Below are 144,179 nucleotides of genomic sequence, written 5' to 3'. Positions count from 1 at the left end.
GGCGAGGGTCTCCACTTCCGCCTGTTGCCGAGCTGTACCTCCACCTGCTGAAGGCGAGCGGTGGATCCGATGCGCCACTCCTATATGCGGGTTAGCACGTGGATGGGGTCCCTCCCGTGCTGGGCTATTCCTGGGACTTGGGGGCACCGGGATGTGGGCAGGGCTTGATGGTGCAGGAGGTGTGACCGAAGAAGCGATGGGCGGGATTACAGAGGGGCGTTCCCGCACCACCGGCTGAGACTCTACGGGGGCCGCAGGCTCTCTGGCTTGCAGGAACGGAGTTGGATCTGGCATGGCATCTACCGAATCCCTCAGTACCACCCTTCGGCCGTCTGCGGCGCCCAACCGGTACAGCTCGGTGTATTCAGAGTGCAGCGGCTGCGAAAGACTTTTGCGCATGCGTCTGCGAGGGGTTTCGGGTTGCCGGACTTCTTTGTCATTTCCTGGAGCTGCTGGAGCGGGAGGAGGAGTGGGTTTGAAAGAGCTGACGGGGCTGACGGAGGGGCTTATACCTGCTGCTCCTCCGGCGAGAAGGCGCTTTTTGGTAGCGTGGAGCTGGGAGGTGAGGTAGGCAATGGTGCTGGCTCTCTGCTCCAGCTCTCCAGACAGCACAGCCAACTTATGGCTCTTCAATTTCAGCTCATCCAGGTACTTCTTCTCTCGCTCGCGGATGGTGTTCTCCAACACCGAGATCATGGCGTTTTTCTGCTCCAGATCTCGCAAGAGCTCTGTGTTCTCCTGCTCTTTAGCCTTCAGCTGAGCCTCCAGCTCCTCACAGCGCTGGTGCAGCTCTCTGCAACGAGCCTCACCATCATCTGAGAGAGAGCGAGACGTTAAGTACAAACATTTAAAAGGATGCTATACACAAATATACATTTTATTCCAGGTCTCTTCAACTCCAGTCGTGGATGTTTATTCACGAGTAGCTAGACCTTCAGATTGACAGCAGAAGACCTTGGCTGCTTTTAATGGCTGAAGACCGCCCATAAGGACATATGACTGACAGGTAAAGCAACCAATCCACATTTTGTTTTGGGCCGTGTCATGTTTAGAGGCGTGGAAGTGATGCCACAATAACAGAATGTTATTATTGTGGTCGGTTTTATTTGTACAGATACTATTTAAACTGAACTGAGCTGGACAATGACATATTGAAAATACAGTATTTTGTCAATCCTGATAAGCACTCATAAGCTGCATTTCAATTAATAAATAGCGCAAACTGAAATTTTTGAAAAATGCACCTAATGGAAACACATCAAGCACTCTCACATACTCTTACATAAAATAGTTAAATGACATTGATTCATGGAAATAGCTGTCATATCACAATAGATTTTATGAACATTTAAAAAAAAAAAAGTGTTGCACAAATCTGTAATGGAAACCTTGTGTCACAGTTCTAAGTCAACATGACAGCTCCATGAGGTTTTGTGACAGGATATCTTTGTTTCAAGGAGGAATGTTAAGGAACACGACACACACGTCTACCAAAACCACCAATCAGATAAAAACTTTTAAACTCCTGAAGTGTTTCCAATTTTGTGCGCCATATGTATCAAACATTCAGCCAGTGGTCCTTGGACATGACATCTGAGTCTAAGACTATGCTTAGCTCTAAAACATCCAGAAGAGCTGTGTTCAGAGGTTTTCAGAATTATTTGACCGTTACGCATGGGTGCAATAAATCGGGATTGTACTAATGTTTGCAGGACACTGGCCCTCTAGGACCTTTCACTATTTCTCCTCTAATCTCCAGTGTTATCTGTGTGCCACATGAGTTAATTGATAATCACTTGAGTGATTATATGTTTCCTTATAAGGCACAAGGAGCTGCCAATTTAAAAAGAATAGCAGTTCACTAGCATTTGGAATAAAGCTATTGATAAATACAACACCTGAAATAATATGTTTTCGTATGACTAAAACAAAAACCTGCAGAGGGCAGCAGTGAACTGTGAATCACACATCAATAAACCAATTACCCCTGCAGAACTAATGGCTATGAAACATCAAACCCTTCCCTATACAGGAACACACCACTCCTCCCTTAAGCTTTTGACAAACAGCATTTGTTGTATTATGGGAAGAGCTCGCTTAGCTTAGCTCAGCATAGATTTTATCGATTTCTACATAAATTTAGCTGGATAAACACATTGTAATGGCATGGATACTTCTGAACCATCTTGCTGAAAATCACCCCATTATTGAAAAACTGCACATGGGTTACGCTGGCCTTATAAATGTCTAAAATTATTAAAGACATGCAATTAGCTGACAAATAGGGTGGGGTTGAGATGGGCACCTCAGAGAGAGACTCCACACACTCATAAGGAGAGGGAGTGAAGGGCAGACACACAGAGACAGAGATCCTATCTCCTGTTACACTGCTAATGGATATGAAGGTTGGGGAAATAGCAATGTCCCTCTTTACTGACCTTCAGCTTTGAAACAGCCTAAACAATGGCATGCAAAGAAAGATTTCTCTCTCTCTCTCTCTCTCTCTCTCTCTCTCTCTCTCTCTCTGTCTACTTTCTCTATTTTTAAATTTATTGTGTTTCACTGGCATGGCAAAAGACAAGATTTGTAACTGCCAAATAAATAAATAAAAAAAAGAAAAGAAAGAACAGTATAGTAGTACACAGACAAAAAAAAAAAAAAAATCTGAACATTTTTTCCAATTAATCAGAAGGAATTAATAGACAATATGGCTTTAACGAAACAAAAAAAAAATTATACATTTTTTTATTAAAATAAATAAATGATTAAATGTCCTTTATAGATACATAGAAGTTATCCGGTATACTTCATCTGAGATAATGAGGGTCTCAGTTCTACATGATCTCTCTAATAAATTAAAATAGACATGCAGAAATGTTTTTATTAAAATAAATATATGATTAAATGTCCTTTAATGTTAAAATCACATATAGAAGTTATCCGGTATACTTCATCTGAGATAATGAGGGTCTCAGTTCTGCGTGATCTCTCTAATAAATTAAAATAGACATGCAGAATGAGCTCATGCTGGAGACCCATTCACCCTCTCTCTCACTTTCCCTGACCGCTTCATTACCACTTAGCAATGGCCACACCAGATAATGAGGTCACCATCAAATTCACACACCATCCCGGATGAACAGCCATAATAAATCCACGAAACACGGTTCAGCACAGTCAGCTGAGGTCAAAGCGACAGCTTCAGTATGAGAGTGCTTACATGTGAATCTGTGATAAGTATACCTTATTCTTCACAATGCTAATATTACATGTGTCACAGTAGAGAGACGACAGATGCTGCTCTAGTCAGCGTTCGGTGGTGTAGTTATCTGTTACGGACATGCAGTCTAATGAGAGTGAACCATCTGCTATGACTCCAGTCGACAGAAAGTGCTGTTTTAAACTGGAACAGAAATAATCCCTATTATTACGTGACGGCTGCATTAAGAATGATGCTTGATCTTTGAAACGAGAAAAACGTGTGATTGTCATTTGCAAAATCTCTCATGTCATTTGTGGACGTCATTCCACATAAAACCAAAGCGTTTTGATGTATGGCAGTGGAGCTGCTCTGAAGTATCATAGCTATTGTTAGGAATATGAGCGTGGGGATGTAGTCAGCAGGTTGCAGATGATGCATTAGCCTTTTGCATTAGTGCTGTATTAGTGTAGTCATTCATAATCTCATTTCCTGTGCTAGACTCGAATCTGGCTCACATCAGCCACATGCGCAAACACAAACAACAGCCTGTCTGACCATACAGACACTAAACAAATGTGAAACTAATTCATTATACACAGCTCTCTGGAATACTTGATTCTGACCAGAAATAAAATCTGCAGATTGTATGGTAATTTAAAATTGTGATATTGTTATGATTTAATTTAATCCTTTTTTTTGTTCGCTATTTTTGTAAGATAATAATATTTAATAATAATTAAAGTCCAAAATCAATATTTCATGCATTTATTTTGTTTTACTTTTACTTATTCATGTAATAAAGAGGATAATGTATCTTTATCGTGTAAAAAATACTCTCAGTGTCTCAACGCCTTCAGTGTTTTGCCTGGAAACTGCATGTCTGTGGGAACCGCACTGAGCATTCAGACGCCTAAATGTTTTATCAGCGCATTGTGTGTTTGTGCAGAGACTGAAAGGCCAACATATATTAAACAAAGTGAAATTGAAAGGGAGAGAGAGAGAGAGAAATGGCAGTCGCTGTGGGCAGCGGGGGTCTGTGTGTGCATGCGTGCATGTGTGTGTGTGTGTGTGTGTGTGTGTGTGTGTGTGTGCTTGCTGGGTGGGTCACTGGTTGCCAGGTTACAAGGCTGGACCATGGTGGTATATGTGCAAAGAGGAACACAGTTCTCATTCTTTGCAGGAAACAAAAAAGTCTTATTTACAACCTGCTGCAAAGAGGGAGCAATACAGCGGCAGATAAATAAAGAGACTGCCAGACAAAACAAGCAACTAAAATAACATTGAACGGCATTTCTGGATGTTTCCATTTGGCCTTCCTCCTGCTGTTTGTATGTCCATCTGTCTGTGCGTCTACCAGGCTGTTAAGAGATTTCGTAACGTGTGGATGACAATCACTTTGACAGCATTCAAGGCAACACCTGACACGCACACATGCATAATTATTTTTTTTCATAGTGTGAATGCAGCCACATATAAAGTGTGCGTGAGAAAGCTTACCGCCTGGATCAGAACTCCGCATTGTCAGCTCATATGTCAGGTCTGTGAAACAAAAGAGAGGACAGAAGGAGTGGACAGGATGACAAAGGGAGGAGTGTGAGAGAGAGAGAGAGAGAGAGAGATCAAATGTTAGGCTTGCAGCACGGAGCATCACGCTACCTTAAATGACAACAGTTGAAGATCACATGACACAAGACATCACCTGAAACAGGAGGAGATCAAGAGAGTGAGAGCAAAAACAGAGAAACAGTAACACAAGAGAGAGTCAACCAAGGATAAAAGAGCATGTGGGAGTCAGTGGGACAATACAAACAACATGAAATGTCGAGTTTTGTAGTTTTTTGCTTCGGTGAACTGCAAACAATAAGACCAGCATTACATGTTGTTTTGTTTGTTTACATTTTTGCTTGGCTGTTTTGTTTTGTGGTTTTAATTTTTTAGATCGCTGTCATGATTTTTTTTTTGGTGATTTGTTATGTGTTGCTTTTTGGCTGTGATGTTTTGTTGTGTGCTTTGATTTGAGCAATAAATCATGTTCGGAGGCTGCTCTCCTGGCGCGTGATCTTAGCTCAAATCTAATTGGATGGCACGTTTCTTCATGGAGCGTTAGTTAATAATATTACATACGTTTTTTTGCCTGATGCTAATTGCACTTCTACTTCTGGTGTAGAACCAAACTTTATTCATCTATTAAATTTTAATCAATTGTAAATGTAATAGCAGCAGATGATGTTAAATCCATATACTGCATTGTTGGTTGGCGCTACTTATCGTGCAGGCGTGAATTAGTGGAAGGAAATCAACTGTTTCCCAATCAGTGGAGACTCAATTCGCTTTTTTTGCATTGCGCTCAGTTTGAAATGGCCTTTAGATGAAGACTGAGTCATCTAACGAGATTAAATTTATTCTCACAATCCTAAACAATACTTCTCTGGCACTGTTTTATTCTATTAGCATAGAAAAATGACCTGGTGACAGGAATGCATAAGCTCTATGTGCAGTATGCGTCTCTGACAAAGTGCCGCAGGTTTGTGTTCATTTCCCATCTAGACGCTTAATAAGACGCACAAATGACCTCAAGACGCCAACATCATTGAACCGATAGTTGTCACGCCGCAGGATTCGCATTTTCCTTTTGTGTGGGTGAGCTCAAATCCTTCCCGAGTCACATCTCAATCCCATTCTCCCCTATCCGTCCTCTCATTTCCATTTGAGCCATTAAATAAATGAGACACTGTATTTATCATGATTAGAATGTTTCATTCACTGTAGGCATTTTACAAATCAATAATGCATGCTTGCTTCGTGCATATTTGCTGTAATTTCGCTGCACTTGCAACCATTACATGATGCTCAGTGTGTGTGTGTGTGTATGTGTTTGTTTGTGTGTGTGTGTGTGTGTGTGTGTGTACCTGTGCAGTGCTGTTGTAGACGACGGATCTCAGCATGTAGGCCTTTCAATGTGTTGGCATGGTCTTGTTGCAGGAACAGCAGGTTTTTCTGTGCGCTGTGCAGTTGATTCTCCAAGGTCACACTCACCGAGGCCATGTTGACGATGGTACGTGGTCACACTCACATGTAGAAATAAACTCACTCTCTCACACCTGCACGCACACTAGCCCAGGAGGCCTGTAAACACAAGAAAATAATATACATATTTAGTCTTCTAAAAGTTTTCACTCATTATAACTAAAAGATATATTAATCAATTACACACCTAGCACCTTTATTTCAAAGGCATGCTACAACTACAACATTACAAATATGTTAACATGAACAATACTGCTAAGCTGACCATTATTTATTTTTTGTCATTAATCTTTTATCATGTTTTGTCATTTATTATTTATCTCTGTAAAAATCATATTTCAAAGCTGTAAATAAAACAAAGGTTACTGGAGAACGTTTTACAAGAAATTACAGTTTTAGCCTTTCTACTATAAAATTTCAATTTCGAATTTCAAAACGTGTTACTTGCTGTTTCTTTGTAATTATGTGTGAAATTTTACAGCAAATTCTGAATGAAAATATGTTGTACTGTAGCTGGCTTATTATAAAATGATACACTATTTTTTTTTTTTTTTTTTTTAAATAAAAATGAATAAATAAAATAATAAAATAATTACAATCTGAGTTTCCTGAAATGTTGGGACATTTTAATAAAACTGGAACTAAAACACTTTGAAATCATGAGGCAATTTATTCACAGTCGAACATAGAGAGCATAAAAAATGTGTAAACTGACAAAAATTTTACACTTTAATCCACTAAATAAACTTAAGTTTTCAAACAACAAAGGGCTGAAAAAGCAAGAAATTTTTAAATGATTCAGCTGGGAAAACATCTAGCAGCTAATTGAGTTAATTGACGTCAGGTCTCTAACATGATCATCTATAAAATGGAGTGTCTCTGAAGTAAAGATGGAAAGAAATCTCTGAAAGAGTGTGCAAAAAGATGCAATTCTGTAAAAACAATGTTTTATATATAACATAAGAACAAAATAGATCTAATAATCACATACTAATATGGTCTATAATTCCTTCATTATCAGGCACAACGGAAGTAAAATATGATTCGTGCATGAAAGAAACACTGCAATAATATGAAAACGTGCATCTCAAGTTTCTTTTAATCTAAGAAAGAATTTCACAGTGATCTGTAGTCACTTTTTTTTTACAGTTTATAGAGTCGGAGCTGACAAAAGTGTATTATTTTAAGATATTTTAGGACATCTAATACAGATCTGACAGCTACTGTAATAGGGAGATTTTCTGAGTGTCATTCCATTAAAAAATATCGCCAACAGCATCTTTAATTAAGCCTCTTCTGAGACATCAACATCAGGATATCTGCTACTCTGCAAGTCCCAGAATACATGACGCAATACATCTTTAATCTAATTCAAAGAAGCACCAAAATCACTCTTCCTACAGGCACGTGACAACTCGCCAATGAAATATAGATGTGACTGTTTGGTGTAATCAGGACAAGCTTCTATAAAACTGCACGTCTGGATCAAAATACACTCAAACGAGATGTTTACAGCGGAGTCACAGCCACATAGTGAGGTCAGGAGACTGTCATACGGGGCTTACAAACACAAACACATTACTGCAATCAAATTGTTTACTCCGGATATCACTATCCCTTCCTCTGTCTGAGAGGACAAAGAGCTATATTTATCTAATGACAGCATAATGGTTGGACATTACGTAATGCCATTCAGATGAGGCAGAGAAGCGAGGCAGAGTCTGTAGATACTGTATGTGGTAGTATTGATTTAAGGGGGTGAACACTGGGCTGGTTTCCAAAGACCCTGCACTGCTCAGGGATCATCCCCCATCCCAATCGCTCTTAAAGAGGTCATATCATACATATTTCATCATTTTATTTTTTTCCCTTGATGTTTTCTGATCCACTTAAAATTTCAGTAGGGCTGGGTGAAATATTGAATATTCATGGTATATCGCAATGATGGTGATGGTGAATGAAATTGAGCAATATTTCAATTACAAGCTATGATAATTAGCTTTTTATCTAGCCATCAATTTTCTTATTTGTGATTAGTCTTAGATCCTGTTTTGTCTCATAAGTACGGAAGTATTGAAATATGTTGTAATAGCATAATTTCACAGTATTTGATTTGAAGTTCGAGTCCATGTCTCTGTATTACACTTTTCATATATTAAAATGTATAATCAACAATATAAAATATACAATACGCACACTACTGTTCAAATGTTTTCGGGTCAGTTAGATTTGTAAAGGAATACTTTTATTCAACGGTGACATAGACTTTTATAGTATTACTAAACACGCATGTAAAAGACATTTTCAAAGTTTCAAATTCTGTTTTCTGAAAGTTGATCAAGTACATCTAACTCTTGTCTCCTATTTCAAAAATCAAGCGAAATTCAATTTCTCATGATAGGTCCTTTTTAAAAAATCTTTTTGGCCCAACCTAATATATCATATTTCAGCTTCAAAAATACTTGTGGGCTAATGTGTTAATCTAACATTATGTTTAATTCTTTTCTGCTTCGACCAGAAGATAAAAGAAAGTGTCCCCATCATGACTTTGTTAGAAAGGCTTTGATTTAATAAAAGCTTCCTCATAAAACCCTGTGTAGCTTAAATAATTAACATAGAACTTAGGCAGACTCTCCTCTGGGTGCACTTCCTTCTATCATGATAATACAACACAGTAAAACTGGCATATTCAGCCAGTCAGAAAGACAGAGGAAAAAGGCGAAACACAAGAGATAAGAGAACGCCTCAAGGGTGTGTTGAGGGTCCGCTAATCATACTTCACATTCATTCTGCTATATGACGAAAAAAATCAGCTACTTGCTCTCATGCAGAAAAACGTGATGCTACAAAATGTGAAAAATGTTAGTGCATGAGCAAGCTGCAGCTGTTTTCAATTGAAACAATCAGTAGTGATGTAGAAGTCTTGCAACTTTTCAATTAATAATGTCTTGAATTGTAAAAGTGGGAATTTAGAATAGAATAAAAGACAAAATGGCATTAAAAATCTAGGTATGGTCAGGGTTAGCATTAGGACAAAACGCATTCCTGTTGGTTGTGTTCGCTAAAAAAGTATTTAGATTTTTACTTTATAGGAGAAAATCAATCACTTTTAGTGCAACTTGGTGGACGTTTCATCTGGACACTGCAGTGATTTATACGGCAACTTACTTCAGGCCTGTAAAAACATGCATGGTCACGTTTTTCTCATAAGATCGAGTCTCGAAAGATCAACGAGTAAAAGAAGCAGCCAAAAATGGTAGTGTGGTTGATCAGAAGACAGGAGCAGATGCCTTAAACACACTCTCACTCTGACAGACTAACCACAGCCCTCCACAAGACAGACACAACAACAGCAGGCTGGATTCCCTCTAAAGTCTGAAAGGAAAAACAAAAACACAGTGGGTTTCTGAAAACAAAACATATATATATATATATATTTGAACATAGTGAACAGTGTGGCTAAAGAGAGTGTAAGAGATGTTCGAGGTACACTACGAGTCAGGGGAACTCATGAAAAGCCTATGAGCATGAATGAGTAATGCCAGGCTATGCTCACATTGGGTGCGGCACACAGAAGACAGTCAGTAGACTCTGCCCCGCTCTTTTATTAATTCACTTGCTGTCGTCCCTCCTCATGTGTCCTCTCTCTTTTTCTTGCCATCTCCATTTCCCTTCATTCATACAGTATATCCCACAATAAAGAAGCAAATGTTAAGATTTACAGCAACAAAGAAACGCAAAGTGTTGGGCAAAATCCAGAATTTAGAAAAGAGTCGCTTTCAATTTAGAGTGAGAATTTAATAAGTGTGAACCACAACCAACAGACACCAGAAAAATATATGTAATTGTTTTATTATCTATTATGTTATTTATTACTATAACTATTTTGGGCCAGATTTACTAAACAGGACAGATTAGCGTCAGAATTGATGGGATAGGAAAGATGGGATAGGAAATTCTGCGGGTGATTTACTGACATTAAAGAACACAGAAGCAACATTTCATTTCCATAAAGATCAGCGCAATCTACAAAGAGCAGAGTAAATTATCGCCTGCTTTAAGACAGGATTGTTGGGGCGTTAAATACTACAAGTCAAATACATGTGAATTTATGATCTCAATCTCAATAAATTGTGTTGCATGATTTATTTAAATAATCTCCTCTCATAGGCAAGGCAAGGTTATTTATATAGCACATTTCAAACACAAAGATAATCCATAGCTTCACAGATAGAAAGGGATGCTCCTACAAATGCAAATTCGATATGAGTTGCAATATGAGTTGTCCATGCCTTTTCAGAGCTAATTTTCCACTTATGCTCTTATGCTTATGCAAATCAGCATTTATTTGGTCACAAATACAGTACAAACAGTATCACTGTGAAACATTACAATTTAAGCGGTTTATATTTTTACACATTTTAAAATCATCTAAAAAACTGCCTCTTTGTGCAACTCAGTTGTTACATACCTTACTGCACGTTTCACCGCAGTTTCAAAGAGAAATGTCCACTGAGTGGCTCTAAAACACAAGTTTATTAAGTGAACACGGGCACAGAATTGAAATATTTATGAACTGTCACTAAAAATTAATGCTCATGTTGGAAATATGGCCTACATCAAATCCAACCCTAAACCTATCCTACCCGATAGTTAACAAATGCAAAACTGATATAAAAATGCATTTGTTGCCGAAACCCATTTTACTTCCTCTAGTGTTCATTTCTTTTGCAGTGATATGTACTTGTTGGTACGCATTTAGGGTCGCCATTACACCAGGTAGTATAAAGCAACATTCCACTTTTTTTGGAAATAGGCTCATTCTCCAATTCCCCCCAGGGTTAATAAGTTAAGTTTTAGCAATGTGGAATCTATTCAGCCATTCTCCAGGTCTGGCGAGAGCACTTTTAGCATAGCTTAGAAACTATACTCTCATTTCAGCATAATAACCAAGGATCTTTGCTGGCGTAACGCGAGTGCAGCAGGCACAATGATATCATGCAGCACCTGAAAAAAGGCTAAGTTCCGCCAACGTGACCAACTGCATGCACAAGGAGCGTTCCCTGCAACCATGCAGACATTTGTGAAAGACTCTTTGGTGCAGATCCTGAATCTATTTGAACCAGAACACACTGAAGATGAGGTTTTACATTGCACATAATCATAGCTAATTTATGGGAAATTCATAGATATAAAAAAAAAAAAAAAAAAAAAAAAAACCTACAACCTACACCTACAAAGGATATATTTCTTTAAGCTTACTCTGACAACTAATTCTTTATAAATACTTCTTTAAGTGAAAATTATCATTCCCATTTGCTACCTCAATGCACATTGTACAGTCCTGACACAAACACCAAATAAAACCCCATATGGCTTATATACACGCACATCCTGAATCATTTTTTTTACCATGTTATAAGTGAGTGTCATTAATATAGAATCTGATCTCTCTCACAATGCACAGTCTTTTCACACAGTGAGAATGACTTTGCCACGGTCAAACCCGCTGTGCTTAAAAAAAATTATAATTTTAAAGTGTTATGCTCAAGATGGCAGCTACGTAACAAAGGACACTGACAGATGACCTCCATTACTTAAAGACAGAAAAAGAGAGACTACGAGGCTCTGTAGAGCAGGCAAAAACTATGAATAATTTATGAATAATGAAAAGTGAGGCATATGATGAGCAATACCAATATTGTGAGTGATGATGTCATCTGTAGTAAATGCGCTTCCTGAAACAAGAGAGCTTCCCATCAGCCACCGTGACATCATAACAACATCATACTGTATAACAAGATATTAAAGGGTTACTCCACCCCAAACTTTTTACTTTGTCATTAAACACTTACCCCCATGTCATTCCAAACCCAAAGCCGACATTTCTGCAAAATGATATTACGTTGCTTCTGGCATGCTTTGCAAAACTTTTCAAAGTTGAAATATCAACTGAATGCCACCAAAATGTCAATGTATATCTTTACTCTTTTTTTTATTACATTGTTATAGGGAGAGTTTAACCAAAAGTCTAAATTCTATCATTAATTACTTATCCTCATGTCACTTCAAACCCGTGAAGACATTCGTTCATCTTTGAAACACAAATTAAAATGTTTTGGATTTAATCCGAGAGTTTTCTGATTCTTCCATAGGCAGCAAGAGTCATTACACGTTCAAGGCTCAGAAAGGTACCAAAAAACATTATAAAAGTAGTCCATGTGGCATCAGTGGTTTAATCAAACTGTTATGAAGCAACGAGAGGAAAAAAAAAACCTCAACATATGCATCATGGCACTCTAAAACAGATGCAGTAGATATGAAATAGTTGTATAATGTTGTTATTTTGTGGGGGGTTTCCTCCAAAAAGTATTCTCTTTGCTATATTCCAACTGAACTGCACTACTTTGACAATGCTTTTGGTACCCTTCTGTGCCTTGAACGTGTAAGGACACTTGATATCTATAGGAGGACCAGAAAGCTCTAAGATTACATTCAACAAAGGTCTTGAGAGGGAGGGAGATTTTTGGGTGAACTATCCCTTTAAGTGTTTTGTACCATCTCTGAAATGTAATGATAAGATAAAGGTCTATGACAATTAAAAATATTGTTCAGTACCAAATACGCCAACCCCTACCCTAAATAGTGTTGTCAAATTTATAAGTAACAAACATGAATCAAGCACTCTGCAAGTGCAGTATAATACCAGGTGTGCTACCTAGCAAGTTTACTATGTCAGAAAAGTCATACATATGAAGCTGGTTATGCGTAATGTAAACATGACAATGAATTAGTCTACAAAGCATACACTATGGAAAAAGTGTTATGTATTTTTTATTTTAAGTAATAAAAATGCCCTGCCTCTATACTCATCATTTGTGAGAAATGTAAAAACGGAAATAAATATCTGCATTTACATATAGCTAAGTATCTTAGCACACGGTCATTAAAATTGGCGTTTAAGACACTACCTAGTCTAGGAATTCACAAAACACTTCAAAAATGAACCCTAAATCTGTTAATAACCAAATCACAACACACTTATTGACAGGCCGATGAGACATCAAGTGAGCACCAGAAACAAGGTGCACCCCATAACCATCTGTATCCCGCATCCATCTGCTTACCGTAAATTAACCGTTAAATCACAGGCGCTGGGAGCATTGACCATCCTTCAGAATTGATATTCCCTGGCATATGTAAAGACTCACTCCCTTACCCCTCCTTTAGGAGCCATTTATGGTCTGGTAGACATTTTAGAGTGCTGATGCTGACATTTGCTCTGATCTGACTGATGCTGGTCCCTACAGTCAGAGGGTGAGGCCTCCCCCGGCCCGCTCCACACGAGACAAAAGAATCCCCCTGACATTAGTACTCAACTCTGTTGTTCTTCCCCCCGTACTATCTCTCCCTCTCTCCCTCAACAGCTCTCTTTCTTGCCCTCCAAATTCTCTCTCCTCTTGCATTAATAATCAATGAGCTGCAGCCTTAGAGGAGACTCTAAACACTGTTATATCCCAGCTCTGATAGTCTAAACATCCGATATCTAGTGCTTGAGTATGTAGTCACACCCACTACATACTCCTGCATGATGTAAGCTAGTATGATGACATACTGTGCAGGGCACCAAAACAGCAGCAGCTTGATAGAAACTGATTTAGCAGTTATTATTAGAAAAGCAGGGGCTTTTCAGCTCTACTATTAAATAACCACTCATTAAATACATGAGGACCATGCAAAAAAAACATGATATGGTGATAATATAATGTGGGGCTTTCATGGCAGCCTCTGATTGGCCAGTGCACATCAACACATGCACGTGAGAATGGCTGGGGACGAGCAGGATCATAAACGGCACCTGCATTGCGGACAGCGCAACAATCAACAAACCACCATTCTAAAAATTAATATAATTACACCAGAAGACGTTTACAAGGTCAGAGACAAGGATGCGTTGCGTTTTCACTCAGAACGCGTGAACAACTCAGAAACGACAGCACGTGCTCAAAACAATATTACATATTCATCCGACAGATGAAATTAATAGATCTTCAAATAACTGATGTGAGGCAAATACATACCAGAAATAACCGATAATGACTTAAAAGCGTTTGACTTTCTAAATATTTAATAAGCACAATAAATAAACAGAAATGATCTAAATCGTAACCCTCGTGCTATAATTAAAACAACCAGGCAGAACGTGTCAATGTCAAAAATGTTTTCAATTGCATCTACACGGCACTTTACAGCGCCCATCTTCACAACCGACTCCGGTTACTGTCATAATAATCAGCCACCGGCTAATGATCTCATCCGTCCGAAAATACGCAACAAGGGGTAAACAATAACCTACATCAAGCGCTAAACCGCGTAGTTAAAATACACGAGGCGGTATTGCTTACAAAAGCGCACAGGGAAGTGGGCTTTCTTTGAAAACATCGCTTGTTTGTTTCGGTCGGCGGCTCGGGCAGGAGCAGGTGCAGCTGAGACGCGACCTGCCCCCGAGCGCGCTTTACACCGGGAGCGAAGAAGAAGCGAAGAAGCGGCCGACACCTACCGGGTAGACGGGCTGAGATTACTGTGCGTCTGATGGCAGAGATGGGCTCGCTTCTGCTGTTTGTGGGCTGTTGAGAGGAGAGATTTGCTGGGTTTTTGTCTCCTCGCCGGAGCCGAGAGAGAGAGAGAGAGAGAGAGAGAGAGAGAGGGCTGTGTCTGACATCTCCCGGAGATACAACACTAAATAAAGCGGTGCATGCCGGGATAGTGAGGAAAACACGCGCGAGCGCACTTCTGAGGGCCTCTGGCGCAGGTGAAACGCACGTACAAGAGACGCTCTGTTTTGCTTTTAGTGTTAATCCCGAGTTTTCCGTCTGTTAGATGTAGTGATATATGGCGATATAAGTCGATGGCGCGTTAACTGTGTCAACCGAAATGTAGGCTATTTGACGCAAAGCGTCGTCGCTATAGAAACACGATGACGCTTAGCGTGCGCTTGGTTTACAGGTCTGCAAGATGTCGTTATGTGTGAATATGAAAATATAAGTCAGTATAGTCCTCAATATATCGACTGTATCACACATGAACATGTGGTTTGAGAAATGTATATTGTTATCTATATTATTTCTGTTATTAGAAAATGAGTGATTAAAAATCCAAATTCTCCTCATTTCAGTTTGCAGGCAACACTTTTAGGTGGGCCTACTGAGCAGATCAAATATTCAAAAAGAAAAACACAAAGACTAGTAGTAGCAGTAGTAGTAGTGGTAGTAGTAGTCTAGTTATTTGTGTTATGATTTAACAATCTTGCAATATCTGGACAAAGGTATTTACCAAATTTTTTTATATATATATTTATGATATTTTATATCTAATGTTCCAAAAAAAAGTCAGTTGACATTTGACACAGTTGACAAAAGTCCTCTGATACCTAATAATGCCTGTCATAAATATTTCAGAACATTAGTTATGATTAAGCCTTTATCATAAACATATCACTAGTCAATTTCTGAAAATGCATTATATATATATATATATATATATATATATATATATATATATATATATATATATATATATATAGCTCATTATCATTGTGTTTCCATAACATTCAGTAACTACAGTCAATAAACCTGAAGCATTGTAATGCTTATGTAATAAATGTCTTACATTCATATAATATTGGTCTTTCACATAAAAAAAAACACTTTTTAAGCATGTTCTTGGTAGTCTTTAGAAGCTCTGCATATAAAGAAGCTGAGTTCCTGGACGCCATAACTGTTCATAACTACTTAATATGCCAAGTTAATGCTAGCTATTTTTTCACTATACACAATAGAAATCTTGTTTTGGTTGGTGTCTGATCATGAGAACATGAGGGGGTTCTCGCCAAGATATAATCTCCTGGATTAGTCAAATTATAACAGCCTTCAAGTGCAGACTGGATCTCCACCAAGAGGAACATTCCACAACAAAACCAATTTGTTTGAGTGAAGCCTCTGCGTTTTCAGAAAACACAAAACAGACGTGTCCTTCATAGTCAGATCTCTCCTTCTGCCCACTTTAAATACAATTTCAGCTAATTTAAGGCAGTTGTACAAATTATTTTGAGAGGTCACAGCAACATCAAATCAATGCTCAGTGCTAATCCAAAGGGGAATTATATTCACCAGTGTTCTAACCTTTAAAACAAGCATCGGTTCATGATTAAATATAGTATTTTCAGCATTCTAGAGTAGAGGACGTCCACAAGAGAGCAGTGTTTTACCATTTCACTCAAACATCTTGACTTTGACCTGCTGTAAAGGCTAATGAATACACTCCCTCTCTTGGATGCCACTGACAAGTTAGTATTTCGGTAACATTTCACATGCCTTTTTATGCTCCCGTATGCAGACAGGCACGGCAGTGTGAGTCATGAATACACACTACTGTCTTTTTCCCAAGGACAGTTATTGGAAGAGTTCACCAAATGAAAATGTACTCAGATGTTGTTGAGTTTTTTTACTTCATCAGAACAGATTTGATGAAATTAGCGTTTCACCAGTATAGATCCTGTTTAGTGAATGGGCGCCGTCTGAACGAGAGCCCATCATTTAGGATTCAGCTTTAAACCATTGTTTCTGGTCATAAATTGATCGTGTGAAAAATGCGTCCACCCCCTGTTGTCATCTCATCGATTTCAACCATCATATATTTAGTTTGTAAATGTTGCTTGATGTGTGAATATTTCTCTCCTGATCTGAACGTTTTCACTGGAGAAAGCACTACTCTGGATACTATGGCGTTATTACACATTTAGCCGATGTTGGGTTGTCATGTGAATTACTGTGATGTTTTTATCAGCTGTTTGGACATTCTGACGGCGCCCATTCACTGCAGAGGATCCTTTGGTGAGCAAGTACTATTTTGTTTCCAGATATGTTCAGATGAAGATACAAACTCACCTACATATTGGATGGCCTGAGAAGAGTACACTTCCAGCAAATTTTGGGTGAACTATTCATTTAAAGATGGAAAGAAAGCTGTGGTTTTTACAAACACGGACTTGGATATAAATGCTGCATATAAGTAAAACATGATGCCAACCATCCAAAACTTGAACCACTTTATGGAACAAAAAAGTAGCTCAATCTTTTTTAAAGTTATGTTTGTTCATCACTCTGTCTAACTGCTAGACTGTTTAGACTATATCATGTGCTTTACCTTAACCCATAAAAGGAGCTAATGAAAAAAATATCTAATAAATAGCTTCAATGACTTTTTTTTAATTTATGTTTTGTATGAAATAACATACGGTTGACATGTCAGTCCATGGTAAATCTCAATTGAGGTTATTTTCCAATAATAAACATTCCATCAACTTTATTAGTATCTTCAGGGTCCACAAAGATAAAAAATTATATTTAAGCGTCTATATAATTGGCCTACTATATATAGCCATGTGGCAATATATATATGCTATATGATGTCTTTTACAGATATATAAACTGTAAGGTGGATCCATGATTTTGGATAACTATGGTAAATGGTTATTAACTATGGTTTTTTACATTTATCATACATTTTGCTATATTTCTGTTATTTGCCCCCTACCCTATTCACAACAACACTGCTTGTTTGATCCTATTATCAGATGAGTGATATTATGAGCTGTGTTATTTCTTTCGTGTGACAGAAGTTTGTGAACCGCTGCTTTCACTTGAAAACTACAGATAGGGCAGTACAGCTGTGGAAAGATCGCTCTCTTATCTCTTCCTTTTGAGAGATTTATTCTCTATCAGTATAAGCTCAGCCGTATGGTTGAGATATCACCTAAACGGTTAAATGACATTTATAATATTTATCCAACAGCAGTTGTCACTCAGTCACATATTACACCAGATGACATGTCTTCACCTAGCGGCTGTGGACATGCTAATGCTCTTATAGAAACAAATCACCCATGTTGTTTCCACTTTACAGTTTATCTTTTGAAAACGAATAGCGGCTATTCCCTGAGCCCAAACCCTCAAAACCCTTCACTGAGCGCCCGAGGCCGAGAACAGAAGTGCCTCTGTACTTCTCTCTCCACACAAACAGACCTCTCTCTTCCTGAAACTACATTTGGCATGGTGAATTCCACAGTGGCCCAGCTACTGTGTAAAGTGATACGAACCAAACAAAAAAATCAATTTTCAGAGCCATTCAAGAAGAAGAGAGCTAGACTTGAGGACAGCCTCAAATAAAAGGCAGCAGGTCTGTGGGATTAATGGAATTGTTGTTTTACTCCCGAGATGTTATTGTTTGGAAATGGACTTTAATCTTTACTCGGCTTTCATTCAGTCTCTTGACCTGGATTAAATTCTTCTCATGTCTTTATTTTTAGGGTGTCTGGCTAACAGCCCAGAATTTGGAAAGGAGAGAGGAATGAGTGAGAGAAAAAGAGAGACAGATGAAGGGGTGGTTGGAGGCACAACCAACCATCTCTTTTCCCATCAGTGCTGAATCTTCTCCATTCAAACACATACCTTATTCAGGATTTGTTTTACTTTGTGTCTTTGAAGTTATTTACGTTTCATAACAGGTAGCTATAAAAGTTCAGAGAGGGGAAGGAGGACTCACTCCCCAAATAAAACATGAAGACCACAGTAAACGTCCGTCCCGAGGAAATCAGTCTAGCGTTTCAGTACACACTGAATTATATGAGAGCAACCGTGAGCGATGTGGGTCACGTTTAAATACCAGAACGCTCTTAATACACACACACACACACACACACACACACACACACACACACACCTTAAGGCAGAATGGCACTATTTGGAGATGTATTCCTGTAAATGCGTTTAGTCTTTTAAACTCCCTAAAGCGATTTCCAGACTTTTTGGCACTGTTTGCCAAAAAAAAAAAAATCGCAGTCCAACTATCATCAGCTATTTCAACCACGCGAAAAATGCACCATTCAGACAACTTCAGCTAATCCAGTGAAATAGACTTTGGTGAAAACTTTCTTCCACTAGAAGAAAAAAAAAAAAGATAAAAGATAGGACACTTAGTTCCAGTCCTTGAATTTGAATGGGTTAGTATCACTCATCCCTGCTGTCTGTCTTTGCATGTTCCAGACAGACTGTCTGTACACTAGGGAAAGTGATTTTACAGTGACTCTTTCTGTAGGTTGCATAGATAAGCATGTGGCAACAAGTGATCTTCTGGGTCTGAATACATGTCCGAATTAACCTACTTTATAGTTGCCAAAACTTAGATGAAGACTGAGTATGCCTGAATTCATAATTCATGAGGAAGCTTAGGGAACTGACTTGTTGCCTCACTGTCCTATTACACTGTCCTGCAGCCAGAACACAAAGTACCTCAAGAAACTGATTTCAGACGTGTATGGTGTAATTATAAACAGAGAATGCTTTGCGTGTGATTTAAGCAAAAATGTTATTACTATAGTGCTATTTTCTTGCAAGCAATTACATCAAAAAAAAAAAAAAAAGTATACATTTACACACCAACTGACCACCACCTGTAACCTTTGGATGTCATTTTTATTTTTAGCTCATGCCACATCTGGTCAAAATTCAAGTTTATAATGAAAAAATGTGTCCACCCCCCGGTGTCATCTCATCGAAATTAACCATCATATTTGTTTAGAACCATTGTAATTGTAAATATTGCTTGATTTGTGTATATTTTTCTCCTGATGCAAATAATATTGGATGGAGGATCCTTTGGTGAGCAAGTGAGGTAATGCAAATTTTTTTCCAAATATGTTCAGATGAATATACAAACTCGTCTACGTATTGGATGGCCTGAGAGGAGTACACGTTCAGCAAACTGTATTTTTGGGGTGAACTATTCCTCTAAAGAAGCAAGCTGGGGTTTGGATATATAAGCTGAATCTAAGTAAAAACAACATCCTTCTAAAACTTGAACCAGTTTATGGAACAAAACTTTATGTCTAATATTAGACATAAACTGATCACCACCTACAACTTTTAGATGCCATTTTTTGGCTCAACTGCTACTTTTAAAAAATAAATCATATGAAGATCTCAGCACAGGATGTGATACGATCATAGTATTTTGTGATGAATGCACATCGAAGACTGACACACAAGAGAATAAATTGTTGAATAAAGCTGTTATTTTTTGTTATCTTTGCTAAAGAAAAAATAATTGTATAGTTATTAAATTACAGTTCAACCTAATTGGATTATTTTAATGATGTCTTTACTACCTTTCTGGGCATTGAAAGTCTCAGTTGCGTTGCTGTCTGTGTAGGATCACAAAGCTCTCAGATTTCATCAAAAATGTGTTTTCTGAATATAAATGAAGGTCTTCCTGGTTTGCAACAACATAAGGGTGAATAATTATTGACAGAATTGTAGTTTTTGTGTGAACTGGCCCTTTAACTGAACAATAAACATCATTTTAGAATGGGATTTTAGGAGCAGTTGGGAATGATTTAGGTTGCTTGTTTTTTCTATTCTCAAACAAACATGCAAGCTCAACAGAAATCAGCCATTTCCTTTAACGGACAGGAAGTGTCATGAATTTGTGAGTGTGATTTATTGCTCATTCAACAGGTACATTCTGAAATGAGAAATCAAACATTACGAGTGTCACTGTGAGGAAACACAGCTGTCTCTGTGAAACAGTGCCCCTATGCACACCTTACCTGTAAAAAACTACAAGCCCACCAGTGTTTAACTCTGTGTGCCAAGGCAGAAATGAGGTCAGGTGTGGTTTCGATTCACTAGGAGCAGGTAGTGAGAGGAATGAGCATGAACTGTGTGAACAGGTCCTGTTTGGCTGATCTGGATTGGGTGGTGTTCAGGTCTTGGGTTCAGCGCTGGTAAAAAGCTCAGAAACTCAATCCTACGGATGCAGTTGGGACGATGGCAAACGGACCAACTCTTTATTGCCCTCATTCTGACATGCTGCCAAAACCAACCATTTTCAGGTAGTAATAGTCTTACAGTTATTATACTGGGGTTGGCAAGGCGGATTTTGCCCCAAAAACGTAAAGCTAATTAAATTTTCCAAAAGTTTTTCCCCCCTTCATTTAAAAAGGGAAGTCATAATCGCTCTGAGATCAAATTGAAAGTGTCATTTATTTGATTAGTTCAAAGTGAGCAAGCCTGCCAATGTATTCACAGCCACTGAATAAAATTACTGATTTTAGCAAACCGTGCTGCACAATGGAGTTTTTCAGCCCTCATTACTGCAGAACCCGAAGTATAGTTTAAAAATTGACCTCCTCAGTTTTTCAAATGCACCATAAAATAACTGACTGCTTAATATTGTTTGCTTGCCAAAAGTGAATTACTCTCAGAGAGCCAAAATGGAGCATTTGTTTTTGAAATGATGGAAATAATGATAAAAGGCACACACTATAAAATAAAAATATTTGAAATAATACATATTTAAATTTATACTAATATATATATATATATATATATATATATATATATATATATATATATATATATATATATATATATATATATATATATATATATATATATATATATATATATATATATATATTTATATATATATATATATATATATATATATATATATATATATATATATATATATATATATATATATATATATATATAGTTTTTTTTATGTAATTCAAATATTTATCAATGTAGATAATATACAAGTACACCATTATTTCATATTATTTAGTTTCTTAAAAGTAACTCAATACTATATTTTCATATCTTATTTTAATGCTGTCATTTTTGTCCACAATCCACATGCACTAACATAACTGCATCTGCGATCACTTTATCTTAGCAAACGCTGTATCACCAAAGCAACTTGCATATATTGCATTCGGGTGCAAAACATATTCTGTTGCTTGTCTCATAATGTGTAGGCACACATGTTTTACTCATAAAACACAATCAGTGGCAAAAAGTCAGAGAAATAAACAGACATTGCAGAGCTCAACTCAAGGGGTTAATCCTCACCAGTGAGCTAAACCTTTTCCCCATCAGCGCTCTCCAAAGAGACATCCGTCTATTTCATTAATACCCCTCATCATGTTCAGACCAGATGTTAAAGCAAAACCAGTCTCTCTCTCTCTCTCTCTCTCTCTCTGCTGTGGTGAGGTATGGAAAGTATTTGCTAGGTTCCTCTGAGGGCTCTGCAGCTGGAACACACAGGGAGGAAGCAAGATAGATAGAGAGATAGCACATAAACGCTGGAGAGATGGAGCTCAGGAAAGATTTGTGAAAACTGAACTTCACGTCTTTGCTGTAATGAGCCATAATGGACTGTATGGCAAACAAACAAAGAGTCTGTCTCATGATTGACAGAATGATAGCGCTTCAATATAAGTCCAGTTTCTACATGTTTCTGCTCTATTTTACACCATTTTGTAGTATACAGTAAATATTGTGGAATATTAAACACTATAATGCACTTGATAGTTGCAGTTTTCCTTATCTGGCTAAATGTTTGAGTCCTGAAAGAAACTGTGCATGTTACGTAACATGCTAAAGCTGGTAGCAACACAAAGCAAAAAGACAACAAATTCTAAATGCTCACCTCTACAGAAAGAAGTATACTTAAATGTATTTTATAACCTATAAACATAGTAATATGCACTAGTAGCACCATTTACTCATTCTCATGTTGTTCCAATTGGGCACCCATTCATTTCTGTAGTAGGGCAGAGTCGGGTAAAATGCCCCCCTACTGTTTTTCCCAAAATAACCACAATATAAAGTCAAGATAAATTTTTATTGTAACTACGGACCACGTTGGCAAGAGTGATGTAGACATTTTTACAATGAAGCAAACACTGGTGATGAACTGGAGATAAAATGGATTTCGTAGTAAATTATCCAGTTTTCAGCAGTAAGAAAAAAAAGTATTGTTTTGTAGAACATCACAGTTATATATGATATGAAAACAGTAGGGCCTGGAGTATGTGTTAAAAAATTAAATGATATTTTTAGAATTATATACTTTTCTTCTCGAACATAGTCTGCGGTGTATTTTTTTTTTCTCAATACTATGGAAGTCAATGGCTACCATCGACTCCCTTTCTTATCTTCTATTGTGCTGAACAGAAAAAAATCACTACAGGTGTGTAACCAAGTACATTTTTGGGTGAACTAACTTTTTCATATCATACCGTAAAAGAACTGTCAATAAAATTAGGCAAATGTACTTCTGTTTCTGTGTGTATTCTGTGCGATTAATAGCATTGCAAAAAATCAAGTCACTTCCACCAGTGCGCAGTATTAGTCAATATAAGCCAAGTATACTGAATTATATATTGAAGTATATTTCTGATAAGTACATAAAAATAGACTGAAGCACATTCTGTTTTTTGTTAAAAAGAAGTAATCTAATAGCACAGTTGAATAAATTGAATAAAACATACATTTCAGGAACTGATGATGAACATCAAATTGATTAGGGCATGTATTGGATGTATTTAAAACTTATTTAACAACAAAAAAAAACCTCTTGAGAAACCTTCTGATTCCTGTTTGAGCATTAACAGACACTCCAGAATATAATGAGTGGGCCATTGACAGGTTAAAAGGTAAGGTTCCTTTGGCTCAGTCAGAGACTTTATAGACCATGCAGGTGAAGTGGTCCATAGCTTCAGGTGTTGACACTTTAAACACTATGGTGTAATGGGACACACACCGCAACCATTTTTGCGCCACTTCCCTTTTTGAAAGGTGAATGAAAGTGTATACCGTATGTGAATGCGTACGATTCATCAGGGTGGCCCACAATTCAAAACACACAATGAGTCTTTCAGCACAAATAAAGGCAAAGATAAGAACATCTTACAGCACTGTCGGGACACCAAAGCATGTCGACTCCCATGAGCAGCCCACATGTATCTGGGAGATCCTGGCCTGAGCTCAGACAGATCGACTCTGTCGCTGTTCAAGCCATCCTGTCATCATGGTGGCTTAAATTTAGAAAGCTTTCTCTCTGCTTGCTCTTGGTTTTGTGCCAATACACAGATTTAGCAAAAGACTCCATGTTGTCTTTTCAGTTTCAGGATGAGGTAGAGAAATACTCCAGCATTCCTTATGTTGAACATTACCTTAATTGGTAATACAAATGTGCTTAGCAAAAACTGGATTTTAAACTTTTCCAACCTCCATGTCTCTTCAAACATCTGCTGTTGGGAAATATGAAAACCAGCATACTTTAAATTTTTTTAAAGTAAGGGGTGGGGGTTACATATATGGGATAATTCAGCACATATATGTTTCTTTAATCTAGCTCAAACAGAAAGACCACTGAGTGTTTCTGTTTTAAAAAGAGCAATGTAAGAGTGAGAGTGGAGGAGAGAGACATAAGTCAAATTTAGAGTCATAGCAGAGGGGATTTTGCAAACCTTGACATTCTTCTGTTAAACTCATGTCAGAGGAGGCGTGGGAGCTTCTTACACATCTGAAAAATGGCCTTACTTGACATGCATAGGGTAATGTTAAAGGGATAGCTTTAAAAATGAACATTTGCTGTAAATGTATTCAACCTGAGGCCATTCAAGATGTCGATGAGTTTATTAGATCATCGGAATAGATCTGGAGAATATTTTGCCTTACATCGCTTACTCACCAATGGATCTACACGATTCCAGTCCATAGATTAATGTCTAGTTAAAAACATGATCATTTATCATTAAAACTTCACTTTTCTGGCCAAAATATCCATCCATAATCCATAATAATGCTTCTTCCTGTGAAAAATATCTTGTCCTTTCACATCAAAACCCTCTAACATATTTGTTCAGAACTTTTTTTACACTGTTATTTCGAGTAAACAGTATTTGATCTTTGCATATCGTATTACTCACATGAGACAACTATCTATTCTAACTAACTATTCTTTATCTGAATAGTTTGAAGTGAAAAATCTTAATTAAAGGATTTGTTTCTTACAAACATAGCTTTTATGTGACAAGTGATATAATTATAAATTTCCTCAAATTTGTTTGGATGAAGAAATAAACTCACCTGCATCTTGGATGGCCTGTGGGTGAGTACATGTTTATTTTAGAGCAAACTATTTCTTTAAAGTCTGTTCAACGCTAAACTTTGGGTTCAGATTTAAAAATAAAAAATTTCTAAATTCTATGTGCTGACTTGTAAAAGGCTCTAATGCGTTTGTTATCACAATTCCTACTTTAAAACTTGCAGTGTTAAATTCTTATATTAAACATTACCTCACATTTATTATTTTTCACTTTGAGGCAGAATCAAGTTGCCAAAAACTTTTAGTATACAGTATGTACAAGTCCCGCTCATACAGTACCTACAGTAATAGTAAATGAAAGCATTGGAATCTGACCAAGTTCCAACTGCGCGGTTAGCAGCCTCTTGCCCCAAACTTTCTCTTAAAGATGTAGACTGTTAAAAAAACACACCATTAAACTGCACAGTGAGCGGAGCGAATGTATAGAGAGAGCCAAATGGCTCACGGGGGCTTCATTACACGGGCCTACCGAAGCAGCCCAAGTGTTTATTTGCAGCTTTCAGTGCTCTGGATATCTGATCTGAGATCAGACTGATAGGGGGTCAGGAGTTTGAACAGCTAATCAGGGTCAGGGGATCCTGTTCCTCCCTCTGTGATTTGAAGATCTGAATTCTGTGCAGATGGAAAACACTGGAAAAAAAGGCAAATAGAACCCGAAAAGCTAACAATGCAGGTAACAAAAAAGGACAATACATGACAATATATGCATGCTACTGAGTGTAAGAAAACAAGCTGCTACTTCAATACACATGCATTTATTCCCACGCATGGGATGACAATAAACAAGATAGGACAGCCACCCAAACAAACTAATGCCACACATGTAAAGCTGCTGCTCAGAAGAGCCATTAGAAGCACATGTTTAACTATATATGCGTGACTGGGCCTTCTTTACCAAATGGCTTAATGCTAGAACACTATGCTATGTGTGTGTGGTTGTTTGACCACAACATATCTGCATTTTATTTGACTAGTGTCCTAGCAATGTGTTGTCAGGTTATTTAGCTAATGACCTGAACAAGCTATGTGTGCCTAAGCCACTCTAATTAGCGGTACACACTATGTGTGTAGTAAAAAAAAAAAGTAAAAATGTAATATTATAAAGCTGATGGTGAAAAAAAGCAACCACCTGCTAGTGATACAGCTTGTGGGCCCCATTTGTAAAATAATTTTGTGTGACGCATGTGCTCACTTTTGCATAACACATTGTATAATGCTGCTTCGTTTAGAAATGGACCGTGCAACATGTTAAAGGGCAATTATCTAAACTACAAATATCTTACGACCAAATTGTTTAAAAATTTAGCTGCAAGCTTATTTGGCTGCAGAAACATTCTTTTTGCATAAATGCCATTTTTTGCAGATTGCTTGATTTAAAATTTGTACTGCTTAATATTTTTGGTTGCATTTATACATGTATACGTTACCTGAATAATCAAAAGTACATACATACGTACATTGACTATCACTTTTGACTAAACTGATGAATAAATGTATTAAAAACAAATAAATGACTCTTTTGAACAGTATGTGTGCATACATACAAATTAACTATTCTAAAAAGCATAACATTTTTCTTTTAATTTAAATTGTGTTTTTTAAATATCATAGTTCTATTTAGCACCAAAAAGTCCAGCGCCATTTACTGTAGAACCTATAATTTGAATTCTGTTGTGAGTGTAGTGTTGTGTGGTTCACAGAATCATCATTACTCTCTATTCTGTCAGTGAAAAGTAGTCATCTCATTGCCGTTTAGAAACTAATTTCACCATACAGCCATTTCTTTAAACAGCTGTCATAACTGTCATTGGCCCTGTTGAAATAAAACACACATGACAAAAACTACATACTTAGATTGAGTCAGACCAACTGAGAGACATTTGAAATAACACAAAACTTATTTGGAGACTGGTGAAACTTCATGTGTTATTGTTGATAATAGGTCATGTGTCAGTTGGTGTATTTGGCTTTAAAATAGCTTCTGGCAGCTCTAGGTTAACAGGTTTGAGTATGTTGGCTGCAGAAGACATTGTACATTTAGGACCTTGGAAAATAATTGTGATGAAATGCATAGAATAGAGTTTTGAGTTTATATCTAAGCAATATCACAAAGAAAAGCGCTGTTGCTCTGAACTTCACAGCTGTGTTTCATTCCGCCCCACACTGGGTTTGTACAACACTTCAACAAACAAAGATAAGTCATTTGACTATTTCAGACACATTATAAAGCAAAATTATTAGTTGTTTCTGTCACGGTGTGGTTTAGGACAAAGGAGCACTCGACAAGAAAATAATCTTAATAACTTTTACTCTTAAACAAAGTAACAAATAAACATACAGTCAGGCCGACCAACAGAAACCACATGCATCAAAGGAAGAAGACCGGACAAACTGAACTGAGACAAACTGGGCTTTTAAAGGTAATTGACACAAATTAACTAGACACACCTGTAGACAATAAGACAATCAACTAGGAACAGAAAGTGGGTCACACAGAGCACATGGGAGGTGAAAACAACAACAATAGAGTCCAAATGTGTGACAGTTTCTTGTGCAGCTGTGTTTTGTTCCTTAATTAATCATTTTGTGCAAATCAGAGTTCATGATTCAATGACTCTTCAGTTAAAATAGTACTTGTTTTTTTCCTGTAGTGAATCAGTGTTCTTAATAAATGCTCATTACTCGACTCGATAAGTGGAATTCGACAGCAAAGAATAATGTTGTATAACTTATAACAAAGTTTGATTTGGAGCAAAAAAAAAGTATTCACCTGCAACTTTTCCTATTAAACATTAGGAAATTCCATACATAGTTGGAAAGACGTTCAGTATTTGGATGCAATAGGGGTATATTTATAGAAGCTGGAGATTCGTTCACTTCTTTTGTTAATATGAGAATTATTGGTTCCATACTTTCCATCTCCAGTCAAGAAGATTGGCTGTATAATCTGGGAAAGCCCTTATATAGCAGCCAACTATGTCCACTAACTCACAGTCTCACACAGCGCTCCTCTTGCTGTCTCTGTATAACAGTAAACTCCAGTCGCAGCCTTCTGGAATGTCCTGTCTCTCTCTTCTGTTTTTCCTTTCTTTTTGTCTTCCTTTCTGGATCGGAGCCGTCTGTGGGAGGAAGAGGTGCATGCTGGGAGAGTCATGTGCCATATGTAAACACTGAAGGGGCTGTTTATGCGTTCCACACATGGGCTATAGAGCCTTGTCTGATCCTCAAAGGCTTCTGGGTCTTCTGCTGCCCCCGACTCAGGCAACTCATCTTTTAACACCAGTGTCCAAGGAAAACAGGAGTGCAGCAGCCAAGCAAAGCCAGGCAGACTGCACCTCAGAGCTATTTTCCACATCCACTGTGTGGCCAGACCAAATACTGTACAGAGGGATTGAGTCCCATCATCCAAAGGAATGATTTGTGGACTAAGGCAGGCAAAGCAGACTAGAGTCAGACTGGAGAAAGAACCAATCAGCATGCTGTCATTGATCTTTCTAGATCTGGTTGCTCTCTCAGCAAGAGATTGTGCTAATGGGCATGGAGAAACATCTACTTAAACTGGTTCTTAATTGATCAAAACAATGCAAACTGTGAAATGCAAATAACAATATAAACAAAATAAATGATGATAACTGTGGTTACGTGTCATTTCGACATTAGATATTCTAATAACTGCAAGTAACTTAGGAACTATGCGTCAGCTATCACGAATTTGCAATTATAAATCAACTAACTCTATTAGAAGACCGTTAGGTTGTGGTTAGTAGAATAAGTTGACATGTACTTGCACAGATATTTATAGTCAATAGAATGTGTCTTAGTAAATGAAGACTTAGCAGATATTAATAAACAGACGGTCTAAATAACTGCTAGTTGACATCTACTGTAGACGTTAAGTTAATTATAATTAGTAAAATGTCTACATCCATCAAAATAAAGTGCTACCTAAAGGGCTATTTAGCTATTTTTTTAGTCATATGCATTTGTATACTGTATTAATACATTTCAATGTTTGATTTTTACAGGATTATAATGAGAGAAAGACATTGTCAAATGCTACTACTAATATACAATAATAACTAATTAAAAAATAAGCTTAAATAAGTGTAAAAGACAAAATACAACTGTAATATTCACTATAATATAAATAAAGAAAATTATGAGAAATTATAAATAATATGTCTGCAGTTGTAAAATACAGTAGAATGCAAGACGTTGCAACTATGTAAAATCCAACTTGCATAAAAAAACAAGCAAGAGGACACATTGCAAGAAATAAAATCATACTTGTGAAAAATTTGCAACTGTGAGAACTAGAATTTAAAATTGTGAGAAACACAGTTGCAGCTAATGACATAAAGTCCCAAATTTGAGATGTAAACCGCAAGTGTAATATGTAACTGTGAAAAGTCACAACTCCGAGGCAAAAACAGGCTTCCCAAGACAGTTGTTTATTGTTTTGCGTTAAAAACCTTTGGCACTGTGTCTGTGTGCCACTTAAAATCTGGATCCTAAGGCAAAACCAGTTGACAACCACTGTAAGAAATCTAGCCTCTCAGAGTTAAAAATCATATTCTGATGTATGTACATGTCATTTTTGTATTACAGCCAAAACTTTCAACATTTAAAGGTCAGAACTATCCAAAAGCTCACTTACAGTAAACACATCTGCAACAAATTTTGTGAAGTGCACATTTGTTGACAGACACCAACAACAGTTGACTCTGGTCCTTCATCAGCATTTATAGCACCAGCTAAAACCTGACTGAGATATGAACCAACAATCATCTGACTGCCACTTTACCAACCTAACCGCTAGCTTAAAGCCCTTCAGCAGCCACTCACTCAAACCCTCGCGGCCTCCGAGACACTCCATTAACCCCAGATATTCATCTCTTACGCTCCCCGATGATTGTCTGTCTGTTAAATGGATGTTGACTGAGCCATACTAAGACGAGCTCGTCTGTTCGGCGTAGCATAACCTACCACGCATCCCAGCTTATCCACTCAGAGTTCAACACCCACTATCCCCTTTCAAAGAGAATCAGAGCAGACCACAAGCTGCCCCCCACCCAGACCCAGCTGCCTCAGAGGAGTAACCAAATACCCTGCAGGCTCTCTGGATTAATGCCTCCAGTGGGACAGTGTCTACAGAACCGCTCCCATAGAGTCATGCATCCGCTCATGGGAGATTTTATAATTTAATTAATAGAGCACAACCATGCAAATGGTTAAATGGTTCATTGAAATCAGTGCAGTTAAAATATCCAAAGCAAAGAAGATGGCACTTGACTTCAGGAAGCTACAGTGAACATTTACAATGAGCACTAATTTTCATCTCCATTTTTTAAGATGACTCCTTTAAATCTAAATATAAGGCCTTATTTAATATTAATAGAGTCTGTATTGCTCAGTTGTGTTGAATGTGGTATTAAAAGCAAGAAACTGTATTATTACTATATTACACACTTTGCATTATAAAATACAAACAATTATACTGTAGGAATATAAAATGTATTAAAACATGATTAACCAAAATTATTGCAGTTCTGTATTTAACGTGGAATATTCTTTATTTTTGTTTTAGTAAAAATGTATTACCATTTTTTATGCGGTATGCATTAAAACACTTCCAAAAAACAGTCATGAGTAAAATTAGGAAACAGCAGCATATACACTCAACAGGTGTTAACAAAATCAGGATCTCGTAATGAATCTTAAATACAAAATAGTATAAAATGAGATTAAATAATTACTTGAAACCACTTCGGTTTGTACAGTATGTCCTGGAGAGTTCCTTGCTCTGAAGACATTGACATAGCAGTCATTAACTCATCACCTACAAACCCTACGATCTGCTAATCGTCATGAGCAGTTTATTATCACTTATAAGTACACGAGCTAGAATTTCATCAGGAAGTTAGGTTCATTTCCTCTTAATTTGATGGAGGCCACAAACCTGCTGGTCTGCATGGAAACAGTTTCATAAAAAGAGGCTTGTTTTAGCTTTCCCCTTTTTGACTGACAGCTTGCCACAAACCCTTGCTTCTCACATTTATCAAACCCCTGCCGTAGCTCTCCGAACAACTTCCCTCAAACAAGCTCTGAGTAACTGGGACAAAACCCATGAAGTGGGATATAGCCAGTAGAAAATAAACACTGTAAATTTGTCCTGCCTGTTTGTGTGTGTGTGTGTGTGTGTGTGTACATGCTTCTGTTGGAGGGAGCATTCGAACTGAACAATCAGAGCTTTGTGATAAGCCTTTTTTTTCTTTATGCGGTATGTGAAATAAATTGTTCCTTCTTTCCAGTGAGAGAGAGTTTTAGGAAGAAAAAAAATGTGTGGGTGCACAGTCCAAAAACTTTACACCGATCCATGATTTTCATAAATCATCTGAGAAAATAAAATAAGCAAAGCTGAACAAGATGGTGAATATTTCGCAGGCTTATGCCACAGGATAATTGGCCTTAAACTAAATACCTGACAGAAAACCTGAAGCCAGAAGGCAAATTCATTCATAGCTTCACTGCATGAATGGATGGATGGATGGATAGATAGATAGATAGATAGATAGATAGATAGATAGATGGATGGATGGATGGATGGATGGATGGATGGATGGATGGATGGATGGATGGATGGATGGATGGATGGATGGATGGATGGATAGATGGATGTGATATATGGTACTACTGCTTGTAGGTTGCACACTGTTGAAAAACACAAGATACAGTCAAATCAAAAGTGGAACTTGTAAAATTATGAATGTGTCAAGGGTTTTATGATGAGTCCATGCATGCTCTGACATATTTTTTCTGTCATTCATTCACACTGCAGCATGCACACAAATCTCTCTCGCTCCCAAAACATTTTCGAATGCCACTGAGGAATCCTGTAGGGAGTAATTGAATCTGTGCAGTGATGGTGCGCCGTGAGCCTGCTACTGTTGATCCAACACCTGATACTCAAAACCCACAAAGCTCTCTGTCTCATTCACTCTCTTTTAGGGGCCGCTGTCAGTCTGATTGTATATACACTGCCTGTTCTGGGACACATTTGTTGTAATTTGGTGTAATAGTGAGAACAGAATAGTTTTATTAGCATAGTGGGACTGATGGTGGGCCAAACTAATTGTTTAAACTGGAAAATAAATAAATGGTGTTGTATAACAATGTCATTTTTACAAATCAAACATAGTTTTAGTTCAAACTAGCATGTCATTAGCTATTAGCATTGGTTACAGTTTGATATTTTATAAATCTCTGTACTAAAATATATTGTATTTTTAAGTGATGTGAAATGAATGGGCCTATGAACTTAAGGTTTGCCAGCTGTGAGCTTTCATTACACCAGGGTTAAATATCTTCGTTTGCCAATTATTTACTCTCTATGGCCATATTTATCACAATTATGAATTTCAGCAAAGGAATGTTCTCTATCATGTTAAACTAGCACGTCTCTGCATGTATAGATGTATGGGTGTATACGTATTTTAAGCACGTTTATTAAAAGTAAATATAACATTTTGGTGAGGCAGATGCAATTGAATATAAAGTTTTATGACAAAACATGAGATTAATCCTTTCGAATGATTTTCATTTAGTGTCAGACTTCAGTTATTCAAGACCCATCCCTGTGAAATGACATATAAGATGTATTTAAATTCAGAATTTTATTGTGTATTATGTGGGTCCAGTCTCATAGAAATGCATATAAATAGTATGCCAAAAAAAAAACAAAAAAAACCTTGTGGTATTGACATGCAAAAGTGGACTTTGGCATGTATATGATATGTATGTGTTTGACGTGTACAGTATATAATCTGCACTTTCGTGTGCATATGATAAGGAATTTATTACCGTGCATATGATACAGTTTTTGTATACATATGATATGCAACCCTAATCTCACCCTATGCACAGAACGCACATGTGAAAGATATGCCATTTTTGCATATCAATACTACGAGTTTAGATTTTTATTTGAGGCACTAATGCACTTTCAAGAGATCGGGTAGTCGTGTCACACTTTCTATGCACTGTTGGGTGTTTTCCGGTTAAAATGACATTGATTGTCATCTCGATGTCAAAAGCGTCCCAATTCACCTGAATTAGCTGCAGTTCACATCAGCTCCATTCATTCAGCTGTGTTTTTCTTCTTTCAGAGGGTAGAAAGCAGCAGCTGTGTAGTGAAGAGACTGCTGATTGTACTGGAGCTTTCAGGTCAAGAGGTCCACTTTTTTTTAAACATCACTTCTACAGCTTGCCACAGGCACACAGTTAAACCAGAACAGCTCTGTTTGTGCAGTCTTTATGCGTGCACGTGAAGGATTGTTTAGACAGGTGAGTGAGACCTGCTTCTGCTCGTAGTTTTGTTGAGTCAGAGGACCTCTGGTCAAATTAACGTGACCACAACCTTTTTATATCACCTCAGGTTAGGTGTTTATAGCTGTGACATCTGATAGAGAGCGAATGAAAGCAAAGCAGAGCAGAGTTTTAGCAGCGTTGGGGGTAACGCATTACAAATCATGTGGATTACGTAATCAGATTACTTTTTTTCAAGTAACTAGCAAAGTAACTCATTGCTTTTTTAAAATATCTAAAAAGTAACGCTAGATACTTTTTTTTTCTCATTTATTGACTGACAAGTTTCCCGTCCCCATGTTGAGTGAACACACTCTAGTTCTAGGCCAAACGTGAATGTGCATTAATTCATCTCACTTTTTAAGATTTAGCATTCATCAAAATGAATCGAAACAGTGAAATGCAAAAAGTTACATTAAACTGCAATTATTAAATATGTTAACACAAATGTATCTAATCCCATTTTGTTTACCAGTGTCTTTGCCGCTGACCTTTAATGATCTAGTTTAACCATACGAAGCAAAAATGGCTTTAGATAAACTAACAATTGTGCTTCATTGTTTTTTAATTGCTGAAGTGTATTAAACCTTCTGTTTTCTGTACAGACATAATTTTACTTTTCCTTCAGCCTAAGGTTTATTCATTACACTTTTACATTTGCTATAAATAGAACGTCTTATATTAAAAAAATCTTAAAAATCAAGCCCTCTCTTATTTAAAAAGTAATTAAGTAACGTAATTAGTGACTTTTTTAGGGAGTAACACAATATTGTAATGCATTACTTTTAAAGTTAACTTTCCCCAACACTGTATGTTGTGTGTGAGCCTTTAAAACCTGAGTGAGATGAACGTTAAATCAGCCCGATTTGATACTTCTCCTATTTGTGATGTTTTACAGATGTTTAGGCATCTGTACACACCAATATAAAAATGTTAACCTCTACAGATAAATCAATATTAAGTAATAATATTTAGTAAAAAACTATTTATTAAAAATTATTTTGGCAATATATATATATATATATATATATATATATATATATATATATATATATATATATATATATATATATATATATATAAAATGTATGATATATAAATTATGATATAATATATGAGTAAATTAATAAATAAAATCAATTATTTTAGATACTCCAACATTGTTATATACAGTAGTCTACAAGCACATTTTGGGCTGTACTATATAACATTCATTTAAAAACAGTACAGTTTCATACAACAGTAGCCAATACACAACAATAATCTCTGTTTTGGAAATAAACGTGCTTTAATTAAAAGCACTCTCTGTAAACGTTTTAATACAGTAACTTTACTGGAGTTTGTTTTATGAGCTTCCCACGATAAAAAAAAAAGTCCTTGAACTCCGCTTCGGAAAACTGTCAGCGCTAGACAGAGAAGCGGAGCGTTGCCTAAAGTTTAATGGGAACATGTAAAATTATCCGAGGGCAGGTTATCAGAAAAGCTCTTCATTGTAAACACTGGCCACGAGGAGTGCAAATGAGTACATTTACAGCTGCTGAGCTTTATGAGTCTATTGCAGCTTGGGAACAGAGTCAAATCTAAGCACAGTGGTTACTGTTATTCAAAGCTAATGGTCTGCGGGCCTTCCACTGTGAGTGAGTCCTTGTGAGGGGTACGAGAGTGAAAAATAACAGCCAATGTAATATGCCAGCATTAAAGCAGACATGTTTAGACAATATGATAAAGCGTGTTACTGTAAATGAGTTTATGCTCAGAATCATAACATATGACACAGACCCCAAACCACTGTCAGTTAGACCGCTGACATTAATCTTTACACAAATATAAGGGCTTCATTTATGTCCACAGTTTGTTTTTTTATGCAGATGCGTGATATATTTACACAGTTTGTACACATTTACTGACAGAGAACAACAAACGTGAAAAAGACGTTTAACTGTACTTGTGCAACTGCAGTGTACTACAAATCTTATATTTGTATATTTTAGAAAACTGCAGATAAAATAATACTGAGGAAATAAAAGGCCATATAAGTGTACTCAAAGACATATTTTATTATGTTTCCTAACTCGAAAAGTACACATGGTTTTGTTTCTTAACTATAAAACGTGTTCTTTGTTATTAACTTTGTATTTACTTGGAAATAAATTTCAAATCATTGTTTTATAATGTTTTGCCATGTTTATTTTGGTGTGTCGGCAAGCATATTAAAGCATGTAAAGTACTTGATTATAATAAACTGCAAATCAATACAAATGTTCAATTACTTATCTAATAAATTCGTGACATAGAAGTTATAATAGAAATGACATTAGAGTATAGTACAGTTCAACATAAATGCCTGTCAATACATTCTGCGCCACAGTGATATTTAGTCATTATAAAATTTCATATGAATATAATATGTTTCATATAAGCAAAAATATTTATGTGCTGAACCATAGTGCATTGTTGTAAATGCTTTCAAACTAAATTATTTTTAAATATCAACTGCTCCAGAATGTAGAACATTGAAGCGTTTCAAAACAATATATAGCATTTGCTTCACCTTGAATTTAGTCATTTAGTGAAAATACTTGTCCTTCCATGTGAGTTTGTGAATGTGGGAGCATGTGAGTATCTCTCTTTAACAGAGGTAATGCCAGTTTGGCTGTTCCTCTGTGTTTGTACAGGTGTTGTAGTAATGTGCTCTCTCTCTCAGTGCATGGTGAGTGTGTGTGTATTTGACAGAAGGCATGAGAATGAATACACCGACCCACTTCTTTAGCCTGGCAAGAAGGTCAATTAAACCAACACACACACACACACACACACACTCAATTATATTAGTCATAACTGCCCATGGCTGGATGCCAGACGTCAGAAACTGAACACTTCTCCTCTTTGACTTTCAAAAGTCTTTTGAAAAGCAAGAAATGTTCACTGGGAGGAAAATATTGGTGGGTGAAACCTTTTTTTACGATTTTTTTTTTTATACGTACTCAATCATTGCTTACTATATAATTACGCTTACAGTGACCTAGAAATTGTTCAGAATGCGAATATTTTTTTATGCCATAACATTTCACATCTTCAGTTTTAAATTGGATAGCGACTTTCGATCCTCACTGTATATCTTTTTACGTTCTTGCAAAGCGAAAGAAAGTTATGCCTTTTTTCCCCCCCCAATCTCTGGACTGGATTGAGGAAATGATGCCTTCTGTCTGAATGGCTCAGGAACAGAAGCAAGAAAATTTACAGTCACTGCCTGTCGGTTTCACTATTTGTACAGTATTGAGAGACATTTATACTCCCAGGGGTTGGCATTAGCACTGTGTGTATGTGCTTTAAGAGAGTGATGTGTGAATTCAGCCAGTTCTGTACCCGACCAAACAACCATTTTCCAAGTCTTGTATGGCAAGACTTCAAAGGCAAGAGATTATTGCTTCCTTTGCCACATTATGATGGAAATATTTGTCAAACAGTGATTTTAATCTGGGTTTTAGGCACAGCTGGCAGCGCAGTGAGGCAGCTTTCAGTCCAGCACATCATACAGAGTTTTATAGCTGAGAATTACTTTCAGAGCGGGGCATATGAATGATGGAGACTGCCAGGAGACCAGAAAGACTGGAGAGAAAGAAAAATGAACCCCTGGAGACAAATTTGAGCAAAATTGCATTTTCATATATTCATTCTAAATTGGGGTTTAAGCTACATACAGCAGCTGTTTAATGTAAGAAAGAAACAACCTTAGCCGAAATATGTATTTAATATTTGAAGCATGTTAAAGTCACACAATGTCATGAAATACTGAATGCATGGGATCAAAGTATTTGACCTAAAATAGTGTGTTTCATGCTGGAGCCAAACTGCAGTGTGAGTTTACTGAAAACTAGTTCAAATTATTCAGTAGCCTGCATCATGTGGCATCATTGGTCTCTTCAACTCACCAATGCTGTATTTATTTGATGAAAAGTACAGAAAAAAGAGAAATATTATACTGAAATATTAATACATTTTATAATTGTTTTCTAGCTGAATTAGTGCTGTCAAAATATTAATCACATCCAAAATAAATGTTCTTATTTATATAATATGTTTGTTACTGTGTATATTTATCACACACACACACACACACACACACACACATATATATATATATATATATATATATATATATATATATATATATATATGTGTGTGTATATATATATATATATATATATATATATATATATATATATATATATATATATATATATATATATAAATACATAAATACAAAAATATTTTCTAAATATATACTCTATATGTGCATGTGTACATACATGTGTGTGTGTGTGTCTGTGTGTGTATTTATACATAATAAATATATGCAGTTTACACAGATATATTATGTCAATAAAAACTTTGATGAAAAGTTTAAAGGAACAGAAGATTCCATCTTTCTAAACTTTAAAAAACTGTCACTTTTGATCAATTTAATGCAATAATTTCTTTAAAAATGTACTAATGCCAACATTTTATTGTATACAGCAATATCACAGTAATATCCTTTTTTTGCCCTTCTTTATAAAAAAGTGGGCCTTCCTCTTCCTTTTCTTTCAACAACTACTTCTGCCAAATGCACAAAATAAAACCCCACCCAACCTGTCTCTGACACAGATCAAGGAACTGAAAGATGAAGGCACAAGATGAAAGGAACGAGGCAGATTTTCATCATGCATCACACAGAGAAAATGTAGATCAAAGTGTAAAGTGAGAAAGCCTGAAGTGTACAGACACATACAAATTGAGAGAAGGCTGAATTCCTGCTGTGCATCTGTTTATCAGTGCAGAGATACTGTAGACTGGACCTCTCTGACACACACACACACACACTTGGCTTTGCTCAGCTACATTTTAAGAGGAACCAGGGAATTAGATTCAGCTGTGTGTGTGCAGGACTCCACACATAAGACCTCACCTTTGAAACATACTCTCACACGGTCTTGGAATAAGATTTTATAGCAATCTCTCTTTAAGCATTTTTAGACCAATTCTTGTTTACTAAGGCTAGTCAAAGAAATGCATCCCATATTGACTCAATAACTTTTTGCATGTTTGACAAAATTACAGCTCGTTTGAACATTTTTATCATGGATTCATATAATTTAACACTGAATCTCTCTGTCAGGGTGAATCCAATGAAATCTATATATCAGATGCATTTAAAAAGAAAACTCCAAGATGGTTTTAATTGACAAACAAAAAAAATGATTGTTGTTGGTGATGTTAGCGAATGAATGGTATTATAAATATATTTCTGCCATGGAAATAAAAAATTATATTATTACAGCAACTTTGTATCTCATAATAATGACTTTTTCCATGTTTTTTTTTTTCCACTGCAGAATAACAAAAATAAAAAAATAATTCTAACGTATTGCTACCTTTTATATCATAATTCACATGTTTACCAGAATTGTTGCAATTGAGTCTTTCTCCCAAAATGGCATAAAAATAAAAATGGTAATTGCATCATGACCTTTTATTTCAGACTTTTTTTCTTCAATTCTTTTTCTTGCAAAGAGTTAAAAAGCGAATAAAACCCTTTACTTTATTTTATTTTATCCATTGGCAGACGCATGCATTCGTGTATCATCAATACAGATTTCTGATGTAACGCTCAGAAAGCTCCAAACCTGTACGTTCTTTTCCAACCTAAAACAAGCCTCCTCATTCTAGAAGCAGATCCTGAGTTTCTTTATTCAGGATGTGGGGTATCCTGTCTGAATGCTGGAATGTTGGGCGCCTAACATCAAACCAGAGGAAGTGAGGAGGAGGGGCAGAGGGCAAGAAGAGAAGGAAGAGGTTGAATCGGTGGTAACTGATGGTAAAGAGAGGGAAAGAACACCGGTTTTCCATCAAAACAGAATGTGAGAGGTAATTGTGCTTGCCGATGGAAACGGACAGACGGCACATATGCGCACAGAGATGTGAGCTCGAATGAAAATTTAGCTCATGAACGTCAAAACAGAACCTCTGCTTTACAGGAAGCATTTCTGGAGCACATTCTGCACCTGCACTTAATTTACATTGGTTATGAAATGTGTTTTTTGTGCTGGCAGGCACTAAAAGAACATTTAGACAGGCATTAAGGGCAGAAATTATCTTCAAAATCTCCACAGTGCAATATTTTAGACGCAAATTACTGCTTGTGATTGTTTCCCATGAATCACCTGCAAGAATTTTAAATGCTGTTACTCATCACAGATCACACTCATTTGTTTTTTTTTTTAAAATGACACATTTGCTGTGTCAAGTTATTTCACTTTGAAATCATTTCCCAAGACCTTTGTCAGTCGACAGGGATTTTTCAGTGATTCCTTATTTAAGCTACATCATTATTCCAGAAAAGTCCATTTGAGTGATTGAATCATTCAAAAGGTGCGATGCTCATTAACACAAACATTTTTTTTTTTGCTTTGGCTTCATCTACTGTATGTAAATAGACAGAGCAAAAATATGCATGTGTATATTATTCAGTACAAACGTTTTTAATTTAAGATTTTTTAGAAGTAAAATGGCTTGAGATTTTAACCCCCAGGTTTACAGACAAGGCTTAAGCCATAAAATGCAGTCTGATGAGTGACTTACTGATCTTCAAATAACTGTTTTAGCTAAATAAGGCACTTTCAGAAAAGATACTTCAATATGGTCATTGAACTATGGCCTAATCCTGAATCTACACCTTGTCTGTGAAACCAGGATTCAGTCTTGTTTTTAAAAGTGAGGTTTATGCATAAAACAAATTAAAAAGTTAATTAAAATGTCTTGTTTTGAGCAACAACTTTTGATAATTTCTTCTAATTTTTGTGAAAAAGAGGGTTATTATTTAGAGCTATTTTACATCTCAAATAAGGGAAAGCAAAATTTGAGATGATGATACATTCTTATATACAGACACTGAATAAAGCAATAAACTGTAATAACGCTTATTTATGTTATTATATGTATATGTGTGTGTGTATATATATATATATATATCAGCTAACACAAAAGCTGATAATAACAAATAAACTCTTGAAGCTTTTGTTTTTCTCCTTTTCCATTCCATTCTTCAATCCTATTTAGCTCACAGCTAATCGGAGATGAATAGTTTTTTTTTGTTTATTTGGTTTTGTTTTGCAGTTTGTAGATTTTTGTCTTCCTCTTTTCAAATAAAAGTTTCAATTTCAGTTTAATATGTTAAAGGCTCATTTATAGGCAATAAATAATTGATAGTAATATCAATATAATCAAATAATGCTGGGCTTGTTTTTGGAGCTGCGGTTGCTTATTTGTCTCACGAGAGTTGGCAACAGTGCTCTCAGTCACTTGCCGCAGGGCCTTGCCTGTTCACAGTTGTTCAGTTGTCTTCTTTGGCTAGTCTCCTGTGTCTATTTAAACCATACTGGGCAAGGCCCATCACTCACACACACATATATATGCACAGGGGTGGGCTGAGTCTTTTCACATTTTCACATTTTGACTCTGAAAATATGCAGAGCTGGCAGCAGACAGACACTGGGCCCCTGACATGTGAGTCATGGCCCATTCACAAACACGCACGCACGCACACACACACACACACACACACACACACACACACACACACAGACGTACAAAGGTTCAGGAGAGAGGGACACATGCTTTCTCACAATAAATTCAAGATACAGACAGTAGGCACTCTCATATATAACAAATAATTCTACTAAATCAAAATGCTCGTACAAAATGTAAAATTAACTTTGTTGTGAGTTCTTTAAATTAAATGTACACAACTTTTGAAAAGTTTATGGTCTGTGTTTTTATTTATTTATTTATTAAAGAACTTTTTTTACAAGGCTACATTTATTTGATCTATAATTTTATAAAAACAGTACTATTGTAAAATAGGCATTTATACCTTTAAATGTAATTTTAGTGTATTTTGAAATTGTATTTATTCCTGCAATAACAGGGCTGAAATTTCAGCATGAATATCCTTCAGAAATCAAATATGCTGATTTGCTGCTCAAGAAAGATTTCTTATAATTATCATGGTTGATAATGTTGTGACGCTTAACATTTTTGTGGAACATTTTTGTGGAACATTTGAATGAATAGGAAGTTCAAAAGGACATCATTTATTTGAAACAGAAATCTTTTGTAACATCACAATTTTAACATTTGAACCTTCCTGAATAACGTTTCAGCAATATACATATATCTTACTGACCTCAAACTTTTGAATGGTATCTATTACTTGATTCTTGCATCATTGTGTGGTAAAATATTTTGTGTTTTGAAGCTAAACAATGCTATAATTTCAGTCAACTGATGCCCTACATATATTTATTTTCTCTTTTTCATCCTATGTGATAAAATGATTTAAACACTTTTTTTTTAACACTCACTCAATGATGATTGTATGATATAAACATACTAAACTAAACAAGCCATTCATTTGTGCAATGCAATATATAAAAATTGTTAATTAAAAATCAAGAAAGTGTTACACCAAATGTCCTTGTTTTCTGAAAACCAACTTTGCCCACTTTCTGTTGACTTGTCCTGGCAATAAAACTGTAATTTCCATAAATGTTGGGAATATTATGTAACATTCCTAGAAATGTAACCTAAATATAACCTCAATAACATATGGGAGGTAAAAATACAGCTCTCTTTGGAAAGTCAGATCAGATTTATAGCTTATAATGTGCGCTAGACTATAGCAGGTGGACATGCATACATACATACATACTGTACATTACCTGACTTCACCCAAACTTCCGAGAAACAGTAGACAGACGTTCACATTGGCGACAGCACAACAGGTTTATTTAAAGTGCAGTCAATTGTTGGGAAATTCTTAATAGTGAGTGTTTGTTTAGATCAAATATGGTGTTGCTAAAGTCTTGAAATAGTTTGAATACCACATTCATTTAATTTGATGAATTGGGTAAATGTTCCTGCAGATGTCTGTGATTCATCTACAGCTGTCAGATTTAAGAATATGGTAGTTAGACCGCTTCATTATGCTCTAATGCAGTTTAACCCATCTAATCAGGTTTAGGATGTGTGTGTGTGTGTGTGTGTGTGTGTGTGGGGTCAGTAGGGGAGGCCCAGTAACTGCTGTGAGGGATACCAGCCATTACAGAGAGACAGGAGGAACACTGAGCCAACATGTGCCAAACATATGAGGGAACAAACCCATGCACGCACACACACACACACAAGCTCAAAAGACTTTATGAGAGAGAGAGAGAACCAACTTTATATTAAGACCGGAACATACAAACAAGCAGCTCCTTAAAGAACTCCAAACAAGCAGGAGGGAATTTATCAGTTACTGATGAAAGCAAAACGGGGCAGCTTTTTAAACCGAGGCATGTCAGGAACTTTTAAAATGATGTTGTTGTTTTAAATTAGTTAGTAGTTCATTGCCTTTAGATTCAGTTTTTCGTTGTTATAAAAAGATGGAATACATGAGTCATTAACTGTTAACTGAGTTTGGGCTTTTCTGATTTTTTTTTTCTTTTTTTCTTTGGGTTTTGAATGAAAGTGACTCTTTAGGAGTAAATCATCAAATTATTTAGTCAATCGATTTGTTCTGAAATAGTGATTCATTCAGGAATAAAACACTGATACTGTGTGCTTGGAAACCTTCAGCGAACCAGTTTGTTCAAAAGCACTGATTCATTCAGAAACAAAAAACCAATACGCTAAATTCAGACACGAAATATTCAGGAACGAAACACCACTACTGTGTGCATTGAATCATTTACTCAACTGATTCATTCAGAAACACTGTTTCACTCAGGAAAAACATTACTATTGTGAGCTGATCTGAATCATTTGGTCAACCGATTCATTCACATATTTAGGAATGAAACACCACTTCTGTGTGGGAAGCACTGATTCGTTTAGGAAATAAACACAACTACCTTGTGTTGATTGTATCATTCAGCCAAGTGATTTATTTAAGAATGACTACTGAATTTGACTTCATTTGGTATTTTCATCAATGTAGCACAAATGCACAAAGTTACTGTATAAAACTGTACTTTTTTACCTTGAGATTAAATTTTCTCTTTTGTACTTATAAAGAACAAACATTTACAAATCCATTTTCAAAAAACAACTAGTTTTATATATCGAGATATCTTAAGTCTTGTGAAATGTAGAAAATTGTGAAATCTTGTGAAGCTATTGCATGTTACAGCAGTGCTGAGTGCCTGTTTACTGTGCTTATGTGCGTGTGTGTGTGTGTGTGTGTGTGTGTGTGTGTGTGTGTGTGTCAGCGTGTGAAAACAGGGCTCTGGAACACCCAGAGAGCTGAGAGGACTGATTACAGCTAATTACTCGGATAAAACACACCAGCTGGAGCCACAACTCTCGCTCTCGACTGGTAGCCGCTGTTCAGTTCAGCTATCAGCACTCTCCCTGTGTTTTCTTCAGGCCTGTGGTCTTAGCTGAGCATGATTGAAGGGTGTTGAGCCGGCCGTTAATGGGGACTCCCATAAAGCCACACGCTCCGGCCAAAAGTGTCAACCATAACAGCAAGTCATATGAATCAGTAGTTTTTTGAATGGCTCTCTAAATCTATTTTCACACTAAATATGTGCCACAAATCTTAAACTGAGGCCCTTGCCAAAAATAGTCATCAATGATGAAATGGACACAGGTCTCTTGCCAAAAATTAGAGTTTGGAGGCAGAACAAAGAAGAGTAGAGATGTTTGAATCTTGCACAGCAAGACACGACGACAGCACAAACTAAGAACCTATTACCACGTGTCATTTGTATTCATATTTTAATGCTATATAAAATAAGATTGTTTATTTTATGGGGGCTTTGCCTTTATTAGACAGGACAACACTGAGGCAACAGGGATAAGAGTCTTACTGCAAATGTAAACAGTGGAAAGTCGACAGGACTGTCTGAAATCCTTCTTGCGGTGCTAGAGAATGAAAGCGTACAACAATACATAAGTCAGTCAGGCTGGATTCATATGCCACTTAAACTGCTCATTCCCCTAAAGCTTGGCAGGTAGCTCATGCATGACATTCCCTGCCTCACTCCTTCACTCACACACTCACTCTTTTCTTTCCACCGCTCTCTCTGCTGGCCAATTATGTGTGGGCTTGGAATTGAGTCCCCCTTTCATTCTCTTTCTTTCACTTGCTCCATTTTTCAAGCTTTTCTGGTGGGATGCTAGATGGATTTTTGCCACCTCAGTCCTTTTCCCTCCTCTGTCTTACATTTCAGCTCTATTTTTTCACCTTTTCTTTGATCTTGTTCTCACGAGGCTAAGTTTCCACCTCTTCTCTGTTTTGTTTGGTGCTTTTCTAGTAGATCTAACCTTTACAAATTGCTATTACCTAATAGTTCTACACTATAGAACTAGGTATAGATTTGATTAGATTGTGATTTGTGAATATCTAAATTTGACTGCATACAGTACATTTGGTAATTTTGTTTACATATGAAAGATATTCTCTTTCAGATGCTGTAAAATACAAATGCAAGACACACTATAGATTATAAAATACGAATTTAAATAATAAATAAATAATTGAATGATTCGTTACAAGAACTTGTTCATTTTGTCAGGAATGGGAATGCACCATTTATGATTGAAATAAAACAATCGATTGTTTGTGAACAAGACTAGAAGTGCAATATATTTATCTTGTGTTTTATTATTTCACAGTGAATGATATTTGCATTAAAAACTTTGGTAAAATATAGTAGTTTATCACATTCCCATTAAATCACTGTGCAGAAAGCACAGGAATATCAACCTTGTCTCAAGTGTAGCTAATGAATCTCCGTATTAATCTTTACAATGTGAATTATAATGAAAAATGCATGACGCTTAGCCCCTAAACCTCACTGAGCAATAAGCATATTGTATGAAAACAAATGATATCATACAAATTAATACGAATTAGCCACTAATTCACCAAAAATACTGTAAAAGATAAATAATCATATTTTTACTCAGCCCTACAAGTCTGGATGACTTAAATTAAATAATAGTTTTGGCTTTTAATCAGTTAATTCAGTTATTACCACATCAAGCACATGTTAGGTTACCTGACAAAACATTTTCCAGGGTTCAGCTCTCTCTGGGGAAGCGTGGTCTTTCTCAGGTCAAGGTCCATCAGCGTGCTGTTTATTATTCTGACCTCTGTCAATGTGCCAGCAGGCATCGGGGAAACCACAAGGGGCCAGGAGGCTGCTAATGCACACATACACAGAAAGAAAGGGAGAGGGAGAGCTCTGAGGTCTGGGCTCCTTGTATATTTGTGTAGTTCGATTCTGGCCTGAGGGAAGGTGCAAAAACAAACTTCACTTCCTCCCATTGTGTACAGGGTGTCAAATACCCTTTTAACCCCGAAAAGGCCTGAGGAGCTTAATCTTTTTCTCTTTAATCTGAGTATGGAGTATACTGGTTTATCTTTATTTTTCTGTTCCACGTATGGGTACATTTGAGGCGAACGCTGTGAGTACAGATGCTATAAAGTGTATGCGGCATTTAGAAAGAAAGAAAGAAAGGCACAAATAAAAGGTGGATTTAACTTTTCCAGGCATGTGTGGAGGATACATAAAAACCGGTTGAGGGATTCAATGAACTTTTCCTCCAAGGGAAGAAAGAAAAGGCTCCATAACAATAAGCAGCCAGTGAGCCTCAGGCAGAGACTGTTCTGTTCTACACAACTGACTGGATCGAAGGAACAGGAAGTGCAATTTAATTAGTTGTGATTGGAAAGAAACTAAATACTTCTGACATGTAAACAAGCCCAAACAAAAGACAGGAGACATCTGGAAACATCAAGGTCTGGAATGATGCATTCCACACTGGTTCACTAAATATTTTAACCTTCAGTTGTTGCTGTTACCTTATGAACTCATAAATGCAGAATAATATGTGAAACAATGGTGATTACCGATACATAATGGTTATGACTCACAGCGATTCCACCAGCCTTTCAGCTCAAATAACTCACAGCACTTTGTATACCCGTGATGCATTGTAAAACACATTATTATGTATTCATGAGGCCTTTAGGGGTTACTATTTTAGTTAATATTTGTATTAAGCAAAGAAAGACAGTTGAGCTCTTTTGAAAGAATCAAAGAATCCTGAAAAAAGTAATGTGCACCAAAGTGTGTGCATATATATGTAAATATTTTAAAACAAAAGATTGAAAAATAATCTTACACCAGAATAGTTATACCTTTAAAGAATACTTAATTAATATTGCATCACATATTGCCAGTTTATAAAGGTTTAACTACAAATAGGCAAGTATTAAAGTGATTGTACAATAAGTTATTGTATTGTATAATTATAAATTATAAAAATACATATATCTGACAGATAACGATAACAGATTATACTGTGAATGGATATTAAGAAGATTAATAATTTAAGCTTCATAGTGGTCCTTTTTTTTTTTTTTTTTAAACTGGAGGCTTTGGGTGGAAATGTTTTTTTGTTTAGGCTTGTTTACATGTAAGAACCATAAGCTAAATACAGCTGTTCACAGGTCTAGTTGAACCCAGGATTGTGGAGTATGTGCATGCATATGTGTGCTGAGCTTGGCGTCCCACAGAGGAATTGGCAGGAATGCTTTTATGTCCTTGCTGCACTCCTGGAACACAGGCATACGAGGGAACACAAAGCACACCATCAGTTTATTAATAGACATCTGTTTCTTATCACACGAGCCTAATTAGAGAGAAAGACTCCAACCAGCCCTCTCCATCCCATCTCCGTCTACAGCCTCAGCGTTCAATCTACAGCTCCCGACACAAACACTATTCTGGTCTGTTTATACGAAAGCATTTTTGGCATGACGAATGATGTTTCATTCAACAGATAATGAACATTAAGTATTTAAATGTTACAGCACTTAAAGCAACAGTGTCTAGACTTTGGCATTCAAATGCTCCTCTACCACAGGCCATGGAGAAGCTGTCATGTTAGTGTTGTTTGAGCTCTTGAGCTTCAGTGCTGGGTTAAAGAGCACTGTGTTTACATGGTAGAGAGAGAATGCTGTGTCAAGCTGATCAGTAATCAGTTCTCTTTAATGATGTCTTTCACTCAGACTTATATTTTAATATTTCCCTTTAGTGTTTGCAACCAAACAGACAAAAACACAATGATGTTGTTGGTACAATCCAATGCAGTTAAAGAGGCCAAAGTCCTGTCCTGTCATTCATAAATAGCCTATTCTGTTATTTATATTTAATTAATAGTTTTAAGCCTGGATGTCCTGTACAGAGCACATTCAGGGCTTTATAGAAATACCAAATCTATATCTGGTGTACAGCAGAACTGACAAGCCTTTGTGGTTTAAATACATGAAACATGTGAATCGCGCATGCCATGTATTTAATTTTAATTTAAATTACACACGTAATATCAAATATACTACCGTTCACATTATAAACAAGTACCGTACCTGCGTTTAGCATGTTAACATTAAGTGTACTTATTTAAAGCACAACAAAAGATTAATTTACTCACTGTGCTTTAAATAATTTTTTTAATTTGACATTACAAAGTACACTAATTACAAGAGCACTCGTGTGTTTAGAAACACAATCAATACAATCACGCACACTTTTTCTGACAAGGGCATAGTTGAATAAACACCCGTATTCATTTGGCAGTGACTTTGAATAAGAAACACTGGCTTCATTACAAGTCAGTACTTAACATAAAAACAAACCTGACACTCATTCTCCCCCGCATGCATGCTAACAAGCATTTATATGCAAACTCGCTCTGTAATCACCTGCGCGTTTCTCTGAAGTACTGACCCTCGCTCAACCTCAATTAACATTACACAGCTGCATTTTTGCAAAGCATAAATCAGTTTAAGAGCTCATTCATACCTTCTTGCCCTCACATGATCTCTCTCACATATGGGCAGGTATTCAAAGCCATGTGTATACATGCTAATGTTCTTGACCCAGGTGACCTGTGAAGAGATTTTGTCTGTCTTTTTTTCTTAGCACAAAGCACACCCAGAAACCGTACATGTCCACACTGGCTGTATCTCTCCACGGGACAGCTGCTTTCTACAGCTCCAATCTTACATCACAACGCTGATACTGACTGTAAAAACAGACAGCAACACATGAAACTCACCTCACAGGACGCATGCAATGATTTACGAAAATGCTAATATCTTGGTTACTTTTCAGCATACGCTGTAAAAAAGTGAATTTAACGGTAAAAGACAGTAAAATTTTACGGTAAAAACTGTTAAATTGTTAACAGTAAGTTTCCAGCTTTTATACACTTTAACTAAAAACGTTACTGGACATTACACACGTAAATTTAAAATGACAGAATTTTATATATATGTTGATATTTAAAAGCTTTTGATAGTCTTTGGTTGATCATGTGATTTTTCATCACCACCTGCTTTTTGGTGGTTTTCAGAATTTTACAAAGAAACAAAACAGATTTCAAAACTTCAAAAGGTTGGTATATTGACATAATATCAGATAATTAAATGACAGTATTCACCTTTAAAAAGATAAAGCTAAAAGGGTAAAACCGTAAAACCTAAAACACTATTTTTTTTTACTGTAGAAATCTAACAACCACAGCTGCCATTTTTTTACTGTAAATTTCATGGAATTTCTTCAGAATTTTTTCATATGTTGATTTGCTGTTCCAAAACATTATAATTATCAGTGTTAAAACAGTTGTGCTGCTTAACATTATTGTGAAATATTATCAGTATTATGAAATACAAACACAAAACAACACTGAAAAAAATACATGCAGTTTACCTGTCAACCAGTTGAGTGTGAAATGTGTTTTCCTTACCAGAGCAGCAGTAAGGTTGCAGGCATGTTTTTTTATTTATTTATTTTAATGTTTTTACCAGAATCATTATTTGTCCAATTCATTTTTAATATCAATATATAATGTTTAATTCACACTGTAATTCACACTAGTATGCACTCCAAAGTTGATGTATAAGATATAGCACTAAGGAACTATGGAACTATAGAACTTGACCTAATGATGACATAAAGGCATAAAAAGTTAATGTCAATCCCCAAAAACATTGTTTTAGTCATGAGTGAATGGCTGTTGTAATGTTGTTGGTTTACATAATCACAATTGTGTAATTATTGCTGTCATGTCCTCACCAATGTCAACATCAAACCTACGCCCTTACACTTTTGGTGAGTTTGATGGTCCTAATATATATACTTTACATATCCACTAAAACACCAAAAACACCAGTCAGTTAAACGTTAGTTCTGAGAAAAGCAGGACCTGTTCTTACTTCCTTTTTGTGACATATTCTCTCTCATGAACAGTCAAGGCTAAGGTGGGATATAGTTTCTGTTTCCCCTACCCATGACCTACTGATAAGCTCTGGGGTTTGTAAACACACTCTCTCCACACACCCATATGTTCTCTTTCCTTTAACTCTTTCACAAACACTTCACTTTCACTCACCTAGTATCTGTGACTCTTGCACACACGCAAATATACTGTAGTCCGAATCACTGTTTTTCACAATGCAAAAATTCTGTAAAAAGTTAGTAATTTCTTTGTTAGTGACTCGTAGCTCAGCATTAGATGGATTGTAAGAAAATCATTTTAATACATAAAAAACCCAAAACAAACAACAACAAAAAAAACCTTAAAACAGCTAATTGTCTGTCACACATTCCACACAAACAATTTGCAATAATGTAGAGTAAAAGCTTTTCTCCTATTTTCTCATAATGGTAGATTGGGTGATTGAGGTTAACCAAGGGCCAAAATTAAAACTTGTTAAAGTTGTGTGGAACTATGTATTGTTGGAAAATTTAAGTCACTGACATTTTTCATTCTTTCAACTCTCCAGTCTAAAGTAACGATTTATGAATTGTTTGAAATGCTCCCTCTATATATGATTATGATTTCTATTTTTCTATTTAATCTCACAGACTCTGCAAAGATTATATAAAAACAAATTGCCGAATTTTAAGGTGTCCCTGTTACAGTGTAATTATACCTTTAAGAACTGCGTAATATTGCCAAAAATGACCATGATTTAAACTGTAAAAAACTGTGAAAATGCTACGATAAAAACCTGCTAAATCGTTAAAGGTAAATTCCTGTAAAATTTACAGGGAAAAACCCTGCATTGCATTTCAAATTTTGTTTGAATTTGATGTTTAAAATGGTAAACAGTTGTGAATAAAAAGGTTATGTGCTTTATGTGTCCACCTCCAGCATTCTTCAGGCTTCAGTATTTGAGAACCGGCAGCTGGAATGTGTGTTATGGTGGCAGCTGGCAGTAAATACACAGACATGCATGTGGATCTCATGAGCTGAAACTCAACATAACACACAATCACAGTTCTGTCAGTCCCTGTCAAAACCTCAGTGACGAGACTTCAATTCGGTGTGTCCATTCAAGCATATTTGATGAATATGTCAGGTTGATTACCTACACCCCCCTTCAACTGCAAAAACCCACCCCAGGTCAATGCCGGCGGTATTGGGTGGCCATTGAGTGTGATCCAGGCTTTGCTATGCTGCATACTCCTAGTGTGCCTTCAGCATGTTACACACACACACACACACACACACACACACACACAGAGAGAGAGAGAGAGAGAGAGAGAGAGTCCAAACCTGGTTGCTCCTGTCAGCACTCAGCAGTTCTGAGGTTTCCATTCCCGGAGATCCATGAGGTGGAGACAGAAAGAAAGAACGAACGAAAGAAAGAAAGAGGAAACGTGAAAGGAGAAGAAAAGGAGAAACAAGTTTGTGCAGGGAAGTAAAAATCAAGGCTGTGCCGAACAAGTAGTATTAAATGTCTAAAAAGTACAGTGTTGTAAATAAAATAAAGTCTATTGGAATACATATTACAAGAAAACACGGTGTCAGTCTTTCTACTTTCTATTAGTTTAACATTTATTTAAATGTTGTTTCTTTTTAATTAATTGTGAAATTTAGGTCACAAATTAACTAAATGGGTGAATAGCAATGTGAAGCACATGCTGTGGAATCTGCACCTGTGGGTATCAGGGTCGACCTTAAAGACGGGACCGTTTGGACTTTTAAATATTTTCTTCTATCCAAGTTGCAGAAACAAGTATAAGCAGAGGATGATTCATCCTTAAGGTTTTAACACTGTCACAGTTTTGTGCTGCCAAAAAACTGCCTGACACAACAGCATTGACTCAATCAAAATATTGCAATCTTCTGGCTTAAATCAACACACCTGCATGAAATACTGTAAAAGATCCCATAATTAGGTTGCTAAAATAGCATAATAAGGAGAGGGAAAAGAGAGATTCCCTCTTCCCAAGTCATTGAGCGCTCATTTCATATGAGGTTTCCTGACCATGCAGGATACAGAGGCAGTGAACTTGACACACACACACACACACACACACACACACACATAACCTGTACACACTCAGACCACACATGAAGCATCACCCAACACCTACCATCCATCTTTACTTACAGAACACTATGTCTCTAAAAGCAATCAAGCTTTCTTAAAAGCAGTAAAAGCAGTAATATTGTAAAACATTATTACAAACAATTCAACAATCCAAAATCAAGTCATATCCTATATTTTTCCACTGCTTTTAGGATCTTGTTTTATTTGAATATAAACTACGCAGTAGGGAAACAACTTGCCACAATTTCAATTTCATGCTGACTTTAATGATAGCTGAGGTTCTAGACTTAAAGTAGTCAGAGATGCTCATGTTAATTCAAGCTGGACATGAAGCGCACACACGCACACACACACACACACACACACACACACACACACACACACACACACACACACACACACACACACACACACACACAAACACACCATCCAGCAGATTCGGTCAGCTGGCAACTCTTACTCTTTTTGACTCTAAAACATGCCATATGTCTGGACTGTTGTCCATCCACACCAGTAGCAGATTATAGCAGAACAACTCATGACTAGGCAAGGCATATCCAGAATGAGTTACAGACCCATCAAGAGGTTCCCACCCACCACTGATCATGACATTTCTTGGCCACCTTTGGCTTTTCTGTTCACCGGGACCTATTTTTGTTTTCAGAATATACGACTTTCTAACCTGCCATGACATTTGTAACTTTTTCATGTTCTTTAAAGTTCTCCCTTTGAAAAAGAGGAACACCTCCTGAATGTTGCCAATAAAGCGCATGATTTAGAGGAATGAGAAGCAGCATATTCTGAGAAGAGCATGCAATGTATTGTTTTTAACATGTTGCATGAATACAATACTAGGAAGTAGTGGAAATGCTCCCATTTGTCAGCAATTAAATAATCATTATTGAAGAATTGAGTGCTAAATTTGTGTTACAGTTAAATTTTCCTTGAAATTTAGCTTGGGTTGAACATTATGTTATGTATTTTGGTTTTATGCATATTTTTTATTTGACGTTTGGTAGGGTGACCTAGACATGTCCTGGTCAGGATTTCTAAATTGCATAAAACGTCTGGGTTTTGGCTTTTTTTTCTGATGACATGCTTACAGTCTTCATACATTACGTGTGTATTTGCATTGCTTTGACTGGTCCGAAGTTCCCACTTTTTGCTGGTTACAATAGTGCTTTTACAAACAATAATAGTCGATACACATTTTAGGCATTACCAACAGGAAGTATGAAAACAACAGGAGGACAAAGCCAAAACCTGGATATTTAAACAGACAAAAGACGATGGTCACCTTGAAATTTGGGGTCAAACAATAACTGGCAGACCCTCTACAATCAAGGAAACCCTAGATTCCTGTTCAGGATGATCAAGAAGAATCAAAACCTTTTTCTCCTCTTTTAAGGGAAAACGTGAGCACTACAGAGCACCTCATAAAGCCTGAGGTGCATCTGGGACACGACCGAGAGTGTGAAGGTGCTGAAAAGGTCTCTTGTGCCAAATCCTTCCAGCCTTACAATGAACAAGAGCTATTAGAGAGACAGATAAGACATGAAGGGATCATTTGCTGGTCCTGCCAGCCAAAATATACTGGCTAACTGTCCACGTATTCAAAGCATACAACAATAGTCACTTGATTTATGAATTCCCGGTATTTCTGAGTCCTTGTTCCAACTTTTAACGTGTTTTGTTTGATAATAGGTTAACATAATTCATACCATCTCACTTTATAGTTAAAGGCCGAGACAATGGTAATGGCTCTCTGACAAGCCTCAGGGTTTAAGGCAAAATTAGCATCACAATAGCTATGGCTTTCCAGGGACAGAATGAGATTTTCCAACCACAAAATAAACACCCTGTGCAGAAAAACGCATAAAAAGACGATATAAATAAATAAGAAAGAAATGTTCAAACAAATCTGTTAGTGAGCCTCAAATGCCACGTCCTGAGGGCAGGAGAAGTGAATAAGCGCTACAATGCAAATATTGTTCAACAGTCAGAGTGAGTGGTCATAAATAAATTTTTTTTGCTTGCATTATCTGAGTGAACATGAATTGCCATTGCAACAAATTTATGTGGCATGTGATATAAATCTGAGTGAAACAAACTAGAAAAAAAATTACAAGACATTTGTAAATTGATTTGGATTTAAAGATGAACGCGTCAGAATGGGGTCGAACAACTCTTTGCTACAAAAGCCATTACAGCATTATCTAGTAGCCTGTACAGCTGTTACAGAGGAAGAGCAATTTATTTACATTATGATAAAAGATTACAAAGATAAATAACATGCAACAATTCCCAATAAGACCACTGAATGTGCATTAAGAGAGTAAATAAGGCCTAATTCATGTTGGTTTAGTCATCAAAGCATTATTATTCATCTCATGTTTTCCATAAAGGACTTTTATACTTTAACACCCAGCATTCAGTCTGTTCATGCTGTACAGTACAGTTCCTGGCTCAGTTTACAATACGGCTTTGTGCAACAGCAACAGACAAGATCTCCAGATCTAAATTTGTTTCCCCTCAGTTTTTCCTCTGTATATCCCTCTCAGTCCGCATAGCCAAACAATGTGGCAGTTATTATAGGCGTCTCTCAGTCAGGTTTGCAGTAATCAGAGCGATAAGACCCCAGCTTTCCAGCTGACTGGGAGAAATTGAGTTTGAGACCCTTAACGAGACCCTGAATTCATTACTGCGCCGTCTCAGTGTTTGGTTTTATCTTTCACCCGATCCTCAGCTGTCTTGTAGAAGAATGCCACCACACTTGTTTCCTGTAGTGATGGAGGCACTGGGTTTTATTTAGCCTCTCTAAACCAGCGGGAGCAACTTATGTAAGCTTTGCAGCTGGGATTTAAACACCAGCACCTGAGAGTACCTCACGAGAGCGGGAATGCAGTGCTGTAACTCGAGCAAAAGAAATAAATTGCAGCTGGATGAAATCTAAAGTGTTTATTTTGACAGTTTGTAAACTCTCAAAGTGGTGAGGGTTCATATTTTGGTCTGACATGGAAACACACCGCACTTGATACTCAGTGGAAAGTCAGAGCTACTCAGACTAGACCGGGCTGTGGCAGGTTTGAGCATCGGTGCTCTGCAGGGATCTTCACAGAGGTGCCCCTCAGCTCTTTTTTTGACATGTCAGGAAAAGTTCATCCTAGAGTTTGGACAGGTCACATTAAACAGGCAATCATCAGCAGCACCACATCAAAGCGCGCGTCATCCACCTCTCTGAAAACTCTCATGAAGCTTTCAGCGCTGCCCCAAAGGTTCATTCCCCCTCCGACACTTCAAAGGACAGCCATTTCAAAGTGCAACTTTTCACCAACTCCACGTCATAACTCCAGATAACACTGATAGATGAATTAAGCCTGTTTTGAGTTCCCTGCAAGTTGGTTCTTTTGGATCACACGATCTCAAGTTTGATATTACAGAGGTTTGGTGATAGAAGAGATGAGAAGAGAGATGTATTTTACAGTCATGGCGGCGTCTGCAGCCACATTATTAGCGTTATGAATGAGCGCTATTTGTGTTTGTGAAACCGAGACCTCAGCAGTTATGACTGTCTGAATGTGTGAGATAGTGAGAGCAACTAAGCGCTTTACTGTTGTAGTCTCACAAAGAAAAAAAATAAATAAAAGAATAAAGAATAAATAAATGAGTGAGAATAAATAAAAAGCGCAAATGATAAAACAACCTGGTCTCATAAAAATAAGTTAAATCAGTTTTTGAAATGTTTCTTTACTGCACTTTTCCCTACAGTTTCAAAGAGAAATGGCCCTGGAGTGACACCTAAAATACGTGAACCCTGACACATTTTATTACATTGATGTGTTTGTGCATGGACAGAATTAAAATATCTGTGAACTGTGGCTAAAAGTTAATGCTCTTTTAAAATGTGTGGGAAATATGCCCTACAAATCATGCCTAAAACCCTAAATCTACCTCGATAGTGTTAACAACAGATATGAAGCTGGGTATGTGTGATGCTAACGTTCAAAAGCATCAGTTTTCAAATCTCCCAGCATCTTACTGTCTACCATAATATTCTTCAAGTAACTGTGAAGATTATGCTTTTTTTAATGGAAACTCTGTAAATTTGTGTGAAATTTGAATTTGTGTTTCACTGCCTCTAGTGTTCATTTTGTCATGTAATGATATCTGATGGTAGTTTGCTCAGATCAGACCTCATTTCTACAGATTTAAAATCATTTAATCAGCTCCTTTGTGTATTAAGGCTGTTTGCATGGAAACACGTCAGATTATAGGATCAGCTTACAGACCCGATAAACAGTAAACTGGATTGTCAAAGGTTTTCTTAGGCATTCAAAAACAGGATTAGTCTGGCAACCAGATTTAGAAAGCTCAAAATCATGATGGCTTGTGTGAGCATGCTCCAAAGTTTCAGTTAGTATGTTTTAGCACTCAAATGACAAGACTTTCAATGTCTGTGATAGAAAGAAAAAATATTCATAAAAATGAACAATTAGTTGACAGCTTGAATGAGTCACACAGAGTGAGTTATCGATCTAGTTTTGTGAGTGTATGACACATATGAGAAAGAACGTCTGGTGGAGGTAAGGTATGGCGACAGTAAAGAAGGCACATTAAAGTCAATAGTCATTAATAAATCCTGTTCCGTGCAGGCACCTTCCCCACCCAAACGATTGTATGTCTCCCTCTATAAAACCATAACGCAGACTGTACTGCCAGCACACACACACTCACACCCCAATATGCGAGCGTACACTCATACACAAACACACACACTGCATACCTGTGCTGACTTGTCGTTACACCTACATGTCCATTACCACGGCAGAGATTAAGTGGAAGCAACAATAGCTGCCAGGATCGTTGCAGCCAGTTTTCAAAACACATTCTTCAAAATGTCAACAACAATTCTCTGTCATAACCTCTGAAAAGAAAAAAAGAAAAAGAAATGGAAGCAGGCAGGAAATTCTGCAAATACAACCAGCTGCTAAAGAGCGGAAAGTATGTTTATGATGAACAATAACATGAAACTATATGCTGTAAAAGAGGCTGTTCAGTTGTAAATAAAACAAAGATTAGGGAATATTTTTAATGAGAAAATATCATCTCAGTATCTCTACTTAAGCATTTCATCCCATGTATAATTCACAGTCAGCTGATTCTTTGTAAATAATAGTGAAATTTACTTTCGATTCCTGAGTGAAAACCGCTTCTTTTTTTTCATTAGATTTAATCGAACGAGTTAGGTCACACGAATTAGCCACCTTGTAAAATACGCATAAATTGGTCTTGAGTATAGATTGTAAAAGATGAGGTCTTGAGATAGCGTTGGTAGTACAGTAGGCCACTTTCATTGCAGACATGCCATAATGCTGACCACAAAGAAGAAAGAAACTTAAAAACAGAAAAATCACAAAAAGCACAATCCCTAAGAATACAGTGAGTGAGAGATTTAAATCTCCATCGCTGCAGGTAGCAATTTCAGTGGAGCTATTTTTGCTCTATCTTCGTAAGTTACAGTAATCCAAGCATCTAGAGATTTGCGGTATTGTATCCTGTACATATAGAAAGTATGACATATGTCTCTGCTAACGTCTGCCCCCAAGTAGTACTTGGCCTCACGTCGACACCCCGACCTTAAACTAACGCTCCGGCGCTCCACACACATGAGCCACAGTTCAATCTTCCTGACAAGAGATTTTCTTAGGCCAGCGGCCCAGTCCTCTACCCATCCACCAAATACATAGTGCACACTAACATACAGCCTGTGCACTGTTTTTCTTTGAGGGATTGAAAAGATTAGTTTCATTTCAGATTGCTTTATTTGGACTTAGTCTAAGCTAAATGTCCATTTTCCAAACTTTGACTTATTGATCTGCTGGTGGAGGATTTATAGCGCTCACAACTCTTTCTGTACATATAGATTGAACAGAGGGAAACGTTGGCTTACTACGAATTATGATCTGCTTCAGACAGAATGTGATTTGTTTAAAACATAAGACATTGAAAAAAATGAGTTGGTCATAAAGTGAATGAGATCGTATATTGGGTTAAAGCACCACTGCGTCAATTAAAACCGACCATTCAGGATCTGTATTTGATCAGGAGCATGAGGGAAAGTGCAAATACTTCTGCAATAGACCATGATATGTATGGTAATATTACGCATTTGTATTATTCGCAAATAGTCAAATCACCAATAAATCACAAGGGGAGTTATGACATGCGCATACTCAAAGATAACTTTGTGCTTCCCTATAAATAAAACTTGAGATATGCACACCTCTGCCTGAGGTTAGTGAGAAGATGTGGTGCATCAATCAGATAAACACCATCTGAAAGGTATTCACCATAAAAAGAACAGAAAACATAATCACAGACTTTGGTATCCAAGTCAGCGTATCTGTCTCTCATTCTGTCGTGATATTTATCAGTTATCAGAGTGGTGATTTAGTGTTGTGTGAATCAGAGAAACTTCTCATCCTGAAAGACTCAAGGGAAAATCATGAATAAATCCAATCAGCAAATAACAACCCATGGATCTATTTCCTCAAACGTTGAAAATGGAAAAAAGTATCTTGGTTGTATTTTTATTTCTGAGCCTCTTTCCAATTTTGCAGTTATCGTTCTCCAACACGCTTCACCATGTCTGAGCCTGTGTGACGGTAATTTCATCTGAAACATACACACCCAGGCTTAAAATGCAAGAGCGAGATAAACATTAATGTTGGTTGCTTAAAACCTTGCATGCACAGGAAGGACACATAAACTATTGACTCCCGCTTTTTTGATTTCATGCACATCCATGAAAGGTTCAATAAAACACTTCCATCATGGTTAAGGAGGCCACAAAACTCTGGAGCACACCAGAGCAGGACCACCTCAGGAGATAAATGCTACCACTTAGGGTTTGGGCGGCTGGATAAAACCAGCGGATCTCATGCCACCGTCCACAAAAATCCGTGCTCTGGATCCAGATGACAGAGTACAGCATGCCTAAAGGAGAAAAGCAGACCAGGTCTCAGGCTTCAAGAGAAAACATCTCCAGCTCAGACAAAGTTGATCCTGCATTTAGAGAACAGCAGAGGCCGTCTTTAAGGAGGGCCTCACAAATACCTACCATCATGCGTGGCTTTTTATGAATACTGAAATCATGAAAATGTGTTGTCTTGAGGCAACGAAGCTCTGCTATCACACATTAGGATGTGAAAACAACACACTGCGGTGACTGAATGTAAAGACATGAGATCTCCGTTATGGTGCTGTTTTTAGGAATACAGTAAAACTCAATTATTTATGGGTTGCAGGTTGAAGTGACCAATCAATCTTGGAAATAAGATTTGTTTTACTTCTAGACGTCAATGAGATTAAATGGAGACAACGGAGATTGCCCTGGATCTCTGAGAAGGCTCCTGGTTCTTTTAGAAAAAGACCCTACTAACTACTGTGGAAAAAGTGAAGTGTTCTGACTGTCGACTTGTAGTGAGTGTACTGTAAATCTTAAAGAGTTTTATGATTGGGTTTTCACTTTTTAACATGCTTATGTACATTTTAAAAAAAACTGCCCTTTATAATAATGTCAAAGTAATATGAAGATATAGAAATTTTTAGTACACGTATTATAACAACACTCACTGATTTAAAATGTCAATTGAAGTGTTATTTGATATAAAAATACATTTAAATTTACTAAAATTGCAAGAGTCATCATTATAAATGTGTTATTATTAATATATTAAGACACATATATTATAGATCTCAATATATATGCTTATGCTTAAACATTTCTTATCAAATTTTGAATAAGACCAAATGTTCTGAGCTTCTTGCTATCTATATTAAATTTAATAGCCCTACACACTATTGTAAATTAGCGACTTTCCTAATTTATTTGCAACTCTACTATTTGCCTTAAGGAGAGAAGCATCTGGGGCAAACTATTTAAACATAACTGAGAGCTGCTCAATTAAGTTTCCGAGAGTTATGAAAGAGCAACCTTTGAGCAATAAAACGCTCATTGGTTTGGATAGGATAAATCAATGTCTGTGTAACTAATGTCTCCGCTAAATAGATAATTAACAGCTTAACCATCCTAAATAATGTCTGGCAGTCAGTAAACAAAGCAGACACTGCATCTCCAAAGACCTGATGAATCCCACATGTAAAGTTCCTCGGGCAAACATGACTCCCAATCAACACATGTATCAGCCATTAATGCCATAATGAAAATGATCTGCATGTGGTTTAGCACCAGTGAGACAGGGTACGATCAAAGTATTTGTATCGGAAGACAGTTGGTGAAGACGCTGAACTCCATATGCAGGCAGAGATACTATAATGCTGTCTTGATAATTGTTAATGGTTAACATAGACTGCTGACTGCAGAGAATAAATCTGTCACCCAAAAGTCTCTTAATACACACACACGAGAGGCGCTGTGACTAATAGTGTGTGTAAGTTCCAGACTGATGTCACAAACAGCGGGAAGTGACTTTGATGACAGATAGATGTCATAAATATTGAAGATGTTTAAGGACGCATGTGTCTGTTTGAGAACATGACACTCTTTCACATCAGTCTGGTTTCTCTTTACCACCTCTCTACACTTTATTGGTCTGTTGAGAGCGCTTTCAGATAGACATCTGTCAGATTTAAGGATCAAATGCTGCATTTTACAGATGATTCAAACGAGAATGGAAATGAAAAGCTTTGAGGTGCAATTATTAGACCACCTGAGGAAATTCTAAATGATTCAGGGAAATTCATCTTATTTGGTAATTCATTCACTGTAGTTTTTTTTTTTTACTGTTTTTCCAGGAAACAAGTCTCAAGGAGAGCGAGTGAGATGGATTAGAGAGATGACTTTGAAAACCAAAGTCCCAGTCCTTTACTGTCAAAAGAACTACAGTATATACCATGGTGCGCTGCCAAAACTAGCATGCTAAATTCATTAACACAGTTCAGAGAGAGACGTCATACATGTACTTTAAACAAATAACTTTAATTCTGCTGGAATATAAAACTTGGGAAGTACAAAATCTCCTCCTCCTTTTTCTGATGGCATTTCAACCTCTCTTTTCTTCTTCAATCTCGCTCTCTTTTTTCTTTTTTTTTTTCAAGGGGATAATAAAGAAGCAGGAAAATGAATCCTGGAAAATGAGTGACTGGCAGAGAACAGAGGCAATAGGGAAAAATAAATTAAAAGTACTCTCCAACTCAAACAGGGCAGAAGTTCAAAGGCAGAGAGGTCATGCACGACGTTGTATATGCTGGCAACTTTATTACAGCATGTTGCGCTGCATGTGCCTTTCAACCGGCTAGCCAGAGGCATGTATATATGTAATTGGCGCAGTAAATATTATCACAGAAGGGAGGATCTAGATCATTAAACAGCTAAGAGACTCAAGAATCTCTTATCTCTTTCGCTCGTTTGAACATTCCAGTCACCCGCAGAAAAGACACTGGCTCAGAAAACATATCTATAAATCATTTGCAGTGTCATCGCAGTTTGCAAGACATTTAAATGTCTGTACTTCGTGCAAAATGTTCGCAAATACTTAGATTTATTAAGCTCATTACTCCAAACAAATAAATAAAGCGTGACTAATTTTCAAAATCCAATCAATTCTGGCATAGAAAAATCAAGTTCCGTTGACTAGATTGTTTTCAAATCTATTCATTTGCTATTTTCATAAAGTCATCATTCACAAGGGTAAAAGAAGACTCCCCAAGAGTAGGTCCATGTGAAAAAGTAAATTATAGTGCAATTACGGTTGAAATCAACCTTGAAGGCTTGTTATCTCGCAGCACGATTTAAGATTGGGTTTGTATTTCATAGACAGGGTCACATATTTACTTTTTTCTTTTTAAGCTGTTACATTGGAGTCCCGCACCAGTGTCCAAATACACACACCATCGACCAGTATGACACAAGAAAGCTGTATGAAATAGACTTCAGTAGAATACCTTCATTGAATTAAAACAAACACATTCATTAGTTTCAGATAGCATTTGACCAACAACATGCCAAAGGACAACACTATATAAATCTCAAGTAATGTATGAGTTATTAAGTAATTAAAACAAACAAACAAAAAGCTATAATAAAAAGTTTCAGTGTTACCGCTGAAGCTCAAAGATTTCACTAAATGTTATTTTCGCTAACTTATTGCAAATGCTTAGATTTTATTTTGTTCTCATTATTCCAAAACGAATAAAACATGAACCACTTTCAAAATCCGATCGGTTGTGTCGATATTTAAATTCACTCACGGCTTGCAGTTCGCCCCTGGCACAATAATTCACTCATGAAAGTAGTAATGTTTCATCCCCAAAGCGGTCTGTTATTCACTGATTTGGATACAGTCTATTTATTCATGTTGCACTGCACAGTCACATGCACACTGAGTGCTGTTTACACAAAAAACTACAATCACCTTCACAAAAAAATGAAAAGAAATAAATAGTATTTGAAACAAATGGTCCTAACAGTGCCAAATGCAAACTGCAAGTTGGAATTTTTTTAATGTTATATTACTTTGTGGTGATTATTTTAAAACCCAATTTAGGAAACGAATAATCCAATTTGACTGTTTCATTGTATCAGAAAGAGAAATAGAGCATATTTATTGTACTGTTAGCTTGTGTCTGATCATAATGCTTCCTCAAACAGCCGTTGAAAACAAATAACACAATCCACAAGTGATCTACATGACTATACATGTACAGCTATAACAGGGTTTGCAATACCTGGTCAATGTGTCAATAATGTAACAGTAGTTAATTTATTAACTAACATGGATAAATAATTTAACAGTACATTACAGTATTTAATCATCTTTGTCAGTTAATGTAAATATGCATTAGTAAATTAACATTAACTAAGATTACTATGCTGCTATCTCGATAAACTTATTGTGTAGTGTTACCATTTTTTAAGAATCAGTTTAACTTCATTACAGCATTTTAAAAACCTTGGTTCAAGCCATAATGCAGGAAAAGTCCATCTACTGTTGTTCTCTCAAACCAAAATGCACCAACAGAATGGTCGGGATTGTTTTTTGATGTTCACTTAAACTTCATGCTGATTTGTGCTTATTTTCCTCCCTGATTCAGACTTATATGACTCTTTTTACTGAGAGGGCAATATGGACGATATTTTAAAACAAACATCTTAACGATACATTTGTTTATTACAAAACACACACAGTATTATGGTGTTAATTGATTAGTCATGTAGATTACTTGTGATTATTGCGCTAAGGTTTTATTGTTCGAACTTCCTCATTCTGACGCACCATTCACTGCAGAGGATCCATTGGTGGGTAAACTATGTTAGGCTAAATTTCTCCAAATGCATTCAATAAAGAAAGCAAATTTTTCATTTTGACGGATGAACTATTAAATTTAAAAGGCATTGTGATAAAAATTAAAAAGTGCAGCCTTATAACACGACAATTTAAATGTAATTATATTTTCAGGAAGCTATGTACTATTGAATACAAAAACAAAACAAATAAAGAAACACTTCTTGTAGTTTAAATATAATAACATTTAGGATCTCTGTAAATTGTATCTAAAGATTGCCCTTTGCTACAAGTTTTTTCAACTCCACCTTAGTGAGCAACTTCACATGAGAGCGAGAAAGAAAACATTGTGAGACTGACTAAAGTGACTTACTGAAGCATTAAAGTCTCAGTCTGACTCACCTGACACAAACAAAACACCACTGAACCACTCCACGCTAAAATTAGAGCTGAGATCTCAGCGAGCACACATTGTTTATGGAGTTGTCTGAAAGTCCTCCATTCTGTCCCTGAGTAAGCAGCACACACCTGATAAAGTTACACAGCCTTTTAATTAACACCGGTTCACTGGAAACTGCAACCCACACTTGTGACCAGAAACACATGCTGTTTGGGGCCTGATAGATGTGAGTGTGTGTGGATGTAAATGTATTCGGAGAAACAGAGTCTGTGTGTGTGTGCGTCCCAAGGCCCGCTTCCTTCTCCGTGAACGTGTGTGTGCTAATAGAACCAGATCCTATATTGCAGGTTTGTGCAAGCCTGCATCCGCCTGCAGTGCGGAGCACGGCGCTGTTGAGCAACAGCACGTCTGCTAATTTACAGGTTTGTTTTTGTTTGTTTTTTCCCGCCTTCATCTCTGTCTTTTCTTCTGTCTAAGTGGTGAAGGCTGACATAAACACTTCTCACACCCTCCACCTACCAGACCTCGCGGGAAAGATCACGGATTAGCCTTTCTAGTTAAAGAACAACCTTAACTCCAGCTGACAGATAAACTTCAGCCCACCTCTCAGATAACATCTAGTAACCCTAACAGCTTTCTCATTATAAAATAATCTACAGTGGAAGCAATCATCTGAAATCATGTAATTGAAAAAGAACAGAGTAGAAAGGCACAAAGCGACACTGGGGTGGTGCTTTTTCCAAAGGGATGCAATCAAATTCTGAAGGGTCCATTTTGCAGCAGGAATCTAATCGCTATTTTAAGTTTAAGATTTAGGAGGATTCATCAAAATATTGGTAACTTTACCATTTTAAAATTTGACTAATTTCAGTAGAAAGCACTATTTAAATACAAATTATACCGGCCTATATTTACAGGTAGTTAATATCCCGGTTTGCTCTATCATCACACCAAATGGCCAATTACCTAGATCTAATTTGTGAATGCCAAATTAGTATTATTTGAGATTTAATATAAGTATTTATGATCTGGTCTGGTAGAGGCTCTCAAAGCCAGTTCATCATAAAATATAGACAAACTTAGCCAGATGCATTTAAGGCATATAATACTATAGCATATGAGTTCAACCATTTCTATTCAAATATTTAAGTTTTTTCTCAAATAAATAAAGTAGAAAAGAAATGAAGTTTTGAGGTCAGTATGAAATGGCAATACTGTTACACACAGCAAAAATGATGTTATTTTACTTCAACAAATAATACTATAAAAATAACTTTCTTTATCAGAAAATTCTGAGGAGCGTGGGGATCAATATTTCACAAAATTATAAGAGAAACAACTTTTATAAAACACTGTTAATAATGTTTCTTGAGCATCAAATCAGAATATAAGATTTGAAGCAATGATGCCAAAAATCTGTTTGCCATCATAGAATAATTAAACTCATTTACAGTATTACCGTATGGACTGTATTTGATAAAGGAAATACAATTCATGCATGAGTATTTAAAAACATTTTAAAAGTCTTACAGACCAAACAGGCCAAAGCATGTTTTATTTTTCAAAACAACGTATTGTCCCAAACTATTATTAAGTTAATAGGATACATTTGTTTCCTCTACACCCATGTGTGTGAATGCCTGTGCAAAAGCACTCATGCTGTCGGATCTGGCCTCTATGTCTCAGGTAGCAACCATTCTACAAATGTGTAACCATATATAATTGATTTTAAATGCCATGAGGGTCAGGCGTGTGGGGTGTCCTGTACTCCAGTGCCTGAATGGTAATGGGAGGATGAACCTAAAGAAAGCGCTCAGGGACTATGGAACAGCCTGAAGCTGTAAATATCTTATCCTCTGCTTGATGGGAGAATATGGGAATGTGCTTGCTTCATGTTGAACACAAATTCTACTCCTAAGAAACACAACCAGGAGTAATGCAACCTTTCCTAAAAAAAAAAAGAAGAAGAGCCTACAGATTCACTGTCAGAAAAATCCACTGACAGGGGAATTCACCAACTGTCACACACTCCTTATCTAAAAGCAAGTACACTAAAAGCAAAATTAATTACAGATTCTACACATTTTACTGCTCCCCTCTTTCATTTGTTTTAGAAAAAGAAGAAGAAGAACGAAGAACTAGAACATGAGGTTGGGTGTGGTTTACACACGTAGGCAAGATGACAATGCCTTTAACAACATCCTGGTATTAACACACGCGGGCACACACTGCAATGTTACCTTTGGTGCAGGTTAAGGGGGCTGAATTAGAAGGAACGACAGTGTTTTGCTTTCCTCTCTGCACATAAACAGTCCCGTCTTTCACTAAATGTTCTGTATACTTCCCCTCCTGTCCTCTCTTCTTCCTCCCCTTCCCTCTCTCAGAGGAATGTGTTTACCTGACCTTTAACTCACCCCAACTCACACACACACACACACACACACACACACACACAGAGAGGGGAATTCTCCCACGGCTGGAGATAAAGCAGAGTCCACTCTAAACATGGTGGCCTAGACTTACTCACTCTGCTCCTTCAGGCCATTACAGCATTAATTTAGCGGAGAGAGAGAAGAGGTTCTAAATGAAGGAGCAATGCGTCCATCTGCACTGAAAACCCAAGATCTGCCACAGACCGGCAAAAAGCATGATTGAAAAACGCATTCACAATAATGATTATTTTAAGTACATGAATAAATTGTCGGCATTTGTTGAGAATGATAAATGTTCGTTCTACCTTTCAGCATTATAAAATACACTCATGTGTTTTATATGCTTCACAGACACGCTGCGTCTTTTATAAAATAGGTTTGAGATCAAGAAATGCCATAAAAGCCAGATTCAAACTATCAAGGTTTAAAATTAGTTATAATGCACTCAACTATGTTTCCACTGATTTAAAAATAAAATTTTTATCTCAATTCCAGTGTTTATACTATTTATCAGAGTTATCACAAAGCATATCGCAAGCAATTTGTTTTATTTTCTGAGAAAAAAGTTTTCAAATTTGACTCCTGACTTTTAGAACTCACAAAACTGTTAAATCATTTCTCCAACAAATTTCCATTCATAACATGTTACCTTTTCTTCTTTGCTTCACTTCAGTTGTGCTGTGTGATACAGAATTAACGAGATGCCAAAATGATAATATTTGAAGGATGATGTTATTTCGATATTAACTTAAATTCACTTTAAGTTAAAGGAATGTTCAAGTCACATATACATATATATATATATAAAAGTAAATATGTTCAATAAATTTACTTAACGAAATAGGTGTAACGTGGGGATATAACACAAATGGTCACCTAAACCATTTTTTTATGTTTTATTTATTATGTTGACTGTATTGAAGATTAAACATTTGAATTTAACAATATACTAGTATATATTTACTATGACGGGCCTTCATCATACAGGCTCCAGTATATTGACTCCGCATTAAAACGTATTGCATAACAGAAGTTTGATTCTCTTCACATGCTCCGGTGTTTACATTAATCTATCAATAAACATCGACGCTATTAACAAACAGCGCAGGAGATGTTTAGATGCTGAACAACAGCACATTTTGAGCACAGCAGATAGGACCTCACACAACCTTCCGATGTCTATTGTTTTATGATAGGGGTGTGTGAGGGCAGCAGTATGTGTATTGGATGTGAGAGAAAGGATTTGGAGAGGGAAACCTAAACAAGTCAGGCTGCTCTTATCTCCCTCTCGCTAGGCCTTTGTACACCAAAGGCTTCGTTTCCTCTCTCCTCTCCAAGCACTCCAACAGTTTATTTGTTCCTTTCTCACACCATCCTCATGTTTAAACATCAATTAGGGGCCACTGGATGCACTTTCAGCCTCATCAATAACACCGACCTGTTCTTCTTTCTCCTTCAAGTCGCCGCTAAAAATATACTTAGAAAATCAAGGGAGTGTCGATGGTGGATGCCGCGCATTGGTAAGGGGCGTTCATTTAATTTGAGAATGACTCAAATTCGTGCGGACATCTCATCGACAAAGCGTGAAATCGACACTACAAGCGATGAGCGTGGAGCAACGAAGGGGTGGCACCGAATAATTTTTCAATCACCAGCGCAAACACGCTCGGGTTTCTGGCCACGCACACGCTGCAGACAAAGTAGAGGAGTGTGTGAGATTTGACGCCTGCACGCTGCGTGAATGCCGCGAGGAAGCAGTGCAATTGGTGAAGAGGAGGACAACAGTGAGCAAAGCCAGTGATTACAGATCTGTGTGATGACTGTGTAGCATGCAATCCTCGCCTTATACAAGACACACACACACACACACAGTCATGTCACCTAAGGCTATGTGTTTATTCACTATCAACTCAGCTTTAGTAAACCCAGCTTTAGTATGTTTGTTCATAAAAGTGAGATTTTCACATAAATTAGGCAATTAGACAGTGATACTTTGTAAGAAGCAAATAAATGTAGCTCTTAAAAATTCACTTATTGTGATGTGACATTTGTTACACATATGTTGAAATCACAATCGCCATTAGATCTCTCCAACAGATTCTAAATTAGCTGTTTTAAAAATATTGATATATTATATTAAACCATTTTGCAGGTTTACGTTGTTTCTATTATATCAATATATTAGCATTATTTAATATTTTTATTCTATGTACGAAATTATATTATTAAGTGTTATATTTCATAAGTTGTTTTGTACATTTTACAAATATCATTTATATTACATTATTAATCATTTTATTTAGTTTTATTACATTTTATTAAATAAGTTAAATAAGTAAATTAATGTTTAATGACTGCAATGTTGAAGATGTAAGGTTGTATATTTAAATTTATACAAAATATTTAACAATATTTTTTATATATTGTGTTTTAAATATTTTTTTATATTTATATCTTAATAAGTTTTAATTTATCTTAATAAGTTTTTATTTTATTTGAAAATTATATATATATAATAATATTAAAAAAATATATATATATACACATATATATATACACATATATATATATATATATATATATATATATATATATATATATTTATATATATATATATATTTTTTTTTTTTTTTTTTTTTTTTTATTATTATTTAAAAAGTCAATGACTGTTGTGTCACAAATGTAAATGTAAATTGCTCATGGAAAAAGCAAACCCCAAATATCCTGTTTTCCATACAGAAAATTATCAAAGATTTGTTTTTGTGAACTGGGAAAACAGACAAAGGAGAAAAACCAGATCAAGAAATGGGAACAAAGTTAAAGTGAGAGAGAGAGAGAGGAGAGAGAGAGAGTGTTTTTGATGTGAGGAGTGGTGGAGACCTGTATCTCAGCAGAGGGTCTCCAGACATTGGAAACAGATGCAGTTGTGCAGTCATGAGCCTGGAACGTGTGTGGCACTAAAGGGGCTGCCTGAGACATATTTAGAAACTCCAAACGCCATCCATCAATCCGACAGCTTCTAGATTAAGCAATTTGATGTAACCCTTACATTGGGGCTTGCTCCAACTTTCCCTCTCTTCCTCTCTTTCAGTTCCATCATGTCTGTTTGTCTTCTGCACCACACACAGTCACAGAGAGCTGAGAAAACTCCTCTGTCTGGGACTGCTCTGAACTGCACTGTCAGCACTCTGGTCTGCTTCAACAGATTCTTATGAGAAAACAACACCTGAAAGATCAGCTATGTCCAACATACACTATGTCCATGAGCAACATGTGATGAAACTGGTTTGGTGCTCAAGAAACTTATTTCTACAATTTTGATGCTTTATATTTTTTGTGGAAATCAATACTTTTTTTTTTTTTTTGGTAAATGTTTTTTATGAATAGAAAGTTCTAAAGAACAGCGTTTATTTGAAAGATACTGTCGGTAGTACTTGAAGTCTTTACTGTCATTGCTTTTATTATTTTAATGCATCAATATTAATTAATACATTTTATTTATTTATATACCTTCCTTGATCAGTGCTGTCTGGGATAAGACTTGGAACAGTTACATGGACTACTTTAAGTGATACTCATAACTTATTTTAAGCTCAACGAAATGCAGGTAATGATGATTCATCCCATAGTTTGAAAAAAAACAACAACATACCATTTTACTTATATAACGTGATGTGCTACTTATACCAATAAACAAGGTGGCTCATCTGGTCCCGTTTCATTTAAGCAACACAATATACGGTGTAGCAGGCAGAAAAAATGAAAGGTACCGTAATTATGCTTAATCAATTATCATCAAATAGTATGATCAATTAAGCTTTCGTCAAAATATAATTTATGACAACAGTCGCAGAACCTTTTATGACCATAATAACGGATGCCATTTAGCAGTAGAATGGGAGCCGCTGTTGCCCTCACAGTGTTAGTGTATCAATGCCACAGAGTTTAGGTATGTGTGTGTGTGTATGTGTGTGTGTGTGTAAGGTATGTCTTTTCTTTGAGAAAGCACTGAAGGCCCCACAGACATGTTTATGTAGGAGCTATTCCAGAAAACTGAGGCTTATTTGTGCATGATTGACTGAAGGTGAAGCTCAGGTGAGCGCTTTTTCTCCCAAACGTGAAACCAAACATGAAGCTTAAAAGATGCATTACACACACAAAATCCTTCTGCCTGAACCACTGAAACCCCGCAGACACACCTGACTTGACCGTCCTCACAGCTGGTTTGGCAGGGGGCGATGTGCGAACGCATGAGGTTGCCAGGTTTCACTGCAGTATTATCAGTGCCAACAGGTGTGAAGAGACTGCTCTCTACAACGACATGTATGTATGTGTGTGTGTGTGTGTGTGTGTGTGTGTGTGTGTGTGTTCCACTTCCCAGCGTACCCATGTCTGATACAGTAAACATTTTTTTTTCTTTCTTCCTGGCACACACACTACACTTGGAGTGTCTGTCTGGTCGAGAGGGAGATGGAGGGAGGGGTCTGCACAATGTCTGAAAAGGGTCATCACTATTTGTAAAAACTATTTACAAACACACCATTTCAGACAGGGAATATGAATCTCACAGTGAGTCATACAACGTAGGACAAATGTGGCTGAGCTTGAGTGTGGAAGGAAGTGAGAGAGGGATCCTTCATACAGTGGACTCATACTGAGAAAAACAAAGTGAGGAAGATCTCAAAGTAACACACACACTATGTAGTGCATGAAACAGTCCACAGAATCTGTAGCTCTATAAATCATAGTTAATTGTTAGAATACTATATGTATATTGCTGCAATACGCTCTTTTTAAATAAAATATAAAGAAAAACATATTTATGGATCCAAGAGGGGTTTCTTATTCATAATTAAGTGATAGTGATTTCTTGCCTTAAATTTGTCTGGACTTCATAAACAGTAGTGCTTAGGTATGAGATGTTATAATGGATCTCAAGCAATTAATCATACCATTATAACTCAGAACTGCATTTGGTAACAGGTAATACATTATCCGGGAGCAGGTTAATAAACATATTTTTCTTCTGTTTCAACACATTTTCCACCATTTTGATTATTCAGAAAACATCCAATAGCGATACAACCTAGACTCCTCTGAGGAAAACGACTTTAAAGAGGTTTCGCTCATAACACTGTTCATTATGAACGCTTCGCAGCATGTTTTGACATTTTATAGTCACACTCAACTTTAAAGTCAACTTAAGGATGCTTAAGTTCACCCGCATTTATTTGTTGCTGTCATATTTGAAAACCGCGGTCAATTCCTCGTCTCTTCAATGTGCCCGGGCCTTTGATGATTGCCATTTTCATCTACACGCTCACGCATATTTCTACATGCAGCCATGTGTGAAATGACAGAAGAGTTCTGGGTTTCTGGGGAGGCATTCTGACACTACCACTTACGCGCCATGAAGGCACCTTTGTTTGGGCGAAATTGCATTCAAGTAATAAATGCTTCTCTGTGATACCTGCACTGGCTGAGGTAAAGTCAGAAAACTGCTGGAACTATCAAAGCCTCAAATCGTCCTCTGACGCGCCGATCGCGTATGCACGTGTTTCGTGCTCTAACCAGTCGCGTATCTTTTCTCAGAGTCGCTGAATAACCCTTCTTCAGCTCCAAACAACAGCACGTCCGCTAAACTCTCCTCGGGCTTTTATCCGCCAGCACTGTTATCTTCTTTCTTTGTTTTTCAGACATATATGTGCTGCAGTACTTTAGGAAGTTTTAAGTTTGGTAGTGATGTTTGAAGAGTGGAAGTACCCACCCTTACTTCCACCCCAGGCTCGAAATACAACTACACACCAGCCAGAGCTCCTCTACAGCTTACACGCATGGCTTCTGCATGCTTCAGAACAAGGCATTTTCGTTAGATGCTAGACGTTAGAGTCGCCAATCATCCCACAAAATACAGAATCAGACACGGATATCTTTACATTAGCGTGCTGGTAGTCCCATTAATCACGTTGCTATGTTGCACTGATGTTATACACGATGATCAAGGAAGACATAGGAAAACCGCTTAACTTTAAGACAAAAACAAGCATATTCAGTCATGTGTATACACGCACATCGGCTGCGAAAAAGCCCTTTAGAAATCCAATGAAATCCTTAAATCCTAAAAACTCTAAATGTTCATTTTAAAAATGCTAGCATTTTAGCTGTTACTTGCTTGAGCAGTGAATGTTTTGAGTACGCAAAACAGCAATCTAGCAGTCGCTAATGGACTTTGTGCAGCATTTAGCTTTTTATTTTCATGGTCAGTCATCAGTCATCAAGATATTATTGCAAATGAGACATATGTGGTATAAAGCGCATGGCAAGTGTCCTCTGCTGTGCGGTGGTTTATTCGGGACACTTCTTCAGCGAGGCGCGTCCCTGTTTCAGCTGTTAGGCTGACTGGCTTAAATGAAGTGTCTCAAAGCTCACGGTTCTACCAGAATTGCATTACATTGGAGAACGAAAGCTCTGCCAAAAACCTGGTCGCCCGACTTTCAAAAGCGTGACAGCACTAATCCCACAGTAACCCATACTCTCTCGGGAGCGGAGGCCAATTAAGCCTACAAATGTTCTTCAGAAACGCAGAGGGTCGCTCCACTCTTCATTTCAGCAACCGGAATTGATGCTAAACAGTGATGAAATGCATTGCACAAATGCTTGCGGTTTGCTTCATGTCTGGGCTTCTACTAAACGCTAAACTTTTTTTTTTTACTAAATGTAGGCTCGAAGTGTCAGAGCCCTCCCTGCTGGCCGGCGCTGGTAACCTGGAGTGGCTCCAGGCGCATAAAGGCTATGGTCAGTGTGCGCTCCGGCCGCTGCCAGAGACACTTCTGCGCTCCACAAGTGGGCGAGAGACGTAGCGCGCACGGCCCGGCGCCCAGGAGCTGGGGACTGCGAGACTCTGCAAAGTTCGGTAACCGTCTTGCTCTTTTGAAACTGTTCACGAGAAGTCATCGCGTCTGTTGTGGATTTTACTTTTGCCTGTGTTATGCGCTGAGCTCTTCATTCACCAGATTTTAACCGGCGGGATTTCTAAATTTCAAGGTAACGCAAAAGAACTCTTCAAGGCACATTTTCCTCATTCGTGCCGTTCAGATAGATAATAAAGTGTATCAAATGTGCTTTTCATTGGTCCTTTGGTTAAATAAGTACAACTCGCTTATATTATATTATACAACTCGCTTATATTCCTTGGTGTTTAAAAACACTTTGAGCTGCCTACCTAGGCGATATTTTGGGCATCATGTGCGCGTTTGAACGTTCTAGTTGAGATACCTGAACTTCTGTCTGAACCCAGGCAGCACACTAGTTTTAAAACAACCATTATTTAGGCAGTTGTGGATATTTTAGTAATTATCTCATAATAAATCACAGCATTTCTTTTCCTTTTTCTAAGTAAAATAGGTAGACCGTGGATAGTTGTCATAGGGGCTGTGTCTCAATAAATATAAGGTTTGTGTGTGTTCTTCATATAAATGTAACCTCAAGCAAGTTGTCACGCACTATATTGGTATAAATGTATACAAATATTATTATTTTGGTGGCCAAACAATAGTTTGAAATACAGTGCCGTTAACATTTTTTCTTTTTATGTATTGTTTGCTTTTCAGAACCGTTTACTTTACTTGAATTACAGTTTAATCACAGAATCTGCTGTGACAACTTACATTATAGAGACCAGACTGACACTAAAAACTATTCATTGGAATCAAAACTGATGGTTAATTGATTGTGAATTTGAATTGTCAAAATAGACATCAGCCCCATTTTCCCATATAATATGTACTGTAATACTTTCGTTTTAGGCATCTATTAAGGACACAGGAATCCATCTGCATCTCTGATATGGGACTTTAGGTTTACACCTCTCATGGCCGTCTTTCCTGGGAGTCCGATTCAGCTGGTTTAAAACATTTGCAGCTCTTCCAGAAATGGTGGGGCATTTACATTTTACCAAGCTATGGATGAGAGTTTGAAAGGAAAGAACAGGAGGACTGCAGTAGTCGGTTCAGGACTCCCTCCAGCCCCAAGTCCGCCTTCTTCTCTCTGTCACGGGAGTTCTCGAGAGTCGCGCTCCGGCAGCTGCTCAGCCCCAAACGAGCTGCAAAGATACTGCAGAAAGAGGCCGGGAAGGCAAACTGGTATGCATTCATCTAATGAAGCCTCAGAGCTTAATGAGACCCAAGAAGGCCATGTTCCTCAATCAACATCCTGTGCTGGCAGTGAAACAGTTTTCAGAGCAACCAATCCGGTGCACTGATTTAGGGGTAGGGTTAGGGTACTGCTTGTTGTCGGGAAAAGGATGTTGTTGCAGGAACGTGCTCTTCTCGGAGTAAATCATATGCACTATTTAGATCCATGCATGAAGACTATGAGTGAGGCGACGGATAAAACAAAGAAATTGATAAACACATTATGTTTGCATTTTTGAGTATGGTTGTGTTGCACACACTAGTGACATTTGAACTGTGTGTTCATGTGTGGCTTTGGAGATATGTGCTGTGTGTCATCCAAAGGTTTTAGATCCAGTTGTTGTCTTCCATCAGTTTTGTCCTTTGACAGATGAACTTACACTTTAAATGTGAAGTAGTGGCAGATATTATCTTGTTTGGTTTGGGATTTAGGTTTGCAATGGGATTAAGTGGACTACGGTACAATTAGAAGATCAGCATCGTTGGGTATTTAGAAAATAGGCATTTCATGCTAATAATAAATACTGTCATATCTGTTGTTATGTAAGTTGAGATTTTTTAAAACTGGCTTCAGTCGTACTATGAGTGGACTCATTTCAACTGCTTAGATGAAGTATTTCAATTTAAAAAAAAATCACGCTGTTATAGATGTGCATATGCAGTTTGTCATTAACACAAACAGACAGTGTTGACAGTGTGGAGGCCAGTGACAAATAATGAGAAGTAATAGGGCAGAATCCTGAAATAGAAAGGGGTTCAGGTGCTCGTGCCTCTGGAGACTTACTCTAATGAAGCAGGGATGACAAGGGCGACCAGAGAGAGAATTTCTGTAAACAAGTTGACCTTGTGTGTTTGGTGAATGTGGTAACTCTAACCGATCTCTGTCCCTCATAGCTTCCTCATAGCAACCCTTTTACAGCACACACACACACACATGTGCAAACAAACAAGCAGTGCTGAGACACACACACACGCACATATACATCAAACTGGTACAGTATTACTAGAGAGCGCGTGTTTGCGTTACAGTATAGCACCGCACATGTGCCTCAGCATAACCCAGAGTCTTATTTCTGCCTTTGAAAGACTGCATAGCACGCTAAACTAACAGTGTCCACATCTGACATGACCATCTAGTCAAACCTGTAACGAAATCCTGGCAGTGTCTCAATACTTCAGAGAAACCACAAGATTCAGATTAGCATAGAAATAAACCGTTTCCAACACTTCTAGGTGCACCTTCTAGAGCAAATAAATTAAGTTTGTCCTAAGAAAACAGCTCTGCACTAACAAAACAACAGCTTCTTTTATTAAAGATTCCGGTTTCCGCTGCTCGACTGTTAACGTGATTGAGCTGCATTTGTCTTTGTCGTGCGGCATAAATGCTTTGCCCGAGCACGCCGCTGAGAGCAAGTATCTAAAGGCATTTTGGAGTGTATAAATGATCGCTCAGGCACTCCTCTTCAGGAAACATGCATCCACTTGTCGGAACACCGCTGCAATAAAGCGTCTCACTTGATGAAACAGAAAAGAACAGCATGACTTTATTTGTGCAACATGAATTTTTTATGGTTTTAAACTGCGTCTTTAACACTTTGGAAAGCTCTCGAGCCCAGCGTCAACAAAACATCCCTCCGTCGCAGTTCTTCAGAATATGCGTTTCCAAAATCCTATTACTTGAATGTATACAAAAGTGGTGGAGCCTGCAGGCAACATGCAGTATATGAGGACCAAATGCTCTCATGAAAGTAGAAAAAAAACGTAGGCATACAAAGCCATCATTGTTTGCTGCACTTTGTATTTTCGTCCATGGCAACCGCTTTGCAGAGGTTTGTTCATCCCAGCATGTATGTGCAGTGTACTATACGCAGTATGCATGTTTACAAAGGATATGTCTGTCTTTTTCCTCTCATTTTGTGGCTGCAGGTCTATTTCGAGAGTTGTGTTTGCATAACATTAAAAAAATCTCTCCAATCTATTTTAGTGCGGCAGGCCTAACAGCAGAGCTGTTGCAGTCAGTTGCATAAGAAACTGATGACCTCTGTTTGCTGATATTAAAATGAAGGGTGCAGTGGCACCTCTGAAACAAAGCAGCGCTGCTTTATGAGAATGCGTTAGGAAGGCATGATAATAAGCAACTTATCAACAACTGGTACTCTGTTGGTACGTTTGGTATTCAAGAACACTATTAATTGTTAGCAATTGTATATATACACGTGATATAATTTATTTTTACCTTTTATATATGTGTGTGTAACCCTGGAACACAAAACCAGCTCGCTGGGTCTATCTGTAGGAACAGCAATAACACATTTCATGGGTCAAAATGATTGATTTTCATTTGTGCAAAAAAGGATATTAAGTTGTGTATAAGGATATAAATATTGTGTACGAATGTAGAGATTTTTTCAAATTTAGGAATATTTAGATTTTTTTCCCACCCTCAGATTGCAGATTTTACAAATAATTGTATCTCAAACCATACAATCAAAGAAAAGCTTATTTATCAGTTTTAATATTTCAAAATTTTGAAAAATTGACACTTAAGAATGGTCCGGGGTCACACACACACACACACACACACACACACACACACACACACAGACATATATATCACTTTAACATAATGCTGTGATGCCCTTATTTTTAAAACCTTGTTTTAGTTTTTAGTACTTTATGTTTTAAAACAAATTCATGAATGCTAATAAGCAGCTAATAGGTGTAACCGTAAAATAAAGTGTTACAATATACATTGTATTGTAAAAATACCAGTATTGTAAAAAAATTACAATATTTGAAGAAAAAACAAAACTATATGACAAGCACAACACAGTGAAGGTATAGACCAGGGAAGCAAAAAGATCCATGACAAAGGCAACCATTACAAGCAAAACTACAGACTAAAAATCATTGTGAAGAAAAAACATTCAGTCAGGCAGTTCAGGCCACTAGAAATGAGTACAGAGTCCCAAACAACCAATAAAAAAGTACAGCCCTGTGTCTGTATCCATCTCAAACCCCTCAAACTGCATTAGAATAGGTACCAAAAGCTGCTACTGAATGGTCTCCAGGGATAAATTCTGAAAGATGACTTTTGGTACTGAAGAAAATACACAATATTTATTATAGCTATATAAATGTCAAGTTACAAATCGTATTTCGCCAACCATTTCTATATGCAAAAATATCACATTCATCTAGGATGCAATTTTGAAAATTTATAATCCAGAAGAGAGATCACACTCCCGCCGAGTCTCTGCCTCTCTAACATTACAGTGGAAAAAAGGAAAAATAATCACTCAGCTCTTGACTGAATAACTTTAGTAGCTTTATTCAGCATTAATCTATCAGCTTATACAGTGAAAACGATGCAGTATTATTTTATGCATGTGTTATTCATTTTCTATTTCTTGATAAAAATCAATGTTAATTCTTAATTTTATAAAAAACAATAAAAAAGTTAAAGTACCAGATCAATAAGAGTAGTAATACTGTTAAAACCTTGTGCACAGCAACATATAAGTGAAGGTTAAGTAAGCATTAGCTATGTTTCCATCACCCTGGTTTAATGCACATTTTGAAGTTTAAGGTGGTTATTGAATTATAGATTATTTTCTCCAAGCATATCAAAAAAGTCTTCCACCTCCGAAAGCAATAACCACATTCATGAGGTGCAACTAACTTATTCTATAGGGAAATAAAATGATTCAATTCAGTAGATTCTACTACTTTTCTTAGCAATGTATAGTTTATCAGTAAGTGACAACTGTTTCTGTTTGGCTCGTTGGATTGAAATGGTGTTGGATGGCAACTATTTAATGTGAGTTTTGCGTGGCTTTGGATGGAATCCCAGCTATTGACTAGTTAGCATGCTGCCATTTGCTCCTGCTGGAAGATTTTGTAACTGCATCATCATTGCTGGCCAGAGACCTCTAATCATTTTTTTTTTTTTTTTTGCAAGTTAACTTGTCACACATTTTTATGATCATAGATATTTTGCCATGCAGTGTCTATATCTGAAGAGCTTGCTACTTGCTACTTGACATGGTACTTGCATTTAACATCGTATTGAAATTGAATATAACATTTTTAAGTATACTACCCTTTTTGCTCTTATAGACCGTCCTTGGAAAAATAGTCAGACCTCCTGACCTAAGCAGTCTATATGATGGCACTGTAATGTCAAACTCTCTTTACCCTCAGTATTTGGCTGAGCCTGTTGAAGAGCTATGTCTCTGCTGAGATGACTGAGAGTCTACAGGGTTTGTGTATAGCGTGGCAGGCGGCACATTGTATAACAGCACAGTGGACACAGTATCCGTCCTGGATTTAACACACTCTCTCTTGTACTCATATGGACACGGACGCACATGCTCAAGCACGATCCCTTTCTCCCTGGCCCTCATCCATGAGACAGCAGCACAATGCCAGAAACCTCTCATAAACAGCATATATGTTAGTAATAAGAGCATTTTTAATTTCGCTGCTAATCACGTACTCACTTTTTTGCCTTAAACTGAGCTAGACTAACCTCTGCCAACTTGAAAAACACAGTGCATCGCAATATCACAGAATGTGAGTCAATGAAACCAAGCAAGCGGTTTACTTTTATACGAGAAACGAACATTTGGTAAACTGATACCGATAGAAAAAGAATACTACGATATAGGCCGTTTGCACAGTACCGGTTGGTTTTGCTTACAAACATCTTCGACCTCCTCGTGTGGGCCGGAACCAAAACTGGTTCAGTCAGAACTAAATTTCTTAAAAGAACCGAAGCAAAAAAAATGCAGATTAGAATGCGAGCTAACTTTTTCTTGATTTACTAGATGTTCAAAAGAGCTCTGCTCGGGCTGAGGAAGAGCCCATGTTTCCCGTGTCAGGTCAGATGACAGTCGGGTTGATGATACGCTGCGTAGGAATTGGGTTTTACGAGGTGTCAGAGACAGACAGTGAGAAGCAGAGCGTGTACGTGCCGGACGTCGAGGAAGGTGCTGAGCGCTCACGTGGTGTGTGTGTGTGTTTGATGACTGGAGCAGGTGGAGGCACAGCTTCACACACACTGCTGCATTGTCGCCGTTTGTCTGAGCATCTACATACATATATACATACACACATTATATATATATATATATATATATATATATATATATATATATATATATATATATATATATATATATATATATATATATATATATATAAGCATGGCAAGCAAACACACATGCACAGACGATACTAGTCCAAAGCAACAAAAACTACAAGTGTTAAAAAAAAACACATCTTTACTAATTAAAAGAAACAAAAAGCAAAACTGAAAGAAAATGCAATGTTAAAAAAACTACAACTTAATGAAACAAGTACTAAAGTTACTAAAACTAAAATAAAAATATATACAAAATTAAAATGACAAAACCACACAGCTAAATTACTAAAACTAAAACATTCAAAATATGAATAAATACTATAGCATATTAATAATACTGAAACGATACTGCTTGAATGTTTATCAGACTCCATGAAGACTACATTTCCAATCTAAAACTGAAATGGTCGATTACAAGCGCTGTCTGAAAAGACCCGAACTATAAAGTACATTAGTGTTGACTGTTCAATCAGTTCATAATAAGAGGATGAATAAGAGGACAAATATTAGACGAGCGGTTTTTATTTTTATGATAATAAAAATAAAGTGGAGAGTAAAGTGGAGAGTAAAATATGTGAGAATTAGAGACCACAAAATGACAAGAGATATAAAAAACTAGCACTTGCATGCAAGTAATCAGTCGCTATGCCAGTATTTAGTTATACAGTTTAGTTCATCATGCATTCATGAACTGAGAAGTACTTCAGCCTAAAGTTTTGAATATTTATTATGGGTTGTAGCTAATGGCTAGCTTCATGACTAATTATTGCTTTTTTATGTTTTTTGTGTAGCTGCCATACTTGCTCCTAAACTCTCAAGGTCCAGATGCGAAGTCACGCATGTACCCTGTGGTCTCACGGAGAGAGCATCGAGGTTAACCCCAAACCAGAAAAAGAGATCAAGTGAGTCCTCAATATTTTGTGGTCGCAGAGCCATCAAACTAAAGCTGGATACAAAAGTCTGAGACCAAACCAGTTTCTGTTTAGCATTTTTTCATTACAATTTCTACAGTTGCTTAAGCATTTTGGCTGAAAAGTTCAAATTGAACATCAAAAACATTACAATGGCAAAAGAGTCTTGCATTTAGATTGTATCTCTTTCACATTAAAGGGATAGTTCATTAATTACTTACATTTCCTCAGCACAAATTAAGGTATCTTTGATGGTTTTCTTGACCCTGCATAGACAGAAAGGAAATGCCATTTAAGGTCCAGAAAGATAGTAAAGATATGATTAAAATAGACCATGTGACATGATGTAAATGAATGTGTGCAAAAGAAACAAAAAATACTTTTTTTCAATTATTTTGTCTATTTTTGAGTGAAATATCCTTTTAACTTCACGCCCTCAAATTCAAAATAGCTGTATCTCAGCCAAATACTGTCCTATCCTGTCAAACCATACATCAATAGAAAGCTTATTAATTTAGATTTCAGATTATATATACACAAGTTTTAAAAACCTGGTCATTCTGGTCACATTTGAGAAAGACCAATAGTAGAACATTCGACCATTTGTATAGGATCATATGTTCAGTGTCACAAATGTACTTATTTGACTTGTGATCTAGAAATCAGACGTTCTTCATTATTTCATATCATAACATTTCTTTCAACTTAAACAGAACCTGATTTCCAAGTGGGTCTCAGAATGAGCATGTTTGATGAGTTCTTGTCTCTTGACCGCCGCCAGGTTCAACTCTGCGGTGAAGTACGCTTCAGAAAGACACTTCCGTGACCAGGTGTTCTGCGCCCAGGTCCCGACCGCCACATCCTTCAGCGGAGACGGTGGTGGCCGTTCACAACTGCACGCGTGGGCGCAGCTACAAGTCAGAGGTTCACACCGAGCCACGGCACAGGGCGCTACACTTCAAAGCACCACCATCGTGTTCCCCAAACACACCCGGAATACATACCGCACCACGCTCAACTACAACGGCAACAGAAACACAGCCGGCGCGGCGGTTTTGTGTTCACAGTCAGGCTGGAGTCCACGAGGACGCCAGCCCATGCATCATTACACAGAAGACCTCTGAGAGACGCGTGATCCTTCCCAGAATTCAAAAACTCCCTTTGGTTAGAGAGCTACGGTGAGAGTACATTCAACCACGGACGGCAAGAGGCTTCAAGAAGGAAAGCGAAAAGTCACTTTGTTCTTTTGCTTCCATTGACATTGGTACTTGATGGTGGGGATGAGCTGGAGTTCAGTGTGCGTTTATGCCTTTACACGTGTTTTACACGTCAGTGATGCATTTACGTTCATCTTTTCTTTTCATTTTAATATCTATTCGTACCAGTCAGGTGGAGGGAAACGCATTTGGGGCAAAAGAGTTTGTGCTGTTTGCTGATTCACAGGTCCACAGAGTTCCACAGATCTCCAAAGAGCGTCAGATAAATATTCAAAAAAATTAGATCCCAATCTTTTTATTAGTCATTATGTGTCTGGTACTAAATTTTAGCGTGGTTTGGTTTTTTTATACTTTGGCTAATTTGATAAGATTGTAATCCAAAAATAAAACCGCAATTTTCCATTTTAATTATACAATTATAATTCTATAATTTAATACAAAAATTCTGCCAGTATTCCCCAAAAATGTAAAAATATGCCACGTGGGCCTACTCTATCGTCTTAGTATTGTCGATTCTTACAAATGCTCAAACAGGAAAGAGGTCATGATTAAAATAAGCATGAGCACATTATATGTGGACGACAGCACAAAGTCATTAGACTTTAGTCAGGTTAGATGTATTGAATTTAACATAGATGTCAAAGACATTAATCTGTAGACTGTCAGAACTGGCTGAGGAAATATAAACTATTTAAGTTGCACTTTTTTCTTTTTGGCTGTAAATGTGTTGGTAGGACTAAGGGCAAATCAACGTGTAGGAGCACTTGAAAGGTTGGACCAAAGATTCTGTCAAATTCAGAGAAAGGGAAACACAACCATTTCCTCCCTTTCTGTTTGTACCTCAGAGAACGTGGAGAGTTTCAGGAGCCGCCCGACGTGCTGATAATTCAGTGGCCAAAATAAGAGCTGCACTCCCAGAACGACAGGAAACTGAAGGTTGTATTCGCAACGACTGACTGAGCATGTGTTAGATGAGAGAATCCGCCTCATTTTGATCTCAGATGCTGGATGTGTGAGACAGGGTTTATCTCTGAGCTTCTTTGACCTCTTGAAGACTGTACGGCTATACTTTGCGATTGCACGGTTTGATAACGTCGAAGGTAATCAGTCCGACTTTATTTGGAGCCAAAATCTAGATTCCCAAACCGAGGTCCCGATTCCTCCAGCGAGTGTGTAACAAACTGTTTTGTGGAGCAGAGCTGTTGTTGTTTAGGCAAGCGATGAGACGAAACGGAGCAGTGCCGCTGAGAGAGAGAGAGAGAGAGAGAGAGAGAGAGAGAGAGAGAGAGAGATACCGACTGAGCAGAAAAGCTTTATGGAGGTCTTATGTCTGGACTATACGCTTTCACTTCTGAAGTGGGTTTTGTAAATGTAGATCTCTTACCTCATTCATTTTCTATTTTAATTTCGGATTTTATGTAATAGAGATCTTCTGGCGACTGAAAATAGAACAATGACAGAGTACGTTTCCGTTTGGTATGTGGATGTGTTTGAGTTTTAAGAGGAAAAGCTAAGTTTAACTTCCAGGACGAGGTGAAAAAATCACCGGGGCTTATTAAGAGATGAAATTACAGGAAGGCACGACTGATGAATAACTTCCTGTTCACTCAAGATGGACATTCGATAAGTTGTTAGAGGAATTTTAGCAATGCGTTGAAAGCAGATCTGATGGGAGATGTTTTATTGTTTCCACATGTATGAAATTTTATGATTACATTTGTTTGGTGTACAAAATGCTTTCCGCTAACAGATGGATTTTTGTTTGATTTCCTAACACGGTGATTTGTGTCTCTGTAAAATACTTTCCTGTTGTATATGTGGCATACAGCACTCGTAATTCTCTTTATATTTTTGTATAATTCCCAGCTTGATGGTCTTCTTTTGGACGACAGATGAGAAAAATAATTTAAGAAAAAAAAAACTATGTATATCCATACCGATTAAATAAAAGCCCCAAACCCTACAGTGGCGCATGTTTGCCTTCTTGTGATAAACTCTGCATGTTTAATGATCTGTGAGCTAGGAATGAGTCTCTGTTTTCCGTGTACATTATCACTTACACAGCACTTTCCACAAAGGTCAAATACTTTCCAGCTTAAGATGAAAAACCCTTCCACCATTCTCCTATAAAATTGCCAGCCGTGAGAGAGGCATGGAGTCTTTCTGGGCGTATATCATTTTAATCCATGCATTCAAGCCCTTATTTACAGGAGTAAGTAATTACATGCAAGCAGACGTAAAGTACATCATCATAAGGTAAGTGTATGTTAAAGCTACATAATCACACTGAAGACGTTTCATGTGCAACGTTCATTTTACATATTGGATAAAAAAATCTGATACTATTTCTGCTGCATGTATGTATTTCTCCAGCTTTAACAAAACATTATATTGCCTACTGTTTTCCAATTCCTGACAGTTTTACTTTCAAAACAAAGTTCTCATTATAAAGTGAACTAGTACTGAAGAATTTGGAAAGCAGTTCTTTGAATCACGCTTTACAGGATGGAGAGCTTGCTTAAATTAAGCGTCTCCACTTAAATTGTTTGCCCACTTTATTGCTATTAAACATACAAAGTTGAATGTTTTCTCACATAAACATAAAACATACCTGGTAGGGTCCTAAAACAGATATTTCCCATTAACAGCCAATCAACGTGTGATCCAAAGCCTAATGCTAATATTGTCATCTCAATAGAAAAATGTTTCCCAATTTATATGTATAACTCAAATACTGTAATTTTATATATTAAATGTTAAATAATATTTAATAAACGCTAAATGTTGTAATATTTTAATTTGAATGCAAATGTGTTTTTATATGTTTAAAAATGTGCATTTTATTCATATTTTCTACTTTTGTGACAAATTTATTTGATTAGACTGAAATACATATACACATTTATATACATATACACATTTATATACACACACACACATATATATATATATATATATATACATACATATATATATATATATATATATATATATATATATATATATATATATATATATATATATATATATATAAACAATAATTGTTAATATTTTTTAGAAAACATTGACAAATATATCAGACTATTTTAGTATTTTATTTATACATTTTGAAAATATATTAATAGATTTAATTGTTCACCAAAAAATTTTAATTGCAAAGTAAGCTAACAAAATACATATTTTTTGGAGTTCATGTGGACTTACAATATATTACAAAATGTGTTTTTGTGCCCTATGTTCTCTCTGAGTGATATTTGGGATCTGTGGGGTTTTCTGCCCCAAACATAAGCATGTTCAAAACAATTGCTCCTCAGCTGCTTTTCATTGTTTCAGCAGGATGGAAACTACTTGTCTGTTAGATGTCTTTGTGATAAACGAAGAACCGTAGCCTGAGGTCATATGAAGGTCAGCAGCGCCACCTAGTGCTCAACACGTGTCCTGACGCCAACAAACACATAACGCGGTGAAGAGCAACATGCGAGACTGCACAGAAAACATGCTTACAGCTGCTGCCGAATGTAACGTGGCTGTGTGAATTATGTGCGTGAGAGTTGGCAGCCTTGTTTTAATCTACCTTATTTATTTAGGCCCTTGCCGATATAAATAACTTGTTATTTCACAATACAGGTAAACGGCAAAATGATAAAAGACATCGTGTTACAAACCATTTTTGTATTGGTTTGCCACTAGCAGCTAAACTAAACACAGCGGCTAACACTGGATATGCTAATGTCGGGCGTAAACACGGTTCAAGTTCACGTTCAAGTTGAAGACGAAGCAAGCGATTTCTGGGGGTTAAAAACTGACAGCCCACACCCCTTCAATCCAAACAGACACAGAACGTTCCCTAACGTTAGTTTTTGGTTCTCATTTGGCTGGGAACGTTCTACAAACAAACAAAAGTGAAGAAAACTCCTGGCTAACCAAAAACAAACCATAAAAATGTTCTGGGACCAAAAATGGCTAGCTGGGTCGCTCCGCTAGGAGCTGGCCTTCATCTCTCCAGCACTGAAAGCTTTTTCGATATTAACTGACCTTTTCCTTTTCGGCATCATTTGAGTCATCTCTCGAGAATTTGTTCACTTTCTCTTCTCGTGCACGCAAGCATATACTCTAGTACGTACTTTGTTACTATCCACCCCTGGCCAGGACGTGTACCTTTTGTTTGTTCCGCACACAAACAGTGGGTTTCTGAAATATGTTAAACGTTGCCCGTCGACTTGAAAGAGTAGTTTCGGGTTGGTTTGCTCAAAAATTAAAATTCTGGATTACTTACCTTCGTGTGCGTTGCCAACCGTTCATCTTCGAACACAAACCCAGGCATTTTGATGAAATCCAAGAGCTTTCTGACATCTGATCGGTTAATAGCTTTAAGGCTGTTTCGAAATAAATCACCTTATTATTATTATTACCATATATATTATTATACTACTATTGTACCCTTATACAGTGCACTATTTGAGCCATTAGCTGTGGTGTCTAAAACTAAGGACACTGATGAAGCCTACAACCAATGCACTCACTACTGCGCTAAAATATGCAGTCCCGTTATAATAAGAGTTTTTACATTATATTTTTTCTTTTATATTATTTTTATAATGACTTTGTTCGCACAGTATTTTTCTTGTATCAACTAATTGTAATAATTTGCTATTCGCTTATATAGATAAAATGCTAAATGACTAAACGTAAATTAAATAATTATTGTCGCGCATACGATTATTGTATGGTATCGCGAGATGCCAGTGGTCCCGCGAGAACTTGGCGATATCCTCGCGATAGTGGTATGATTGAGCGTGAGGCGAGAATTAGTGATGCTGTATAGCCCTGACGCAAGCAGCAAGAAATCTCAAAAAAAAAAATAAATAAATAAATAATCTCCGCAGAAAACTGCTGCGCGTTTAAATTAAAAATTCAATGGTTTTCAATCGTCGCTTCATCCAAAGACGTGTAAAAATATACGAAGACGCGTCACTCGTGTAGCGATCCCAAGAAGCCCGCCTTCTAAATAAAACAGCCAATCCGCGATCCATGAAGTCAGCGCATCACCGCATCCGCCGTAGAAAGTTCCGGTTGTTATAGAAACGTTCAATATTCTGAGACGTGCCTCAGGGACTGCGCATGAGCACTGGCTGATCTCGTCTTAGCTAGGCTTTTTAAAAGGCTAATTTAGCGAAATAAACATCAATAATTGCACAGTTTTTGTCAGATTTCATTGGTAATTTCAAATACGAAACTTAATCGCAAGCTTAGTGAACAGTTTGGGAGAATTCGATTTTCCCAATACTAAGAGCTGCGAGCTGCACTTGGATGCCGAGGGCGTTTCAAAGATGGCCGCCGTGTGACATGATTTGTCCATACTTCACTTTCGCGTTCCGTTCCATCTCGCGCACAGCCGCGTCCGCACAGCTTTCAAAGTATACTCAATCGGACGAGCTCGACACGTGAGCAACGCCACGCTTTCAGCATTCTTCTCGTGCATGCGCGGGCGCGGCTGTCCGGAAATGACGTAATGCGGACGGGGCGGAAGTTTCGCGGCGTCTGTTGTAGACAATTTTGATTTGGTATTCGACTGTTTTCTAAAGGTTTTTTTGTTGAAAAATCGCTTACCCTACCTTTAAAGGGACATTTGTGCTATTTTTTTATTTCTACTAATTTTGTGTGTAATTATTTGCCTGTCAATTCACGTTTTACTACTGCATGCAATTTATTAAAATAAGCTTAATTTCAAAAAGTTGATTAAAGAAATAAAAAGGGCATTTTGTAATGTTTTTCTTAAAGTACCTATATATATTTTATCATTGAAAATTTATTTTAAGCCTAAAAATCTGGTCTGGTGGGGTGAGTGTCTCGTCACACCCCTACTGATTGTGTTTCTCAGCCCATTATCTTAGGCCTTATTAACTGAACCAACATTTGTGTGCGGTGCAGAGCTTTTCCAGGACCAGGATTAAGAAAATGTAGAAACTGACAAATACATAAATGAATACGATCAACAACAAAACAGCAGAATGTTATCACTGGCACAATAATAATAATAATTAAAAAAGACAAACAAATCAATGGCAATAAGCTTTTTATTTAAACATTAAGGCAGTGTCTGTTTTTTTCCGTTTAATTTTTACACTGCTATCCACAAAGCTTGCTGGTGGCCATGTTGAAATACAACAGTGTGAATATCAATCTTGCAGCAAATCACATAAATATGTACATCCTTTAAGGTCTATTTACACTCCTCGCTATAATACAGTGGGTCTTAATACAAAAAAAAAAACAAACAAAAAAAAACAATATGCACAAAATGGTTGTACAAAAACAGATGCCACCCAAATACCCACTTAACCTTTCCAATCTTAAGAGGGGTGATGATTACGCTGTTTTCCCATCTCTCTCCTCTTAATTTGTTATAAATCTCAGCTTCATTTACGTTTATCAGTTACAAATGAGAATGCCTCCTCATCTAAGGAAAGTGCAATACTGTCCTCAGTAAAAAGGTCAAACAAACAGTCAATATAGAGGAAAGAGGGCTCGCTATACAAGAAAACACTGAACTTTAGAGTGACTTGTCCACTAAATACAATACTGTCTGGAGTGATATGTCAGAGTATGAATCTCAAAATCAGAGAAGAGCATTCTGGGATGTCTGTGTAGATGTTATGGTTTTTTTTTTGTTGTTTTTTTCAAAAGTATAGCTACTGTTCGCACACCCCGTTCAGGGATCTTGATGAGAGTGTATTTAAGATTGAAGTGACTGAAGATAAAGCCCTATTTTACAAAACCACACTAGGTAGTGCACTAAAACTGTCCTCGAACACCAAAGCAACAACAAAAGCCCCCACCGGTTAAAACCCACTGCTGAACTTTGACGTTTCATCTTTTAATCAGCTTCCAAAAATATCCCCAAAATCTGGAGATTACAATGAGCATTGCAGTTTAAACTGTTAAAGATACCTTTTTATAGTAAAACCATGTGACAAATAAAAGTCAAACAATATGAATTAAAACATTTCATTATATCTAATATGCATGCAAAGCAATTAGTTACCCCACCGCTGAGGTGGTCCGAAAAAGAGGCGTTTTGGAGAGGAGACCGACAGGGCAAATGTCACCTTCGCAGTTTTAAATTGTGCCTGTGTGACAAATTGTACAACCCTGGCATAACAAAAGAAAAAAAAAAACAAAACAATTGTGCGTAGTCACTTGGTAGTTTTAACTTCAGAAATGTATAATGTCAAATACATGGCACTTAACACTAGAATTATCTTTAAAACTGTACAGAGTGAAGGACTACAGGTTACGTGAGGTGTGGCATCTGCCAACCTCCATTTTATTTTATTACGCAGGATATATCTCCTCACAAGAGCCCACAGGAGAAAAAAAAACAAATCACACACATCCTGAACCCTTCGTTCAAGCACAAAGAGCGAAAGTAAAGCAGCTCTCGGTGAGTGTCATGTCAAAGGACTGGCCAGACAGCATGGCTTTAACTCTTCAACAAATAGGTGACGTGACAAACATCAGGTCTGCTGGGACGTTCAGACCTGATAAAGCAGCTTCTCCTAAAGACGCGTCCACCCGCTCAACTCTCTGCCAGTGATTGTCGCAAGAGAGTGGAACACTTGACAAGGTAGGTGATGAAACAAATCAACAAAACACTGTATAAGAAAAATGAAAATGAATGCTGTGTAAAAAGTTGCATTCAGGTCGGCATCCGTTAAAGTACACCGACAGGAACCACTTGCCGACTAAGTGCTTAACTCATTACAAAAAAAACAACAACAACAACAACAACAACAACATGCAAAGGTACGTAAAAAGTTTGAAACTAAACATCTCACACATCTACTATCAAAGAGAGATGATGGAAAAGACAACGTATTATTGGTCAGCTAGAGTCACTTCTGAGTGTCGAAACTAAAGTACAAAAAAAAAAAAGAGAAGGTTTTGATGTTAACAAATGAACATTATGTGTACCCTGTAAACCAATGATTTGGCCGCCCATGTAAACTCTCAGAAGTAGCACGGTAAGGACAGAATGTTACAGGATAAAATGAAATCTGCTTCAAAAGCCAGTACAGTGCAGGGATCAGCAAACCTGCCTCTCTGACGGTCTCGTTTCATCACACGCATACTCAGCATCAGATCCAAAAAAACAAAAAATAATAACAGGGTTATCTTGGCAACCATCATGAAGAACTGCAGATGCACATGAGAACTCAGAGGGCATACGTGTGTGTGTGTGTGTGTGGCGGGTGCTTATTTCTGCAGAGGATTCAACCAGCCTTTGCATTACGCCACCCTCACACGCAAAACAAAAACAATTTGCAGTTGTATTACAGTATAAGAGTGTGTGTCCTGAGCAGTCTAATGAGGAATGCTCCAAAACGCGCCAACAAAACAGATGAGTCCATGAGTCAACTCTGATAAGGCCTGCAAGACAACACGAATAGAAGTATATATATATTTATATATTCATATAAAAAAACAAAAAAAAACAAAAAAGTGATTCATCCTACAAGTAGTCCTGGAGTGACGCACACGCTAATACATGTGTGCGCATTCACAAACACACTGACACATCGACACACGTCTGCAGCCATGTAATGCACTTCCACTGATGGCGTGAGTGAGTGAGTGCGTGCGTGCGTGCGCGCGTGCCTGGGGTGGGTTATGGGATACGTGTCTCTGTATGTATGACTGTGTGTAGAGGTATCAAGAGGGCATGAGCGCAGATGGACGTGTGTGTTCCCGTATGTCAGTGTGGACATGAGTACGTGTGTGTTCACGAACATCCCTGTATACGGGAACAAGTTTCTGTTCACAAGCAGCAAACGTTCAGTCCTAGTGTATGCGGCGTGAGGTGTGTGATCACTCGCTGTCTGACAGGGTCTCGTATTGAGAGCACAGCAAAGGTTTGGGTTCTTCCTCCCAGGTGCGGGGTTGAGCCTGGCCCTGTGGAGGCGCTGAAGTGCCCTGCTGCGTTGGGGAAGGAGAGGGTCCTGACATCATCCCGCTGGGGAGACGCATTTGCATGGTCAGGGGGTTACAGGGGAATGGAGTGGGTCCTGGGAGGAAGTACCAAAAATAAAACGTTTTTGCTTACATAATAAATATACACATATATATATAATGTCTATAAAAATACACACACACATGCATGTATATATTTAAGAAATGTGTTGCGTTTATGTATTAAATATATATGCTGCGGTTTATAGAAATATAATGCATCTAAACATATGTAAATATTTTCATAGTATATGTATTATATAGTGATCTGAAACTGATTCGATCACCCATACTGTGATTGTGTGTGCAGTCGTGTACCTGTAGACGAGGGCCTGTCCTCCCACACTCTGTTGGTGAGTGGCGTGTGCCGGTTACAGTCTCCCTCAGAGTGGACAGAGGACACAGATGAAGGTCTTTCTCCTCCAGACAGACCAGGACCAGGAGACTTAGTCTTGCGACCATTAGAGCGGCCTCCTTTGGATTTAACTGAATTCAAACAGAGCACAGAAAACAAAGCTAATATAAAGATATCTAAATAGGTTTCCAAAATTATTCTCAGCTGGTGAAACATAACTAAAAAAAGTTATAGGTCTGTTCTGACCAGGAAAAAAAATTATAGACGACGCCATGTTCTTTTGTTGTAGACAAGAAAGTAACTAGTCATAAGTAAGTGCTAAAATGAGCAGGTCGAGTCCTCACAAAATAAAAGCAAGAAAGATGAGGAAGCATAACTGCATTCAATACAAGCTTATCATGTAACAACTTACTATCAAATTCTGTTCATAATATACATGTGAGTGCTTTTGGTTAAAAAAAAAAACATGTTGTAATGAAGGTAGCTGAATAATGAAGGGTTTTTGCACACCTGGCAGGGAGTAGGGGTCCTCAGAGCGCCCATCCACTGAAGCTGGTGGCCCGACAACAGCTGGCATGCCAACACTCATCGAGTTGACAGAGTTGGACGGTGAGCGATCATCCATCTGTTCATCATACTTGCCCATGAGGGCTTTCCTGATGATGGCCTCCAGACCTATAGTATTACCACTGGCCTCTGGTGCCGGGTGACTACGCACACTCACGGGTCCTAAAACATATTACAGTGTTTATGTTAAAGGAACACGAGCGTGTGAAGTGTTACACAGCTAGCTTTCCTTAAGACACAGTTATAAAGTGGTATAAAATAAACTGCTGTTAAGGAGAAAAGAACAAAACTGGAGGTGCTGCTCACCTGCATTTGTAGAGGCAGGCATGTTAAAGATTTCTGTCCCAGGTTGGCCCTGGTCTAAAACAAAAACAGGAAGACATTACATACATTTTAACCATTTAACCAGCAACAATAACACACATATAATAATGTCAGTTAAAAACCAACAGAATCAGTCCCAGTAACTTACTGAATTCAGCCTCTGTGCCGACTACCATCTTCTTAATCATTTCCTTCTTGCTCTTGACAATAGCAGAGTTGCTCTCAGTCAGTTTACTGAAAAGGCTGGTGGTTGAGAGCTACTGGCCGGTGAACGAGATCCCATACTGAGACAATAAAACAGAGAATGAGTAATGAAAATACTGGATAAAAAGTGATGTCCAACTGGTGAATGATCCTCCTATTAAGTCGGATAGTTTTCTTAAAGAATTAAAGAATGGGCCCTTTTCACTGTGATGATGTGCTACTGGAGCTATCAAAATAATAATCATAATCAAAATTATAATTGTGGTAGTTTTCTATCCACCACTATGAAAGTTAACCTAGGCATGACTACTTCCACCTCTGAGACCCAAGGAAATGTGAAAAGGGTCCATTGAATAGAATCAGTCTGAATCAATACAGTCAAATGATTCTGACTCCCGTCACTATTGTGTGAATGCATTTGCTCGTAGGTTATATACCCCTGCTCTGCTTGTTCATTCGGGTAGGCTGCTCCTGGTGTCTCCGGCTCTGAAACGGCCCCTGGTGGTGAAACAGGTTCAATCCCGTCAGCAGCCAGACTCACTGGAGAGGCCTTACTCTGAGGAGGAGATCTGTCTCTACCTCTCTCCCTCTCACCAGAAGCACCTTCCGGGGTGTAGCGGGCGTTGGGGTCCGTGGGGGTCTGGGCTTGGGGAGCACTGGGGGGACGAGTGAGATCCAGCACAGGGGAGTTGTGATACCCGAACACAGGCTGCAGAGATGATTGACCCCCTATCTGGCCTTGCTGTGACTGCCGGGTGTAGTCTTTAGTGATCACCTCCTGTAAAGAGAAAACATCCATTTTGTGATCTTCGTAAAAGGTAAAATTGATCAAATAATTTAAAAATAGTTTTTAATTGTGACAGATTGTTTCATTTAACTTTTTAGAATTTGGGGGCATTTCTGTGGCACTTACACTGATGTGCTGGGCAAGGGTGACCACTCTCTGAGAGCCTTTGACGGCTGAAGGTGGCTGCTGACCTGGAGAAAGTCTGTCCTCAGACCCGTACAGCTGTTCTAGTGCCTTTTGGTGAGCTGCAGAAAGGATAGGGAAGCACATGTAGGCAGGAAGAGAAGAACACATGAAAGTACGATTGAGTACGGGGTGTCAAAAGGCTCTAGATCACTCTGAGGGTAAGAGCAGAGACGGGTGTGTAAGCGGTGCAGTCACATACAGGCTCTGGGATTACAGTACTCAATGACTTGCTCACATGTGTGTTCAGAGATCAAGCCAACATTATGGAGGCATCTGACCGTAGCGAAGTATAAGCACTGTGCTGATTAGCAGAAATGCTTTGAACAAAAACATAACAATAAAACAGAAGCAAAATGCGTGTTTAAAATGAGCTGTGAAGGTTGGAGAGGTGGAGGTACCCTATTTAGGATAATGAAGCTGTACATTGAATTTTTCCCAGTTTTCACACTAGCCATAATTAAATTTACAACAGTATAAAGTATATATTGACAAATGTTGTATATATTGACAAATGTTCTTGCTTACTATATGTTTCCCATTCCACTTAATTCTATTTATTATTTTTGCTGTTTTGAGAAAGCCTCCCACATATGTATGGTCTAAACATATATATATAATTAAAAGTAATAATATTTACATTGACAACTCATGGATTCAATTCAAATTACTGAGCAGACTTCAAGCACATCCAAGAACAACACTGGTAAAATGCAAAGATGTGAATCGTGAGGAACTATTGTCAATTGTTTCAGACACTTCACAAGTTTTTTGTATTTTTAATGTGCCCCAATAAATATGGTCCTAACAATATATTTTGAAAAGTATCAACAAATCTGCATTTATCATTATCAAAAATACAGTAAAGCGGTTATATTATGGAATAATATAGCTATATAACAATGCTGCTATATAATAAATAGCAGTTGTGTCGGTTAATATTTTGTGGATGGTGTTTTTTTTTCCTTTGATGAACAGACAACTCAAAAGAACTGAATTTATTTTAAAAGAAATATGTAATACTGTAAATGAATTATTGCTTCTCAATCTCACTCACCTCAAAGGTTTTTGTATTTAACATAAGACTCATGTGTTTGATACCAGCAATATTTTAATCTTTTGTCTGCATATTCAAAAGATGGTGGAAGAATCCACATATTCAACAACCATTAAAAATCAAACACATCATAAATCATTCAGCTACAGATGCATCTTGACCTTTTTCTCTGTAACTTCTAAAATTAGTTTGCTTCATGAAGCTATTAAACTGTCAAAGTGCCACTGCCCTCCCTCGAAAAAAGGAAATGAAACAGGAAGCAAACATGTAGAGCTATGGAATGTTCCCCAAATTAAAAGAAGAAAAAAAAAGAGGTAAAGAGGGAACACAAGAGGCAAGCCAATAAAGGCATTATGAAACGATGAACCACCACATGACTGTTGAATGAGTTCTTAAAGTTCACCTCAGGGTCTCTCTCTGGTCTAGAAAAGCTTGTTTCCAGACACATCATTCTGGACCATTAGGGCGTAAAATGAATTATCTGTCCACTAAGATATACGCCTGTGGCTCATTACATAAAATTGTGGAAGTTTGGACTGAAACGTGCAGAATCTCCCCTCAAAATTTGGATTTGGTAAATGATCATATAGGTTTAGGTAATGCAAAAGGGGAGGTAAACCTTTGGTGGTCTTTAAGCAATGCTTCAGATGCCAAAAAAAAAACAAAAGCAATAGGTAGAAGCATATTCCAAAAAAAAAAAAAGAAAAATGAAAACTGGGTTGATTCTGATCAATGCCAACCACCACAAGCGTGCACTAGGCCACAGACGTAAGGGGGTGGGGATGAGGCAGGGGCACAGGAGGGGTAAAGGAAGGGTGGAGGGATGGAAGGTGTTGGGTGGATTGGTAGAGAACAGGAAGGACAGGGAGGGAAGGGAGGGGAGGGAAGGTGGCGTCAACAGCCCAAAGGTCCCAGGCGTCTTACCATCACAGGCGCCGTTGGTCGCGAGCGCACCAGTCTCTGGCATCGCCGCATCACAAGAAATTTGATGCATGATTATCGCGTTTATGAAGTTGGCCGCTGTCATGGTGGTCTTACCGAGTGCTCGAAGTTCGTGTTCCTGTATGGACATCACTTTGTTTTGAGTCTTTCCCTACTTGACGCTGCCCGCTGCGATGCCATCCCCACCGCGAGGCGGCATAGAACTGGTGCTGCTGTTGCTTTCAGGAGCATGCAAAGGGGTGCCCTCGACTTGTGGGCAGACCGAGGTGGGCACCAGGGGCCTGGCTGTACGGAGAAGGGTATGACCCACCGGCACCGGGGCTGGCCAACTTGGGGTCAGACTTGGAAGAGGATGAAAGATCCGGATGTTTGGGCAGACCTCCACGCCCATGGCTTTTGCCCCCATCTCTGTTGGAATCTTTTGCATTTGAGTCTGTACCGGATGGGTAACCCTCATTGGCTAGACCAGACCGAAGGTGCCCACTAAAGCCCTGGTAGCGAGCAGATCCTGGTGGCCTGAAGAAAAGAAAGGTAAACAAATTATGTTGTTAATCTCACTGGACAGACCCATCAGAGAGGGGTTTGAGCAGCGGAGACTCACCGTAGCACAGAGGACTGTTGTGCTCAGAATTGGGCAGGCTCTTTGAGCTGGTGTTGTGCAGAACGCCAGGTCTCTGCTGCATGTTGTCCTGGGGCGAGGGAGAGTGGAGATGACTGGTGACTATAGGGATGAGACGGGGACGAGAACTGCTGCTGCTGCGCCACCGCCCATCTGTTCTGGTGCTCCTGTTTGGACACAATGTTCAGACATTTAGCAATGCTAAATCAATCTACATATTGATTATTGGCTAAACTACAGTGACACAGAACAACTCTATATTAATCCAATTATAACTATAGCTGTAAATCAACATGTATATCAACATATATATATATGTATATATATATATATATATATATATATATATATACATATATATATATATATATATATATATATATATATATATATATATATATATATATATATATATATATATATATATATATATATATATATATATATATATATATATATATATATATATATATATAAAGCTGAAATAAAAATGTATAAATAACTTAATTTACTTAGAATATATAGGTGGATACTAAACTAAAAAGCTTAAAATAAATGTATAAAAACATCCCCTCACCAAATTAACATTTAAATCAAAACTGAAAATATAAAAATATAAAAAATTAAACATGGATAAATACAATAAAATTATATACATGATTTTAGAATAACAGCTTCAAAACCTTAAATGAATTATCAAGTTAATTCTAAAATTTGTGATTCTATAAACTGATTCTATAAATATTTGCTAAAAAAAGCACTCAATGAAAATAATACAAAGACGTTACATAAAGTGGCCGTACACATTAAAAGTAAAGGCAGTGAGGGGCACTCACCTGGTCTCCATATAGGGGCATGTTCCACGTTACCATGACTGAGGGACTTGTCTCTTTCTCTGTCCCTGTCTTTCTCACGCTCACGTTCCCGTTCTCGCTCACGCTCTCTCTCTCTGTCTCGTTCCCTCTCCCTCTCTCGGTCCCGCTCCCGCTCTCGCTCACGATCCCGCTCTCTTTCCCTCTCTCTCTCCCGTTCTCTTTCTCTCTCTGAGGATGCCGAACTGCCTTGGATTTTGCTCATGTGAGAGGCTCCTACTATTGAGAGATAGAGGTATAAAGTGAATGGTACTTACAAAGAAAGTTTTAAGTCTTCAATCACCAAGTTGTTTGTTTGAGTGAGCGTGTTGCTTTGTACCTGGTGAGATGGGAGATGTGTTGTAGGCTCCGCTGGGGAAAGCTGGAGAGGTTCCTGGGATGTATGTGATACGATCCATGGGAGATGCAGATGTTCCTGCAAATGGACATAAAAAAAATTCATGCGTCTCTGACGATAATATGTACTGTTGTTTTTAATACGATTGCTTAATTTTGTATTCAGCTACATGACCAGGTTACTTGAAATAATTCTCCCCAAAAAATAATAATTAAAAAAATATATATACCTTTGTTTACTAACTTTCACGCAATTGTCAGTGAATAATGATTATTACTTTAGAAGACTTAAAATATGTGAAGGACAAAAGACCCTTTAAGGACCCCTCACCTCTTGGTGTAGGTGAGTAGGCTAAGTTAAGAGACTGCTCTCGAGGCGTTAGGCCTCTGAGCAGGTCGGGTCTCTGAGCAGCCATGGCGGCAGCAGCTGGCCATTGGTGCATCTGCTGGGAGGTAATGTAGTCATTGAAGAGTGTCTGTCTGTTCTCCAGGGCTGCTGTTTCAGGGAAACCTCTGATCAGGTAGGGTGGGTAGGGATGAGGGTAGCCAGGGCCAGGGGCAGGTGGATGGGGCAGGTAATATGCTGCTGTGGAGACAAGAAGCAAAGTCAAAGCCAATTGACAAATACATTAGATAATGCATAATGTACTACAATTTTTTTCAAATATAAAAGTTTGGGGCCACTTTGTTAAGGGTCTAGTTTATGTACAGATGCTGAAAAATTATAATACAATTTAAATCAACTGTCCTAACTATTATTATTATTAATTAATTAATATATAAATAAAATTTGATCTATATCCTGATTTCATATATATATATATATATATATATATATATATATATATATATAAATGCAATATTTACTGGTCTGGAAATTAAACATTCCCAAGTATTTCATAATCATGGAAATTTGTACCCTAACATTTGTTTAATATTAATAAACTTCACATTTCAGCGTTTAAACCATTTTTAAGAAAATGAACAAGTTAAAAGTGTTAATTATTACATTACCTGGCTCAATTGGGATTCCCTGGGCAGAGTTGCAGGATCAAATTGTAGTGGTATCTGGCCACGGAACATCTCTGTTCCCAGCCCCTGCAGGATCCTCTCATAGGCCAAAGACGCAGTGTGCTCACCAACCGCCAGTGGAGACTTAGTGGAGCTCACCTCTCGAGGGGTGGGAGTGGCTTTTCTCTCCTGCTGCTGGGCCTTACTAGAACCTAAGTCACACACAGTGAAACAACATGTAAACATCATACAAACGGTCACCAGCTCCTGAAAGCCAGTGATTGCTAGAACATGATACCTTCATGTGCACGCTGTGAGGATTCCCTGCCGGATAGTGGAGAGGCTCTGTGTGAGAGGCGGAGGGTAGCCAGATCTTTTGTGATCTTCATAGCCCACTGGACTGTGGTGGGGTCTGCTCTGCTCTCCACTAAGTGCCAAGGGAGAAGTACGGGACAGAGAGCCAGGGGTGCTGACCACAGCGCTGGGTCGTGATTTGCTCCCTACTTCCTCATAGCGGGCCCTGTCAGACCCTCTGTGCTCGGGCCTCAGCTCTAGATGAGAGGGCAGTCCAGAGTAAGGCCGAGGAGAGCTGGCGATGATGGACCGCACATCATGGCGCTTGGATGAGCCAACAGGCTCTTGTTTCAGAGGGGTGCCCTGTAGTACACATATTTAGTAAATATTCAGTTAATTTGACACCGGGCTGAGTGGTTTTGATCTTTAAAGTATACTGTAAAGGCAGCATTTTAATCTTGTCAAATCTTGTTACTTTAAGATTTTCTTTTTGAATGTATTTAAATGAACAACCTATTAAAGAATGTATAGAATGAAAAATGTTCGGATTTTGATCCATAAGGAGTCATTAGAACCTGTTCTGTCAGAGACCTTTATTTTTTAAGAGTGTACCCTAGCTATCATAATTTTGTGAATTTCAGGATTTATATCACTTGTGTATTTTCAGCAGTTTCAGACAAAACTGAAACTTTGTTGATTATTAAATAAACATGAGGAGGAATTGTGTAGTACTTTGAGATTTTACTGTCAGACATTATTAAACTTGTCAGACATCTTACTATTCCAAGAAAACACCAAATCAAAACCAAATCACCTGGGTGATTGAGCCCTCTTTAGGCTTGCCTATCACAACCCCTTCAGGAGGGATCAGGTGGATGGAGCGTCCTCCTCTTTGACGGTGGTCACCATACTCTCATGAGGCGTGATTTAAGCGTGTCAGTGGGATGACCAGGGCCACGAGGTGATGGGGAACCCTCCCTTTTCATCTGTTTAACCTCCCGACGCTGACAGTCGTCCCGAGGAATTCCTGGGAGAGAGAGAAAAAAGAAAAAAAAGATGTAGAACAAATTAAATGAAAGCAGGAGATAAAAGCGATCGGCTGAGTTTGAGTTTCTGAAATGATGCTGACCTTGGGATATGGATCACGCATGTGATGTAGATGAGGACTATCACGATCGTGAGGCATTGCTCGACTGATCAAGCCTGCGAAAGAGAGAGACGGTAGGTGAAGGAAAAAGGACAAACAGTGGAACTGTCTATGCTTATTAAAGAAGGATATTTTATGCTTACCTTCAGCGGCTGATAGTGAGTCTCTAATGGGTGGCACACGAGAAATGCCAACCTCCATCATGTCATAGGTCCTTTTCAGCCCAGCCATGTCTCCACGACCCTCTTCCTTAGAATTTGGACCCCCTGTGTGTTCAAACATTAACAGTATTCAGAGACAACTTCTCCCTTTATTAAGTTCTGAGCATTTGCATGTTTGTGTACACTTACGGTCAAAGGAAAGGATGTGCCCACTGATGCCCTCATAGACCACATGCCCCTTAGAAGGAGTGTCTTCTCTGCTTCTCTCCCTGCTGGGGCTGTCCTCAGTGATCAGACGGGTTATTGTGCCCTTATACAAGACATCTGCAGGAGTGCCCTGAAAGAAATAATAGGAAAGTTTAAGAGATTTTTTTTTTTTTTTCCCACGTTTGTGCCGTCAAAAAAATAATGAACTATTTTGAATGGATTGTTGATGTTTGATAATTGCTGCGAGTAGACAACATCAGAGAAGAGATATCATTTTGAAGGGGAAATTACAGACACAGCTACATGAATTTAAAAATATTAATGATATGCATGGATCTTTTATAATAAACATGGCAACATAACATAAAAACAGTAAAAATGACTAATGCACATGTAAGAGAAAAATAATAAAATAATCAGCAGAAACTATAAAAATGTGAACTATAAAATGAGGCAAATTTACAAAGCTATTAACTTTGATTGGATGTCTCACTTCTTGAAATACTTTTTCCAAACAGTGTCTAAAGCCAACTATGAATAAAAAGAGGTGCAAAAAAATCCAAAATAAATAAATCATGCTGCAGAAAAACTACAAAAACCTTGTAATTTTAGGAAGACTACAATGTACATCAAAGATGGTAAAACGTTCTGGGGCCTCACCTAGTTTGACCCTTGAGTTGTGAGAAAAGAGGAAGCAAGCACTTTGAGTCATTGGTATTTCATATTCATATTTTTAGGCTAGAGTAATGAAGAATATGATCGTTTTGATTTTGTGCTACATGAAAGGTAAACAGTTAATTTTATAAGTTTGATCTCTAACTGGCTGACTAGATAATGTTTTAGCATTACATAACACCATATGTCACACAGCTGCCTATAACCGTATCTCAGGTGAACTTTTACTGACAATGTCTTTCAATAAATCTGCCAATAATGTCACACAGTTAAACACAGAGCTTATCTCTGCTCTGATTAAACGCTCGCACTAACCCATTCTGATTTGCCTGAGCGTGTAATGTGTCACAGTAGGTCACGAGTAAGTGCATGTTGGAGAGATCGGTAACAACAGACTGCGTAGGCGTATAAACACATTAATAAAAGGAGAGAAAAGGATTGGATGCTGTGTACATGTTGCTATGGCAACTGATTACGAGTTATGTCAATATGACGTGATATGGCTGACACACAAACTGCCCGTTCCATTTGCTTTTTGAAGGGGCTTTTATATGAGCTGACTGCTCACTGTAATACGATGATTCCGAAAATGAGAACATCACGCAACAGAAAAACATACACGATGACACAATTGTAACACTGTGCACTTTTCTTTTTTTAAATGTGTGCCGTGCAGACAGAAGCTTCTTACCTGAGTGATTGAACCCCCTCGATATGATATGGAAGGTTCTTGATGCACACGTGTACCAGGGATGCCCTTCGTGATGCTGCCACCCTGAACAGCTGGCATGGGGCCTGTCAGGGCGAGTTAACATATTCAATCTCTTCATGATATGAGCCTTATTTCTGTATCTTAATCTCTTTGAATTAAAACTGAATTGAGAAGAGGGATAATGATTTGTACCAAACTCACCCCGTGACGTAACGCTGTCCTGTGAAGAGAGATTCTCACTCTGGGAAGAGGCAGCCCCGCGTGGAGACAACTGCTCCTGTTTAACCACTGGAAACCCTCCTGAGGAGACAGAAAGTGATGTTGGATATGGAAAATGAATCGTTATTGTGTGATCTCTCACAAATCGCAACTCAAACTCACCGATTTTCCTCTGGTCCATCCAGGAGAGAGCCAGGGATCCTGGTGCTGGGATTTTCCCATGATCTGAGCCATGAGAAGGGTTGTGCAATTGCACCGGGGTACCCTAGAATACAAGACAACATGTACACTGGCGTAATTATGCATGTGCACATTAACAAGCCATTAAATCTATTATAGAAGTTTAGTCACGATAGGTCCCAGTTATACGACATTCAAAGAACATTGGCACTGAGAGAAATTATGAGCTGCTTTTACCTGCGTGATGGAACCGCCAGGTTTGGTTGAGGAGATGAGAGGAGGGGGTTCTGGGATATGGAGAGGCCGCACTGCAGCCATTCTCTCCTGCGGCTGAAGAGTGGGAGGCAATGCTGAAAGATGTATAATTAATTAGTTGTTAATAATAACAATATTACTGTTTTGACTGTACTTAATTATTTGAAACGCGAAAACATATTTGACATTTTTAGCTAGTTATTATATTTTGTGTGTTGCAAATATTATGATGATCACTATTATAGTTTTTGACCTAATTAACAGGGCTATGTTTTCTTACAGGGATTGTAGTGTAGCAGCTGTTCGTGGCTGAGTTTGGCCATGTCTCTGGGAGAGAGCTGGTACGGAGACATCACTGGCCGGCCTAGACCTACAGCCCGAATGTCATCAGCCCCAGGAATCTTTTTACCATCCGCAAGGGGAGAGAATGCCCGAGATTTATCTGCACACATGGGGGAAAAAAACAAACAAACAAAAAAAAAAAAACACAATGGTGACTGTCAAACAGATAATTATTGGACAGCATTCTACGACACTTTTTTTTGCCGAAAGTGAAAATGTCAAAGCTTAAATCATCACAACCCCTGCATCAAAAGCAGCAATCTCCAGTGTGAAAACACACAGACAGCAGTTATTCAGACTGCTCCTTGCACACATTCACAGATCATCAGGCTCATCAACACACTGTAAGCTGGAATCTGCGAGCTTAGCGGCATGCAAACACATCTGCGAATCATTCACACTCCCAGAAATCAACACGCTTGATTAGAGTCTGCTCCAACAGTGAGTATGCGTGTGGTGTGTAAACCTACGTAATCCATGTAGCAGAGCCTGAAGCCATCTCTCGTTCCCCTCCAGCTCTGCAGGGACAGACACACTGCAGCTCATCACATGGCCATGACCCAAGACTCTTTCTCTCCAAGTACTCGAAAGGAGCAGTTTTGTGACTTAACTTAGTTCTGAGTGCCCAAATTAAATAACACCATAACAATCTATTTTTTAATAAAGTGAAATTTCCCTGTTGAGGAACTCCTTTTCTCATAAATAACACGTAATAAAACCGAGATTGTGTGACAATCTTGTTATGGTCGATAATAACAAAATAAACTACACTAGTTTGTAGTTTGCACTTTTAATATAGAGTGTACTGAAAACAAGAGTAAAGAATAATGCACAGTCAGTATAAAATTGGTGTAAAAAAAAAGATTTTGCTGTCAAAATGACCTTCTGTCTGTACATTATCTCATTATTATGCTAATCCTCAAATAAATAAATAATAGAACATGAAATATTGATTTGAGTTGAAATTGTTTGACACTGAAAGAGGCCACAGAGAAGCGCGAGAGATATACAGACTAGCATAGCCACGTAGGAAATGAACTGCCAGAGCCAACAAGTTAATTATACACTTTAGTGGTCATTATACAAAGCACATTTGCTGGCAGAAATCTGCAACTGGTGTTTCAGAATCATTTTTGCCAAAGGGCAGTGTAGTAAATATGAAATCACGTCTGATGGATACACAGAATAAGGATCACTATTTTAGCTCCATACCAATACGTTCACAAATCTATTGTGCTAATGTGTTTTTAGAGAATAAAACTGGTAAGGCTATTGCAGTTGAGCATTTTAAAAAGGCTTTTTTTTGGTTGTATTTTTGTTTTTGGTTTTAGCTGGTTTTAATATTTCAGAAAATGAAGAGTTCACCTTTTCTGTGTTTTGGTGGATTGCGGCAAAATATCAGCACTATTCTGATAGTGCTACACTATTGTCAGTAGTGTAGTTATTTCATTTTAAATTCAGCAGTTTTCTGTTGATGAGCTTGGACAACCTGTGAGACCAATTAAAACCCTTGAATCTGTACGAGGAAAACTTTCACCCTGTATAATGTGAATCACCTTAATATGATCACTTAAAAGGATTATGTCTCTGACAATTTGCCAAACAACAGTAAATGTGATGCACCCTTTGCCTGTAAAACCAGTCAACCTGATTCAGGCTGATTCATCAGGCTGTTATTAAGAGCATCAATTTCAAGTAACAAAGTTTTTTTTTTTAAACTGTATTTACATTCAACACTCATTTCACTGCACGTGTACACACACACACACACACACACACACACACACACACACACACACACACACACACACACACACACACCAGAACTTGCTTAATTGGTGTAGTAGACAACTGAGGAAAACAATGGAAGTTGAGAAAGCTAGAGAGGAAAATAAACAAAAAAAATTGATGAAAATATAATGAAACCTAGAGGGATAAAGACCAGCTTACCTTCTCTCTCTCTGTCAGAGACACCAGGGCTGCGAGTCCTGACTCGTGGGCTGCTTGAGTCTCCGCCCCCTGTGTTATGTTGAGATTTGGTTGGCTGTGGTTGTTGCTGTTTGGCCTCCTGGGAAGATTCATGTGCCATGGTAATCTGCTGCTGGTACAATGCAAGAGCGTGGGGCATAGCTTGCTGCTTCCCCAGCAACCCAGGTCGGTCGCGTCCTGCTACCGACACCTCTGGCATCTACAAGCAGAGACACAAAATGTTCATTACACATCATTATACAAAACGTCTACATATATTCATGTAATATATTAAACGAGCGCCAAAACTACTGTGCTCACAGCGCTGACAGGCACTGTATCATTTCATATCATATTGCGAAAGGAACTACATGCATGCAATGTCGTGGTCAGTTACGGTATGAAATTACCGTAATTACTTGTAATGTAATTGCAATCATTATAAGCTGATTAAAGCTGCCTTATAACTGTGCCTGCATTGTAATACGTTATTTATGAGTTACATTAAGAACGCCTCTGAAATGGTTTTTAAAATTGTTCTGGAGCATCCCAGCACTGTCTTCCTCATCTAACACACCTGATTCCACTCATCAGGTCATTAGTAGAGACTAAAATGGGTCAGAAACCAATTTTTACAGTCTGTGGTCACAAAAGATGATGAGAAAATATGATGCGTGTCAGATCCACGTCACATTCAGCAGTGACAGCTCTAGCATTCCTAGTTATAATTGTAAAACTATTCATATTTTTTTACAAAATCCATCAATACACTTCAGACGACATGTGATAACCCCCCCGAAGGTGCATAGGTTCATTTTACGTAGCGGTACTTGCGGACATACCTGACTGACGGACCAGCATTACCAAGCTTAGAAGAGGCAGGATAAATTTTTTTTTAAAACTTAGACTGTGTTTTTCTGAAAAAAGAAAGTCATAAACACCTGGAATGGCTTTGGGGTGAGCAAAACATGGGGTAATTGTCAATTTTGGGTGAACTATTCCTTTTAATGAGTGAATCACTGAGTCATACATTGAACAGATTTGTTAAAATGGCTGATTAATTCAGGAATGAAGTCTACTGTCCTCATGAATGGCTCACTGAACCAGTAGCTCACCCAATTCTGTATATTTTCTTTGTGGAAATACAGCAAAATCAACAATATTCTATACATTACTCGCAATATTAACTTTGTTGTTTATTGATTGCTATGTAATTGATTATTCAGTAAAGTGTATAAAAATCAATAATAAGTATGAAACCCTGCTGATATTTGGAGAAAAACAGCACTCTGGCTGGTATGATATTGCTTCACTACATATAAATACCACAAAATCTCAAATGGCTATTTTAACTACAATATAGTAGGCTACATCACAGACACGTTTTGAGTGAGGAGCATACTTAATAATGTCGCCTCACACAACATTAAAACAACAAATACGGTATTATCATAGAAAATAAATATTGCACACCCCTAATGACCGCCCACATCCACATCATTGTCTTTAAACAGGGTGGTGTTCACAAAAGGCTAATCAATCATAGCAGAGGTCATTTACATTTAGTCTTAAACGAACAGCAACAAAAACAACCTGTTTGAGTCATTTAAAACAATTACGTTTTGTTGAGACTAACACCATGCAAGCTCCTCTTAGAACAGCTCATATCAGTTTCCACACCTCTCCTCTTGCCAAAGCTCTGACATTCTGGCTGTTAGCTCATCATGAGCGTCTGAATCGCTAAGAGCAGAGGTGGAAAACGAGCATCTCATGGGAATAAAAACAGCCTTGGTAACCATGGCAACATGGAGAGAAGATGCTAATCTGTGTAATCTGGCCAGATATGCCAGTTGCTAACGTTTAAACCTCATGAATTTCAAACCACAAGTGACTGAAAACAAAAGACGAATGTCAGTATGGGTAGGTACTTACTATGGGAGGTATAGCGGCTGCTCTTTGCTTGAGCTGTTTGAGGTCCAGTGGTTTCTGAACTGGAGAAGTGATCACTCCATCATGGGCGAAACTCAACAAACTCGGCCTAGCAGACGTCATTGTGTTGAGAGTGAGAAGAGCAGAGAAGAGTTATTGCTTAATATGGTCAGAGCCTCATTCTCTCTTATTTACTGTCTTTGTAAACAGCCCATTAGCGCCACAAAACCACAAACACACATGCTTAATCATCATCGCAACACACAAACAAATACAGACTTTCCACAAGCAGTCTTATGGAAATGTAAAATGCAAAATACACAAAAGACAGACAGACAGACACACACACACTTCTCAATCTGTTATGTTTGGCAAGCTCACAGGCTAATGTTTCCCCTGACTTGGCCAACATATACAGTGTTCGCTGTCATGGAAAAAAATAGAGTCCTACAGGACAAATCAACAATCCCAGCCTCCTTAACCACAAAACACATCAGATCCACCCAAGCAACCAATCAGCCCCCGCTTTCATACACATGCACACTCTCACCTGTTCTTGTCTGAGCTTTCCGTCTCCTCCACCTCATCAGCGCTGCAAGTGGCGCTGGAGTCGCTGTCTTGAGCTCCGCTCTTTCCTCCATGCTCTTTCTTTTTGATCTCTTTCTTGGCCTCATCCACCTCCAGGGAAAGAGGTTTCCTATCTTCTCCTGCTGCCTCCTTACCACACTCCCCTGGTTCGATTTTTACCTCCTGCTTCACTCCTCCCTGTTCCATTTCTCCTTTCTCCACTTTTGGCTTTTCATCCGACCCCATTTCTGTAGCTGCCATGTCCTTGTCCGTTGAGGACGAGGAGGAAGTGGCATTGGGTGCAGTTTTGGGCCTTGCCGAGCCCTCTTCTTTGACCTTGCTGTCATCTGAGGAGCGTGGGGAAGGAAGGCTCTCGGTGTCTGAGCTGTTATTGGCTGCACCTGAAAAAAAAAAGCAGTGATGGGAAACATTGTAAGAAGGCAGGACATGAATATTAGCTGAATCTGATAAGTGTGGATTGATTAGTAAGGCGTTTCTTTTGGGCACTTTATTTTCCTATTTGTTTTATCCACATGAAAACATTATAATATGATGATTTGCTGCTCAAGAATATCATTTGTAGGATTTTTTGTATGATTTTTAATATAGCATGTCCTTAAAAAAGAATGACTGCTTTAAAAAACGGTTTCATTTTAAAATCATCCAGGGGCCCAGAAAAGCTCGTCAACAAAGAATCACTCTTATCTAAATCAAAAATGTCCTTTGTCAAATCAAAAAGTAAACGTAACTAGTAAATACACAGCAGGGAATTATGATAAGCCTCATTTTCCCACTGGCATAACAAACCTCAGCCGTTGAGTGTGCTCTCCCAGCTGGATGTAATTACACAATAACCATAACATAATAAGCACTTCCCTTGCTGGCTTTCTTTCACAAGCTTTGACCTGATAAATGTGGCTTTATGAAAGCTTACGAAAGCCATTTATCGGCAAGCCACACCTGATTGCCAAACACACAGCACAAAGCCGCCTAGCTGACTTGTGGAAGTACGACGTTCACAGCACGACATACACTTTGACACTTAGATGTCTGATCACTCCACTATAACACAACCACTTCACAAAACGCTGCTCTCCTGGAAAAGCAATTCATGCTTGTGCAGAGAGCGTCGCCTCTTTCTCAGAACTTGACAAAAGTAGGTCAGGGTTGTATCACGGGTGAGGTCATAGGTGAGTCTAGGCCACGTGTTCCTGATATTCTGAGAAATGCACTCTGCTGTTTGATTCGAGCTGCTGTGGGATTTCCTGGCAACCACAAAACCTCAGAGGTGTTTGGTTTCAGTGTGAATTATTTCATAGCTACGGTTGATAACATAATTACCAAACTGCTCATTTGTTTTTTTACATCTTAATTGTGAGTTTTATTACTTCCATTACACAAAGTCAATGAGTAATGTGCAACAAATGACTGTGTTTAAATGGACATTAGTCTTTGTGTAGTAATTATTGTATGATGATGTGGCTGTGTGAGTGTTCAAGAATCAATGTTTGTGTCCATACCCTCTCCGTCCTCCTGAGCCTCCTCCTCATTGCCGCTGACTCCCGATCCCTCCATCTCCTCTTCCTCTGCAGCTGATGGAGCGCTGGCCTCTTCGTTCTGAGGAGCTTTACCTTTACGTCTGGCCTTACGCTCTTTCTCCTACGACGAACACAAGCACAAAAACAACAACATGAAACCAATACTACTGACAATTATAAATAATTCAGCCCACACTCTCTAAGAACTGACCGATTTTATTTTATGCTGTTGCAGAATCTCATCCAGTTTCTGTCTCTTCTTGTAGTTAAAGTAGAAGTTCTTGCATTGGGAGACAGTTTTGGAGCCCACCATCTTGGCGATAGCAGACCAATTTCTGCCATACTGGAGCAGACCTATGAAAGTAAGAAAAGAAACATTCTCACTCTACTAACGTAGAAACAGGAACAGAACTATGTGACAGAGTAACTATCATCATAGCTATTTCAACGCATGAGAGACAGCATCATAGTCTACATGACACAACTAAAATGTCCCTTAATTTTCTGTTACAGAGAACAGGAAATAATGAGAATGGCCAGGTCGATGAATCACAATTGCAATTTAAAACAAATTAAAATAAAAAACAGGTACTTGAAATCAAATTCAAATTTGAAATCAATGCATCTTGGTCCCATACATTTTAACAGTAGTGTATGTGTAGGTCTAATTTTTTTCCCCTACCTGGTGTCCCACTAAGTCACATGCACTCAAAATAGGCCAGCACCAAGGCTGTTACAGTTTATATAAGATTTATATTACACACTGCCTAACAGACAATATCTTTCAACACTAACACACAAAATCCCAGTGCGCTGGGTAACGGAAGCCTCAAGTGTTCCCATTTGCCCAGCCTTGCATCGTCATTAAAAAAACCCTCAATAAAAGGTCAAAGATCATATGCTCCTGCTTGTCGTCTGAAGGAGGAAAGTGGGGCAACAGCCTGACATGAACTGTTCTCAATCATTTAACACCAAGCTAACGCTCAGCAGACAGCAGCCAAGCCGTTGTGTGCTGGTTAGCTTCACATTAGGAACCTATCTTGTCCAGTCTAAATAGCTGCTTTGATTTATATCGCTAGTGACCACAACAAAGAACTGCTGCCCTCCACATCAAAGATACAAGACAGTTAGTGTAGATTCAACAGGGATGGAGAGAATGAGATGGAGAGATAAAATGAAGAGTGTAAGTGCACAAAAAATGCTCTTAGTGACATACAAACAAGCAAAGCAAGAAATCATTTGAAGTCTGATTGGTATGCTTATCCTCACCATCTCTGATCTTTGTTTATTCTTCAAACTTCCAGTTGTTTATCAGAAACGCACGCACATCCTAATCTATGTAACATGGCAAACACACACAGACACTTCAGCAGAGCAAAGATAGCTAAAACCGCTTAAATAAAAGCCTGTTTAGCAATATACATATACACAATTACCCAGAAGTACTTCTATATAACAGGTCAAGAGTCAGAAACTCCATTCTTGCCCAATCCAACTAATGGCAAAGTAGCGGTTAAATCCAGCAAAGTGTCAAACACAGTCCTAAATGTCCTGAAAAGCACGTTTCATTCATCTTCAATTTCAAAACATCGCATTTTGTCCAGTACCTCCAAATGTTAAGTGTACTCCACTAAGACAATGCTGTCCAATCAGCTTTGGTAATTCAAGAGCATGTACCAATGCTACATCCAATTGAAATCCTCAGCACTGGGCCACTGTAGATCATCCAATCAGGGAGTTGCATGAAGAAAATATGCGGCCCACTGGTCCACTCTTCCTCTCTTTTCTATCTCTTCATCAGTTTTTTTTATCTTCGCTCACAGGATTTCCATAGAAATGCACAGCAGAGGCTCTTGGAGCTCCAGAGCAGCACGAGGAAGAGCAAGAAAGTAGAAGAGAGAAAAAGGGAGTGGTGTTTGGGAGGGAAATGAGCTCCCCATTCTTCCTCTGATAGTTGCACTGTCGCTTCTCTGACTCTCTCTAAACAGAGCAGCCCTTCTCTTTTTCTTCTCCTCCTCTCCCTCTCCCTCTCTCTCTCTCTTTCGCTCTCTCTATTTATCAAACTCACGCGCTTTCTCTCGCCAGCCCTCTCTCTCTTTCTGTCTCAAGGCCACAGTTTTTTTCCACTCCTCTTCACTGGCTGCCGCTTGGCTGGACTTTAACAGCAAAGTGAAGCTGAGATGCAGTGACTCCACCCCCCTAATGCCCGTCCTCCCTCCCTCCCTTCACAACCTCATCTGATCTCTTCTATCATTCTCTCTCTTCTGCGCTCTCTAATGCATATTATCTGTGCCAAAACACATCTACGCTCAAACACACAAAAACAAACAGACAATGAGAGCAAGAGATTGTGGCAGAAATAAAGAGAAAGAGAGAGATTTGAGAGGTTTGATGTTGATATCATGAGAAAGCAGAGAGAAAGCAATTCCTCCTAACTGACCTGCTTTTCTTCTTCAATGTGACCTCTACACACAGTCCTTAACAACAGTGTGAGAGAGGGAGAAACAGGGAGGCTTGCCAAATCCTTTAATTCGTGCCAACCCACAATTCAGCCACTTCCTTTCACTCTGCACTCCAACAACTGAATCTAACCACTCACTCAATGTTACAGAAAGATAGAAACTGAAAGACAGGAAGACAGAAAGAGAAAGAGATGGCTAAAAAAAACGGAACAAGAGAAATAATGAAAGAACAAAGAAAGGAAAAAAAGGTAAAAAGAAAAAACAAAAGAAAGAAAAAGACAAAAGCAGGAATGAAAAGAGACAGACAGAATAACAATGTGAGAGACAGAAAGGGGAAAAAAAGGAAAAAGAAAAAGAGAAAGACAGAAACAGAAATAAAGAGACCAACAACAACACAAAAACAAAGGCAGTTGGAGAAAGAAAGGCAGCTTACACACTGCAGCTAAATTTGGCTGTCACACTCCTTATCAGAGCTGAACCCGTTTCTGTTCACACTGACTTCACTTATTCACAAGAGTGACAGCTGAAGCTCATGTTTATTTAAATATGACTGTTACTTTCATAACTGCAGTGTGTATGTGGCAGGGTTTTTTTATGACAGTGGCGTTTAAACAAAAAAATTGTCACATTTATCAGCATTTTTTAGAGCTAGGAAAATGTTCATATGCACACACGAGTCTGCAGTTCCTCGCCCCTTAAGAAAAAGCATTTGAAAAGAACACGGGAGGAGAGCTGTGTGCAGTAGCTTTAGGTTATAAGTCACACAGGCCTTTATCCTGCCATCAAGTGCCCCCACGGCCACATACACACTCACTTCCTCTCATTTACTCAGAGATGTGAACACAAGCGAGGCCACCCTGCCTTTAAAAGGTTGTGCCAGCGTGCATTAGTCACAGAGTGGAGCTGCTCTCTCCCTCTCTCTCTCTCCGTGTGGAGGAATGCAGCGAGACAGCCAGGTGCCATTAACATATATTACTGCTGCCTCCCTCTCCTGCTTTAAAAATGATCACAGATAAACACATTAGCATAGAGAGCTGTAAGCTGATTTCAAAAGCACAGACGAGGTAACTGGCTGGTGTTAAGAGGGTCATGAGGTAAGGGGTTGCAGTGTATTTTGAGAAAGTAATAGTAAGGTAAAGATAAAGTAGGCACATTGAAGTTTGATGTTACTATGTTAAAGATACACAAAATAAAACATGCAAGTTAGTGGCAATATGTGAATGAACAAATAGTAAAAAATTATAATAATAATAATTATAAAAAAGTGGTTTGTAAATTAAAAATCCTTTTCCCCAGTGGGAAAACTATTTATAGCAAATGTGTGTTTTTTTTTTTGCAAAAATTAATTGAATTAATAAAAAAATAAATAGGGGTCTCGCCACATCTTTAAGACTTCTATATGCAAATTACTTTTTTAATATGTTAAGACTGCACGAGAAATCAGTAACATTGCTTTGAAGTTACTGAAGAGAAAAACAGGAAAGAAATGGAAACAGTCATGCGTTAACTTGCTCATGTGATGTATTGTGTCCTAAACTTCTGAATGAGTTGTTTTTTGCAAATGAATCACCATGCATTAACAAAAACTTTCATTTCAAAAGAGCGCTCTTTAAAATGAAAGATCCATAAAATCTAAAACACAGCATAAACATACTTGTTGGCTTGGAGTCAAGGACATGATCTTGTGATCACAAACGATAAACTTGACCAGGCCCGGGGGACTTTACTATTAATTAAATGTTATTAAGTTGTAGATCGTGTGAGTGGTGTGGAGCAAGCAGCCTGATGGATCAGATGTGATCTGCCGGTGCCAGAGAGACAGAGCGACGTGGAAGCAGCTCATCTGAAGTAGGTCAGCAGAGCGTCCGTTTAACACACTAATAGTCTACATTACAGACCAAACACTGACGCGTACAAGAAAGAAGATCAGACCTTTGCTCTTTACTCCAACTTTCTGCTTTTACTGTAAATATCTCACACAAAGTTTTGAAGGACCATTAATGAAGCTCTTGGTATTAAGTCACGAGTAAAAAAAACACGTCAGGACGTCCAGCTGTCATAAAAAGACGTGGCTCCCACATATAGACACATTATTGTGTGGGTATCACTAAGTGCATGTGTGTGTGTGAAATGAGGCCAAGGGCACAGTGTGTGATTTAGCTCATGTAAATGTTTGTGGAGTTGCTAGGCTAAGTGTTAAAGGTCTTATCTGGCAGCGTTACATCTAGTTAACTGAACACAGGGACATCCTAACTGTCAACATCCTATCAAAACAAACAAAGAGCCCATTACAACTTTTTCCTGAAAACATTATGGTCTTTGAAACTATATTTTGATCAAGGCAACCTAAATAATAAAACAATTACTAACGTGCTTTGTAAGGTTTTCTGAAATAATTGTGTGTGCCAATGGCTCTATACTGTGAGAATATTGCAGTGGACAGTGTATGTGTGAAATATAATGTGGACAGCTTTATTAGGCATTTAGTCGTATTACAGAATGCAATAGTTCACAGAACATATCTGAAGTGCAAAAACTCATCTAAAAGTAAACTGGATATAATCAAGTCATATCTATGCTAAATAATATATGATGTCACCTGCTGCCACAAGTCTCACAAAATCCTGTGGGAAACACTTTGCATTGTCTATTCAGCAAAACACCAAACATGGGGTCTGACCTTTCTTTGCAGTCTCCATCTCCTCTTCAGTCCAGCGAGAACTCTCATTCATCTCAAGATTTGCTAAAACGCACAGAAGAAGAAAAATGTCACGTAACGTGAAATAATAAAGAAGCCTCTATGATGCTATTCAGTGACCATCTTGGTAAAAACCCAGGTTGCTGTTTTCAATTTACTTTCTAAATGCAGCTTCTATCTACACGAATAGAAGAAGTTTTAATAAAATTGTTTCAATAAACTATTTTAATAAACAATTAAATCTGACATATCTGATGGATCCTATAAGACAACAAATCATGCAACCAGATCAACCTTCATTAAGTAAAATGCAAGAGGAAGTTGACTCAAAATAAAAGGTAGCACATTAACATTCATACTTTAAGTAACTTAACCAAACTAAATGCACGAACAGGCAAAGGCAGAATCTCAAGGTGAAGTGGCTTATGAAAATGACCCGAGCTCTTCTGACATTAGTAAAGGTTCAAGAGCTGCCACAGGCACTGTTTTGACCCTCATGCTGAAGTATAGGGGACGCTTTTTTAACTGAATCACAATCAACAAAAGTTCAAGAACACTCTTAGCTAAGCTAGATGAGCTATAAACATCATGAAAAAGTGCATTTCGTAAATTGAAATGCCTTCTCAGCGTAAAACCGGGGAACACTGTGACACGGGGGACAGATGGTTTCTACTCAACCATCAAAGTATTTGTACAGCATTTCATTATTAGGATAATTTTCGTTCTGTTGATATTGCTGTTGAAATGTCCTCACATTTAGGGAAAACAGAAAAGGGAAGTTCTAAAGCTACAAGTGGGACAATGTTATACAATTAAAGGTTGCGCACGGTTAATTTGCAGAGCAAAACAAAGAACTCATTTAAACACATGTGACCTCAGAGACCCACAGAAAAAAAGTTAAATGGTATGCAAGTGTGTGCTAACCCAGCTCACTGCTTAGCGGTGAAGTGTTCTCTTCCTGCTCATTGGTCATAGAGCGAGTGACTCGTCCTTTCCGGTGACCGCGGCTGTTTGCGGTACGCCGGCCTTTAGCAGTTACAGGAGGTTCTTTCTCCTCCCCATCTTCACCAGAGGTGTCATCTCTGCGTGAACAGAAAAAATATAGCATTATCATAGTCGAAACATGCTCTTATAGCAGCAAAATTATTCATGATTATCAGATAGATTGGCAGACGAATTTCTGAAAAACAAAAAAAACATTTACAAGATTTAAAAAAATCATTTTTAACTGTTAACCGATAACACACAATCCAAAAAAGCTCTATATGAATGTGAGCGCACTATGCAAATGCTGGCTCACTAGCTAGTGTATTCCCCTTCAGCTGTGCAGCACAGTGTCAGGAAGTGGCTGTGGGATGAGCAGACCCTCATTTATCTTACCTGCACATTATCCATCTTGTAGATACAGTACTAAATATAGGAGCAGCAGCTGTGCCTGCAGGTTGTGAGAACCATGGGGGAAAAGTCCGAGAAATGCACAGACTCGGCTTAATGCACTCATTTAATGTATAGCTGGCATGCTGGGGCGTATACTGAGGCCTGTGTATTTGGGCCAGTGCTAATGTGCTCTAATCACACCCCGCAGTACTGCTGACTGCACAGGTTTAGTTTAGATTAATACACTGTTACCTATACTTCCCTGGAGTACTTTAATATAGTGTGCACCTGTGAGTGAACTAGCATTCAGAAACTAACAACTCATTAAATTAGGCTGAAATGATACAGAACCAGCATCTGTGCATAACCACTGTTTATTTAATGTTTCTGTATGTGACAGTCTATTATGCTAATATTAATCAAATTAGATAAATAGAAAGTTTTTTTTTGGTATTTATACGTTTAAAATTAATTTAAATGTGTATATAAGCTAAAAATAAAATATTTATTAAAATGTATGTAACTATATTTTAATAAATATTTTATTTTATATACACATTTAAACATTCTGTATATTTAAACAGTTTTTGTATTACTGTTTACTTTATTAATTACTTAAATACTGCTTATTTAAAAGTAACGTAATGTAATGAAATTAGTGATGTGGCAAAAAAAAAATTCTGGCACTAATAAATTAAAAATGTTGGTGTCGTGCTCACAGTTGTATCCTATAGTATGTAAAAAAAAAAACTCAAACTGCACTGAATCAGAGGACTTTAGCACTAGCATTGAGTGGCAAGTCAGCAGAATTCTTTTTCCACCTGCCGGTTATATAACTGTGCCTTCGCTGTTTAAGCTGAATCACAGAGAAAAACAAGCTGCAAGGACACAGGTTCAAAGGATTTGACGAGAGAAAATGTAAGGAAAAACAGCTGATGGATGGGTGTGAGATGAGAGGTAAAAGGTGGCAAGTAATAGAGAAAGATACTCACTTCATGCCATCCTCTTTCTCTTCTCCCTCTGCTTTGTCCTCCTCACGGTCTCCCTCCTTCTCTTTCTCCTTGTCGTCTTTCTCTTCCTGATTGTTGCGGTTCACCTGTTGCTGTGCCTGTTGGTTATTCTGCGAATGCAGCAAATTAAAACGATCAAAAATCGAATTAAAATCCTACTAAAATAAATTGTCATCCTGATTAAATTGTAAGAAAATGCTTAGATAAGTTCAAGTTAATCTGTGATGCTCCCCCTCCCACACACAAAAAAAAGCTGTCTAGAACCAGAACATTGTTCTATAAAATCTTTTTGTAAGGAAAAACAAAAGGCAGGTGATGTTCCTATCACCCAGGCCTCACATATGTATCTGGCTTTTCCTTCACCTAAGAATTCCTTTTTGAATTATGAGGCACCATAAACTATCTATTTTTGTCAGGAAAGGGAGAGTATGCTCCACTACAGCTTCTATAAAAGGGAAAAACGGATGACAGAAAGATGAAGGGGGAGGGGACAGAGACAGAATCTGAGGGGACTGAAGACGGACAGATCAATGAAGTGAAAGAGTGCAGGAATCTCAACATCTCCATGCTCCGATTATGCCTCAAAGCTTTTCAGTTTGACAGACAGCCCCTCACATAACCTTACACGCACACATACGAGGATAGCCACGATACAGGACGATTCACATCAAATTTAAACAAATGCATTTCAGCTAAATTATTCTTCCATGCTAACCAGTTCATTCCAAAATATGACAAAAAATATATATTCTCTGAAACTATAAAATTAGACATCATGTCAAGCTGCCCACATCCTTCATTACAGCGCTGCATGCACACACACACTCAGTTATTCATGCACAGTTAAACACACATATACAGACGCACTCATCCAAACAGTAACTTGCTTTCTGTTTTTCCTGTCTCCTTTTTGTTCATGCTTTCTTTCACCCATCAGGCTCATCCCACTGTATCCCTCACTTTCTATGTTTGTGGGACTGGCTGAGAGCGTTTTAATGCGAGCCCATTAAGATCAGGCGATATTTAATGACCTGAGCAGAACCGCTCCAGCAGCAGAAGACCAGTAAAACAAATGTGTTTGGGCTGTGGGCTCATTATTCTATCAGCTTTTATTGAGCCTGCTATTATTGCAGGCAGCACACACACACACACACACACACACACACACACAGCACTCTCTCTAACAACTTCACCTCGTGCTCTCCTGCTTTAAAACAACAAAAACAAACATTTCATACAATCACGATTCAACAGTTCCATGTCTTGCCCTCACACACACACATATAGGAATTAATGAGTGTGTAAGATCAGCAGAGAATCACTGCAGACTCCAACAGGGCAAAGAGCTAGATAATTACTTCATATGGTTTGTGCTCACTTTGAGGTGTGCGCCTGACTCATTAGAATCAAGCTGATTTATTTTTAATAACACACTCTCATTAAAAAGACAAGCTGAATTCACAACGCCACTATAAACACTATAATCATGCTGTAATGAGGGGACAGATCCACAAGCAAATAAACCATGTTTATATTATTGAATATAGCATAATGCCATAGTCATTTTCAGTGCTTATGCTGTGTTCCATTCAACTCGGAAAAGTTGATTCCATCTTTCTACTTGGAAAGTGCAATATGACACCATTTAATGGAGGACTTCAACGCTCTTGCAGAAGCTTACTATTGATTTTGCAGAGAGGTTGGAGACATTGTGCAAAACGGCAGGAAAACACATCAGTGTTTTATTGTGCAACATTACACTATGAGAAGTCTATAAAATATCACAAATCATCTTCTCTGTTGATAACCACATATCTTAAAAACAATGCACCCAACTCTGAATGAAATTCAGCATTAAACTAACACCGTATTAACGGGCATGCTGGGAGATGTGGTCTCACACTCACCTGGCTCCTGCCTCGGCGACGGTAGCTCCTGCGAACAATGTTCTTGTAGTTCTCATTCTTCTTAGTCAAGTAGTAGAACAGGACACACTCAGCCACCGTCTGTGAGCAGACACACACACACACACACACACACACACAGAGACCCAGAGAGAGAGAGAGAGAGAGACCTTCAAAACTTACTCGTTCTGCTCATACACTCTGATCATATTCAAGCACACTGCCTCCAGTGCAAACAATGAGATGAAGAGGGTGGTATTAATAAAGATGCAGGTGTACCTTTCTCTCCAAAAAGGAGGCTATCAGGCCAAAGTTTTTTGGGTGCTGGATAAACCTGCAGTAAGGGAGAGGAAGAGCTGTGATACAGAGCAAATAACGTTCAAATGCTATATGATCACTTCTGTGAAGGTGATGTCTTTAGAGTGTGTTGATTCCTCTGGTAAGGTTCCTCATTGGCTCACGCTTAAGAACTAGACTAGACGAGAGCTCTCTCTCACTTCCTTTTGCTGCTGACCTCTGAATTGTGATCCAGAACGTAAAGCCTCTGCCACTCTCAAACCAAGTATGATGCAGATTTATAGTGATGCACTGAAGTGCATTTAAAAAATAAAGTTTTGCTAATTAAATTTCAGTAACTGAGTAACTGAACTCTGTATCCTATTCATGGTGTCATATTTACAGTCAACCAGTCCAAGTGGTCTGAGTGTAAAAGTTACTACTGCTCAATATTTCAGCAAAACTAATTTTCACAAAGTTTACATGCTGACATTTTCTATGCTGACCTTTCTACATGATGTGCTAAAAAAAAAATCAATGCTTTGTGATCGGAGCTATTCAATAATTTCAATCCTAAAATATTAGCAGGCAAAATCCAGTCATTCAAAATAGAAATCTATGCAACTGGGAATTTTGTGTGACAATTTGCCATGTTAACCAACAGAAAGTGGTTTGATTTAAAACCGTCTCCTGTCAACATATAAATACACATTTTCTGTCAGTGAAATATTGTTAATATAACCTTAGTATATTACATTTTCTTCTTTTCATGTTATATTTTGTACTCAGGAATATTTATTATGGTTCTGACTCCGAAACAGCTACTGCCTAAAAGCACTTTTTTCACTAAAAAGACTGTGGTCATTCTAAAACTGTACTGCGTGTTTATTTCAGTTGAATGATCTTTACAGTCTGCCTGCAGAGGACTGGAGACGTCTGCTCAAGCAGTCGTGCTTACATCAGCATCAGCACAGAGATGTAGATTTTAGCTGTTCACGTTTCACCTAGTGCTGCACCACAAGCCAACTATCAAACACAACCACATGCACACAAACTGCTGAGCTCTTGAAAACCAGGAGAGAGTCGCTAAACCACACGCTGATGCACTTCAGTACCGATTTCATAACTCCTCATTCCTACAAAACAAAGTTAACATGCACATCAAAGCAAAGAGAACTGAACATACTTCTCACGGAAAGTGTCCTTCTCCTGCTCGCTCCACATGTTCATGACCTGTCTGTCTTTGTAGACCTTCATGGGATCGTCCATCAGCCCGTTCATGTTGATGAACTTTATCCTCTGCTGCTCGGCATCAAACAGCATGGGAGGAATCACAGCTAACTGACGCATCTGCTTCTCTGAGTTCTGCAGTGAAAAAGAGAGAGAGAGAGAGAGGAAGATGCAGTCACAAAAATGAAACGAAAATAAATATGCGACAAGAAACTGAAAAACAGTAAGGGAAAGACAGTCAGCAAATATGTGGCCACTGAATCTTATGTCTATGTTGAGGAAGTGAATCAGCTACAAAACCCTATGGGTTGTGTTAAAGACTTGGTTGTGAAGTCACTTTGATATTTGGGTACTTTTTTACAGACAGATACATAAACAATCCTTTTACATTCATGGGTATGCCTGTCTATTAAGTCTAGCAATGTTTTATCCAGAATTGTTATTGCAGTTTTGGTTACATATACACTACTGTCCATGTTCGGTAAGACTTTTATATGTGTTATTTAAAAAAGTCTATTATGCTCATCAAGGATGCATGTGTTTGATTATTTTTTTCGATAGAAGTATTTTGCAATATAGGTTTTTACTACATCCATGCTAAAAATAAAATAAATAAATGGTAGCGGACAATAAGATTTGACTAATATTTTAATACCCAAAATACAAAAAACCCTGCTGCAAAGGCGAATCTTTAACTATATGTTGTCATATAATCATATAGAAGAGTCAACATCAACATGATCACAATGATTCCACAAAAAAGTTCAATGAGTGAATGATTTTGATTCTTTAAGATGGCTAACTTTGGTAAAATTATTCATTAAAAGTTTATCGTTAATTGTTCATGAATTAGATTACTGTTTTGAATGCCCAACGCAATATGAAGAGATGTGACTTGGCATTAATTAACGGTACAGTGTTTTGTTATCTCCACAGTAAAATGCATTGTTCCCCTATGGTACTGTAGATTTGCCACCAAAAAGCAATGCAGGAAACAGTGCACCCCTAACCTCTTGCTCCGAGATGCCATCGATGATCTCAGAAACCTCATGTTCGCTGCGGGCTGCTGAGGCCAAACCCCCACCACGCTGAGCCACTCTGCTGTAAACACACATAAACATAGACATAAATACACTTATGAAACTGCACATGACCATGCGAAATGTCTCAAAAGCTCACAGTAACACAGAACCGCTCACTTCTGCATGCGCTCTTGCAGCTCCCTCTGTTTGCGGATCTCAGGAAACTGTTTTTCGTAATACTCCCGCACTTTGCTCTCTTTGGCTCTGCGGCGTGGGTTATTCTCTATGCGCTCAACTTTCTTCTCCCAGGCCTCCATTAACTGGTCGTAGCGCTGGCAGAATTTCTGTTCCTGAACACACAAGTAAAAATATGAATATAAAAAGACTCATCAAGAGTGAATATATTAGAAAGTAACTACTAAAAGCTAATAAATTACAATTAAGTTTTTAACCATCCTATTATTCAATAACGACAATCTAACCACTCTTTCCTAAAATTAAGATCTTCACTGGGATCCTATGGAAGGTTTTTCTTGTTGTCTTAGTACTGAATTTTAAAAAAGTACCCAATATTCAGGTACAGCAAGCTGTGACAGTGCCCTCCTACTGTGTGTTTCTGAGCGTGCATTTTAGTGCCATCGCTTACCCACTGTTTACGAGCATGGTTTCTTCTTTTGAAATACAGAATGAGTTTCTTCCTCATTGCCTGATTTCTGCAAAATTGAAAAACATAATCATTAAGCAACATAAAACACGACCTCAAAGTTCAGGTGTTATGCATCTCATCAACATATACAAGAGAGTCCAAGAGTAAATTGTAGTGCACTAGCAATACAAGTAAAACACTAAACATGCAAAAAATTACGACAATACAGCAAATGCTTGTTTATTTAGGATCTGATGCAGGTCAGATCAGTAATCATCTTTAATTTGCTCACTGCACACAGATTAATTCTCCCACGTGGCAGAGGTCACAACTATTAATCTACTCGCTTCTTGCGTTAATAAATCCTACACAAGGGTGTGTTTATCCTACAGCACTTCGCACAAACTGTGAATTTATGCCCACACGCTGAGGGAAATCGGCCTGGCATCATGTGCATTTGATGAGGCACTGGTGCACTTGGCAGGATCACTTTGAGTCATTGGTTTGTGTTTGTACTTGTGCGAGTGAGATTAAGTGTGTAGGTGCAGAGGTGGCACTGCATTACACGGCAGATGGCCGGCAGGATTAGCTGCTGTGCGAGCCACACTGGAACTTAGAAGCTCAACGCCCATGATCTTCCCACACATCAACTACTACACAAATACTTCCCACTGATGCTGCTCAGGTTGATAAAGGACTCTTGAGAACAAAACTCTCTATTGTGTGTGTGTGTGTGTATGTGTGTGTGTATGTGTGATCAAAGAACAGTTGAAATACATATTCTATCTTTCTCATACACATTTTTGTCTGTAAATTGTGAGGCCAAATAACCCAAAAGACTGGAAGTAAGAGATTAACCACAATAAATTACGATAACTTGTGTTTTTATATATATATATATATATATATATATATATATATATATATATATATATATATATATATATATAAAAACAAGCTCACTGAGTAGAAGTTAATTGACAACAAACTATTAATCAAAGTTATAAAAATACTGTGTAAATTATACATTTCTTCTTAGTGATTTAGTCAAGATTTTTAGTTTGATTAATATGTATGACTAACTGAATATCAGACTGCAGGCCAGATCTAATATACGATTACACATGTGTTTCTGAGCATACTTAAAAAAAGACGAGCATTTTGACACAAGTGTTTATGACTGTCAAAGGCCTATAAAGCAGCGAAATAATCAGTTCAGTGCTCCTGCTCTCCATGAGCACCGTTTTCACGTGTGTGTGCGCCTCTCAGACAGCAATCAGAAACTGTCCCTACATTGCATATAGCGAAATGAGTTCCCTATCGCTGCTGATTGCCTTTCAATAGAAGCACTGTAATTTCACGTAATCATTATAAACGCTGCAGTAAAGAATATTGCAAATAAGCATGATTGTAATTGTTTAAGCTCCAAATCTCTATGTCTCTCAGTGAATGGAGTAGTTTATGGTTCTGAATGAAACAACGAGAGATACAGAGAAGTATACTCACATCTTGATGTTCTCATGGTACTGCTTGGTATCAGACGGCTGGTTATACAAAGGCTGCAGGGGAGACAGATGAAAGCAGTGGAGTTCAGTTTCACACACACACACACACACACACACACACACACACACCGCGGTCACATCAATGCATCCTAGCTCTGGGAGAACTTCTTTTTCTACCGTCCCATTTTTTAGCCAAGCCCAGAAACACAGAGGAGAGTGTCCTCTTCAACACCACATCTAAAACCTGCTATCATCATTATCACACACTTGTTTGAGCTGCCAAGCGAAGGATTTTTCCGTGGGGAAAATTGACATGTGGCAGCGTATCTCTTCTCTCTCAAAGCGTATGATAAAAGTGGTGGCACCAGAAGGGCTGTTCTATCACCTCGATTGTTAAAGCATTGGTGGTCACTTTCTGTTAGGTTTCTAATCTAATGGATTCTGAGTGGCGTTGCGCCAAAGGTTTCAGCACGAGGTCAACAGCCATGTTGTAAACAAATAGGCAGCAGTTCATGTAGTCACACACACACACAGGCTGAAGGAGTTCACATTTCACACTGTAGAGGTCATGTTACAGCTGTAGGTTTTCATACACCTCAAATAATACAATCACGAAAAACTGGCTGATGTGACACCTGACCGTATTACTCTAGCAATAATATGAGTTAAATTGTTAACATTTTAAATTTACTCTCCATGCTCTTTTTAATAAACAAGATTGGTGCAAAAAGAGGAGAATATGTGAAAAAGATACTAAAAGGAGAAATGTGCACTCACCAGCTCTACTCTGGGTCCAAGTCCCTCCAGGATGCGATGAGCCTCCTCTGCCTTTTTCTGTTCAAAAAACACACAGCACACATGTCAGCGGCACATCACCACAGCAACACACCTTACACTGTCTGTAGCACGCACACATAAACAAGCCAGTGTATAAGGGATGTACTATTAATAGAGCTCTCAACAGAAGACACTCGCTGCCCTCTGCCATCTACCGCTCTCCCCTGTCTCTTTGTGAAAGAGGAGAGAGCTAGAAAGAGGGGAAGAGGGAGACAGAAAGAAGGCTGGGGAGGTAATCCAATTAGATGCAATAAAGAAAGAAGAATCTATTACATTCTGTGCCATCTCAAATGCAGAGAGAGCGAGAGAGAGAAAGTAACAGAAAGAGAAACAAAAACACTAGAGACCTTAAGGCTGGCTATTTTGTGTCTCTTCCACAAACATACAAAATGAAAGCCCTAAAACTACTTTTTTTTTCTTTCTCACAAAAACCCCTCAATGTGTTTAGAGCAGTGATGAGGTTTATTCAATTTTTTGAGATGGGATAAATTAGGCCACTTTCTACTGGTCATTCATCGACTAGCCAGTGAGTGTGAAATATTATTATGCCCCGAGTACAAGCAGCTCACACTCTGAAATCATCTTTTTCAGTGAGCAGATCTGATCACCAGATCAATGCTAATTTTTTTTACTAATCAATCTCATCTATAACAGGCAAACAACAATCAGCCTACCGTAATTTTAAAGGGGACGTATCGTGGAAAACAGCCAGCTTTTTCACTATACCAAATACGTTCATTATAGAAAATAAAATGAGTCACTCAAAAATCATGTTAGGATGAGCACAAACAAATATGACTGCCCACATTTATATAACATCTATTCAGAACACCGCAACATGAGCCACCCTGACATATGAACCACATCAGTAGATTTCACATAAGTAGGGCTGCAAATAGCATCTGTGCTGATAAGTGATTAATCTGCTGATGATTTTGTCAATTCATTTTTTCATATTTCATATTCAGAGTCTTGATTGGAATGTGATTTGATTTAAAAGGCATTTTTAAATTACTAATAAATAATACTAGAACTACTACTACTAACTACTAATAATAATAATAATATTACTTTAAAATATAAACTAAAATTCTTCAGCTAAACAAATATATTTTGTCATAATGCATATTTCTGTTCAAAATCAGTTCTCTCCTTTAATGTGTTATTCGACACTTGACTGACATATGTACACTTTGCAGCTTAATGCACACACTAGATGTTAGGGCAAACTATTTTCAATTTTATTGATCAGCTGTTTTATTGATTAGCATAACATAGGTTATTTACACAATGTAACCAAATTAGTGTTTTTATTTCCATGGCAGAATGAATACAAATCCCTTTGTTGCTGCTGAAATCTTGACTAACATAAAGTGAACTTCAAAGGAAAATAACATGGCGCCTTTAATATGACAATTTCCTCTCCTACAATGAATCAGCGTGATATCGGCACTTTAACAAAACTACCTTCTGTATTCTATCCTGTGGATTTCAGAGAGCATCGAGTACTTCCTGGAAGAGAACAGGAAGGCGTGAGAGCTCTTTGGCAGTATCGCAGCATGAGAGGCCTTAATGGATTAAGAGATGGTGGGTGTGATTAAAAGATCACAGCAGGACAGAAGCCAGAACCACCTGACAGAGGAAATGAGTGAACAGACCTGGATGTACTTGAGGCAGCGAACAGTAAAAGTAGGATAAAATTATGTCGTAGATACATGAAGCTTTCCAGAGTACATGTTAAAATATAGTGCTAAAAAGGCCTTTCAAGATGCGTTCAAAAAAATATACCCAGCATTCAGATCACTCAAACCTCAGGAGGTGGTTTCAGATGCAAACCTGATGTGACAGGGCACAAAAAAAAATTAAAAAATCAACTAACACAAAGACAAAAAGGCAGTGGACTCCCACTGTTATATAAAGGTAACTGGAGTAAATTTCCCCATTGCAAAAATATTTCACATCAAATTATATGAGACACATACAGTGAGTGCACTATAGACTGTAATTCTCTAGTCTCTCCCCACTAGAGGGACCACTAGCATCACAGACACATGGATGTTGCAGTATGCAGCATGCTGAGCCACTCTCCATGGCTGCATCCCAAATTACACACAATCCATAGTATATAGTAGCTTAGAAGTAGTGCACCCCAAATTATATTGCCTTCAAGTATTTAAAAGGAGACTAAAATGGTATGCTACTCACATCGAAATATCTAGATTTTCTGTTACAGTTCCGTTTAGACTTTTTCCAGCTGTAATGTACTGTTGATAAGTAACAAGGAATAATGTCAAAACTGACATTACACTATCCAACAGAGTTGGGACTGATGTTAATACACCAATTCCGTTTACTGCGCCTTTACAAAAATGAGGAAATATTTACTTTGCTATTAAAACAATATGCACGGTGCACAGTATGAGAATTAAAATGTAGCCAGAGTTTCTGTTTAAGAAAGTCTCCAGAGATGGAGAAGTGCTATGACTCAACACAATAGACTGTTTGAATTAGATGGTAGAGGGGCTGTTTAGCATTAATCGATTGCAGCACCTCATTACACATTTAACAATTAGTTTCTCTCATTAAGATCTATCATAGCTGTTCAGCTTACCTGCTTCTGTTCACAGATGAGCTTCTCTGAACACCAATGTTCGTTTAACATTTATCTTTTATGTGTACTTGTCTAATGCAATGTATTTATGTGTGCATATGTGTAATCAGATTAAGTGTTTTTTGTTCTCACCCTGTTTTCATCATAGATGATCTGGACAAGGCTGCGGTGTTTGGCTTCACTGGGTGGAGGTGAGATGGTGCGCTCTGGCTCTTGGGGTTTCGCAGCTTCTTCCTCCAGCTGTTGCTAAAAAAAATTAATAAAAAATACACACAGTATGAAGAGATTGTCCTAACAATCCCAACTGCTTTAAATCAACAGTGACAAATGTAAAAAAAAAAAAAAAAAAAAAAAGTAAAATAAGTACTATATTGAAACACTTTTTTTATAGTAATAAAGGACTACTACTGCAACCCTGAGAATAAGAAGACCACTACAATAAGAAGCCTGACACAACAAGAATGCAATATTACATGGGCTAATATTAACGCTATCCCCACATCAGAAGCACTGCTAATATCAGACGAGCTCTCTGATTGGCTGAGGAGCTCTAATGCTTTAGCTAAGAGAGTCAGCGAGACAACTTAATAGTCAAAGATTGATGATCAACAATAATTTCACAGCTTATACACAGATGCACACAAAAACACAAAGGCCCTGGCTCCAATGAAGTCCTGAAAGGGGCCTCCGTCTTGCAAACATGAGCTCAAACTCATATGGATCAGCTCTAGCGCAGGATCAAGACGCTGTGTGTGTGCCGAGTTAAAGAAAATAAACGAGCCGTCCCGCCGCCCTCGCAGACAGTCAAACACATGGTAATCTGATATTCGCACTTCTCTCTTCTCTCCATCACTCCCTTGCTTTACGTTAAAGTTTACCATACCATTTAATTGCCCCAGATGTTTTAATGCTTGGAGGAAACCTAAGGGGAGAGAAGAGAGATGGATGGGGTCTGTTACCTCACTGAAAAAAGATGCCAAATCTTACAGAAGAAAACAGTATGGGGGTTGAGGGGCAGATGAGGAGAGGTTCATTTTTCTTGGTAGCGTGACTGTACTTATACAACCACTCAGACTCGAAGCCATTTCACTCCCTCTCCAGTCCTCCATCACCCCCTCAATGGACTAGCCCATGGAGCGCAGGTGGCTTCGATTTATTGAGCAGCGGTTTGGACATGGTCCAAAACCTCAAGTGAATGAGGGGGTCTGTTTTACAAGAAGACGGGGTCTGCTTATATATTTTCTGCAATGCCCTGATAACCATGACTAGAAATATCTGAGAATATATTCTAATACAGCCCTATAATGCATACAGTTACTCTTTCGCCAATTAAAAGACATAAAATAGGCGCATGTATTTGATGCAATTATTCCACTGAAATAAGTGACCTAAAATTATACTGCTGCATTAACGCTTGAAGTAGACCGCTGACTAATGGCACTGCCAAGAAAAAAAAGAGAGAGGAAGGAGGCTAAGAGGAAAGAGAGGAAGTGTGTTTGCAGCCGTGTGGCCTGCTGAGGCAATAACCACACAATCATCACAACTTCACTCCGCACACACTCATCTACCATTGCTACTACACTAGAGTGTCCAGATTACATAACACTAACTGCACTGTGGATAAAAAGCATCTACTTATTGCAGCTCTGGAAGCTGCACTTAGAAAGAAATCCTTGTCTTCATCTAAATAAAAGGCTTTGCAAACTGTCCTGGTGCTTATTTTATAAGGCCAACTTTTTCAGGGGGGAAAAAAATGCATTCTAGGATCCCATCCAACTCCTTTCAGCTTTACGATAGCTGAGGTGAAGGTTACCTGTTTTTTACGCAGTTTACAGATCTGCTGCTCCACCATGGTGATCTCCCGATCCACCCGGTCCATGTTCTGGATTAGCTCCTCTTTGGAGAGGCGAGAGGGAACCAGGTCCAGGTCGGGCTCCATGGGCACTGGGCTCACGGGAGAGATGGGTTCAATCTTTCCAATGGAACTGCTGCTACTGCTGTGCTCCTGTATAAACACAAACAACATTGCACTCATTCAGACCTGGTTAATGTTTTATTCTGTTTGTAAAAGTTGTGGTTTTAAATTTGTTTCCTCTTAATGAACATTTATCATAAAAAAACATTTACTACCGTTTAGAATCATAGCAAATCCATATAACGTAACGTATTTTTTAATATCAATTTTGAAAACAGTTGTGCTGCTTCACATTTTTGTGGAAACAATGCTTATAGAAACTTTAAAAGAACGCCATTTATTTGAAATGCAAATCTGCTGTAACAAATGTTTACAACCTCTTTTTATATCTATTAATAATCACTTCAATGCGTCCTTGCTGAACAGTACATTATCTACTGAATGATTATATGAAAAGGTTTCTATCAGATATCTTAAATAACTTGTTTTATTACAAACAGGTGAAAATAAGTCACACTTAAGCTACATGAATTGAGAACTATGAATATAAATATGTTTTAAGGTTTCATGCTTAAGTTTGAGTATTTAAACAAACTCCTAACCTCAAGCATGAGCAATAGCAATAGTGATGCATGCCTTGGCAAGCACCAATAATTAATGCTATTCACCATTTCAAGGTTTTGACATTTTGGGTTCCTGGAAATAGATACAATGCACTCGTTCTTCTCTCGTTCAGAACTATGAAAAACATGGTTACAACACAGTACCGCTTAGAGACTGTTTAGCGGTAAAAGCCTCACCTCTTATAATAAACCGGTGAATGTACACACAAGCAGATCAGTGGTTAAGGCTATTGGATATTCAGATAGTTTTTTGGTAAAGACCCTTTGGGTTCATTCTCTCACATGAAAAGAATGTTACATAAGAGTGGTGTTCAGGGAGGGTGTCTGCTATTCTCTCTCTCACACCGCCCCTGAAAGATCACTCAGGCAGATGCATGGACTAGACACAAATCACACAACAAAAAGAACAAGACTAAAAATTAAATATAAAAAAATAATAATAACAACAACAACAACAACAACAACAACAACAACCACCACCCAATAACCCCTTTTTAACACAAAATTACATTTAAAATACATTTATAACTTACAGCACAATAAACAATTTAATATTTAATGTTGCCCCAATTCCAGATTGTCAATGGAAAGAGGGAGACAAAGACCAAATGTCCAAGGACAGCCTGAGAGCTCTGCTTATGTTCAAAACACATTCCTAGAGGCATTCCAAACTTCAGGCGGGATTTAACACTTGAAAAGGATTTGATAGAGGAGTCACTTTAGGACTCAAAGCCGTACACGCACACACTCACTCTTTCTCCGTCTCTCTCTCTCACACACACACACACACAATGTAGAATGAAAAGTGCCTTGTTAACCCCACACAATTACTTTCAAGGACGAGCACTATAATCCTGCCAAGTCTCAGTAACAAGAACCAACCAAGAATCAGAAATGCGTGTATGAGAATTAAAACCGCAAGTAGCTTTACATAAACACAAACCTGAGTGCTAAGACATGGATATGTACTGCAGTAACCTTCACGCAAACAGATACAAGTGCCAACACTCACACAGACTGACTGAAACTCCTTTTAAAGAGGCTAGGGTTAAAGTAGGGCAAAGACAAAGGTGAGGTGTGTGTATGTGAAGGTGCGGTGAGTGCTTATCCCCATTTATTTCTATACAAAGTGCTGTTCAAACATACACGCATTCAAGTTCATTTAACACAAGTGCATTTGTGAGACTCATTTATCAATCAATCCAAGTTAGGATTTAAAAGAGTCACAATTAATAGTGTACAGTTTAAAGGTTTAATAATTATAATTTCAGCAAAGATGTATTAAAGCAATGCTTTTAAATGTTCTATTTCACTGAATACTAAAAACATGCATACATTAAAAGTTTGGAGCACAACTGTGATAACAATAATAAATGTTTCAGAATGTATCAGAATTATTTCTAAAGAATAAAGTGACACTAAAGCCTGGAATAATAATACTGAAAATTCTGTTTTGTGTCACAGAAATAAACTTTGAATATTAAAATACAAAATGAGCATGTGTGACTGATTATTGCAAACCCTTTTTTGTCACTTTTTTCCATTGATCTCAAAAGTACAAACTTGTTTTCAAAACAAACATCCAAGACATAAAATAAGCTTAGGATATTACCTTACGACAAATCCTCAAGGGAAAAAAAAAATAAAAATCTCAGGTCACACGATGCGAGACATTTCTGCTGAGCTACTTGAATGCGGTGCTATTTTGACTGTATGATACTGTCCAGTGTGTTCTGGCAACAATTCTACCATTTTTTTTCTATATGAAAGCTCTCAGCTGCCATGACAACAGCTGTGGCTAAACATCTCACCACTGTGGATAAACAAGAATGTATGTGTGTGTATTCACATTTCATATCTGATTCAGATCAATTTCACACACTGTTTCAAGTTACAGACATGAATGACCGCTCAAAACATTACAGTAAAAAGCATTACTAAGGCACCCAGAACTACGAATAACTACTAGTCAACTGTCAACGCAAAGCCACTGGCATTCAATCAGATTTTTGCCAGGTGGAAAAATCCCATTTTACACTGGATTCGGGGCAGATATAAAGATTTAAAGGTGGAGCCTTTGCCTAGCCCAGTAAGCAACGCCCAAACAACCACACAAAACATCCCAGGATCAAATGTCACTCTTGAGAATTCATTGCTCATCCCAGGATAGACGTGCATTAGTCTGACAAACTTTTAAGAATATGTGAAGAACATGTAAAGTCCGGTTTCGAGCTCTGACTCAAAACGTTTATGAATCATAGGATGTCAGGATTACACGAGTCATCTGACACCCTGAGCTGTAACAAGCCATTAGACACAGACTTGCAGGATCACACCTGTCAGAGTGCTGCAGGTATGCTGAAATAGGCACACAACACATACTAGTGTGTGTGTGTGTGTGTGTGTGTGTGTGTGTGTGTGTGTGTGTGTGTGTGTGTGTGTGTGTGTGTGTGTGTGTGTGTGTGTGTGTGTGTGAGAGAGAGCCTCTTCTCCTCCCTGAGCTTTCAGCTCCACTCGCTCACTTTCATGAGTGTCATCGAGTGTGACAGCTCTTACATAAAGAGGATGAGAGATTTCCTCTGTCCACTTTGACTCGAGTGTCCTTTCAAATGTCCCGCTGTCTGTCTCTCACCCAAACACGCTCAAATCCTCATGTAAATATCCTCAGCCGCTCAACTGTCACATCTAGGTCAGATTCATTACTAATTAATTACTGTTGCACAATAGCTTCCACTTGCACACACACACACACAGTTCTGCCTCCAAGCCCCATATTGTCATGGCTGCTAAAAATACACAAAAGCTTTAGGGGAAGTCATAACAACTCAGCACAACATCTCTAGATTGGTGTGATCACACTGACCTTAGCGCTTGTTCAAAGGGTGTAATCATTCTGCCCTTTACATCTTGCCACAAGCAGAAGGTGTGATCACAGTGACCTTAATCCTGCCGCGCACACACACAAACTCAGAGACGCACATTAAGGGGTAACTCCTTAACACACTTTAACAAAAACATTTTCCTTTCTACAGCTTGTGTAATCCTTTCAAGACTTAAACAATAAGACCAGTGTATTAATGCTGCACATTTAAATGTCTGATAAATCTGAAAGTCTAGTGAAATGTTTAGTGAAAGAAGCAGTTCTGAACTTTAGGCTGCAAACAAGGCCTCCTTTTTCTCTGAACTAAAAAGTACCTTTTCCCAATTGTTTTCCCAATACTTAAAATTAAAAAAAAAAACAACAACACCACCACACAAAATCATAACTGCCATTTCCTTATCTTAAGAATGAAGTCAAAAACACTTTATATTGCCAACAACATTTCATAAGAAGAATTGAAAAGAATGAAAATATAACCTCTTAAAAACTCCAATTAAAATAAGTAAAAATAAATCCAAAAGGGAGCAAATTTGTGTTGTTATTACAACATGGGTTTTCTTATTCTTAATTTTTTTTTATTTGAAAAATTAATATGCGCATATTAGTTTAAGTGTTTAATATATTTGTCAATTTTTCTTTTGATCTTCTGCAAATGCATTTTATCATTTGGGACCCTGGGACTTAATGTGTTTTATATTGCTAAGAATCAATTTCTCTTCCAGTGCTGAACTCCTGTGGCGGTAAATAAACCACAGAGTTTCAATAGAATACAGAGATATATTCAAGCGCTCCCCTGTCAGGCTGTTCTCTCCACATTCCTATAGCCAAGATTTTACCGCAAATGCTTTAAAAAGTTTGCCAGCAACATTGCAACTCTTCCTGCACAGTTTAACTCATCTACTAGGTCTTGTTGGGTCTAGAACAGTGCGAGTCTCCTAAGCAGTCAATAAACACTCTCAGTATTGGCTATGTGATGCACACTTGGCAAAACCTGATACAGTCTGGTGACACCTACAGTTGTAAAGCACCAGAAATGGATCTCACATGGTGTGAGGCAGCGGTATGTTATTATAGAGAGGCTGCATATATTCCACCTAAACACACACACCCTTCACAGAGCCCCTGACCTAGAAAAGAGAGTTCCTAAGAAGTTGCAGAGTTATTCCAAACATCTGCCTGTGCCATTTACCGTTACACCACATACGCGTTCATTCCCTCACAACCTAACATATAAAACCACAGCTGCAAAGTCAAAGGTTCTGGTATTACTGACATAACTCTTTAAGATGCAATCTTTTAGACACTGGCAACCCAAACAGTATCTACACACACATGGCGGTTCCCAGCAGGCCTGTGTGGTGGTAAATGGCAGGGCTGGCCGGGATGATAAAAACACAGGCCAACGGAAACAGACAGGCTGATTTACGAGGCCAATAAATATGGACTAAGTGATAATCTGCTGTACAGACTTATTATCGCTCTTCTCTACAGTCGGATTAATCCACATACAGTATGCAGCATCCTTTCTAGCCTAATCCCATAATAATCACAAATTCAGAGTCAGTTAAAGCTCTCTGTTTGCCTCAACAAATGTTAAATTTAAAGAGATACTTATTAGGTGTGGGATGAAAAAAGTTAAAATAAAAATAATCCCATATGCAGTGTGATTTTCTCTTATTAAGAGATTCTGTAAACATCTTAGGTTAACTTTTTTCTGCATTTGTAAACTAAGGACAAAGTATACAAGTATACAAGAGCAAACATACTTTTCTCTTGACAATGTATGTTGGGTCACTTAATAGTTTTGTGAAAAACATTTGAATGGTAGTAGGAGTAGGTGATGTGACAAAAATACAAAAATCACAATATAAGCTATTTTATTTCACAGTAATAATATAATTATTTTTGCTTTAAATACAGTCTTGTCTTTATAAATACAATTTTTTTTATAGAAATTATTCTTTTTTTGACCCGTGTCAATATCACTTGACTAATAAGCCTAATTTAATTATAAGAATGCAGCTGTGCTTAAAAAAAAAAAAATAAAAAAAAAAAAACTTGGAAACCTCTACCTTTCAATCATGTCTACTAGTATATCGCCTCTCCTAAATGATTTAAATAGTTTCAATTTGAGATGGCGGATTAAAATGTTTTGCAGTTTACCTGCATCTTTATTTCACCAAAAGGAGAACATATCACATTAACTAGCAACAGTTCCAAAGATTACATCTGGGTATTAAAAGCTATAATGAACATTTTTTTTAAATTGCAAACCTTTGCCATTTCCTCAGCTCCACCCACAGTGAGGGGCTGACGATGAGATGAGTGATTTAATAAGAGACTCCGTCCCGATTTCAAGCGAGGACGCTTCATCTCAGAGTATTCCACTTCTTGGCTGCTGGGGTCCTGTAGATAAATGTGTTCATATCGGATGTGGGGCTCTTGACCTCTGGGGAGGAAGAGAGAGAAAAGAGAAGTGAATTATGGATAAGAGAGATTTAGTCTAATCAAAAAGAATGTCAGGATTAAAAGGTTAACAAAGCAGTTTCATCTTTTTACACATACTGACATTTAACATCAGTTATACTAGTAGACCACAGATGGGTGAATAATATTCCAGTAATACAAAATGCTTTAAACTTATAACGACAACAAGACTTCATCCACTGGGAATTAATAGGATCACAAACAACAGGGCATTTAATATAACACCAGAAAAGGTTGAATTAAATTTGTTTAACTATTGACAAGATTTTAGAAATGATGTACATGCATAGACTTGACATATGATGTATTTGTTTAAATAAATAAAAAAAATAACACACATCTAAAAAATGTTTTAAAAGTATCTACAAGACACAATACAATGAATTAAATGACTGTTGTTATGTTGGTTCGCCTCAGTTCTAAACATCCATTAAGGATGCGTCTAATGAAACACCCGGCAATACAAGAGCAGTCAGGATCAGCAGGTCAGGATTTCTGAAATTATTTCACAAATAATCTGATAAGTACAAGCCACTCAGACCAACGATGAGTGTAACCATGGCGATGTTTGAGTACTGTGGAGGCAACAGTGCCGTGCCGTGCTTGGTACAGGAGTGAGCCTTTTCACACGAGAGTGCGAAGAGTAAACTAACCTTGATGCTGGTGGACAGAGTGTGAGATAAGAGAGGTGCTAGACCCTCACACGAATACATTATTCACATCAATCACACATACACATCATTTCTTCTTCTCACTTACCACCAAACTAACCTGCCTTTCTCTTACATACACACACATAGATGCAAAATAGTCCGAGATAAAACACTGCCATCCAATCAGTGACTCTGAAGCACCAAAATGTGACCACAACATCAATCTATAATAGTAATAATTACGAAATGTTATTGTTATTGAATGAAAAAAAAACGTAAGAAAAAATATGATCATTTTTCACAGTGAATACTGTGTTCCCAAATTAATGTTTATCAGCGTTCCAAAAATAGCTTTTTTATTTGGAATCACCCGTCCCGTTCTACTTCTACATGTTTTGACTGAGGCCCAAATAGGGCAAGCTGCTGTACTTCGTATGATCAGGTGGTTCACAGACCTTCGTGAAGCTTAGGCTGATCAAGAGCAAACACATGAACTCAATAACCCTGAAGAGCAACAGTACACATCACAGTAAGAGTTCTTCAAAAGAACCGTTTCCCTTACTGTGACAAAACCAGAGATCAGACACATGTGAACACACTAAATACACACATATGTGCTCGATACCCTTACACATATACACATCCCCATTATTTTGCCCACAGATTACAAAGTGCAGACTTTGTCTGTTAGACATCTGGAAACATACCTCAACAATATCCTGCACATATTTTGCATTTAAACACAGTAAGACATAAACGGAGGTTTCAGAATGTTGCGACACTCAGTTTAAAAGACAAACATCTACTACTTTGCAGTGCAACGATAAATAAAAGAATAACTTCTTCTTTACTCAAGAAACACTTATAAAGCCTAGTGTTTCTGTTTGTATAAGAGAGGAGAAGAGTCTTGGCATGCTGTCTGGGCGAAGCCAATATACACTTTTGAATGTTTGAAATATCATACCTGTTAGTCTTTAATATTGTGAGATTATTTATAAACCGGTTTAAACATAAGAATACATAAACAAATTTCTGAATATGCTAACTTTTAATTACAGAAAAAAATGTAAACACTTGTTCCGAGTTTACATGTTTTGATGTCCACATATTTGAAATATTAAAGTGGCTATTATCATTTCAGGCACAAAAGAAATAGACAAATACTATAGATTAATTGGATTGAGTGCATCGTTGCTAATATGTATGTATGTATGCATGTATGTATGTATTTAAGTAATTTAAAATGCTATTCTTCACATGGCTCTATTTTTACTATGACAAGCTTTATTATAATTATACAATTACTTGAGAAACTGTCAGAATAATCACCTACTTACATGATTACCAAAATAACTGTTAGTGACAGAGTGACAGAGAGAAAATTGGTTAATGGATGATTTAAGTACTGACATCTAGAAAGCAGGTTTGGCCAATGGACAATTTCATGTAGACATAATAGGGCTGCACAATTAAATCGATTTCTAATCTCGATTACAAAAACAGATGCCACTATTATGTAACTTTGAACGATTAATTTCCACTTATGTTATTCTGCATTCTTAAGATTAATTTTAATTTTAGTATAATTATTTAACAAAATTTCTGCTTGTTTTTATGTCAAAATATGGAATGCGGTCGTTTCAAACAATGGTATAAACATAATTCAGTGCAAATTGTGATAAATAATAAAATCACAATTACAATTTCAAGGCATATTCAACAATTAATGCAGCCCTAATGTATAATAATATAATGACAGTAAATAACATGTAACCGCCAAACTGGGTCTGTTATTGAATCACTAACAGTAACTAATTTATTATCGTGCCAGTCCTATTTATCAATCACATTCATCATTGTTAAGAGAGAAGTTACAGGCAAAATCCAGTAATTAAGAGATTCTGAGTCACATGGATTTAATGCATTTACCAACAGAATGTTGCTTGGTCAGAAAGTAAGTGGTGATTCATGACAATTTTCCCCATAAAATTTCACTAATGTGAGTGCAACTAAAATGTACTTGAGCCAAATTATGTTTTAGCTACAAAATGACAGAATTTTTTAACATTGATTATTGCAAAAAAAAAAAAAAAAAAAAAAAAAAAAAAAAAAAGGAATACTTCACACAAAAATAAAAATCCTCACCCCAAGCCACCCTAGATGTATATGACCTTCTTCTTTCAGACAAACACAGTCTGAGTTTTTTAAAAATTTATCCTGGCTCATCCAAGCTTGCTAATGCTGGCGGAAGGTTGGCCATGATTTTAAAGCTTGACTTTCGATGCATGAGGTAAGTTGCATCATATGTGGAGATATAGGTCAGGAATGAAATGGAACTCAACGTTCTCCAGAAAATAATCAGACGTCAGTTATTTATATCATAACTTTAAAAATATTAATATTTTTGTTACAAAAACCCATTGATCTGCTTCAAATGACATGTGATAACCCCCTGAAAGCATATAGGTTAGTTTTATGTTGCTGATATATCTGATTTACGGAGCTTCAAAATCCACTATTCACCAGCATTATTAAGCTTGGAAGAGCCAGGATAAATTTTGGAAACAAAACAAAAAACTCATATACACCTAGAAAGGCAGTTAATGGCATAATTGACATTTTGTGTGAACTATTCCTTTAAATGTCATAAAATGACTGAAGCAGTCACACAAGAGAAATAAAGATATAGTGCCTTTCACTAATAATACCAAATAGTTTGTTTTGTAGTGATTTAGCAGAATGAAAACCCTTGGTGTGTTGCGTCTACAGTATTAACATTTGTTGTTTTTCTGCACTGATGTGTTCACTGGAGGAATTCATCTAAACCAGAGCAAAGGTAACATGTACATTACCAAAACAAAATGTGTGATAAGATACCAAAATGCTTGAAAACACACACTTTAACCAAAATACCCCAATTTCAATAGGTGCTTGGCACTTACATAATCACATCACACTGCAGCTTTATCCATGCTCACTCTCTCTCTGTGAGTGGGCAAGATAATCTGATCTGCAGGCAGGATTTGTTGGCACACTGTGTCACACACACAATATCAGAGGGAGAGGGAGAGGGAGAGAGAGGAGAGAGGGAGAGAGGGAGAGAGGGAGAGAGAGAGAGACATAGACAGAGAGACAGAGAGAGAGAGAGAGAGAGAGAGAGAGAGAGAGAGAGAAATAGAGAGAGAGAGAGAGAGAGACAGAGAGAAGAGAAAGAAAGAAAGAAAGAGAGAGTGTTTAACTGGCCCCTGACCTCATTCTGAATTGAGGACAGATCATGCGTGCTGAATGTCTGAGCTATTGTAGAGGAACTTTGCCCCTGTACTGTTGTAATGCTCTCCGTCTTTCCTCTTCTGCCATCATTCCATCTCACTGTCAGTCTTTCAGTTGTAGTTACCAACCCTCTTCTTTCCCATCCATCTTGCTTTAATCTCCCTCAATCCCTTATTATCTCTCTTCAGAGGATAAAAGGTGTCAAGATCACAAAACATCTTTTCAACCCCTATCACTTATGTTATCACAAAACAACATAAAAAGCTTATGTTTTAAAAACAGACCACACTTTACACAGGCAGAACTAGAGAGAAACAAACTACAGCCTACAACCGGCTCTGGAGCATTTGATTCTTTGAACTTTAATAAGTAGGGCTGCATTTTTTCAATTGTAGGACATTTGATTTTGTATCCTAGGATATTTTAATAGAGCTAATTTTTCATCTTACTGGGACGATCACCAAAAAAGAAAGATGACAGTTCCGTAGTGGGGAAAGAAAGGATGTGGAAGAGCAGACATACACACCTTACCCACATACAAACACTTTAGTATTCAAGTTAATCCATCCTACCAGCAGCTCTTGGTATCTCAAGGGGTGTTAGTCCATGTCCTGTGAGAACAGTCAGCTCTACTGTATCAGGCTCTGATTATACAGCTCCAACACACACACACACACACACACACACACACACACACTCCACATTCAGCATTCAGACTGAGGAGAAACACAGCTATTCCCAATACACCTACACACATATTCAACACTGTGCTTCTTATATGGCAAAAAGAATCACAGCATGGAGGAAAAGGAATGATATTTTTAACATTGCGTGCACGCACGCGCACACACGCCGCACACACACACACACACGCAACCGCATTAAAGCATCAATGTTATGGAAGAGTAGTATTGTTTGAATTTGATCGATTCTGATTCTGCTAATCGATACCAAAAAGATAATGATATGATTCCTTAAATTTAAATTCTTTAATTGCCTAAAAATCATTGGAATCGCTTCGAAAAGAACAAGTCTGTCAAGGCTACATAAAATTATAAAACTTAATTTAAAATTACTGTAAAATAATAGTGTGGAATCTTTGCTTGTCACCATGTTTTTAGCCTGTTTTTACCAGAGGTGCACAACCACAACCTTTGTGTAATTGCAAATTGTAATACTGTGTATATATTTATGAGAACACAATTACAATAAAACTTTAGCTTCCATGCTTCATATCTGATTAAAGTCCTATAGGATGCATTTCCCTGAGCTAAATAATAGCAAAGCACTTCAGTTCATTAAGCTCTTCAGGTTCTATAATTGTACTGTATACAATTATAGAACCAACTATAATTGGCTGTTTGCAAAGACCCGCCCTCCTTAGTTACTGCTGCCGTGACCGACAAACAATATAGCTCTCACACTGCACAGGTGTTCTCACACAAGTAAAATACATCACAGCAGAGAGAAAACACACAGACAAAGACGACAGATCGGGTTTCTTCTAATATTAAAGAAGGTCTTAGGACTCTCAGCTTTTAAATTGTGTCATTTTTAAAAGAAACTCGTGAAAAGACGTATAATGTTCACATTTACATAAATCAATTTAAAAGTTTAAGTCCACCAAAGTCCATCTAAGCCTGCATTCCTGTCTGATTTGTGGTTATAGCTAGAAGGGTATTTGCGCATTTACATATTTTCAGAGCTAACAATACAACGTGAAACCTATGAAAATGATTTTAATAAGCACATGATGTCGCGGTTTCATTACATCAGAGCAACGCAGTATCTGTCTTTTAGCAGTAAAAGACCTGTCATAGTTTAATGAGTGAGAAGATGCCATGAAGCTGTGCACATCTGACTAAACTGCTTCCGATCGGGGCAAAGTTTGTGGGATTATATCCACAGAATGATAATTGCACATGTTTTAACAGATTATTTTATTATTTAACGGAGTATTTGACTTCAGGGCTAAAATTCATGCATGCAGCGCTGGACATTACATGTTTTGTACACCAGAAAATAAGTATTTTCCATATTACTGTGGCAACCAGGAACAGCATAGTTAGACCTTCCGTGACATTTTTTTATTTTCATATATCGAAAAAATTTCTTCTTTTTTTTTTTACCCCAATTTAATTTTAGATGTCAGGCAAGATGGCGCATAGCAGCAGCGGCACATAATATACACGTTCTGATTAGTCAGACCGCATGTTAATCAAACTCTTTTGATTGGCCAATTGGGATGTCATGTACAAAAAAAATTCTAAAGAGAATAATACCATAATAAAATTATGATAGGAAGGGTCATCGATTCTACACATTCTGTCACATTAAAGGTTATCAGTATATCTCATATAAGTTCAATTTCACTTGTTCATTTATGCATGAAAACATTAAAAGTGACATTCTAGAGCACGACTGCATATGAATTACATAAAAGCAGTAGTCGGTTTCAGTCACTTTCTAACAAAACAGGACTTTCTGACCAGGCCTAATAAATGCTTCCCTAATGCAGCACCTTGAATGAGAGTAATAGTTTCCTTCAGTCTTCTGCCACAATTTTGAAAGGCTTAACAATAGACTATGGGCAAAATGGACAACTAGCCTTAAGGGCACAAGCGGACAGAACCGAATAGACAAGATCTCAGTGCAAGGCAGTTCTGGCAGCCACAATATATTGTCTGTTTGTGCGCACATTTTGTACCTTTCACTGCCTGGTTGAAATTCAGACAGAAGGGATGGTCTGCGGCGGTGAGGCTGGGCCAGGGATCCATGGGGCAGATGGGAACCATAGTCCCGAGCATGAGGATGGTAGTCAACCAATCCACCAACATCCTGAAATTAACAAACGACATTATGCACACATTTCATGAAACCGCATGAAGAATGTGACTACTAAAATATAAGATAAATGATACTATCCTTGATAAAAATGCAGATGTTTCCCAGATTTTAATCATGCTTTTTTTATGACATGAAAACTACTGTTTTTAACATTAGAAATGCCTTTATCATCACTTTTGATCAATTTTAAGCAAATTGTTTAAATTCTTAGCTACGGGATCAGCATATCAAATAGGTTCTATGTTTATAAACCGTAGATTTGATTCTTCACTACATGACACAATAACAGAAATATTAAGAAAATTTGCAGGGGTTTTTTTGGCAATGATGTTTCACAAGTGCACAAGAAAAAAAAAATTCATATTGAGAAATGACTGTTGTCTGTGTGTGGAAAAAAAAAATATACATCATAATATCATAGTATATATAAATCATAATATACACTTTGTAGAATTTTTTTTTTGTATTTGCATGGACTGGAAAATCCCATTTTATCACATTAAAGTGAAGATTCAAAACATGAACATCTTTGTGTCAAAGGACATATTCCAACATAAAGGCTTGGAAGGTAAAATGTTGCTCTACCTAGCCTGAGCTGACTAGGGTTGAGTACCACTGATTTAGATTTTCTGTGTAGTTAATAAGACTGGGGGTTAAATCTTGCGTGATAGTCTTTAGTAACACAAGATAGTCCTTTGTTGTTGCTGATCAATGATTACATCTATATGTACACCACAATAGCATGTGTATGTATATTAAGGTATATAATAGAAGATACAGATTACTACAATACACAAGATACAATTCACAGTTTTTCTTAGCTCACAGATCAAACGGTAATGTTGCGCATAAATAAATATGAAATTTTGTACCGTATGGGCTCTCAGCTGCAGAGGTAGGGTGGCAGGACTAGGAAGGTGACGAGCGTCCATAGCCCTCCGACCCTGAGGCACTGACTGAGGGTGCGAGGACATGCTGACGATGCAACTTCCTCTACACACTGAAAGTGGGTGTGGTCTTGTCACAAACGCTGTGCATCATGGGGCGTTGAGTCCTGGCAGTCACCAACCTGGAAGGAACGAAACAGAAAACATTGCAGATTAATTGTTGACAAGAAATATTTGTTAACACAACAATCAATTTCTGAAGTCAAACTAAATTTTGACAAAACCATACAGTGTGCACCAGACTTGGAGGAAAGCCAGGATAAGCAAATGTGAGTTTGATGACAAGTGCGAGTCTAGCCACCACCTGCTGCTGGCGGAAACTTGTCGGCACACTGTGTGAATGAATGGATCACTCTGTATTCCCTCTTTATTCTCTTCTTCTTCACTCTCTTTCTTTCTATGCTAGTTAGAGCAGCTGGTGTGCTCTCCTGCATGATGATACTCCCTTTTCACAGGTACAGCAAAAAAACAAGTAACTGTTGAAAGTTTCTTTGAGGCTAGTCTGTTCACTCAGCAACTATCTTGGAATCGTCCCTATGTAGATCACAACCAAGCAAGTACAGCTCTTGCTTACCTAAATAAGGATGGACAAATGCCAAGATGACTTAAAATTTATGTTGATTGTGGAAGCAGGTTAAAACTCACTGGAAAAGATGTGCATCACTGAACAGTCAGACAAGAGAGACGTTCAGAGGTGGTGGTTTCCATTACACTATGGACTGGAGACAAAGCACCAGGTGTGGGGGAGTACCAGGCGATGCTTAATAATCATACATGATGCTGTCACCCAAAACCTGACACAAATCTCGGTAACCACTTGGATATGCAAGAACCTTGCCAACATCAAAAGATTTACAGGACCGCATAATGTTATAGCAGTGACCTTACAAGAACCAGCACAAGCAGATGTTACTTGCAGGGTTCTACAACACAGCCCAACAAAATGATGGGTAATGATTATTTGTAGCGCAACCTCTGCACAAGAGGACAAAATACCAAGTCATGTGTTGTACGAGTAAACAAGCGGAACGGTATTTCTTACTAGGAGTAATGCACTGAAATATCAACAACCAAAAATATTCAGCCAAAACAGCATAAATAAATTGCTTTGGGGACCAAACTTCATTGAGCAAAACAGTGATGTTTAATCAGCCATTCTCAGATGATGTTTTTTGACCATGTCGGTTTCTATTTTGTTCACACAACATTAATAAATTTTACCAAAAATGCTGATGCAAAAATGTGTCTAGGTTTTGTTTAGCTGAATATCAGAACCTGGCTTGCTACCAAAAATGTTTTTGTCTTTTTTCTCACCTGAGAACCAGATACCCTGAACAGCATACTGAGTTCAATTACCTAAATGTAATTACCCAAACTTTAATTATGGATTCCGTGTTTCACTAAACAAAACAAATCATTTAGGTACATCACTACTTGGCAGACATTTCAATCAAAGCAAAGTATCTTTGGTACCTTCATGAGACAAGCAGGTCTTTGGAGATTAGGATTTCTAAAAATATTACATGTACCTGCAACCTATTTTACCATTGGGCGTCCAATAGAATGACAAGTTAAAGAATAGCCATTTACACTCTGTAGCTTCAGATAAACTGGAAGTAGTGCTATCACACTAACAAACACAAATGCAAACATACATGCTTCTCTGAATGTGTTTTTCCCCCTGTGGCTGCTGTGTGTCATTGGAGCTCCGGCTCAATACAGGCTTACACACCACTGCCATCTCAAAGGGCCCCACAGCTTCTGTCTCACAGACACACAAAAATTACCATGTGAGAGAAGTCTGTCTCCATAGATCGTTGCGTGTGTACATTATCTAAAACAAGGTCACTGAGTGTTTTCAAATACTTTGACATTAAAACAAAGAGTCAGGTCCTCTGCTCTAAAGCCCTGTAGCTCTTCTGCAACACAAAGAGGGGCATGCTACCGTCCTCCTTCCTTCCTGTCTGTCACTGAATGATTTACACGGAAAGAGTCGAGTGTTTTACTGTGCTGGGGGAGGAGATTCAATAGTCCAGGAATGTTTGGAGCTCTGAAGAGGAACAGAAAGTCTTTGTCATCCTGAAGGCACTTTGTAGACTCACACATACACATGATCACACATGCAGGATCAAATAAATCACACATTACTCACAGAAAACACAGGTCTGATGTGTGTTCCTTGTTTTTGCTTTAACCCTTAAATGCATAACCAAGTCTTCAGTGACCTGGTATTATCATTCTCTACCCTCTCCCTCTTTTAGTATTAATCGAAATCTATTCTTTATTTTAAAAAAAAAGAAAAATAAATCAAAATATTTATAAGAAACGACAGTTTCTGTATTTATTTGTAAGAAGTGTATAGGGTCGCCAGATACCGATGTATGTAAACATTTAAGCATTTTTTTCTACCCAACTATGTTTACATATCTGAGGATTCAATATATGCAATACACCATTTTTCGTCAAAGTGGTTTGATAGACAATAACGAGGTGATGTTTTACTAATAATTACTGGAAGCATAAAACATATTAGCAGAAATTTAACTGGTTTGGCTTTACTGTACAGCAATTACTATACGCAATGAAATATAAATGTTACTGCCATTTGATGCTGGATGTGGTGAATAAGCTTCCAGTGTTTCAAATACTGAATGCAAAGTATTGAAAATGATCGCTTTGATAATATGTTTGAGATTGTCCGAAGTGAGACGCTGAATATACTGTAGAAGTGCGCTCAGACAATGATCTCCCTAAGGTTTTATTTTCTTATTTTATTCTTTTGTAACTGTAAACAAACTATAGTTTTTTTGCTATTGCAGCAGTTAGAGATCCATTTGTGCTGGATATATGTAATAAAGATTG

General features: G+C 37.8%; 3 protein-coding genes across 4 annotated transcripts in view; 1 reads left to right on the top strand and 2 right to left on the bottom strand.

Moving 5' to 3' along the window:
- The window catches only part of ccdc92 (coiled-coil domain containing 92), a 16,001-nt gene extending 857 nt beyond the window's left edge, over nt 1-15,144 (bottom strand). Inside the window, exons 1-4 of one of the 2 annotated variants that reach the window (XM_043246040.1) lie at nt 14,790-15,144; nt 6,112-6,328; nt 4,700-4,741; nt 1-815 (exon numbers count right to left, since the gene is read on the bottom strand). The exon at nt 1-815 is cut by the window's left edge and continues 857 nt beyond it. In XM_043246040.1, the coding sequence (XP_043101975.1) occupies nt 1-815; nt 4,700-4,741; nt 6,112-6,247 (993 nt within the window). In that variant the 5' untranslated portion in view covers nt 6,248-6,328; nt 14,790-15,144. Of the gene's footprint in view, nt 816-4,699; nt 4,742-6,111; nt 6,329-14,634; nt 14,737-14,789 lie in introns of those variants that run through there. The other variant, XM_043246041.1, reaches the window with a different exon arrangement.
- A 58,977-nt stretch (nt 15,145-74,121) lies between these two features.
- Nucleotides 74,122-82,559, top strand: rflna (refilin A). The gene is given in 11 exon segments (XM_043247412.1): nt 74,122-74,142; nt 74,145-74,311; nt 74,313-74,331; nt 80,320-80,382; nt 80,384-80,430; nt 81,221-81,308; nt 81,310-81,397; nt 81,400-81,489; nt 81,492-81,518; nt 81,521-81,617; nt 82,502-82,559. Coding segments are annotated over 11 exon segments (765 nt in total).
- A 7,005-nt stretch (nt 82,560-89,564) lies between these two features.
- On the bottom strand, nt 89,565-141,435 carry ncor2 (nuclear receptor corepressor 2). Its single transcript, XM_043246855.1, is given in 54 exon segments — nt 89,565-90,721; nt 90,984-91,151; nt 91,531-91,749; nt 91,894-91,947; nt 92,060-92,152; nt 92,155-92,195; nt 92,553-92,893; nt 93,029-93,147; nt 95,067-95,322; nt 95,324-95,600; nt 95,682-95,791; nt 95,793-95,837; nt 95,839-95,870; nt 96,540-96,794; nt 96,895-96,990; nt 97,243-97,494; nt 97,926-97,946; nt 97,949-98,134; nt 98,221-98,275; nt 98,277-98,579; nt 99,031-99,107; nt 99,110-99,136; nt 99,139-99,243; nt 99,346-99,360; nt 99,363-99,419; nt 99,507-99,629; nt 99,714-99,861; nt 101,098-101,201; nt 101,320-101,418; nt 101,500-101,602; nt 101,755-101,867; nt 102,053-102,214; nt 102,585-102,632; nt 104,065-104,302; nt 106,015-106,120; nt 106,562-106,979; nt 108,099-108,237; nt 108,328-108,470; nt 113,259-113,321; nt 114,201-114,358; nt 115,646-115,773; nt 117,571-117,669; nt 117,847-117,901; nt 119,030-119,208; nt 120,084-120,174; nt 120,273-120,445; nt 120,742-120,808; nt 122,248-122,300; nt 123,024-123,080; nt 125,827-125,940; nt 127,508-127,699; nt 133,388-133,562; nt 140,231-140,361; nt 141,243-141,435. Coding segments are annotated over 54 exon segments (7,182 nt in total). The 5' UTR covers nt 141,345-141,435; the 3' UTR covers nt 89,565-90,524.
- Between the last annotated feature and the right edge of the window lie 2,744 nt (nt 141,436-144,179).

The sequence above is a fragment of the Puntigrus tetrazona genome, chromosome 8 (genome assembly GCF_018831695.1).
Source record: "Puntigrus tetrazona isolate hp1 chromosome 8, ASM1883169v1, whole genome shotgun sequence".
Lineage (NCBI taxonomy): Eukaryota > Metazoa > Chordata > Actinopteri > Cypriniformes > Cyprinidae > Puntigrus > Puntigrus tetrazona.
Note: the sequence above shows the minus strand (reverse complement) of the source record. Positions and strands in the feature narration are given on the sequence as shown.